Source organism: Lycorma delicatula, chromosome 1 (genome assembly GCF_047948215.1).
Source record: "Lycorma delicatula isolate Av1 chromosome 1, ASM4794821v1, whole genome shotgun sequence".
NCBI lineage: Eukaryota > Metazoa > Arthropoda > Insecta > Hemiptera > Fulgoridae > Lycorma > Lycorma delicatula.
This window is the reverse complement of record NC_134455.1, coordinates 8,269,465-8,380,212: the sequence shown is the minus strand read 5'-3', so window position 1 is coordinate 8,380,212 and position 110,748 is coordinate 8,269,465. Positions and strand designations below refer to the sequence as shown.

At 31.8% G+C, this 110,748-nt stretch overlaps 1 protein-coding gene across 1 annotated transcript; it reads left to right on the top strand.

The window, feature by feature from the left end:
- The first annotated feature begins 830 nt into the window (after positions 1-830).
- On the top strand, positions 831-80,323 carry LOC142323748 (uncharacterized). Its single transcript, XM_075363956.1, has 7 exons — positions 831-1,346; positions 23,568-23,730; positions 33,867-34,172; positions 47,714-48,112; positions 55,315-55,486; positions 69,190-69,455; positions 77,900-80,323. The coding sequence occupies exons 1-7, from the start codon at positions 1,206-1,208 to the stop codon at positions 78,328-78,330; spliced, it is 1,878 nt and encodes a 625-aa protein (XP_075220071.1). The 5' UTR covers positions 831-1,205; the 3' UTR covers positions 78,331-80,323.
- Positions 80,324-110,748: the final 30,425 nt, after the last annotated feature.

The following is a 110,748-nucleotide window of genomic DNA, read 5'->3' as shown; positions in this document are numbered from 1 at the left end:
AAATGTGAAAGTGATACAATGATTCATTCAATATAAGTTTTGACAAATTGCTTACAGAAAGGCTATAACACAGTTGAAAGCAAAACATTTTTATGTAACTCCGTTTAGTTAACAACTCCTTGGACAGTTCAACAGCCACTACCCTACTAAGTCAACAGTGAAGAAGTAATTGCCCTGCAGGCAATAGTTTATAATAAACTGCCATCTTGGAAGGCCAGTTTATAACTGGCCCCCCAATTTTAGGTAAACAAGTTAAACATAATAGTGGCTTTTCAGTACATACTGTTGACAGGTAATACTGGTCAACATAAGCAGTCGATATCACCTTTAATAGCCATAAAGAAAATAGTTTAAAATAAAGTCGTTATAATTCTATATCTTTTTTAAGTGCTGTTCTTAATAATTTGAAAGATTAAATTTCAATAAACCACTACCACGGTTACATCGCCAACATGCACTGTTGACTGGGAAACGTAATATTTTATACGACCTCTAACTAGAATTATGCATACGTACCACTAAAAATTAAAGTCTAAAGAAATGTTTGGCATTTTTATTTACAGGAAGGTTAATATTACATAGAATGTCTATTTATAAAACCTTAAAATATTGTTTTTAAATAGTTAATAACAGCAGCATGTGCATAATTATAATTCGCTGATAAGACATTTTTTGGAGACAAGCTACCTTAGTAAAACGCTGTCGTAGCGAACCAAAAGTCCTTAACATAGTTTCGTTTTGCTACTTTAATTTCTTTTAAAACCGCAGGAGCGTTGCAGTAGATGCGTCTTACCTTTCTGATTTATTTACTCGTTCATTACGTCATTAGTTCCACGTTGCAACTGTTATGGTGTTATTTCGGTTCCTACGATTTTAATAGTTTTAAATATGTAAATGTTATTTAAATATTGTATTTTCTTGCTGTAAATGTTTTATTTAGTTACTTTTATATGTATGAGTAATAATACATACTTTTCTGTTTGGGAAGTAATAAAATAAACCAGTTGTGTTTATCACGCCTTTTTGTAGGCGAGTGATAGGCCTCGTTGGTTTTATTACTTGATGCTTTCTTCAAATCGGTGCAGTATCAGTGGAATTTTCATATACCACTGTTAGGCAAAATCTCGTTCCGTTGAAATTAATAGTAACGTGCGGTCGTTTGGTTTATTTACTTATTATTTGATAAGTTGACAGCATATGGAATCATGTCTGTCGACTTAAGTTTTATGGATTTACTTTTCGATAAAGAAGATCCTGTTATTGGATTCGAAAAGGATGTTAGAAATGATGATTTGAAACAAATCTTTAAGGCATCGGCAACATATAACGAAGAGAAACAATTAAATGTGAGTTATCAAATTGCTTATCATTTAGGAAGTATGCAATTTTATTATTTACTAATTACTTCTTTTCGTCATTTCTGGTAATATTTTGTAATTAAAAAGTTATGAGATTTTGCTTAATATTTATTATTCTATGAAATTTAAGTTGTGTAAGTATTTTCGTTTAACAATATGTTACAAGACCACATGTTACTGTCACATGGTAACAATATCAGATTAAAGTTTGTGGCTTGCATCATGCTTTACGTACCCTTTCGGAGTTTTATTATGAGCCATTTGTTTTGTTTATGAGATTGAGAAAGTTTAAAAATAATATATTAACCCTAGCAATACTAACTGCATGACAACCTTGTACCAACTGTACATAGTTTTAAGTTATTTCTGAAGGCATTTAAGTTATAGATCCCTAAATAGTTGCAGAAAAAGTAATAATTTTGAGGTTTTATCAATGAAAATAAAATTAAATTGATTTTATTATTTGGTTTTACAGTAACATATGTTTCAAACATGCATGTGAACTAGTAAAAATTGTACCCAACATATGTAATTTATAAAAACTAATGAAGATTCACAATACACTGCTGCCTAGTTATTTCTGCATTATAGTATGTTCAATATTGATTTGTTTATGTTTACGGGTATTCCACTTGGTAGCACATTTTCATTGTAAATTTCTAATTGCTGCTGTGTCAAATTTATATTTGTAATTAAAAAAAAAAAATATATATTTTCTGGAGGAAGGTATCTTTGAAGTGTTTAAGAAATTTCAAATGGGTTTTGGTAATATGATTAAATTATAATGGGGTAATAAGAAAACATTGCACTGTGATTTAACTTTTAAAATCAGCAAATATGATACAAATTAATTAAGTATTTACATTTTCATAAACTTATATTTGTACTTCTTATGCCAAATTCAATTTTTTTTTTTAGTAATTGAATGTTCTAGAATGCATTCATGGTTTGAAATAAGTTGATTACACGGTTGGAAAATTAACTCTTATTGTAATTGATTAGTTTGTTAAAATTTTTTTTAATATGAATTGGAAATAGTTATTGTTTTAGCCATAATTATTTATTATGATGAATATTGGCACCCAATTTGTTGCTTCACTTTTATTCAGAAAAAATTCTTATCTGTGCTAAAATGACCCTTGTTTTTACTGTTCTGTAATTCTTTAAGGATTAAGATTTTAAATAATTTAGCTGTAAATGTTACCAGCATTGAGGAGATAGTAGAGGGAATTGTTTCTTAAGTTGATAATTATAGTACCAATTTTCAAATGTTAGGGCCCAGCTATTTAAAGTGCAGAGGTACAGTATGCTTGTCATGAATTGTAATAAGTGACAGATACTTTCTAATTTTGGTTTTGATGGTATTCACAATATTGTATTAAGGGATCTGTCAGGAGATTATCTATTGTCTGTGAATTTTAACAAATATCCACTGTTTTATCTGGATCTGAATATTTGTTTAGTTAGTAATTTTATATCTCCCCTCTATATGTGATAACTTGATATTTATTTTGTTGTAGGATCTTGAAACGGCCAGTTAAAACTAAAATAAATAAGTTTTGATGAAATTTTTTTTATTAAAACACAGTAAATATTAAATTGATGTTATGATATTTTTAAATTACTTTGAATTATGGAATTAAATTAAATCAGATTAATCCTTTATTATTTTCTAAAACAATAATACTAAATTGCTGTTTAATTGGTAAATGTGTAACCTTATTCATTAATTTAATATTTTGACAAATGCAAATTTTAATTGTTAATATTTTATGACATTACAATTTTCAAGTACGCTAAATCATTTTATTTCTTTAAAAAAATGCATGTTTTAACCTGCCTGTAGAGGGATTATTTCTAAACATCAGCCTTTGTATATCAAAAATGCTGCTATAAAATGTATAATTTTGTTATAAAATTTCAATGAAATTTTTTGTGTTCAAAACTGTCCTAATATTTTCAAAAGGCAATACTTATGAATATTACTGAAAAAGGTCAATGAAGAAACATAGCTGATGTCTGGCATTTCTTATATGTATAGAAAAAAGTTCAGTTGTACTGTAAGCATACATTCAAACTATTATTTCAACTCAACATTTTGTTTTTTTTCTCTAATATTTATAAAATTCATTGAATATAATAGAGCATTAAGTATTATGTTTTTTAATAGCTCCATATAACGACAATATTTTTTTTAGAAATTCCTCAACTACACTTACTATAATTTTATGTAATTATTTCCATTAAATTGTTCAACTTCATTCCACATGAACAGGAAACAGCTGAAAGTTTTAATTAACATAATATTTCACATTTTCTTATAAGAAAATAGCAGTAAATGTGTGCACTTACGTCTGTAAGAGGTTCATCCTTTTCTGATTATTGAATAACATATGATACAGTTTATGATTTCATATGTATTTATCTTATCAATCTACGTTAAGATTTAGATTTTAGATTATAGAAGTAAAAATTCTTTTACCTGCTTTAATATCCAACACTAGTTGATCCTTTAAATAACTTGTAGATGTTCCTGTAGCTAGTTGCTCACAGTGCTCCACTAATGAAGAAGATGCTCTGCTGATAATTTCTTTGTCAGCATTGCATATAGCTAGGACAGTTTTAACAGTTTCCTCATGTTACCTGTCTAAGCTTACAGGGATCAAGGATAAGGAAGTAGGAAGGATGCAGATGCAGAACTATCGGCTCATTGAGGGAATGTCAAGAATTTTTCTGATGATAATTTTCTTGTTATATAATTCATAATTAAAATAGAATAGTATTCAGTTTACATACATAGAATTTTTTTAACACATTAGTGAATTCAATTTAAAGAAATTAGATTAAATGATTTTCTTTTAAAAGATAAGTACAGAAAGGTAATTTTTTGTTTTGTGTACAAACTAAATTTAAATTAGCTCAAATTTTTATACTTAATGAATTTTTACATTTACACATTGAATTGCTTTTGAAATGAAACTCAATGTTTCATCGATCGGAATTCTCAAGGTTAATTCTCAAGGTTAAAGATTCATATTCAGGATGCCCCATGAAGAAACTGAGAAACTTTTAGGATATGTTCTACTGGTAAAAATAATTAAAAAGGTTCATATAAATGTAGATCTGGAAACGCTTGTTGTCAAGTTACATTAGCGAAAGATTTTGCCCGGATTTATCAGCTCTAATTAAATGAAGCCCAACTGTAATTGGAACCTAAATTAAAAAGTAAAGTTAGTGGTTTCTTATGTAATTTGAACTGGGAAATAGAATAAACAGGTCCTAGAACTGTAACCCCAGTAGTTTTAAAGATTTTGATGTAAAACACAAAATTTGATGTTGAAAAACAAGTTTTTTTAGGTTTATAGTATAATAGCTTTGTTACATAACTAATAAATGCATAAGATTTAGTAACAAAACTTGTAGAGAATTTAATTTTGAGAAAATAATAATACAACCAAAAAAAAAGTAAATAAAAACTTTTAATATCAGTTTTTTATTGAAGTAAAACAGATTAAAAATAAACAGAAAATTGTATTATTCTTTCTGTACCTAATAAACATAATAATTTTAAAAGAAATATAAAACCATATATATATACACACACATACATATATACACACACACACATATACATACATACTATTTGTATATGTTAATAATTAGTAGTAATCTTGTAATTAAATAATCAAAGGTACAGATATTGGGTTTTATTTGTATTTGTTATCGTTATTTGTATTACTAATACACTCTATATAATGTTCTCTGTGTTGAAGAACTTTAAAAATCATTATTGCCCTAGTGTCTTGTTTATTATAAGATTATTGAAGTTGTTTATACATGATTATTATTATTTATAGATTGTATTAATTATAAATTATAATTAATTAATTATTCACTTCCTTCTCATTTTCTGTTTTAGTAATATTTTGTTATTACCTTAAATTTTTTTTTATTACTTCTTACTCTGTTGATAAATTTGAATTCTGAATGAATATATCTCTTAAGGCATACAAGTCATATTATTTATTTATTTTGTTACAAAGGTAAACAATGCAATACTGCACTTATGCGAGCTCAATTTATGATCACCAATAAATGTGCCGTAATATTAAATAAGTTGTATAATTAGTTAATATAAAAAACAGAAAAGAATGCTGTATTTGCATAAAAAAATGTTACTTATATTTTTATCTAAATTTCATGTAACAATGTCATTTCAGAAATTAATAATTTACTACACAACATTAAATTTTACAACTTTTAAATTGTTAACTTGTTTATTAGTAAGGCCTTACAAATTAAGTTACACTCTCCAACATTCATTATAGCTCGGTTGGTCTTGGTTACTAGCAAAAATAATTCTTTGTACAAGTTACTATGTGATGTTTATACATACTAATGTCGTTTCATATATTCCTTCAAAAAAAATCAAGAGAATCTTATCATGTGATTTCATTTTTAAATAAACATTTAAACTAACAATATTTTTTTATTTTATTTTTATTATGTTTTAATTGTATATTTTTCCAAAATATAGTATTATGCCTCCTGTAAAGATTAATATGTAGTTTATTGTTGTACTTGACCAGTAATTTTAGTTAAAAACTCATTTTCAAGTTGTAAACTATATTTGCCGATATAAAAATTAGCCTAATTCATTATAAATTATGAAAACTTAATTTATACGACTAGCAGCCCTGTTGTATTACCTTCATGCAGGTCTGCCTGTGGGTGGATTTGCCATTTATCATATAAGCTCGCGTAACGTGAACTTATGTCATTAAAATGTAAAAAAGGCAAGCCATATAACAGTATGGTATTTATAAATGTTTATAACAGTTAAAATTGAAGTAATTCTATTATAATAAGAATTCTATTATAATAATTAACTTCTTTACATCAAGTACACACAGTGTCTGAAAAGTTCCCTAACAAAGTTAAATAAAAATACAGGTTTAAAGATAAACGAATTTACTCACATCAGCCCTCTACACAGAACCCTTCTCTAGTTATACACTCGTTGCAGCACCACTACTAGAGGCCGTCAAACGCTTTGAAGAAATCACTTAGTGTGATCGCCTTCCAACTACCCGGTGCACTCCCTTTGAATGGCCGGAACGTCGTCGAAAAAGCGGATTTTCATCTTAAACTTTAGTTTTGGGAACAAAAAATAGGCTGCTGGAGCGAAGGCGATCTGATTTGCGGCGTAATAACTTGTTAAAACTGTTGCCATATGTGCCCAGGCATTGCCTTGCAAGAGTCCAACTGCCCGGATCCCGGTACTTGGGCTGGTTTCGACGAATGCGACGCATCAGGCGTTTCATTACTTGCAAATAGAATTTAGAATTCACGGTTTTACCAGTTGCGCGCGTACTTTCGCAACGTTTTTGTCGTGAACAGTCGTTGACGGCCTCCCGCATCGTTCGTAGTCATCCAATGACTACCGTCTTTAAACCGCTTCTATCACGTGTATGTTGTAGTACAACATGCGGCTTCAACACCGAATGCTTGCTGTATCATAGAATAATTTTAACGAAAGATTTTTTAAGTCGAACACTAAATTTTATCGCACTTCTGTGTTCCATATCCCGAGCTCGCACAAAGTCACATGAACACAACGTGCGCGACCGAATATATCTCGAGACTGGAGGGATGAGATTTGGTACACACTCGTCAGACATCGTACTACATAGTTCCTTGGTTGTCCGAGAGATGGTGATACTTGTATCTACTACAGAAATTTAGTTCGGGAACTTTTCAGACATACTGTGAATCTAAAGTAAAAACCTTTATCAACTATGGAAAAATAGTAAGGGAAGTGAAATGATTTATAATATAAAAAATCTGATGCGGACACCATATGACTTCCTTGTACGTCTATTACATTACATATACACAGCTTTTTAAAATGAAAAGTACATAAAATTTTATTTTATTAATAAATTATGTTTTTTTAATCGTAATTTTTTTTTACAATCGGAGGTTAATAATCCTTACTAATATTACAAATGTGAGTTTGTTTGTTTGTTACGCTTTCACGCAGAAACTACTCGACCGATCATCATGAAACTTCGTACACATATTCTCAAAGGTATTGCGAAGGACATAGGACACTTTTTAGTAAAAAAAATAACAATATTTTATTCGGGAGGGTAAAAAAATTTATATCGGTAGGTATGATCGTCCGACAAAAGATTTGACCAAATTCAACGCCATCTTGCGTTCCAGTAAGTAAGTGAAATAAAGTGCCAATCCAACACTGTAATACCGACGGTCAAGTCACTATTCAATTGAGTATAGTGCTTCTGCTGTTTCGAATCCTTCTACATTTATTGTTATTCTTCTGTCAGGTTCTAAGCAATACTAAAACTGTTCCAGTTTTTGAGGCTAGGTGCCTATTTACTGTTTTACTTCTAACGCTATTTTCAGTTGTTACTCCGTTTTTTTTTTCTAAAATTCCTCGGAAGCGAAAATTTAACCTGTCCAGGGATTTATCACGGGCCCGGGCGGCAAAGGTTGCTGGAACTCAAGAATCTTCCGCTCACGCAGAACTAAGACGACAACAACAAGCGAGGCGACAATGTGCTTTGAGGGCTGGTGAGACAACTTTTCAGAGACAAGAAAGGTTAGATGAGCAAGCTGAATGCCAAGCTACCTTAAGAGCAGCTGAAACGCCAATTCAAACACAAGTTCGTTTAGAAAGACAAGCTGAACAGCAGGCAGCTATAAGAGCGAGAGAAACTCCAGAAGAATCGTTCATGCAGAAATGCAAATCGCGCCAAACCGTCGAAATTTCATGAGTAACAATTGGTCTGTATTTAATAATTCTGGATTTCAATATGATCCTTCACTTGAATACCATAAGCATTTTTTAATTGGTATTGGCTCGATGAATAGAAAATGTCAGGATTGCGATGCTTTGAAACGGAAAGATGAAACTGCTGGAATGTGCTGTTCCAGTAGTAAAGTTTTGCTTCCTTTACTTGGTGAACGAGAGGAGCCTTTAAAAACTTTATATTTAAGTGTTACAGATGAGTCGAAGCAATTTTTAAGTAAAATCAGAAAGTATAACTCTTGCTTACAAATGACGTCCCTTGAAGTAGATAAAGTGATAAGAATGCCCGGATTTTCACCAACTTTTACTGTACAGGGACAGATATATCATCAAATTGGATCACTTTTTCCAGCAGATAATGAACAGCATAAATTTTTGCAGGTGTATTTTACGGGTGATGTAGAAAATGAAGTAAACCGTCGTTGTCAGTATATTGAAGGAGTCGAAAGAGATACAGTATTGAAAATTCAACGAATGTTACACAGCCACAATTTGTTGGTAAATACCTTTAAAAGTTCAATAGAAAACTGGCCTCCGAATAATTACATAGTGGTCATTCATGCTGATCGGGCTCCACGTGGCGAACATGAGAGGCGTTATAATGCGCCGATGATCATGAAGTTGCTGTTTTGGTTACCGGTGACCCATGCTCTCCACGAGACGTAGTGTTACGGGCACATGATAATACGCTGAAACGCGTAGCCGATACTCATAAATTTTATGTTGCTTTGCAGTACCCGTTAATTTTCAGTAAAGGTGAGCCAGGATATCATTTCAATATTCGTCATTAATCCAACAAGACAGCCAGTTTCCGATAAAAAAGTTTCCTGCGTGGATTTTTATGCGTATCACATGATGCTTCGAGAGCACGACTTCAATCTCCTTTCGCGGTCAAGGCAACTCTTTCATCAATTCTTGGTAGATATGTATATTGAAGTAGAGAGCGAACGCCTTCGTTACATTTCTATAAACCAGACGAAATTACGAGCTGAAAATTACATTCATCTACAAGATGCGATTAGCGCAGATGGAAACGTGTAGACCTAACGACATAGGCAAGACGGTTATTCTGCCTTCTACTTTTGTGAACAGTCCCCGTTATCTGCATGAATACACGCTTTCGCTTATGTACGAACTTACGGCAGGACTGACCTCTTTGTAACTTTTACCTGTAATCCTTCGTGGCAGGATGTAACTAAAGAGGTAATGCCCGGGCAAAAAGCCACCACTGATAGACATACATAGTTGATCGCGTATTTCGTTTAAAGGTTCACCACGAGCGAAGCCGCGGGTAAGAGCTAGTTATTAATAAATCAATATATTTAAATTAAAAAAAAAGAAGTTAAAAAAATAAGATCAAGTCTGATGTGCCCTTGTAAGATCCAAATATTTCATTAAGCTATAACTCTGGAACCAATGAAAGTAAGTACCACTTATGATAAATCGTTGAAAAGCTCTCACAGAGGGCTTATTACAGCAGTTATGAAAAACTCCAAAATCTAATTCTTTTGGATTTTGGGCTTTTTTGGACACTTTTGGTTCAGTCGATTGTAATCAAACGGGTAGGTGCAAAACTAGATGTTACAATAGTACTAAATACAAAATTTAAACATACTACGGCCAATCGTTTTTGAGTTATGCGAGATACGAACGTACGTACTTAGATACAGACGTTATGCCGAAATTAGTCAAAATGGATTCAGGGATGGTCAAAATTGATGATATTTCCGTTGAAATCTGAAACTGAAATATTTCGCGATCACACAATATTTCGTACAAGAAAGTAAAAATTGAAGGTTTTTGTGTTTTTAAACTAATTATAATTTTTATTTTAGGCTGCTTGCTGAGATTATTTTTAACCTATTAGATTAACGTAACTAGTATCAGTTATTAATTTTAAGTTTGCGTAAATTGTATGATAAAGACTAAAATTTGATAATGTGAGCGAGTTGTGTCCCAGCAACATTGGTTTAAGAAGTTACAGAAATGGTATAGTAAAAATCTATAGATTTATTTGTTTTTAAATGAAGGTTTGTATATGTGTGTGTTTTAAAATTAAAAACATTGAAGCAGATTTCCTTAAAAATATACATTTTAAATCTGAACCCAAATTACAGTTATAACAAATATTAAAAATTAGTACATACAGATTTTTCTTGAAATTGTAATATTTACACAATTTTTTTCCTTTTCAAACTAGATTATTTTTTCCTCAATCTTGGAATTTTTTTTGCCTCATTAATTAATTCACCCCTGAAACATTGAAACTTGTACATGGGAATGTGGAAATAGAATTTTGTAATTTATGAAAAAAGGTATATTTGACTGGAATTTGAACCCAGGACCTTGGATGAAAGGTCGAGATGCTAGCCTTCCATCACAGGTATTGGCTTATATTTGTATATATTATTGCTTATGTATGTGTTACTATTTCACACTACATATTTTATCTGTTGAAAAAAAAATCTGAAGAGCTTTATTGTCCCGGTGTCTCTGTTTATGCCATTTTGTTTTTGCTTAAACAATTTCAAATTATCTCTCTTGATGGGTGTATCTCTTGTGTATGTTGTAAAACCCTACTTTTCTGTAGTTAGTGTGTTTATGTTTTCATTGATATCCGATTTAAGTAGCTTGTGACGGTTCAGTTTTCTTCTACTATAAAATAAAAATGTTAATCTATAATCAATGTAGTGGCTGAAGCTGGTTGTGTCGATAAATTACTACAAGTTGAAGGTCATTTTTTTTTATAGCTTGACCAATCTTTCACAGCATTCTAATCAAATTTAATTTATACTGTTTATTATTGATTAAGCTATATCATACTCTCTCTTTCTCTTTCTGGGTATATATACTCATGTACACTACTACTACTACTACTGATATCAGTAGTTTGTATTACAAAGTTCATTCAGTAAATAGTCAAACTAGCATTTGAATATGATTTGTTTAATAAATTTAACAAATTACCTGTTTTTTTTTTTTTAACTTTACTGATAAATTTTTATGGAACCAGCTAAGAATTGTTTATCTTGAAGTCTCAGCCTGTTTTGTACATTGTTTTTTTTGTTTTGCTATTTCATTTAACTGAATCTTTTTTTTTCAGTATCACAGGTTCAGTCATTTTAAAGCAAATATTTGTAGTACTGGTCTTTGATGATATACTGATCATCCAAATAATCACAGAAAATTGAACCTTCGGCATCCCAAAAGATCAGTAACATCACTTTACTGGTGGTTAAGTGTTGAATCTTTCCTTGCTAGAGAACTTTGATGTTTCCACAAGATGTTTTGTTTTTGTTTTGTGACATACAATGATGATCGTTCAAGTCACAATTCTTTCCAAGAGTTCATTCTGTACTTTAATTTTGTTGTTTGAATTTTGTATATAAAAGTTTGGTATGTTTATCAAGGTCATCCAACCCATCTTGCATGTTTTATGATAGTTGTTACAATTCTTATTGTGTGATATTTACTGTCTCCTTGAATAAATTCATCAGTCTTATATTTCATGTTGGGGAAAGTTGTAAACTACCTCAATCTACTTAAGCGGATAGAAAATCTTTTTTCACAATCCATTTCATTATTATCCTCGATCAGTTTGTTTACATTAGCAGTTATGTAGATCTGATTTTGCTAGATTTTTCATGCTGGAATGTTGATTATACAGTTAGTGTGTCCATAGTGTTAAGTAGAAGGCTGCCTGTGGACTGATTAATGGATTTTGTTTTCTGTTCATTGACTTCATAGTAACCACAGCAGTCGAACTGGATATCAGATTCTTATACAGAAATTTATAAATTGTTCAATCCATATGTAAGAATGCACAATTCATGTAACTTTTATCATATTTCTTGTACCTCATCAGATTTTTCTTCACACATTTGAGATAATTTTATATCCTTTTAAACCAGCAGTATTGTTCCTGAATTTTGTTCAAATTGCGTTTATTGAATGATATATTATAGGGTTTTTTAAAAAATTAAACTAGTTATCCCGCAGCTTCTGTGATAGGTGATAGTGATACCAATTTAAGATTTTGTAAGCATATTTCATATGTAGATGAAATTTTCAACTACCAATATTTAAATCCTTAATTACTGAAAGATCCTTGTAAATTCTTTGTGTATGCGCACGTGTGTGTTTTTTTTGAAAACCTATGATAAACTATGTTACAGAATCTCTTCTCTTAAATGAGGAAAATAAACTTTTCATGCAAAGAATTTGAATTAAATAGTACGTAATTATATAATAATATGTGTATAATAACATTAAGTAACCATTACATTAGGGATCTATTTTAATTGTAGTGTTATTCTAAACACCCTCAAGGAATTGGGGCCCCTCCCTTTGAATTGGGAGTCAAGGGCAATATGCTTGCTTTTATTAGGGGTCTTAAATAACCGAACTTGCCGTGTTTGTGTTGGAGATTCTCTGCTGGGTAGCGTCTTTTGGAGAATGGAGTACCCCAAGGAAGTGTAGAAATGCCACCTTATTTTCTATAGCCATCGACAGTATTACTAAATGTGTACAGCCACCTTTCATGTTCTTTATTTGGTGATGATTTTATTATATATATTACATCCCGTTCAACAGCCACAGCAGAGAGACTAATATAGAACACTATATCTTGCCTTGAAGCTTGGTTCAAGGTTACCGGCTTTACCTTTTCACCTGAGAAAACAAAATGTGTAGTCTTCTCTCGCCTGCAGGACCCTTTTATTCCACAAGTCTTTCTCAGTGTAGAGCTAATTGCTGTCTCTCCAGATGTCAGATTTTTAAGTTTATTTTTTCATAGCCACCTTATGTGGGTCAAAGACATCAAAGAATTAAAAATAAAATGTTCCAAATTTTTAGATATGCTGTGAGTCCTTAGCAACACCAATTGGTCATGTATGTTGCGTTTTTATTATTCCTTAATTTGTTCCAGTTTAGATTATGGTTGTGTCGCGTACTCCTCAGCACGTAATTCCATGCTTAAAATGCTGGATGCTATACATGCTTTCCTTTGGCTTGCTACAGGTGCCTTTAGGTCAAACCCTGTCTTAAGTATTCTTGTTGATTGTAGTGAGCCTTCACTTTGGGTTAGATGAGACCAGGTTTTAGCATCTTATTTTGCCAGTCTTAAAGGACAGCCAAATCACATCCGGCTTTTGACGCAGTCCTTGAGAATCCTAATTTTGGTATGGAACCATCAACATTATACTGCATCTGTAGGTATTTATACCTGACATTTACTACACCTTATAAATGTTGACACATTTCTATTTTTTCAAATATATCCATATTTATATCCTCCGTGGGAAATCAACCTTATAAATTTTATGTTTGACCTTATGATATATTAATAAAGAATTAACACCACCTACTTTCTCTCAGCAAATGTTTCACCATATTCTCTCCAAGACAAACCCAGATGCAGTAGTACACACAGATGGATCGAAACAGAACGATACCGTTGGATGCGCATTTATTATTAATGGCAGAACCTATATGTTTTATCTACCTGGTATTACGAGTATCTTTACTGCTGAACTATATAGTATAAATAAGGCTTTGAATATCATTAACCAACCCAAATATCGTTATATCCTTATTTTTAGCAACTCTTTTTCTAGTACTCCAACCTTTAGAAAATTCTTATTCCAGACATCCTATCGTCACCAAAATCTACAATGCATTCACAGAGTTCAACTGTCGCAACACGCAAGTGTGTTTCTGCTGGATCCCTAGCCAGATAGGGGTTCCAGGTAATGACCATGCAGATTCCGCTATTAAAGACGCATGTAGTCAACCATCTTTTACTATTCGTGTTACTGTATCTGACTTTATTAACTGTGTAAAACTCACTCTTCACGCAAAGTGGCAAGAAGACTGGATTAGTACAGTAGACAACAAATTCATTGGTGCATGCAATATTTATTTAACATTAGTTTATATGTAATTGATCGCACAAGTTAATATTTTATAAACTATGTTAAACATATTGACAGCAAATTACATTTATTTGTATTTTTAATTCGGTTAATTTATAGTTGTTTTAGTATGTGAAATAATATACGTTATGTCAAAATTAACAAAGATTTATCTTTGTTAGGTTAATTTAGACGGATCATTTTTAGCCCACTTGCAATTTATTTTTAGCTTTAAACTTTAGCTTTCGATTCAATGCTGAAAGATTTAATATAATTTTTTTTTTCAAAGTATATTTCTTGTGGGACCAATAAATCTTCATTAAGCTGAAAGTTTTGATCCATGTTACCTGGTTAGGTGTGGATATTCTGAAAGTCACATATGTTGTTCTTTGGAAAATATTTTCAGTAAATAATTGTAATATATGAATACCACCATGTTATTGAAACTAGGACTACCGGTTGAAATCAGGTACTTTTTCAAGTATATGTTTACTTATGTTGAGATATTTGAAACATTATTGGCACTGCTAATAGTACAGTGGAGGGGATAGAGAACAAAATGGACAGGAAGAAACCATTTGCAATCTTCCGCATCAACTGAGCTTTCTAAACATGTTCAAGCCTTGTGTTACAAACCATAACCGTAATGGTTGTAGACGACAAATGTGTGTAACATGTTACAATGTAAAATTGTTAATCTTTTTTTAAAAATAATAATTATCCTATGCCTGGCTTACTGTGGAAATAATGGAGTAAGTTAATAAAACTGTAAATAAAAGGGTAAGTAAATAATGCAATACAGTTATATTCATCCCTCGTGAGTGACACCGCCTGCACAGATTGTAGTGTCAGGCTATTTCCAACTACCCCTCCCCCCCCCCCACTATGACAGGTGAAGACAGACCTACCATAAGCACAATACAGTCTCAAGTGAGAATCGCAGGATCACCCTTCTGCAAAGAACTTAGTGGAGTCTCCATGAATACAGCAGATGGAACACATATATCCTTGTCCAGGCCTGACTCAGTTTTGTCTAACTTGACCTAATCTAATCCAACCGATGCAGGTGGATGCCCTTATCCCTATTGTCTGGCCGCCAATCCTATTCCCCACAATGTGATACTCCTCACTATCTTGGAGACCACATTCCACATCTTTGGGCTTGTGATCATGACACCAATTATGTTGTTCGTGTCTAGCAGGCCTGTTACTGCTGCACACTATATCCTTGGATTTGTCACCTATCGCACACAAAAAATCACATGCTCGACATCATTAAGGGCGCCACAATACAGGCACAAGTCACCTTCACTGCACTTCCTGGTGTACAGATATAACCTGAGCAGCCATGACCCATCAGGAACTGAGTAAGGAAATTTACCTATATTTAATCAGCCTCGTTTAATTAGCCTGTATATCCATCTTCCCTTGTCGGATTCATCCATCTGGACTGCCACCTTTCTAGAAGACCACAAGATTATGATGCCCTTTCTTCCCCACGGTAACAGTTGACCCTGAACTGTGCTAGCAGATCAGTCGGTAGCATACTGATGATAACGAACACCACCTAAAGAAGACAGTTCTGTAGCTTGAGTAGACTCGAAGAGACATCCTTTATTTTGGACCTACTCAAGGATCAGTCTGTTACACTGTGTATTCAGTACTCTTAACCAGGCAGTTGCCGCATATAGCAGGATCGAGTTCTCAACACAAGTACATGTGCCGTTTCAAGGATCGTGGCCTGTTCATGTTGCTGAGAACCCTGCTCAGTATGGCTACAGTCTTCTCTGCTTTAACCATGATGTCAGTCATATTTCCCAAAGGAACGCCCCTTGTCCAGTCGTTCTCAAATGTACTGTCATACCACTGAACAGTATATTGGTATATACCAGTGTACTGTCAAGTCGTACAACTGAAGTGCCGGGAAGCACAAAAACACCTTGTACTCTAAAAAGTTTACAGATGCTGGTTATGAAACCAGTACTTAAAAATTATTGATTTATGATTTTATTTTGTTTAGATGCTCTCCTGGTGATCCTTTAGTAGTAGTAAGTTTTATATAGATAACTTTTTAAAACAAAAATTACTCTGTCATATTATCAAAAAAAATTTTTTTCATGTAATTATTACTTCGTACAGGTTATTTTAGCATAATTAATATTCATTTTGATCAGGAAGTTCTAAGTTTTTATTATATAGTTATGCGATATACTGTTTCACGATTTTTCTTTTTACTTTTATGTGTGCCAGATTTAAATAATATATAATTTGGTACTTCAAATCGGTTTAAACTTTTCATGATTTTGTTTGTGGACTATTGTTGAAAGTTATGTATTTATATTTGCAAACCAAAATTTATTCACATATCTATAAAAATTGTTAGAACATGGAGTAGGTGCCAATTTATATTGGCAAGTTCGCTTATGTAAATTTTATTTAAAAAAGTTTTTATATTAATCTTTAGAATGATTTATATTCTTCAAACATTAAAAAAAACCATTGTAAACGAAAAATTATTTTAAAAACCGATATTTTATATCCACCAGACTCAGCATAAATAAAAGGCAAGAATACGCGCCTAAATTGTAGCGCTTTCAGAGTGTTACTCCAGCATCAACGGATTTTACAAATTACACACAGAGTTAAAGATTTAAAATGAATTTCATAAGTATGTGTATACTTGTGTCACAGTTAAAACTTCTTATATTTTCCATGGAACGAAACGAAACGCAAGAATAGCGGGAGAATTTGTATCTTTCTGCAAATCGCATAACCTTGACAAGAGTCCCTTGATGCAGTGTCATTTTATCGGGCGGGTAATTATTTATTTAGTTGGGGTTATTTTGTTTTATTTATGGACATGATCTTTTTCTGCGTTCCGTTTCTTTAGATTGACCGGGGAGCCTTTGGGAGACTAGCCGCGTATGAGTTTCCTTCTCGCATCGTGATTCCATTTCCAGTCCGTCCTCTAAGGTCAGGGGACGGACTTGGGAAATGACTAATTTCCAGTCCTTTCGGTGTTGTAGCCTTCCGGCTTAGCAGGAATGTGCCTTTCTGGGTCCCTAGTGTTTGGAGGATGCAATGCGCGCTCCCCTTTTCGGAGGAAATCTCATGTGCTGACTGACGGTGACATAATTGTAAGAATTAGGGAAGTTTGATGGATGGTTGGTGAAATAAGGTTATGGAACTATCTTAACTCGGATTGACTTCATTACTGTATCTCGGCTGGGTTTGGTCGGGTCGGATTCCAGTCCGTGGAAGCGGGCTGGTCTTCATTCTTCTTTTCTTCTTCAGCCTGCTTTTCCTTAAAACCGGCTGTAAATAATTTATAAACCGTAGACCTTGAATTATCCCGTGGTCCTTAAAAGAGCAACACCGGGGGAAGTGCAGCCTCCTCTCTCTTCCGTCGGGCGACTGCTGGGCTTTTTTCCTCGTACATCGTTGTCCGCCTGCGATCTTCTTGAGGTGGAAAAGGACGTTTGGATCTTACAATTGTTTGCAGTAAAATTCGCGTTTGGAAGTGTTAGGGGGAGGGGGGCGATCTCTTTAATTTATTCCATGTAGTAAGAAGCGTTTACAGTTTTGAAGAAATAAAATTTTACTTTTAAAATCATCTAGACGCACATGAACCTAGGAAGGGTTTGAGGGGGACCGCGAGGCCTAAAAAGGAGTTCTAGGCTGTTATCGGTCTGCATCATCTGTAACAGATCTAAAACAAAACCAAATAATCATATTCTTATGCTAGATAAGCGATACAAACATATCATCCCTTAAAGTCGCGACTCTAAAAATACGACCGCCGGGCGTCTGCGGGAAGATTTTTCAGAACCACGGATGTGAATTTTAAGAGGCTGAATAATTGTTTTTAGAGGGAAATTCTCAAAATTTTCAACGATTCCCGGCTCTTCGTTTGGTTCTCTACCCGATTAAAAGCTTAAAGTTCCATAAAATAATCTATTAAAAATTTTCAAAATTACCAGTTTGAAGTTGTCAGGGCCACGGATTGAGTCCAGGTTTAACATTTTTTAAACGGCTCCATTTCACAAAATTAAAGTCGGATTCTGACTTCAATTCTACACATAACCTATTAGTGAGGTAGAATTCCGTAAAAATTATGTTTAAAATAACCGATGTGAAATTTTCTGGGCCACGGATTGAATCGACGTTTTAATGATTTTTAGACCAACTCAAACTAGTGAAAATATCGTATGTTTCCGACCTTATTTCTTTTATTGACCTATTCGTAAAGTGAATTTTTATAAAAATTTATTTTTGTATAATTATTATAAAGGCTAAACATTTTATTATAAAATGTTTAACGGTTAAAAATCGTACTACCGATGCGAACGAAGTCAAACTGTTGCTGTATTTCGGTGTTGTAGGTATGCCCGTACTTTTGCTTAGGGGCTAGATTTTATAAAAATTTAAATTTTTAAGCGTACAAAATGTTGCTTTAAAATGGCAGTTTTCATAGCCACCGATGGATTCGAGGCTAATGATTTTTAAAATTGGCTCAATTACGCAAAATTGAAGTCTGATTCCGACTTTTATTTAAAAATATTTAGGAAGTAAGATTTCATAAAAATGTTATTTTTGTTGAAATTTGAAAAATGTTTGTCGATTGAAAATCCCACTAACGGTGCGAACAAACCCAAACTGTTGCTGTATTTTGACATTATAATTGTGCCTGTACTAATATAAGAACTAAATTTTGTAAAAACTTAAACGGTACAAAAACGTTACTTTTTAATAGTCATTTTCAGGGCCACAGTATGCTCTGACGTTCCTGGCCTGATGGGTGGCTTTTGGCCTGACTTCTCATTACTGGACTCCCCATTCTGCCCTTTCATGGTGGTTTGTCTAACATGGTGTAAGACCATTTCCTTACACCTTGCGACGTAGAATGCTCTTGGCAGATTTCTCTGAGATGCCGGTGCTCAGATACAGCAGCTCGCCCACATAGTAAGCGCGCCTATGCTACACCCGCTTCTGTACAGCCTTTTATGCCTGCGTCGTAGCAAAGTGTGGCATTTCTGATGAACACATGGTGCTACATAAATTGTCTGCAACACCATGTTTTGAACCGCCTCCAGCTTTTTCTGGAGCAAAGAGCCAGATAAGCATATTTCAGAATTGGCAAGACGAAGAGTCAGTATATGAGTATTTTAGTCGCCAGCTGAATGGAGCTGGCACGTAGGTGTAGGGAGGCTCTTGGTCTTTTCACGCTGGGTCACATGCTACATATGTTCCCCTATGGTAAGCTTGATTGATTTTTTTTGACATTTTTATAAATCTAGTTTTTGCCAAAGTAAGACTTAAATCTCAATTGTTATGCACTATTTAACAGTAAATTACATTGGTTTTAAATTCCTGGTGTTAGCATGCTATTTTCATAACTTTGTTTTAGGAGCATGAAAAATCTGTTTATTCTAAACATTTATAAATATTATACATATTATATAACATATTGTGTAGTGATGTAGTATCGCTATTTTATATGGTAATCAGTCATTTTTTTATTAAATTTTTTTAATATTTACTTAATCTTTTGAGTTATTAAAAGGTGAAAATTTTCTTTTGCTTTTGGAAGTTCACAAAGCCAACAGGATAAAGTTTGATCATACAGTTGCAAAGATATCAGCTTTCGACATTTGCATTACTAAGAATTTAGAATTTTTACGTACATACACGTAGTATATATTGTTTATGCTTCCACCATAGGATCAAATCATCAGATCATTTTTTTGTATCATTTATTTATCGGTTTTTGTTTAGGTTTTGTGGGTGTAAGTTAATCCTCAATGTGTATGTTGCAAAGATAAAGGGATCTATAGTGTTTCCTTACTATTATAAGGTTGTGCAGAAGCCTAATGGCTGAAGTGCCTGTCATGAAAAGTTTTGCCTTCTAATCCCTCCTTAAGTACTCTAAATATAAATTAAAATTTTTAGTGAAAATCTAGTGGAGAGCCTTCCTTTTTCTATTTCAGACTTGAGACGCTACAAATTTCTGTTTTTATTGCTATCTTGAACATGTGTTTGTACATATTTTGCAGATGAATTGATGGATGAAAAAAGTATTAAATAATAAAAACAATTATAAAAATTAAAAAAACACAACTACCAAAAGATAAAAAAAAGAAGTAAAAAAATAATAAAATGAACAAAAAAAAAAAGAAGACAACATATGGAAATGGGCTCTGAATAATAATTATTCTATATTAAAGAGCCCCCCCCCCCTTTGAGTGCATTTAATTGTTTTCCTTGAAGTACAAAATTTTCTTATTGCTGTAAGACCTGGTGAGAAATTAATCATTTGACAACCTTAAATGCCTGCCATTTCTACAACGTGAAAAATATATTTAAACGAATTAAAACTGTCTGAAAGTTGACCGGTCACCCATTATTTTATTTAGTTAAATATTGCATAGCAATGTTCAGTCCTTTATTTCCATACCTTGTTCTCTGTTTTTTTTTAATTCAATTGTTGCTTTTTTTAGTTCAATTTATTTATTTTTTTGGTAGTCTTGTTTTTTAATTTTTATAATTGTTTTTATTATTTAATACTTTGTAGTGATTATCTAGAAAAATTGACGATTCAAAAACTTATGTAACATATTTAACTGGCATATACCAATCTATACTTACAGATTTCTTGAGCATTTGAGTTCCTTGAGAGACTTATTGTGTTATTGTGTGTACAGCAATTTTCTTGTATTCAAACAACCAGTAGTAAAACTCTCCAATTGTCTCGTGCAACTGAGTGTTATTAGGCCTGGGCCTTAGTAAAGATGCGAGTGCTCAGATTTCTATGACAGCTCTATGTTGGGTAGTCCCTTGTAGTTTATACACAGTCAGCCCAGCACAATATTAATGGCAGCATAAGCCATTCCACTTTCGCTGTTCCTCTAAAGTATCAAATTCGATAATAGTGCACTTGATCCTCAATCCGATGTCGACAGCATTACCTCTAATTCTACTGTCATCAAACTCTACAAAGACCGTTTGTGGGAGCTCACCAGGTTCAAGCTGGACTCTGTGTTGTGTATGCCACTTGATTTTTCTGAGTATAAGTTAATTTTTGTTCTGGTTTGGTTCCATCGTGATTTTGTATTATACTAGCAAATACCCTGTTTGAATTCTAACAACTTTTCTGAATAACCGTGATCTGTTACATCGAGAGTGTACCTGATCCATGGAAAAGTTAGCCTTCGACCTGCTAACAAATACCCCATTTGAATCTTGAAAATCAGACTATTGTTTGTAGAGATATAAGATACCCAATTGCATCTCCAAAACAGCACCCCGTTTGTTACTGGTTGATTGTGATGATTGGTCTAGCCTCACACCTAGTCTCCATGGGAAGCCCATGATTATTAAAGTGAACTTTTTAATTTTATTTAACGTAAAATTTAATTGTATTATTTTTGTAGTATTATTCATTAGATTGATTTGAATCATTTAGTTGAAACCCAGCTCACACAGTTCATTAGAATTCATGTTTCAGGCAGAAAATCTCTACTATTTTATATATTTATATATACAAGGTGTGTGAGAAAAGTAATGAGACTGACCTCTTACTTACCAAAGTTTTTATTTCTTTCAAACAACAATATGCCCTTCAAAGTAGTTCCCTTGGGCAGCTATCACCAGCAGAGTCTTGTTCCCACTCCTGGTAGCAGCGCTGGAAGGCTTCAACTGGTCGGTCACAGTCTTTTGAATGTTCTCCAGAGTTCCAAAATGATGTTTTTTAAACATATTTCAATTTCGGGAAAAGGAAAAAGTCACAAGGACTCAAATCAGGTAATAGCGGGGTTGAGGAACCGTAGGAATGCGTTTTGAGGTAAAAAATTCCATGATGGAAATGGCCGTGTGACACAGGGCATTGTTATGATGAAGCATCCACTTGTCTGCAATGTCTGGTCTCATGCGAACCACTCTTTTCCTGAGCCTTTCAAGGACACTTTTGTAAAACTCTTTGTTAACAGTTTGTCATGGAGGAACAAATTCTTTATGCACCTACCCCCTACTGTCAAAAAAGGAAATCATGGTTTTGATCTTTGATTTGCTCATTCAACATTTTTTCGGTCGAGGAGATAACGGAGTGTGCCACTCTTCGCTTTGCGGTTTTGTTTCAGAATCATACTCAAATATCCAGGAATCATCACCTGTTGATCACACGATTTAAGAATTCTTGGTCATTGTCGATCCTCTCAAGAAGATCAATGCACATGTTTCTTCGTTTGCCCTTTTGTTCCGTTGTGAGATTGTTCAGCACCAATTTCGCACAAACCTTTCGCATGTCTAAATCGTCTGTCAAAATTTGATGTACGATGAAAGTGTTTAAATTTAACAGTTCACTCACCATCCTCATTGTTAAACGACGGTCTGATCTCACAAGAATCCTCACACGCTCAACATTTTCGTCAGGTTTTGAAGTTGAAGGTCTCTATGAGCAAGGTTGATCTTCAGCGTGTTGAAGAGCCTTCCAAAAATGATTTGTGCCAGCAGAAAACTTGTGCTCTTGATAAGCAATGTTCCCCATAGGCCTGTTTCAACTTTTCAAAGTCAAACTTGCGGATTCCCCAAGTTTAACACAAAACTTGATTACAAAATATTGCTCTAAATTCCGATGCTCCATTTTCATAACACAACAAAAACACAACTTCACTGATGGCACTGTCAAAAATAATATGTTGGCTGAACCGAGTTGAAACTCGTACTGAGCATGTGGAAACGATGAACAAACCGGTCTAGCACAGACCGGTAGACACAGCGTTGCCAGATCGCTTGCAGTGTTACCAATCTCATTACTTTTCTCACACACCTTGTATATATTGTATGACACTTCCAGTAACATGAGGATTCCATCGCAGGGTCATACATTTAAATCTGTTTGGCCATTGAGCTTCTGCAGTGGAACATATATACATACACCATAAATACGTTATACTCTTTTTTGGGCAGTCATGTAAAAATTATTAGGAATCGAACCTGCAACCAGCTGATTCATTGGCCAATAAGCTAACTATTAAACCAACTATTTTTTTTCTTGTTGATTACATGTATAGATATTTTTTAGGTATGGGACCTGGAAGCAAAACAAAGATCCATCCTCGGACAAAAGAGCAGTTTTGTTGATATCTAACATTTTTTTATAAATGGTTTTTACATTTTAATAATACAATGCCATGTCCTTACATAAGTTAGTATTGTTTACTCGTGTGAATGTAGGAAACTTTTGTTTGCTAGGATTGGCCTTTGTGTGTTAGTCCTAGATTTTCTAGGCTTTTTTTACATTCACTAACAGAATAGTTTGTTAAACTTGTGGTCTGTTGTAAGTAAACATTCCTCTGATAAATGAGTTTTTTAAACATTTTAATTTAATGTAAATATTAATGTTTTTCTCATATTTTTTATATTTGTTTCTTCTCTTACTATTACAAATATTTTTCTTTATTCCAGAATGATGATTGGGTTTGCAGTGCTGACAGCTTTCTCGATTCAATACTTCAAATGGAAAATGATGAACAATCTTTTGAACTTTTACAAAATTGTGATTTGCTTAATGAAAATAAAACATCTTCAGATTCATTCCATTTGGAAAGTAGTTCCTGTTCAGATAGCGGTAAGAACAGAACTTATTCAACATCATGTACTCTAAATCTAAAACATTCAGATGCTATGTTAAGTTTTCTGTTTTCTGCATTCCAGTTTTTGTTTTATTCTAACATGCAGTAGAAGTTGTTCAGCTTATATTAAAAGTTCTGTTTGCTTATAAATTTCACAATTTTCCATGTATCATTTTGATTGCACCTGTATTTGTTCAGTTAAATCATAATTGCCAATTTACTGAAAAATTATTATAAATTAATCTTTATGTTTATTCCACTTAAATAAAAATAAAGGTTTTTTTAAGTAAAAAATCTGGTATTGCTTTTTGAGTATTTATTTTACTTGTTCTTGCTTGTATTTCAACAATTGTTTTCAATAATAACAGATGGTGATGCATTTCTGGATTATTACATATATGTAGCAAATCCTCCAACTCCCAAATTTTACGTTGTGCTTTTCCAAAAGTTTTATTTTCTATAACTAGCTGATCTCTTTTTTCTCTACACTTAACATTTTTTGTCTCCACTTAAATGACTCATCCAGAGTTAAAACCCCTTCTTCTATTGCCAGATCATCAGGTGTAACAAATATAGATGAATTCCCAGTTTCTAACATCAAAAGCTTGTAACAAGCTCAAGCTAAGCCTTTGTTTTAACAGTTTTGTCAACTCTTATGTTAATTTAGCTTATTTAAATGCACATTTGTGCAGTACTTATAAGTTATTCAAATGTTTAATGTTAAAAAGATATGTGTAAATATTCTGGTAAGTAAGTGTTGATTTTATTAAAATATATTCACTTTTAATTTGTTTGAAAGTGAATATAAGTGTTAATTACATAATTTTATTCTGTATAGGTACTATATTGAAGAAAATTGTTTAGTAGGTATGGGATAACAATAATAAGACTAATAATTTTTTTATTTTTGTTAAATTAGTACTAAATTAACTTTTATAAGAATTTCTAATGTATAAATTTCCTTTTTCTTAAATAAAACTGTCATGAGAAAACCTTTATGACTTGATCATTGATTATACAAGGTGCTACCCAAAAGTTCGGGGAGTTTTACCATAAAAATAAACTAGCTTACCATAACTTATAATTTCCACTGTTTCCTTTAAATTAATCCCCTTGGGCATTGATACAGTGATCCCAGCGGTTTTCCCATGATTCCATGCATCCTTGGAAGTCTGCAGGTGTAAGTGTTCGAAGTACGTTCTGCGTTTCTTCCTAAATCTCCTCAAAATGACAGCCTTTCAATTGAAATTTTATTTTCGGAAAGAGAAAAAAGTTGCTTGGGCAAGGCAAATAGGGTGGGTGGGGAATCACTACCGTCTTTTTGGAAACCAAGAAATTCCGACCGGCTAGCGATGTGTGTGCGGATGCGTTGTCATGGTGCAGAACCCAGCTGTTATTACCCCACAGATCTGAACCTTTGCGCCTAATGCTTTCACCTAACCGCTTCAAAACTTCACAATAGAACATACAATGACAGTTTGACCAAGAGGAACAAATTCCTTATGGTTAATGCCTTTGATGTCGAAAAAACAATCATCATGGACTTCAGGTTGCTGCAAACTTGGCGTGCTTTTTTTGGCCGCGGTGAAGTTGGCGACTTACACTGTGACGACTGCTGCTTAGTTTCAGGATCATACCCGTACACCCATGTCTCATCACCGATTATGATGTTTGAGATGAAGTTAGAGTCATCTCTTGCTGAATTTTTCAATTCACTACAGACAGCTATGCGATTTTGTTTCTGGTTGCTGTTCCACAATCTCAGTACGAATTTTGCAGCAATGCGTCTCATGTACAAATTGTCCGACAAGATGCATTGCACGGACCCTTATGACATTTGTACGATTGCACAAACATCATAGATTGTTTGTCTACAATCTGCAACAATAGCCTCTCGCACTTTCGCAATTTTTTCCGGTGTTGTGTTTGTTGATGGTCTTCCTGAACGCTTATCGTCATCGACTGTCATTCATCCATCTTTGAATCGTTTGTACCACAAAAAAGTTTTACTCATAGCATTGTCACCAAATGCTTCCACAAGCATGCGATGGGTTTGTGTACCAGTTTTTTAAGCATGAAGCAAAATTTGATGCAGGTTCTTTGTTCTTTAAAATCTGCCATCTAGAACTTCACCGAAGCAGTAAAACACAACGTTACACAAGTACACAAAAGTCAACAATGCAGCCTCATATCGTCACAGCTGTTGGAACACTGATTCACAAAGAGTATTGTTAGCCACATATAGCGGAAGCAGGTCGTAGCAGCAATGGTTTGCGCGCGAAATTCAAATGCCCCGAACTTTTGGGTAGCACCTTGTATGTATCCGTTAAGCCAGAATATTGTCTGAAGCAGAAAGCACTTTCAGCATGTACAAATTTTAGTTTACACAGATTTCACTGTAGTATGTAAACGTACCTGTAGACCTACATGATGTTTTTTCCAAGCGTAAAAAAGCATATGAATTACATGTCTTAGCTAAAATTATTCACTGTAGAAATATTCTAAAATTGTAAATTGGTACATTATAAATAAAATTATGTAATTATGCTTGGACCACTTTGTTGCAGCACTGATTTATTCTTTTTTTTTTTTTTTTTGTAGTAATATTAATAATAATATGCTAATTGTCAATAATTCTTATTTTTTAACAACTTTTTTATTACTTCATTGAATTTTCTTTAAATAAAAAACTACAGGAAATAATTGTTATTCCATAATAGTAATAATAAAAATTAGATTATATATGCCGTTGAATTAGATAAAAGTTGGATTAGAGGAAAACACTTTACATCGACCAAAACTATTCAATAAAGAGTTGGTATGTTTTCTAATCAAGTGGACAAGAAAATGCAATTGCCTGTCTGATCATAAAAAACAGCCCAAGATAAACATACACATACTAAGGTTTTATGAATATAATTTTTTTTAAATTAATAAAATACCTTCATTTTCAGCATATCTATTAAAAAAATTAATGGAAATTTACACTCAAATAATGTATCAAATATTTACTCACTCATATCTATTTTGAAATATTTTTTCCTAGACTACATTTTACATTTATAAAATAAACTCTCATTAAAGATAAATAAAACGTTTACATATGTAATTGCCTACCAGTTAAAGCATAAATAATAATATATTTACAGAGATTGTAGGAAATATATTGGAAAAATATTAAATTCTCTTATATTAATTTAAATTAAATTTAAAAAAAATTAATTTAATTTTTTTATAAGAAGGTAATTGAAAAAGTAACCAATTGGTACAGAAAACCATAAAATCCAAAAAAATGTTAACAAAATTTTGAAGTAAAATGTACTGCAGCAGCTGAAATTGTTTCAAGTGACAGCAACAAGTGACATTCAAACTAGTTAGCATTGTCGATGTTAATGGATATTATATCCCAGTTGTGGGTTTCACAAAGCAGAAGAACCTATCTTACCTGTGATATTCAATGTAGTGATGAATGAGTTAAGTAAGGATTGGTATCTATTTGACAGAAAATCCTTGCAGCATTTTTTTTTAATATAAAAATTTATTTTGAAATTTTTTAAGTCATAATAATTTAAGCCATCTGTTTTGTTAGGAATTTTTTTCTAAAAAGAATACTGTAATTAATGTATTACTATAAATATGGCAACATATTTCCACTGGAAAAACACATGAGCATTCTTAATACCACTGTAACATCTGAGTAGCTTTACTAATAATACAAAGTGAACAACATAAAACTGAACCCACAATGAAACCGCTAGCCAACACTATTTATGAAAGACTCCTACACAACTAGCATGATTAATGGATATATATGTTACTACTGATTGTTGCTGCCATTTGTCAGGTGGTTATGTATCTGTGCAGCATACATTTTGTTGCATTAATTCATTATTGTGACTGCAGTTGTGTTTGTGAAAATGCCTTATTCAATCCAGGAGAGGATAGCTGTAGTTGAGGCCTATATTTGTTCTGGATCGTTTGAAGAGTCACGTCAAGTTGTAGAAAAATTTCCAAATGCCTGTATCCCAGCGAAGAGTAGCATACATAGTTTAGTTAAAAAATTGTGTACAACAGGTTCGGTTTGAGTTGCAAAATGAAATAGGCAATTTTCCATTAGGATTACTCAGGCCATTGCCAATATTAAAAGGAAAATTAGTGCCAGTCCAATAAAATCACAACACAAGTTATCCTAATAATCTGGTGTTAAATACTTTTCTTGTTGTAAAATTCTTCAGGAATTAAATTGAAACCATACTGCGTTACAACTGTGCAACAACTGAAGGAGACAGACAAACAGAAATGACTATTGCAACTGGCTTATCGAAAACATTGTTAGTGGACAGATAGATCCAATGTCATATTTCATGTCAGATGAGGCATGATTTCATTTACCCAGCAATGTTAATTCGCAGAACACCAGGTATAGGAATCTCACAAGATATTCGAGCGTTCACTTCACTGTGAGAAAATTGGTGTTTGGTGTGCCATTTTTGGTAATCGTATAGCAAGACCAATATTTTTTTACTAAGACTGTCAATACACAAGTGTACCTTACAATTTTCAAAGAATTCTATGTGCAGTTAACTGATAATAAAAAAAAAATACAACTTCTTCCAACAAGACAGAGCAATATGTCACATCAGATTTCACTGAATTGTGTTCATGCAGCTTTCACAAATGAACGAGCTGTCAGCAGAGAACGGTGGCCTCCATGTTCCCCAGAGTTGTCTACTTGCAAATTTTTCCTTTGGGGCAACTTAAAGGAGAGAATTTATGCATCTAATCCACACAATATTGATGAACTGAAGGTGAACATTCAACAAGAAATCAATGCAATTGACAACAACACTTTGTGTCAGACGACTTTCAATATGATCAGTCGTGCACAAATGTGCATGGATGCCCAGGGTGGTCATTTTAAACATCTTTTATAACAATAAGGTAAATAAATGCAACATCTAACCCCGTAGAGGAAAACACCCGCCTAGTGACGTTCCGGTCGCTACACCACCACCCCACCCCCCGTTACATGCCTTGTTGTTCTATCGTCTATCTAACAGGAGTCGTCTATCGTCCTCTGACTTTTTACATCTCATAGTAATAAGCCTGGCCTCGTTGGGATGCCACCGATGTAAATGCCTCGGTAGGCATTTCCATCAGTGATTTAATAACTCGTGGAATCGTGAACCCCGCGCCTAGTTCTACGTATTTTGAGCCAATTTCGTGAATCTCTCGTAATTCGAGGCAAATGAACACAACATACCACCTGTGGTATGTTGCGAACATGTTGATCGCAACAACGAAATTTAGTCCTAGTTCCCTTAGTGAACTCAGCTTAGACTTTAATAAACCCCAGACTTTAGGTTAAATTATGGACTCTGGTCAGGTCCACTAGGGAGAGGCGGACAGACCTCCTAATCTCACTCGGCTCCATCGCAGAGTCCCGTGTGAAATTCACCACAATAAAATATCGTCGAGATGCCGCTACACCTCAGGGCTGCATGGTATCCCATGCCCTTCGGCAGTACAGCCTCATCTCGCCGACAGCGTTGTCTGCTCACTCTGATCTGCCCTCTGACAATAATTGTAAAGGCTGTTGGCGGAACGGCGACTGCCGTTCCGCCAACTATTGACAACTCTTGACCAATTATTGACAACTCTTATCTGACTAACCGTGGCTCGCTGCCAAAGCGCCTACCTTCAGCCAATCAACTATCCAGGCAGACACTAGCCACCCATGTTCTTACTCTACTAGATCCCCTGGGCCATCCTGCGCAGAGTGAGAAATAGACATATTTGTAAAGAATACGCATGGTACGATAGTTCAACCCCCAATCGGGATGAATGACTCTATGGATACCGAAGAAAGCATCAGTGGCCTTCTTCGCTACAAACTGGAGGTGATCCTTGAAGAGAAGCCTCTGATCAAGGATAACACCCAGATACTTCTGAACGGTAACATACCTAATCGGAAGGCCGTCCATCACAACCCGCGGATGACGGGTTGCAGCTAGACGACCCTTCAAGAACATCATAGTGGTTTTCTCCGCACTGAAAACCATCTTATGTTGAAGCCTCCACAACCTTAGTACCTTACATGCCTGCGTCGCTCTTAGCTCTATCTCGGTACGCGAGTTGCCTCGACTAGCAGCAGCCCATCATCGGCATAAGCCACGATGCGACAGCCACTGGGCATCTGCAACCCCATGAGAGAATCGAACTCATGTTGAGTTCGATTAACCTGCTGTTAATGCGGAGGTACAAGACTTCGAAAACCTTACCTACTACAGGCAAGAGCATCAGAGGATGGTAAGAAGAACTTACAGTGGGGTCCTTGTCGCCACCCTTGAAGAGCAATTTCAACACACCACGTTTCCAACACGCTGGGAAGTGCCCAGCAAACAGCAACTTATTGAAAACCCTAGTCAAAGGACCAAAAATCACAGGCAAGGTGCGAACAAGAAGCTCCACCGTGATACCATCATATCCAGGGGTTTTATTCTTGGCCAGGCTACAAATTACTTGACGGACTTCTGCCTCAGTAATTTCTGAAGACACAATCTGAGAACGAAAACCTGCAACTTCCCTTCGGACACGTCGATGATACGAGGTCTCACCAACTTCGGTATCACCTGAAAGTAGATCGTCCATCAGATGAGTGAGGACACGATCTTTATTTATAACAAAACCATCCTGGGTCGAGAGAGCTGACAGAAGAATTCTTCCGCTTATGACCAAGAATTCGATAAACAACACCCACGGGTTCTTATCCCTCTGCTCTTGAACAAAAGAGCGCCAGGAATCTCGTTTAGAAGACCTTTTTTTTTGAAAATACTCGATCCTTTTCCGACGCAATAATCAGCAATCGACTGCACGCCGATCAGGATCATCTGCACGCTGTGCGGCTCTCCTGAGCCGGCGCACAGTCCGCTTCATCGCACTCAATTCCTGAGTCCACCATTCAGCTACTTCCTCTGCAGAACTACTGCAGAAGAGAAATTCTCTGCCAGGTCATCTAATGGGACCTCATCCAGACTTCGAGTAAAACCTTGCAGCCTAGCCGCAAGAATGTTAGAAAACTTGGGCCAATTCGCCCGCCTGTGCAGGAAGCGCCTTTGCTGAACAGGAACGTCCGCCCTAAAGACATCGCGCAGTCCACCTACCCAATCAAAAACTATTAGCCGGTGATCGCTTTCGCAGTCATCGACTACCGACCAATTTAGAATCCTAACAGGAATATTCTTACTAATGGTAATATCAATGTTGGTATCATGGAAGGCGCTCCGCAAACCAGCTGCACCGGCGAAGGTAGTCAATTCACCGACTACATTGAAAACATCAAACTGATGCTGCGCGATGAAACCTTCTATTTATTCGCCGCCGTCGTCCATGATCCCACTGTGCCAAAGAAGCGATTTGGCATTCGCATCAACACCTATAAGAATAGGACGACCCGCTACCAATCTAACAATTCTAATCCCATCTTTTCAAGTGCTGTTCATTGGGATCTCTGTACTGAAAGTACGAACTAGCTACAACCAAGTCCAAACCATTCACGACAAGCGTAACAACGACGTGATGCGTGTCAGAGGCCTGCCGTATGAAGACGCTATCTATCGATTTCCTGCACCCTATGGCGGATTTGCTATCACCAACAAAAAACTTATTCCAGCCTGAAAAATCTGGCAGATTACCCTTAACCAGATACGGGTGTTGTAAAAGGAGAACATCGAGGCTCTGTTTCTCAACAACCTCACCTAGCTCAACTTGGACTACATACGCTCCCTGGGCATTAAGTTGACCAAACCTAACCATCAAGAGAGTTGAAGTACATCTCAACTGCTCTCAAGTAGCAACCACACTCCTTACTATTGACAGAGTGCCTATGACTTCTGCCCAACCTTTTACAGTTAACACAAGATGGAGCCTCTTTTTTTTTTTGCGGACAGTCGTCACGCTTGTGTCCCTCCTCGCCACAAAATGCGCGCAAACCAACGCATACTTACAGAACTTGGCCCTATGGTCAAACCTACAACACTTAAAGCATCGCTGCACGACAAGGTACTCCTTGACGCTACAGGGCGCGAAGTCAACTAACATTCGTCCCCCTCCGATACGAACTTCTCATGGAGACCAGCCCCTAGCTAAAATACTCCGTGATATTGTGGGGCATCACGCTTACCGTTCTTGAAGACAAGCCTACACTGATCCTTAAACGAGGCCTCGTCCAAGTCGGTGTTCTGCTCTTGGAAGAGAGACAGAACCTCATTATCGGAGAGGCTCCGGTCTATGTCATACACTGTGACACAGGGCCTTCTCGTATGCTTGGGATCTACCTTGACCTCAAGCTTCTTGACTGCCGGAGACTCCTTGTTGATCTGGACCATCTCCTTGTTCTCAGCAACAACTACCAGCTCTTTGCTGGTCTCCTCTATGTCTCTGATCTGTAGGTGAATCCGGTCACCACGAAGGGCTGGCCGGAAATCACGCTTCAAGTCTTGGCTCGTGGTCTTCGAGCCCTCTGCCTTGTTTACAAAAAGGACCTCCAGCTTCTTAGCTGCCTTACTGGTCTCATTATTCGTCTTGAGCACTTCAGCATAGCGCTTGGGCTGCTCTGGGGCTTGGCCCATCTTAGGAACAACTTTCACCTCCTTGGGCTTAGAGGCCAAAGCTTGAAAACCCTCACAAACCACCGCAAAAGCCTCCCTAATCTTAGCAAGGCGGGGAAGAATCATCTTCCTCGTCCCTATGCTAACGTCATTGGGAAGTGACAAGAAGTTTAACAAGTAGTTCAGATCCTCCTGGACTACTTTAGCAGCAGGGCAAAACTGCCAGGTCTGCTCTTTGCCTTCTTAAAAGTCTCAACAACTGGGGAGGATTGCACCTGGGTGGGTGCCTCCGTGTCCATCGTGTCGGTTACCCGAAAATGGTTTTTAAATATTTATCTGAAGAGTATTTGCAAATTTAAATCAAGTGAATATCTTGTTAAGTATGGTGGAAATTGGGAAAATTTTCAATCATTGTTGAAAAATTTTTTAGCTTTCATTAGCCCTTCCAAGGTCGAATTTTGAAGAAACTGAAAACTGGTTTTTAGATATTCACATGAAGATGACACACACCAAAAATGAAGTTGATATTTTCAATTCCTACCAAGAAATTTGAAATATAGCCAGATTTTAAAAAAATTCAAAAATCCACTTCACCCGTTATAAACTTGGAACTTCAAGAAATCTAGTTGATTTTTAGATATTCACATGAAGATTACACACCAAAAAGCAGATTGATGTCATAATTTGTTACCGAGAAATTCAAAAAATGGAAGATTTCATTGTTACTTCATTTTATCCTGTAAACTCCAAATTTCAAAAAAATCCTTTTGTAGTGTGAACTTAGATCGTAAATGAACTTATATTATTATATTAAATTTTCATCAATGTATCTTCTGTAGATTTTGCTGAAAGTTGATTATGATTCACTCATGACGTGACTGGTTTATTATATAGATATACTTGAAATAATCTTCTGTTTAGTTGCTTACCATTTTATTTCTTTACTTTTAAAGAATTGGTTGCATGTTAAGTAAACTTTTAGGTTAAATAATTGACATAAGTAGGTTATATGCTTTTCCTGACTTAGGTCCCATATGTATTTGGGATCAAAACATTTAGTTTTCAAGTGCTTTGTTTTTCTTCATAGAGATGTCTTGGAGTTTAAATTAAATTTTTTAATCTCACCTTCCTTCATCTGACGGTGATGTCCTTTTCTATTTAATAGAAAAGAATGATGAAATGTATTACTTTTTTTTTTTTTAAGAACAGATTTCTGTAAATTCTATTTTTAAGTAGTTTATTTTAGTTTGATAAAAACATTTTTTGTGCCAATAACATATATGAACATACTTTCAAGGTGAAATGGCATACTTAACAAAAAAAATAATAAATCCGGTTCAAGAATTAATATCTTACAAATTCAAAAATACTGATATTTATTTCTAAATTTTATATGTACAATTGGGTGTTATGGTGTAAGTTAAAATTGTTAAACTGTCTGTGAAAGATTGTATGAGTATATTAGAATTGATTGCATTAAATTTTTTGAATGGTTTCAACATATGTTTTTTCCCCTAATACAGGTTTGTCCAGTGATCAACAAATGTCCCCTCCATCCATTCACGAAGCAGAATATGATGATGATATCGAGATAAAAGAAGAAATAGTTGAAATGGATGCTACTACATATGAAGAAGTTCCAGTTTATGATGATACCAACATAGAATCAGAATCAGGTTGTAATGATGATAACAATGACAATGGAGATGGTGATAAACAAGATTCAGTAATAATTGAGGATGATAAACAGCAGCTGCCTGTATTAAATAATAATCAAAACCGATTAAATAAATCAATTAGAGCTTCACAAATTCATTTAATCACTTCAGGTATGTTGATCAGACTATTAAGTTTATATTGCTGTTATTTTTAAATATTTATTTTTAATGTAATTTTACAAACCATGAGGCACTGTAATTTTAATATAAGTAAATTTTACTTGTATGTGAAATTTCCAAACTGTGTATAACTTTGACAAAACAAGTCTGCAGAATATATAGTTAACTTGTGTTAATATATAGACTCTTACTGTTATCAGATTTCATATCATTTTTTGATGGTTATTTTAATTTTAGTCTGTGTTTAAAAAAAAATTTCAATCTCATTGTAGAAAAATTATTTATTTTGAACTCCTTGAAATAAATATAAAAATAAATCTACAGGGTGTCCCATATAAAACGCAACCCAACCTTATATTGGTAGGTATTGAAATAATAAAAAGGCATGTGTGAATGTAGATGTAATTTTTATTATTACTATCCATTACCTTACATTTAGAGTAAATCTTGGAAGTGGCCGCCATCTTCTTGAATACAAGCTTCAATTCTTTTTACAGCGTTTCTTGCAACTTTTTTCAAAGTTTGTGGCTGGATATTTAATACAGCTTGTTCAATATTGACTTTCAATTGTTCAAGTGTTCGTGGTTTGTTGCTGTAGGCTTTTTCTTTGAGGTAACCCCGTAGAAAAAAGTCCGCCGTAGTCAAATCTGGAGATCTTCGTGGCCACAAGCCTCGACCGATAACACGATTACCAAAGAATTTCTCAACGAAATCAGAAGTTGAACCTGTGTAGTGCGATGTCACACCGTCATGTTGTAGCCAGCAGTGTCTGTCTTCCTCTTCCAAGAGTGCGATGAACTGAAATAAAATATTTATTTTCTTTGTCGGGCTCAAGAAGTTGATGAACCGTTTGAATGCGATAAGGTCGTAATTGTAATTGTTTGGTCACCCCATGAGCAGTTGATTTAGACAAAGTAATTTCAGCAGACAAACATCTGATCGATTTATTTGGTGAGGCGAGTAATCTGTCTTTGATTTCAGTGACTGTATCTGTATTCAACACTGACGCAGATCTTTTGCGTTCCTTGTTATTAACAGAACCAGTCTCTAAATTTTGCAACTAACCTTAATACTGATGTTTTGTTAGGAGCTGGTTTATCTGGGTACTTATGGCGAAACAAATCTTACACTGCAACCACTGATTTCGTACTGAAGTACGACTCAACAGTGAAAACACGTTCATCTAGCGAAAACACCATCTTGTCTCTAGCAATACACTGCACGTTATTATTGCATTGTTGTTACTATCGGTTGTGTTCTACTGCATCGCCACAATGTTCAGATGTCGGACGAGTCCATTTCAGTAATGAGTAAGGGAGTAAGCTTGACTTTTGAAATTTCATGGATGAGTGATTAATGGGTTGCGTTTTATATGGGACACCTTGTATTTGCAAGGAGCAAATAACTTTTATTTATTGTTATTTAAAAATCATTTATAGACAGAAAAATAAAAGATAGTTTTGCTAAAATTCCTGTAAAGTATGAAATTATGAAAAAAAATTATGTAAAAAAATTCAACATAACACCACAAGAATTATTAAATAAATTTTTTTTCAACATAAACATTATTAATTTAACAGTTTGTTAAATATTTTATAAAATTTGTATCAAAACATCTAGTAATAAATTTATTCTGCTAAATGGTTAATATAGGTGGAGTACCACTTTGTTTTACCTTTGAGCAACAAAAGGAGACAGTTTTTTATTGGCACAATTTAAATATGCATTTCTAGAACGATATTAGTTTTTTTAATTATTTTATTAGTAATTCTACAGGTATTTTGTCTATTCCAGGAGCCTTTCTGCCATTCTAATCTTTTAATACTTTCTTAAATTCAGGTGTCAGTATTGTTTCTCCCATTTCATCCTCTTCAGCTTCCTTTTCTTCCTCTATAACACCATTTTCTGATTCATTTCCTCTGTATAACTCTTCAATATATTCCACCTAGCTATCGACTTTACCTTTCATATTATAAATCAGTGGTGTACCATCCTTGTTTAACACATTATTGGATTTTAATTTATGTACCCCAAAATTATCCTTAACTTTCCTGTATCCTCTGTCTATTTTATCAATGTTCATTTGTCTTTCCACTTCTGAACTTTTCTTTAATCCACTCTTCTTTTGCTAGTTTGCACTTCCTGTTTATAGTATTTCTTAATTGTCGATAGTTCCTTTTAGTTTCTTCATCACTAGCATTCCTATACTTTCTACGTTCATCCATCAACTGCAATATATCGTCTGAAATCCAAGGTTTCCTACCAGTTCTTTTTGTTCCGCCTAAGTTCGCTTCTACTGATTTAAGAATTTCCTTTTTAACATTCTCCCATTCTTCTTCTACATTTTCTACCTTATCTTTTTTACTCAGACCTCTTGCAATGTCTTCCTCAAAAATCTTCTTTACATTCTCTTCCTTAAGCTTCTCTAAATTCCACCGATTCATCTGACACCTTTTCTTCAGGTTTTTAAACCCCAATCTACATTTTATTATCACAAAATTATGACCGCTATCAATATCTGTTCCAGGGTAAGTTTTTCAGTCGATAAGTTGATTTCTAAATCTTTGCTTAACCATGATATAATATATCTGATAACTTGCAGTATCACCTGGCATTTTCCACGTGTATATTCTTCTATTATGATTTTTAACTGGGAGTTGGCAATTACTACTAAATTATACTTTGTGCAAGACTCAATAAGTCGGCTCTCTTTTTCATTCCTTTTGCCTATCCTGTATTCATCCACTATATTTCCTTCCTTGCCTTTTGCAATGCTTACATTCCAATCTCTAACTGTTATTAAATTTTCATCCCCTTTTATGTGTTTAATTGCTTTGTCAGGTTCTTCGTATACACTACCTCGTCATCATCATGGGCGCTTGTAGGCAGGTAGACGTTAACAGTCGTCAGTTTAGGTTTGAATTTTATCCTTATTACAATGATTCTATTGCTATGGATTTTGAAATACTCTAATCTCTTTCCTATCTTCTTGTTCATTACAAAACATACTCCTGCCTGCCCATTATTTGAAGCTGAATTAATTATTCTAAAATCACCTGACCAAAAGTCGTTTTCCTCTTCCCACTGAACCTCGCCAATTCCTACTTCCTACTACATCTACATTTACCCTATCCATTTACCTCTTTATATTTTCTAATCTACCAACCTTTTTTAGACTTCTAACAATCCATGCTCTGACACGTAGAATATTTTTATTTTCTGGTACCCCTTCGTTGTAGTCCCCACCTGGAGATCCGAATGGGGGACTAGTTTACCTCCAGATTATTTTACCAAGGAAGACGCCTCTATCTTTGTTATATGAAAATACAGAGAGCTACATTTTCTTGGTAAAAAAGCAGCAGTAGTTTACCATTGCTTTCAGCTGCGCAGTACTCAGAGGATTGAGTGAAGTTGATATGGTTTTTTAAGTCATTCTGACTAACAACTATTGAAAGAGCTGCTGCCCTCTTTCAGGAATCATTTCTTAGTCTGGCTCTCAACAGATACCTCTCTGATATGGTTGCACCTTTGGTCCAGCTATTCTGTATCTTTGAGCACTCGAGCCCCCTCACCATCATTAAGGTCTCATGATTCATAGAGGGAGTCAGTACTTATAAGACTCCATTTTCCTCTGTACCAATATATTGTATTTTTATTATCAAAAACCAACTTGAACAACCAAGTACAGAATTACAAAGTAAATGAAATGACACCTTTTTTATTTTTTTCCTGCAAAAGCACTTATGCGAGATCCCACATCTTCCGTTGTATGTAAGATATATATTTAAATAAAATTAAATATAAAACATAGAAATTTTTAAATTAAAATTAAAAGATTAAAATTACAATCATATATATAAAAACATATGAAGTCAATTAAAAAAAATAATGTGTATATTGTCAGCAAATGGCTTTGACGGCATGTAATTCATTACCTTGTGATAGCCCTGAAAAGGGCCATTTTTTTGCATTAGTTCTGAGAAGAGCTGTTCTTTTCGGAAGCTGTCTTCGGCGAAGTCGGGGAGTTGTGGCTTGTCCATTCAAGTCCAACTGGGCTTTCCCTCAGCAACAGTTGGGACCTCACTACAGCGTGGCAGTGGTGGCCCCGCAGGGTCGGGTCGGTTTCAGTTGTCTTTTGCCAACACGGTTCTCCCTGAGGGATCCCACGCTGGACCAGCTCTTGCTGCTGAGCCCGGCAAGCTGGAGTTGGAGCGGGAAGGTAATGTTTGTGTCCAGCAGCTTCCTTGGCAGGTCGGCTGAAGTCCAGCGAGCTGGAGCTGGAGCAGGAATGTAGCATCTGCATCTAGCAGCTCCCTTGGTGGGCCAGCCAGGCCTGCTGCTCCAGCAGGGATGTTGGCATCCACCGGGAGATCCCACTTCTTCCAACTTCTTCTTCAGGTGGTGGTCGGCGATGAATTGCCAATTCACTCTTTTGCACGCTCTTTTATAGGAGTCTTGAGAGTGGTGGGGCTGCTATGGTGGGAGTGATGCTTGTATGAGCGCGTCCGTATACTGTGCGCTTGCTCATATCGTTGCTACCGTTATCGCCCGCCGATATTAAATTAGGCATATATATAGTACAATATAAATATGATGTCATAATTAAAAAATTTTTAATTAAATTTAAAAATAAAGTAAATAGAAAATTTATAGTATGTAACCTGGCCAGCCAGTGTTACATTACTGATTGGATTTGAATTAAATTATTTATATACATCATCTGTTACCACTTTTATAAGAGTGTTACCTTCATATTCTGTCTGAAAGTTGATTGAGTTAGAAATTCTTTTGTATTTATATGTATAAAATCTCTTCTAAATGTCCAAACTTTTACTATTACTATTTAAATTAAATTTCTTGATTTCCAAATTTGTCTGAATATCAGATACAGTATGTTTGTTATTAATAAGGTGTCAGCAACATTAGATAAATGCAATTTACCATTTTCATAATTTCTAAAGTGTTCTAAAAATCTAGGTTTAAAAGACCTAATAGACCTATATATATATATATATCATCATTACACACTATCAATCATTACATTTTATTTTATAAATTCCACCTGAATTGTATAAGTCAGTGTGATTGCTATTTTTTAAATATTTTTTAAGTATCAAAATTAACAAAAATAGTCAATTTATAATGTCAGTATATAGGAAACCCACAACCAAATTGCTAAACTTAATGGTTATAATGTTTCTTTAATTGATGACAATATTTTCAAAAAACATAATTCAAAAATTAATAATATAACTGTTATGCGTATAAATGATACACAAAAAATTGACAACATATATTTAAAATATTTATACACTGATAATGTTGAAATTATAACTAATATTTATGATAAAAGTAAATTTAAACCGGCATACAAGACAAACAGTCATATGATAAACTATTTATAAAGTAACAATCACACTGACTTATATATAATTTATGCAGAATTTATAAAATAAAGTGTAATGATTGTGATTATATATATAAATAAAACTAATAGGTCTTTTAAACCTAGATTTTTAGAACACATTCAAAATTATGAAAATGGTAAATTCCATTTATCTAATGTTGCTGACCACCTTATTAATAACAAACATACTGTATCTGATATTCGGACAAATTTGGAAATAGTGGAAATAAAGAAATTAATTTAAATAGTAACAGTAAAAGTTTGGACATTTTGAAGAGATTTTATACATAAAAATACATCAGAATTTCTAATTCAATCTACTTTCAGACAGAATATGAAGTTGACACTCTTATAAAAGCGGCAACAGATGGCAGCATGTGTTTAGATAAAAGTAAGTATAATCATAATGTAAATAAATAATTTAATTCAAATTCACTCAGTAATGTAACATTGGCTGGCCAGGGCCAGGTTGCATAGTATAAATTTTCTATTTATTCTATTTTTAAATTTAATTTAATTTGTTTAAATTATGACATCATATTTATATACATGTAGTTATTTTATTTAATTGACTTCAAATGGTTTTGCATATATAATTGTAATTTTAATTTAAAACCTTTTATGTTTGATGTGTAATTTTATATAAATATATCTTGTATACAACTGATGATGTAGGATCCCACGAAACTGCTTTTGAAATAAAAAAAAAAAAAAGGTAAGTGTCATTTCATTTACATTGTAATTCTGTACTTTGGTTGTTCAAGTTTGTTTTTGATTATAAAAATACATTATATATATAAATAACTTTTTACAGTCAATTCTTGATTTTCTGTGTGCAGTTTAACTGTGTTGTGGCTTAACCACAGTGCCTCTTGGAAAAAAATAAAGTTATGAAGAAGCTGAAAGTATTAAAAAAAAGTTTCTGTGATAGGTTTTACTCTTCATTCATTTGCTACTTGAATGTGTGTTTGTTTTGAAAATACGATAATGCTGCACTGTAGTTCATTGTGCAATGTTATTATGCTATGCAAACTGTGAAGTAGTCAATTAAAAGAACGTGTTGGGTAAAATTGCAAAATAAAATGACACATAGCTCGTTTTTGCCAAAAGAATTGGACTTAGTTTTTCTAAGAAAGAAAATCAAAATTATATTGTTCATTAAGTGTTTTGTTCATTGAGTACAATGAATGACAAAAGTCAAATATTTTTTTAATGAAAATAAGTAATTTCACTTGCTGCAGTGAAATTTTTCACTGAACTGTATATATATATATATATATATATTTATATATTAATTTTACATTTTATAATAAACACAGACGTAAGATATATAAACATTTACTAATGTAAAGAAAACCTTTCATAACTAATTTATCTACAAAGTTAAATTATTAGAAATTAAATTAAATTAATTTCATTGTATACCACTTTGTTTTACTATTATAATGAAATTATGATAAACATTATTCAATAATTATGTCCACATAATCAATGTATTATTTGTTTGTTGATTAAATAATAATATTGTTTAATCTAAGTCACAGACATGAATTTAATAACAAAACGGCTCTAAAATCATCTGAAGAACATGTTGGTGAAAGTGGATGGTGTATTTGTAACTCACAGAATGATATTGGTGAACTAAACTTCGTTGTTTTGGGAGAAGTTTTATGTAGCTGTATTCAATAGACCATTATTTATGTGTATCCCATAATGAATAATTGAGTTAAATGTATTAGATTCAACCAATGTTCATAGCACCATTATTCATTAAATGATAGAGTCATTATTTAAAAACATTTCAAGTAAAAACGTAATTTACCCTCAACAACTGACTTTTAACAAAGATTTTTAATGAACAACCAGAAGATTATTAATAATAGTTATTCAATGATCTTAATCGCACATTATTTTTTGTATAAAGATGAACACGTGAATTAAAGTACACATATATACATATAGTTTATCCTTGGCGTAATCTACAGTGGTGTATCAGAAAATACTGAGGGAACACTTTGTTACTAGAAATTGAATAATATGGAGCATCACAAATTTGTAGTAACCAGTTTGGAAAGATCCTGCTTCGATAGATTTGGCTGGTTTGTAGTAACTGAACCACTTTCAACACTAGACATTGTCTACTGAATTTAAAAATTAACTTATCAAAGAAACGAGGCAAAACAATCATAGAAATCTGTGAAATCACGAAACAATGATGAGTACAACAAGACGATAGGGCGACCGAGTAATTACCACACAAAACGAGAGAGAAAACGTGACCGAGTGGCAGGTATCCACACACAGTGGGAGTTTGTCCTGCACTGAAGAAAGGTGGCGTGATGAGAAGAGGGGAAAACAAACTAAGCCGTAGACAGAAGAGAGTGTGTGTGTTGACGACAACAGGTAGTGTGCAAGTGTTAGTGCGAGAAAGAAACTGCATAAACGAGAAGTTTGGGAGCGAAAGTCATAACAAAAATTATTTTTATAACCAAGCAGACCATTAAAAGAATTACGTAAGACTGATAAAATAGTTGCTGAATACGAACAAATTGAAGAATGACATCATTGCAGACAAAGAAAATTAGACTTCTAGGAACTTTGACAACAACATTAAAATTGGTGAGAACAAAAACAGTTATGACTAATTTGACTAAATAGAAATTGTTTTTATGAAACATTATGACTACAGCAGACAAAATAATAACAAAATCATTATTGGATTAAAGCTACTTTACGCATTGGCGTAAACAGAACGTGTTTTCAGTCACTAAAACAGCAGTCAATTATTTTTTTTTTAAATCTGAAAGAGTAAAATGCATAATTTATTATTAATATCTATGTATATTTTCCTCATTAGCTACTGCAGTTTTATTAAGTGTTTTTAAATGCATTATGAAGTACATACACTACTGTACAGTAAGACCTCGACTTACATGAGGGATGGGGTACGTTCTGAAAATTTGTCATTTATTATGCATAACTTGGGTTGTTCAGTTTAACCTTAAAACACCTGGTAAATACATAAAAAGTGAATGTAATATATGTACAGTACTATAACATGGAAGTAATAAAATAAAAATAAAAGTAACATGAAATAATAAAATAGAAACTTACTTTTAATTGTTAATTCTGCAACACTTGTTAAACTTAATATATACTTTACTAATATAATATATATTATATAATATAATTAGTGAAAAAAAAACTTAAAGTGTCATTGTGATTTAAATTTTAAAAAATGCTATCGCTAGTTTATTCAACTGTTTCATCTGTTAAAAATCATTCACGTACGCATCTGTCACATTGACGGGCTTTGATGTTGGCTTGAAGAAAGAATCTAAAGTTTTCTGATTTGCGCAGCGTCATTACTCGTTTAAAATTTCATCTTAACAAGTATTCACCTCCTTCATTAGACTTGAAACTTTTGCATTTCTTTCTTCGCGATTGTTTTCAACAAAATACAATAAGTAACCTTCCAAATTTTTTAAAGGCTTTAGCCATTCCACTAGTAGTCAAATGTTTTTATCTCTTGCGTGGCTACTTGAGTGTTATCTTCTATTTCTTCACTATTAAGCAACTGTACAAAATATCTTCATTAGTTAATTCTTGAATGTAGGATTTGATTAGTTTATCAATATTTTTTTTATCTATTTCATCAAACCTAGATGATTTGGCTAATCCAACAATTTCATTAACTACTGGGTTTATTATACCTTTACTTGGTAATTCTGTTAGAGCTGCTTCAGGGCAAATTCTTTTCCAAACTCCATTCAAGCAACTTTTTGTTACCTCATCCCAGGATTCTGCTGTAATATCAACAGCCACTTTGATATTAAAGGTTTTCCAGAAATGTGTAACATTTCTTTTTCCTTTGATTTGAGTTATCAGGTCATTTTCTTAAATTTTCTATGAAGGTAATAAATTTTGAAGGCTCCAGTTTCAAAGGTTTATACTTGTGTTACATGAAGCAGTGTCCCAAAATAGTAAATATTGCAGGTTTTACAAAACGATACTTCTGAGTATGTAGTTTTTATTACAGAATCGCAGGAATTATGAAGTTTACCCTGAAAATGTTGCAATGTTCCCAAAGGATTGAGTTACATATTCTTAATTGCAAGGTTTAATAACACCCTGATCTAGAGGTTAATTTAGTGTTGGAAGCAAGAACAATACCTTAACATTATTGATATATTTGGCTGCTTGTGGATGACTAGGCACATTATCAGTTAAAGTTAATATTTGAAGGGTATTTATTCTCTCTCATTGTATGCTTTGAATTCAGGAATGAGTATTTCATAAAATAATCTCGAAATAAAACGCTTGTACCCAAATGTTTGATTTTCTGGCAGTTCTGTTTTTGATATGCATTTAAATGCTCACGGAGTTTCAGAATGATAAATAACTACAGGTTTTAATTTTAAATCACTGGCGACATTAGAGCCTAAAAAAATTGTATACCAATCTTTTGCTACTTTGAAACTTGAAGCATATTTCTGTTCAACAGAAACAAATGTATGGCTGGGCGTATGTTTTCAAAAGAGCCCAGTTTCGTCTAGTTTAAACACTTGGTTTGTAATTTTCTTCATTCACAATTTTCTGTAAACTTAACGGAAAATTTTCAGGAGCTTCTTCATCAGCAGCAGCGACTTCCCCAGTTAGTTTCAAACTGTGGAAATCATGATGATCCTTAAATTTTTGGAACTATCCGTTGCTGGCAATAAACGTTTTTTCTTCTGCATCACATTTTAACGAGTCATAAATGCTAATGACTTTTTCTTTAATTACCTGCATAGAAACAGGCACTTTCTCTTGATTTTGATGTTTAATCCATCTGCTTAATATCCTTTCCACTTTCTCCATAATCACAGGTCAAATCACTGAAACTCTTTCATTATTCATTCGCATAACACTTTTACAGGTTTTTTTTATTTTTTCAGAATTGTCCCTAATCGTCCAAAGTGTTGATTAACTCAAGTCATTACTTAACTCCTTTGACTTTCCACCCCTTTCGTATCTTTTAACGTGTAACTTTTCTTCTAGAGTAATTAAGTTTCCTTTTTATTAAGTTTTCTTCTAGAGTTTATTAAGTTTCCTTAAGTTTTATTCTAAGTCGTACTGTACACCCAGTAACAAAGAAACAAACAAGAAATAAATGACCAGTAAATTGTAATTTTGTGGCATAATTAATCTTTACAAAGCAACTTTCCAGTGTAAAAATAGGGAAGGGAATGGTTTATTTGAGAGCAATGTTTAAGACAGTGTTATGTAAACATCCGTAAAATAAACAATAGAAGTGATGATTCTTGGAATCATTGTGTAATAGTATTTACAGTAGTTACAGTAATAAAACGAACTACTCTTCCTAGAAGTACAGTAACTGTACATACATATTAATGCTGTATGTATGTATTAAAAATAAATTTGGTAATCATATAGTACGCCTTACAGTACATGTATACTACAAAATTGCGCTAACGTGAATTCACGTAGTCGGGGCTTTACTGTGTATACAATCTATTTATGTAATGATAGTGAAAATCTGTTACTACATATTTTGAACATTTGTATTTGTTAATGTGTATTTTTACCAGGGATGTAATATTACAGTGTATTGTATTTTATTTTATTATTTATCATTATACCTTAATATAATAATCAGTGTAATTATTGAAGTGCAGTACAGTATTAGGTCATTTTAACACATACTTTATCTGCAATCCTCTTCTGGTTATTAACGTGGATAATTGGGATTTGAATTTATATACATCTTTATATAGAAATAACCTCAGTGTTTCAGTGATATTTCTATTGTATAAAAATTCCAATACCACTCTAACTTAAACCAGTCTTAAACTTTTTTTTTAGACAATTATTTCTTTGGAATTTAAACCCAAAAAAGATTTACTTATAGTTACACTTAATATATAGAATTAATTGTAGACAAAAAACTGAGGTAACTATATCTCAATTGCCTTCAGGTAACATTATAACTGAACTAATGTTGCTAGTTTTATTATGAAAAAGAATTGAGTTTTTAAGTGATGTATTATATCACATAATTGAGTTTTAAGTGTTTTACTTAGGTAAAAAATCTAAAGTCTGTTTCTACTTGACTTTTTTTTGTGCATAACCTAGTTTGTATAAATGGAGTCCATTGGTAAATATGAGGTATGACTATTAAATAATGAGATTAATACTGTAAAATATGTTATTTTAAATTTATACGTATTTAGTTACTATCCCCTTCAATATATACACCCCTCCTGTATTCCTAAAATGCTCCATGCAAATTTTCCATTCTTCAAAACAGTGCTGGAAGTCTTCTTCTGTGAGCTATTTCATGATGCGTGCCGCTTTTTCTTTCACAGCTTCAACGGTCTAAAATCTTGTTCCTTTTAATGCGGATTTGACTTTTGGGAATAGATAAAAGTCATTTGGTGCAGATCAGGCAAATAAGGTGGATGGTGTAACCCTGGGATGTTTACTTTTTCACTTGACTAGAAACGTCTTGACATACAATACAGTGTGAGCCGGTGTGTTGTCCTGATGAAGAACCCATAACTTGTTCTTCCACAGTTCGGGTCATTTTTTTCTTATTTTTTCACCAAGTTGAACAAGGACCTTGAATAAAGACAAGAATAGTTAACAGATCAGATCAGATTACCAATTTTTTCAATATTTTTATCCATTTTTGATGTGGAAGGGCAACCTGGGTGAACATCATCTTCAATGTCTTCTTGATCAAATTGGAAACACTTAAACCACTCAAAATCCTGCACACATGGTAAACATTCATTGCCATATAGATTTTTAATAAAAGATTAGTTTCCGTAGCAGTTTTTCAAGTTTCATATGAAATTTCAATGTTTTGCTCTAATAAAACTAATTATTTTTCGGCAAAACAAAAAAACAGATGTTATCCAAATGCAGGCCATGGCTGGACTAATATGTCTACAGAAACTGGAGTGGCAACAATCGAAAGAGAAGGCTTCACATTACACAGCTGTTGGTTGTACAAGTTTGGCGCATGGACAGTTCTGTAGCAACATCAGTCTCTTTTTTTAATAGACACACCTCATATTGTATCAAAGTCATTGTGCCTTGGCCCATTCCCAAATCCAACCATTTATTTTTTCTTCTGATTGTGTTAAGATTTGCCCTCTTTTCTTATTCATCCATGGAAGAACGCCAACAAATGCTATAAATTTTCAAAATTTATGGCCTACAAATCGTGCACAAAAATATAATTTAATTGGTTTATTTCTTGTGAAGTAATTACCTACTGCAATGATTGCAATGTGTTTTTAAGGCTTAGGAATATTAGTGAATATTCCTAATATTGTCTCCACAGTGCAGATTCTGCTACTTCTTAAAGCTATCACCATTTCAAATGTTTTCTGCTTTAGCTGCATTCCACTTTGGTTAACAACAAACTGCAGTGCATCGGGTGAGGTAAGGGGACTGGGGTATCACAGTTATGTTTGAGCTCCTTGAACACATGAATCCAATGTTAATTGTGAGCTGATAGGACACAAATTTGATCACAATGACATGTAATCCAAGCTCTCCGTTTATAATTTAGTGGTTGGTCCTATACGTGAATGAAAGCTTCGTAATATAAGTTTGTAAATGATTTTTTTTAATTTTTTCACAAACTTTGGCATTATTTGTGTCAGTAATATAGTTGAAGAATTTTTGAATGTTTATGATCTGTGATCGATGTTATCTCACTTTTGAATTACTTTAACTACTCATATAAGTTTAATCTTTCTCATAGCTTTATCACCAAACATTTAGTGTGTCTGGCTGCTGCTTTCCAATAATGAAGCAGGATTTAACAGAAACATTCATCATCCAAATTAGCCACATTAGCAATTCTGAAATGCCACAAACATAAACTCAAAAATGTCCACAATGTAAATAAATATTGCTTTCGATGGAAATAATAAGTGGTAGTCTGGTTCTGTAGTAATACTGGTGTAGGCACTTTGCAGCATATTCTTTACTTCTCCTTTTGAACAGGACATTGTAATTATGGTAATTATTGGGTAGGATCTTATATAAAGCTCATAATGTTAAGAACCTTATTAAAACTGCTTTTATAATGAATCTTTGTTATTTTTAGATCCTGTACAGTTGCAGCTGCAGAAAGAACAACCACAACAATTAAAACAGAACAATGTAATATTAAAAGAACATAAAACAGTTATACGTACTAAACCAATTGGTGTTACGAATCCTAACAGACATGTATTACGTGTTACTCCAATTACATCATCTAATCCTAGGTCCATACTGATACCTGTTAATATGAAAAGTGTCAGTAATTCTGGTGTGCGTACAATTAAAATAATAAATGCCACTAACAGATCTTTACCTGTTAGTACTATTAAAGCTACTAAACAAATACCAAGAATTATTTCATCTACTACGGGTAATGCTGAAAAGAAAATACAGTCTCCAGTTGCAGCAGATGATCCTGAAGATGATGCCTCTTCAATGTATCCTCGGTTACATCTTACTGGTAGGCATCTTTTTTGTATAAATATATATGATTTATAATTAATTGCTGAAATTATTTAAACATTTTTATCTGTCGTACAACATTTTTAACTTTCTTTGCATTATAATTAATAAAATGCCTTTAATAACAAAAATATTCCTTCTGTATCATTTCACTTAATATTGATATTTATATCTTTATTGATACTTTTTCATTTCTACCTTCTTTTATGAATTTCCACTTCTGACTTATCTCTTCTTTATCTTTCCTTATTACTTAAAAAATTATTTAACACCATTTATTTTATTCCATAGCAGTTACCCAAACCAACATTTATGTTCTTAATTAACTTAACACATTACCCTTATTTAAACTTATATAAAATCAGTAAAAATTACTCATATTGGAATGTCTGGTAAAGAAAAAAGCTACAAAATATCTAAAATGAAGCATTTTCTGGTTTTATGATATTGTCACTTGTTCACAGTTTGACAAGAATATTGAGAGATAAAAATTTTGAGAGTTATTAAATATTTCTTAAAAATAACAATTGATTACTTTTAAATATCGATATAATAATAATATCAATAATTTACAAAATAGTAATTAATATTAAATCCAAATTAATTTAATCACATTTAAATTATAGATAGCAAAAAACAGTTATGATATACTATACACTTCACAGTACCTAATAGAAACTAATACAAAATTGACAATAAGAAGAAATTGAAAAATCAATAATTCACCTTATGGAATTATTATTCACTTCTTATATTTACAAAAAGAACACTTACACTTTATGACAGATTTCATTGTCACTCCTGTTCACAAAGAACTCACCAAACAGCTTCTCATTTATTACAGTATACTCACTCTGCATGCCTTCACACACTTGGTAGCATATATTGCAAACCATACTTGTGTATATTGCTTATGTACTGAATTATGTATTACACACTGAACTTTTCACTCTGCTGGACTTCAACAGTATATATATATATATATCTATGGGCCTAGTGCCTGAACTGCAGTACAGTACTCTACCTGTCCTTTTGTTTAGCCAACTGTAATAATATGCAATTGTTTACACCTTCTACGCTTTTCTGTTAATCCTTTTCTAGAAGGAATCCTTTTTTGTTGATTCTTCTAGATTTTTCTTTCTTCATTTTCTTTTCAGGAAGCTTCTCTACATATTACAATATTATACCCTTCCTTGTAGTAGTGTATCTATATTTTCTGAAATTCTTTTTTACAAATCCTAGTCTAAGGTTTTTAATTAACTATGACGAGCGCTATATTAATTAAATATAATAATATACACTTTTATAATTATACTGTTAATTCAATTTTTTTAAATTAAACATTAGGACTCTTACAATCTTTAAAATCAAGTTGATAGATATTTTAAAGAGTCTGAACACGCAGCGGAACATTCTTTCTTACTTGAAATTTGGTGAACTGTATCCAGGTGTTCAAAATGACTGTTTAAACATTAAAATTACATTCTATATTAAAGAGACATTTGTTTCATACTATTGTGTTGAAGAAATGCAAATATAAGTGCTTGTGTTTTCTGTTCTTAAAACATTTATAGGCCTGCTACTAATTTATTTATGAATAAATAGAACAAGTGTGTTTTGCCATTAATAAAAATAACATTCGTAATGAAATTACATTGGCTATATTATTTATTATTTGCTATGATCAGTATTTATTAATATTGTATTTCAGCCCTAGTACATTAACACATTCATTGCTAAGAATTTTTCAGTATTTATGCATCCCCATTTACTGAAATTTTATTCATGTTCTTGTAACCCTGTTATATACATATATATATATATATTAATTTACTGTGAAAAATATTTTGAACAATAAACTACTGCATCTGGCCAAATGTTCTGGTGTTGAAAATGTATAGTTATGCGAGGTGTGGCATTTAAATAACGAGACTAATGCTGCTACAGAAGATCTGCACACGTGCCAAATTTGTACGACCAACAGCTGTGTAGCATAAAGCCTTCTCTTTCGATTGTTGCCACTCCAGTTTCTTAGACATATTACTCTGGCTGTGGCCTTCGTTCGAATAACATCTGTTTTATTTGTTTTGCTGAAAAAATGATTAGTGTTTTATTAGAGTAAAGAATTGTTTTGAAATTTCATATGAAACTTGCAAAAGCCACTATTGAAACTAATATTTTATTAAAAAAAACTATATGGCAATGAGTGTTTCATGTGTACTGCTTTTTGACTGGTTTAAGCGTTTCCAAGATGGCCAAGATATTAAAAGATGATCTTCACCCGTGTTGCTCTTCCATGTCAAAAACAAATAAAAATATTGAAAAAATTGGTAATTGATCCGATCTGACCATCTGTTAACAATTCTTGTCATTATTCAAGGTCCTTGCTCAACTCCAAGAAAAAAACGACCCGAATTGTGGAAAAATAAGTCATGGGTTCTTCATCAGGACAATGCACCGGCTCGCACTGCATTGTCTGTCAAGACGTTTCTAGTGAAGTATATCAGTATAACATCCCAGTGTTAGACCGTCTGCCTTATTTACCTGATCTGCACCATGTGACTTTTATCTGTTCCCAAAAGTCAAATCCACATTAAAAGGAACAAGATTTCTGACCGTTGAAGCTGTGAAAGAAAAAGCGGCACGCATTATGAAATAGCTCACAGAAGAAGACTTCCTGCACTCTTTCGAACAATGGAAAATTTGCATGGAGCGTTGTCAGAATAGAGGAGGGGTATATATTGAAGGGGATAATAACAAAATATGAATAAATTTAAAATAAAATATTTTACAGCATTAGTGTCGTTATTTTATAGCCACAACTCGTACATGTCTGTAACAATTAACTTATAAATTTACAAATTAAAATATTTCATACATCTTTTGCTTGAAATAAATTTTTATGAAAAATTGTTACATTATGATGTAACAGTAGAAGTGTTGTAATTATTATAAAACAAAAATAATTTTTCCTGATTGAGTGAGTATCTTTTTATTTGTGAAATATAAAAAAATAATAATCGAGAATTAATTACCTGTAAAACTTTTTTTTATGGTTGTTTTAGTATTCTGTAAATAAAAAACCACATGAAGACTTGTACATCCTAAAAGAAAAATCAATCTGGGCCAGGTAGGTCTTCACAGTGGATGAAAACAGACAAGGCTTTACATAAACTCACCCCACCCAACAAAAATAGATAGATTTATTAATTTATAGAAAAAATGAGTAATGGCCTCATCGTAATTATCTTAAGAAAAAATTGATATTTCCTTGACAAGAAAATCATAAAAGATTTGTGTTGAAAAATTTGACTAATCATGAAAAAGGAAAGTAAAGAAAATAACAAGTAAAAATAAAGTAGAAGAAGGTATGTGATAAAAGGATGAGCCTGTTTTTCAAAATAAACATACACAGTCATAAACTTTATATGAATAGACCAGTTTTTTGGCTTACCAAATTTAATTTTAAGAGTATAAAGTTATAAACCCAAGGTGTAACAATATCTCGGTTATCATAATTCATTATTATAAAATTTCAGCAGTGTTAAAAAGATGGGAATAAGCATTCAATACAGATATAAAATTAACTCCTAGATAGTAAAAATCTGATGTGGCCACCACGTGACTTCCTTGTACGCCTATTAATTTACATATACTCATTTTTTGCTGTACTTCATTTAAAAGTGAGATACGATCCTCCAATTCTTTAATAAAGTGGACAGTTACACAGTTGCTGAAATATTAGTTTTTATTAACATCAAATATTTATACAATTATAATTCAACAATCTTACATGAAATATTAGGATAGAGTAAAAGTCCCTTTATTACTCATATTACTGATCAGTATTCTTCGTATTTTTGTGAGCAGCTAATTAACAAAAGTTTTAGATTTCTGGTATGTTGTATAAAAAAAGTTAATAATTAAACTATTCCATTTAGTGAACTGTATACCGGTTACAAATGTTAATATTCAGTTTTTATTTATTTATTATTGGATTGAAATGAAAAAGAAAAAATCATACAGGAAAAAGGAAGATAATTTGAAGAAATATATCTCAAAAAACCGACAAGATATATATGAAAGGCAGAAAATGTTAAGAACAAGGGAAGAATAAAAAATGTTAATTTAAGAGAAGACGACAACGAGGAAGCAAACGTTAAGACCAAGGAAAGAATAAAAATATTAAAAGAGGATAAAGAATATAAAGAGAGAGAAAATTTGAAAACAAGAGTACGTTTATACAAATTAAGATCAGAAGAATTATATCAAACCAAAGAGCGACCAAATAAGTGTCAATAAAAAGCAAACAAAATTATGATCTAACTCGACTTAGGGAAAATTGTCTGACAATATCAGAGGAGTAATGATCTAAAAGATAAGAATTTTTTGCAATCTATTTAGGATCGGGCACGTATGCCTCAATGTATGTATATGTTGTTCTTGTGAAGGTCTATTTTTCTGTCACTCTGTAGTTAACTTAAATGCAGATAAAATTAAATAGAAATTAAACTAGAAAATTCAAAAATAATACGATTCTAAATTTTAATTTTCAGTTAATATTAAATAATCAGATGTTTCACAAAATCTATTACATATCCACATTTGTAATAATGCCTATTAAATTGCATATACACATTTTTAAAAGTACATAAAATTTTATTTCACTAATAATTTCTGATTTTTTTCATATTTTTTTTCACATTTTAACCGAGAAAGACGATTTGGTAAAATTTTGTCAGTGTCAAAATGATGTTTATACTAATCACATGTTTTGTTGTCATGGCAATCTGCATATGATATAAATAGCCTTTGTTATTATTAAAAGCCGCACATGATATCGCAATTAATATTAGGATGGTAAACAAAAATAGTAATTATTTTGAACTTAATGACCGTTTTTGTTTTTGTTTTTATGTTTAAAGATCATTTAATAGTGTTCATTGTTTAAATACGTAAATATTGTTTTGAGTTACTATGAAATCATAGTTCGTTAGGAGTGAAAACGAATGCTGCTTTATTTTATTTATTTAGTTTTTTTACAATACTGTATTTATTGTGTGTTGCATATTACATAGATGAGTTGAGAACATTATGTGTTAATCATTGTTTTTAGGTGCTTATGATGTTCAGATCGTTACATAATACTTAATCCATCTTGATTTTTTGTTTTCTTTTTTACGGTAATATTTATTAGCAAGTTTTTATAATACATAAAGTGAGCTATCTATTTCGAATAATGAGTGAAAGTTTCATTGGGAACTTAGGAATTTTCAATCTGATGTAGTGATTTATGTACTGACAGTTCTAAAAAATTTAATTTTATAAATTTGACTAATATTTATCAATTTCTTGCCAAAAATCATGAAATTTTCAGGTTTAACATAAAACAGGACAAAAATTCTAAAAATCATAATTCCCATAGTAAAATTTTGAGTTAAGCGATTTCAAAGTCATTCTTTTTTGTTTTTTTTTTTAATTTCTATTTTATGGTTCTTTAATCTTAAGAAAAATTTTTGAATAAGATATGGCCACAAAAAACATTTCTAGATGAGTACATTGGTTTTCTTACAATTTAAAAAACTTCTAAAATATATTGGTTATAAAAAAAAATTATAAATTTATTAGCACTAGCTTACAAATTGTCGTCATAAGCATTGTATAGTTTTTTTACTTTTAATAATATAAGCATGTGATTTTTTTTAACTCTCTCCAAAAAAAAAAGTCTGGTCCTCAAAGGTTAATGAGCAATTAGGAAGTTTTTTTCTGATAGTGTCATTTGCAAAACAAACTTTTTCGTTTAGTAAATTAAACTGATTGTTTGAAGAAAAGAAATAGTTAAAAAAGTTCTATGCTCATTAGGATTTCATACAGCATTTAACAATCTAATACCATTTGTGTTCCAAGACTATATTGATTTTTCTTTGTTTGCATTTCCGTAAGAAATAAATTGATACAAATATCCATGCCGTCAAAGACCCAAATATCAGAACTTAAAACTAAATCTAATTTGTTTTCCTTTGATAAACATTTTTGCTGAATGCCTATCAAAATATGGGGCCATTTCTTCATCAATAGATAACCCAGTATAACCATTTATATTACCAAACACCAAACAGCAGGAAATATACTTGTAATTTTAATCATTTTACATATTAAAAATATAAACATTGTTGCTTATAATTTTACATATAAATTATAAATATAATCTAACCAAACTTAACCTTTGCTCACTAACCTTGACTAATTAACAGTAATGTTTTGATTACTGAAATAATAAATAATAGCAATAATTACTCAAAACATTAATTATTAAGTACTCAAAACATTACTCTTAATTATTCAAGGTTAATATCAATATTTCCTGTTATTTTGAGTTATTTCCAGGTGAAAAACTTGCAAACTTTTGAGAGGGAGAAATGAAAAAGTACCTAGAAATTAAAAAAACATGTATGAAAATGTTCGTTTACTCAACATTAGTAATGGGTTAAATATAACATAGCCAACCAAAACCTTACATGAATAAAAATAAATAAATAGAATAATAAAAATCACTTCTCTGATCAAAAGGCATTAACTTTCTTCACTAAAATTAAAATTTTGTACAAAAGACTGACCATTAAATCCCAGATATTATTATTATAAAAATTTAAACTCTGAATTCTGTTGTAGTTACAGAAGCATTCATAACTTTCCTAACCGTCCACAGTTAAAAGAACAAGGAATATCTGAGAATGCTGATTTGCAGAAACCTAAACTGTAGAGGATCCAAATTACCTTAGAACTGTAGACGTAGTAGTAAACATTGTAATAGGTTTTATTCACTAACAACAAATAAACATGGATTATTCCAGATTTCAGCTGTTTGAAACCTTTTCTCCATCATTATTTTATTTAGCCTGAATTGTACTATAATGTTTTCATTTAAGTATTTATTTGAGTAATTCTTGTGTTTCAGTAAGTGTTTCAATAATTCCGATAATTAACTTTTAGAAGATTTAATATCAAACTTGAGAGAATCATGTTTATTTTATTATTTTTTTAAGTACTAATCTGACATGTTTGTATTAAAAAATTGTCAGATATTTGAAACTGTAGAAGTGTTTTAATTTTGTACATTACATGATTTTCCTTTCTCTTGTTAATTAATTGTAAATGTTATTAATATTTGATGCTTAACAATAATTTTGGTTTTTATAGCTGAAGAGAAAAGATTAATGGATAAAGAAGGCGTTTCTCTTCCATCTCATTATCCATTAACAAAACAAGAAGAAAGGGAATTAAAGAGGATTCGTCGAAAGATAAGAAATAAGATCTCAGCTCAGGACTCAAGAAAGAGGAAGAAGGAATATGTGGATGGCTTAGAGGACAGGTATGTATTGTATTATGTTGCTTTTTTCTTATTAATATATTTAAATGCAAGGAAAAATTATGATTTTAATATAATATTACATTATATATATATATATAATGCACAGTTAATACTGCTGCTCATTGACAACTATCTGGCTCATTCACATGTTGAAAATCTTTCATGTATAAAGTTAGTGTTATTACCACCGAAAACAACAGCAGTCTTACAGCTCGTGGATCAAAGTGTGATAAAGTCTGTAAAAGTCCACTGCAAAAAATACCTAATTTTACAAATGATACAAGATTTAGATCGACAAAAAGAAACGCAAATAACTATTCTGGATGCTATAATTATGTTAGAAAGATCATGGAATGAGGTTTCTCCACTGACTGTAAAAAATTTCTTTTGACATGCAGGAATTTTACCATAGGTTGGCGAAGTTATTGACATTGCATGCGAAGAAGAATCTTTAGCGGAATGGGGCAATAGCCTGCAAAATCAATCATTGTCAAATGCATTGTTTGAAGATTATCAAGAGGTTGACAAAGATTTAGAAATGCATGAAACTGTAAAAGATGATGATGATGATGTAGTGGCTTCACTACTAGCAGAAATAGACGGGGACATGGGTAATGACAACGAAGGTAATTATAGCAACAACAATAAAGACATCAACCCACCAAATCTTCCAGAAGTTATAGCAGCAATGAAAACCGTTTGCCGGTTTCTCAGTTTTACAGAAATTGCTAATGAAACAAAGTGTGTTTGTTTTGATTTAGAAAAGAACCTTCAAAAACTGTATTACAACTCAAAATGTTCGAAACAAAGTAAAATAATCAACTTTTTGCAGAAAAAGTAATTTTTACAATTTTTCTCTATCTTCTTTTACTCTACTGTATTTGTATTTATTTTGCATATATATTTTTTTTTAATGTTTTATTACAGAAATAAATTATTATTATTATTTTTAATGATTATTATTTTACTGTATTACAATACCTGTGTACATGTCATATTAAAGTAGTACCACTAAGCTACCTAAACATCAGTTGACCTAAAATCGTTAGCTCCTTGGAAGTCACTATAAATGATATTTACTGTATATGTATATACACAGTATATATTTTATTGCATAAAGAGGAAGGGTTTTTTTTGTTCAGGATAAACAAAAAAACTACCTGATCAATTGCTACCATATTTTTACCTTGTTTCTTGTCATAACTGAGAAGATTTATAGATATATTTCATCTTAAAAAAAACATTAAAAATAACAATAAAAAAACACATTATAAAGATAATGCTTCACTGCCTTTATACGTAGTATATTGGCTCTGCACTAGGTGGTGGACTTGTTGCGCTAAATTCAGTCTACTTAATCACAAGAGCATAAACTACCAATAATTGTTGATTATTGAATATCAGACAATTTTAATTAATTTCTTTGATATATGTGTGGATAAACTAAATAATCTGTAAATTAATTGAGAACGTACTGTTTCTAGTGGGAGAGAGTGTAAAGTATAGCTTTGCTTTTAGCGTGGAGGGAGCTGTGTGCAGCTGTCCAGTGCACCACCATTGGTCTGCTCTGCATCAATAGCAGCTAATATAAAAATTGTGAGCACATACGTATGAAAAAACTATTAAACTCCACGCACCATCATTTTTTATAGAGAATTACTTTGGTGGTAATTTTTCAATGATGAATGTTTGATTATTGAAATTTATTTATTTTATCTACATATTTTGGCATTATTTGTTTAGTTTTTTAAAATCATGCCGAAATGGAAGATGTAATATTGGTAGAAAATCTACAGATGCCAGGCGAATGTCTATATCGCATTTACATGAGACTGAAAGAGTATGAGGATTTATTTTATGATGCTGTGCAAAAGAGGAAAACCACTTTAAAGTTCAGACGTACTTTTGAATGTGATCCTCATTTGGATTATATTGCAAAGATTTACAAATTGGTGCAATGATTAAAATATGCGATCACTGTTTTGCCAAAAAAAAAAAAAACAGAAAGATGAAGCACCAGGCATATGTTGTTCTGGTGGGAAAGTTTCACTTCCTACACTTAATGAGCTACCAGAACCAATCGACAGTTTAGTTTTAGTATTTCATCCTTTTTCAGAACATTTTCTCGATAATGTTGGAAAATATACTTTATTTCAGATAACTTGGTGCTAAACAAATTGTAGAAGAGAATTTTATGCCTACATTTAAAATTCAAGGTCAAGTTTACCATCGCATAGGAAGTTTATTGCCAGCACCTGATATTGGCCACCAATTTTTACAAATTTACTCTATAAAATTTCTCAATAAAACTTCTCTTCGTACAAATATTGTTCCAAACCAAGGAACTAATACCAGCACTCCAGCAAGTTTTGCTGGATTATAATAATTTGATCAGAGAGTTTAAATGCAATATTGACAACACACCTTTGGGTAATGTGGAAAATTTTTAATTTATAATTCATGCTGATCATGTACTTGTTAATCAGCATAGGGATCGCTATAATGCTCCAACTACTAATGAAGTTGCTGTTTGCTGGCCGATGAAGATAAAGGACCTAGAGATATCTTAAATTGTCATTAAGGTCAAATGCAACGTGTGTCGGAGCTTCATTGCTGTTATAATCCTTTACAATATTCCCTTATGTTTTTGAAGGGTGAAGATGGTTATTATCTAACTTTTGTTAATAATAATTAACAAAATAAAAGTTTCCTGTATGCAATTTTATACTTATTGACTTATGGTTCAAGATAACATTTATAATTTTTGACATTATTACTGAAACGTATTTAATCAATATTGTGTTAACATAATGGCCAAAATATCGCTGAAATATTAGCTTTTGTTCATAATAACCAAAAAAAAAATTACATATTGATGATTACATTCATCTTTGAGATACTGTGCAAGAAGACACCATTAATGCTAACAACATGGGTCAAAGTGTCATATACTTCCTCATCTTTCACTGCTTCACCACGGTATATGCATGAAAAATCTCAAGATGCTATGACATACTTGTGTTAATATGGGTATCTAGATTTATTTATAACTTTTACGTACAATCCTTAATGGCCAGAAATAAAAAACGACCTATTCATTGGTCTAAAATCTAGACACATTATATTCATAGTTTTCCATTTGAAAATGAAAAACGTCCTAGACCTTATTAACAAAAAAGAAATATTTGGTTCAGTCAGCTGCTATGCACTAAGTGTCAAATGGCAAAAACGAGGCTTACCTCATTATCACATATTGGTATGTTAGTAACTAAAATATGATCTGACGAAATTGATCTTGCATATCTGCTGAACTTCCTGATAAAACTGTTCACCCAGTATTATATGACATTGTAAACATCAGAGTATGTGTCGCAGACTGTGTAGTGATATATAAGTCATCACCATGCATGATAAATCGAAAATGTTCAAAAAATTATCCTCAAATGTCAATTTGCAACACTCAAACTGTAGATGACAGTTACCCAAATTATCACAGGAGAAGTCCCAAGGACGCAGGTCATACGATAACTTTATACTCACAAGATAACATAATTGATATTGATAGTAAATGGATCGTCCCACTTTGTCCACTATTATCATGTTGCTTTAATGCCTTCATAAATTATGAATTTTTCAACTTCGTGCAAGCGATTCAATATATCTGCATATATATTACAAAGGTTCAGATCAAGCAACTTGTTTGCTTGAAAATCAAAGAGATGAATTGAATCAGTACATTGATGGTGGATGTATATGTATATCTGGAGCCGATTAGCAATTTTTTGGCTTTCCAGTACATCTACGTTATCCTCATTAATTATTTCACTGAACAAAATCTCCATTGAGTCTGAAAGTCCGCAGAAGATCACTCTCATTACTTTTTTTGAGCTTTGTCAGTTCAGTGACTTCACTAAGACACTGTTACATCTTGAAGTTCCTAGATACTATACCTGTAATAATAAGTTTAGCAGAAGAAAGTGGCGAACTGACATTGAAGGATTTCCTGGAATCAAAAAGGGTGCTGCTCTGGGTAGAGTTTATAATATAATTCATCCAAATCAAAGTGAATGTTTTCATTTGCATATGTTATTGCATAGTGTTAAAGGATCTACATCTTTTGATTACTTGAAAGCTGTTGATGGTGTGCTACACCAAACATATAAAACTGCTTGTACTGCACTTAGCTTATTGGAAAATGATAATCACTGGAAAGACACACTTGCTGATGCTTCTATTTGTCAATCTTCGCCTAAATTGAGAGAATTATTTGAAATTATATTAGTTTTTTTGTCATCTTGCTCAACTGAATATTGTGGGAAATGTTCCAAAAGATATTTTATATCAATCAAATCAACGTCAAACCACTACAATTGAGATTACAATTTCAGATGAAATTGAATAGAGGTCACATTGAGATTGAAGATATTGTCATTACGTTAAGTGAAAAATACTAATGTGATTTCAGTTTACCAATACCAACACATGATAATCAAAAACCTATTAATGCTTATGATACAATGGTAAGACTTTCTTTCAACATTGATAAACAGAAAGAATTTGTAACTATTAATCTTCCTAAATTATAACAGATCAACATCAGGCATTTGATGATATAAATGACAGTGTTGCTAGCAGCAACCCAAAGATTTTTTTCTTAGATGCTCCTGGAGGCACTGGGAAAACTTTGTTAATCAAGCTGCTTCTTGCTCAAGTTCGCTTAACTAAAAATGTTGCATTCAGTGTAGCATCATCAGGAATAGCTTCTACACTTATAAATGATGGGAGAACTGCACATTCCACTTTTAAGTTAGCGTTAAATATTGCATGTGGACTACAATCTGTTCTATTCGTAAAAATGGTCCACTTGGACAAATTTTGCAAGATGCTAGACTTATAATGTGTGATGACAATGAGTCATCGAAGTCATTGATTGAACCCTTTGAGATATTAGATCATGCGATAAATTAATGGGTGGTATAACTTTTGTGTTTGCTGGAGATCTTTGGCAAACATTACCTATCATCATGAGAGGAACTAGGGTTAATGTTGTTCAGGCATGCCTTAAATCATCACCCTTATGGAAATTTGTTCTCATTATTAAAGTAAAAACTAATATGATAATTCATCTTGGGGATGGCAATGCTAATTTGTCCTTACAACTACTAAACATTGGAAGTGGGACTCTTCCTCACAATGATGGTTACATTTCTGTCTATGAAAACATTGGTACCAATGTGCATACAATGGATGATCTCATTTCCAATAGTTATCTAGAAATTAGTAAGCTTTTACAAATACCATACAAGTGGCTTTGTGAAAGATCATAACTCAAAATATTTCTGCATTTGAAATTAATTTGATTTTTAGAAAAAGTTGAAGGGCAGAGCAAGGAATATCGATTTGTAGATTCTGTAATCAATACTGAAGATACAGTCCATTATCCTCCAGAATTTTTGGATTCTCCTTAATCTTGCAGGTTTTTCAGTTCATAATCTCAATATTAAAATAGAAGTTCTGATTATTTTACTACAAAACCTTAGCCCTCCAAGAATATGTAACGGCACAAGGTTGCAAATCAAAACTGTGTGAAATTGCATCATTGAGGCTACTATTTTGACAGGTCCAGCTGCAGGAGAGCTTATTTGCTCTTACACCCCGCATCCCAATGATCCCAACAGACTTAATATTTCAATTCAAGAGGCTGCAATTCCCCATAAAACTTTCATTTGCTATAACAGTCAATAAAACACAAAGCCAGACAAGCAAACACATTGGTATTGATTTACGATCCGATTTTTTCTCGTGAATAATTATATGGATTTTAGAGAACTGATAATTTGGAAAGTTCTGTTACCAGATTTCATTCTACTAGCAGAAAATCAAAATGCTACAAAAAATATCATATATCTGGAAGTTGTATCAATTTATTAATACTGTAAGAAAATGGGTTGACTGCATTATAATCTAAGGCAAAGCCGAAACAGGGGATGCTCTATATATATATATATATATATATAAAATAATATGTTGTGGGCGATCAACACCCAGCAAAAACTACTGAAGATAAATTGATGAAAATTTCTCCTTACGGTGTAACTGCATACTAAGAAAATCCACTTTGAAATTCAGACTTAAATTGTTTAAAATGGAGTAAAAATTAATTTTTTTTTATTTCTCAGTAACAGACATAGATATCATCTTAATTTTTGGTGTGCATCATCTTAATATAAATATCCAAAAATTGATTTTTACATTTTTTGAAATTCAGAGTTTAAAAGTGTTAAAATGTATTTTTTATTTTTTTAAACACTTATTTTTTTAATTTCTCAACTTGATTTTTGGAGTTTAATCTTCATGACAATAAACCAATTTCTGGATTTTTAAAATTTGACCTTGAAAGGGGATGAAGAATGGTAGAAAAAAATTTTGAAAAATGATTGTAAATTTTACCAATGCTGACAATAGTAAAACTAGATATTCAGTAGATTTGTGCTTGCAAATACTCTTCAGATAAATATTTAAAAACCATTTTTGGGTTTTTTTATTCCGATTTTGTAAGGGGTGGGAAGGAACCAACACATCCACTCCCATTGAAGCTGTATGTGCAGCTGGTTGGTTGCACCTATCTCCAGTTACTTGATTAAAGAACATAAAATAAAAGAATTAACCACTATGGGAAATGCAAGTTACCATATAGCACATGCAAAGCTGCGGTGGGGAGCTAGTGTATATATATATATATATATATATATATATATATACATCAGTATTATTTCTTCACATAATTGCCATTTACTTTCAACACTTACTGTTATGTCGCAATATTTTTTAATATCGACAGTATTTCACTCTTATCTGATCTTGAAATTTTAATGCATCTTATTTGTTTGAATGATTTATGAGGGCTTGCAATCCACATCCTTGAATTAATACTGCATTGGTTTCCATATGAAGGAATTTTGGATCAGTGCAGAAAAAATGAAAAGGAAGGTGAATTTATCGTGAACTGAAATTTATTATTATTGTTATTAATAATAATTATAAATTATTGTAACTATAAAATTTTATATTTTTTAATTATTTTTTCTGAAATTAAAATTAGTGATGAAAGGATTCCATGTCATTTTGAGACTATTGATGATATTAAAGCACATATAATTAATATGTATAATTCGTCACAGGCCTTAAGGCAATTTCAAATGAAGATATCCAGGACTGCTTCGCAAAATGGAAATACCACCGGTAAAAGTGTGTGTGAATTTGGGAGGGGAATACTTTGAAGGGGACAAGAACCAATAAGCTGTAAAATTAATAATAAATATTAAAAAAATAAAGTTCGGTTATTTTCGAACAGATCTATTACTCTGTAAACAAAAGCTAAAATTGCACAGGTAATTCAGGTTACTTACAGGTAGCAGCTGACTGATGGCTGGGCATTATTTGTTCTTTCACATTACAATGGAAACTTGACTGTTGTTCTCCTTTGTATGCCTAATGTTAAGTCTACTACATTATGGACTCTGATTGATATTTCAAAGTTTCATCTCTACTAATCTGTAGTTATGTTCAGCATTCAACAGATAACAACAAATTCCAGTTTTTTGAAAAAAAATTGACTTTTTCCCATGTAGTCTTCATATGTTCAGCTTCCTTGTGTAATTCCTGCTACAATGGAAGTAAGCAGCTGTTTTCAAAATTATTTTTTATATTACAGAAGTCTCAGAGAAGTTGTTTTTTGTGAGGCTACATTTTGAGAAGGTCGCCAATATGGAGTAAACTTAAAAAATATGGAGACAGTTAAAAACAGTACATTCGAATAGAGACTATATTTAATAATTCATGTATGTAAAAGCACACTAGGTGATTTAAGAATCATTCAGTTCGATTTAAACTTTACCAGATTAAAATTAATGTTTTGATAAACAGAGTGCAAATTTTTATTTCTTTTTTTTGTAATATGAAGTTGAAAATTCTAAAAATAAATGCTAAAAAACTATTACTCTTTCCTTTTCCACATTAGTATTTGTTAAACCAAGGATGGTAAATAAAAGTTAATAATTTTGTTCTTCACAGAAGTCAGTTCAGATTTTATTTATAGGCATTTACCTGATTACAGCTATCTACCTAATTTTTTATGATGAGAAATTAATTTTGTTGCGCACAGAAAATGCCAACTTTAATAATGTTTGTTTTTTAATACTTTTATAAAAATTAAATATTAAAATAATCTTGTTTATCATTTTCATGGCATGGCATGTATTAAAATGGTATATTTTATCAAAATTTATCAGATTTAGAAATGTCTCAATTTTTATAAGTTCCAGCCCTTAATGTTATTTATTTGTGATGAACAATTTTTGCTTAGTCTGCAACTTCTTTTTTTAATTGCTGTTATTAAATAAAAATTAATGTAACTTAAGGTAATTTCTAATTATTTATTATGAATTTATTAATATTAAGTTAATATTCCACCAAAAATTGCACGATTAACAATTAATTATTTAACTCAATTCTTATTAGAAATCTTAATTATTTATCCAAGTTAATAATGGCTTAAATAGTTTAGCCTAAAAACATACTTTGTTAATAATTTCATTAAAAGTTGGCAGTTACCAGATTTTACAGTTATAGCATTTACAGTATTACAATAGTATTAGTATTATTACACAGGTACAGAGCATTTGAAAAGTAACTACACACCTATATAAACATGATTGTATGTTGAGGATTGTATTTCATGTGCTACAAGTAATGTTTTCTGCAAATATTGGTAATCTTGCATTGTGTGTAGCTTGCTTCCAAAAAGTTGATGATGCTGAGACAAGAATGTGTATCTGGTTCTTTGTTGTTCATTGTGAATTTGTCATCTTTGAATGATTGAGACCATGTCTTTCGGTATGAATCTAGAGTTGTTTTAACTTTAGAACAGTGAATATATCTTATTAAATATGTCATCTATAAGTATGGTGAGTACACACAGACACTTAAAGACCAATTTTTCAAAGATATCCAGCTTCACCAGTTCCTAATCGACACAGTGTAAGAGTGCTAATAGAGAAATTTAGGATGACAAGATTGATAAAGGACCATGGGTAAAACAGTAGACCGCAGTGCTCAATTAAGAAAAACTGCAAGGCATAATAGGTGGTATGCAACACAGTACCAAGACCAAGCAAGAGTCGGCCCAACAGAAAAACACGTCTCATCTCATATAAAGTGAAGGTGGTTCAGAAGACATGAGCCACAGAATGTAGAAAGTGAATTTAATTCTGTGAATGGTTTCAACAGTTTCTGTCAGACATTTCTGATGATATTTTGGACTATGTTTTCTATACTGTTGAGGCATGTTTCCATTTATCAGGTATGTGCACACACTGTTCACATGTTGTACATGACTAGAATATTGGGGTGTGGATTGCAATATCCAGGAGAAGAATAATCGACATAATATGCTTTGCAGTAACAATAGACTCAGCTTGTTATTGTGAAATTGTTCACCAGTTCATAGCAGAGGTAATCGAGGATGAAATTATTAATGCTTAGATTCAATGACAGCACAACTGCTCATGCAGCCAGGCAGCCAATGAAATTACTGCAGGAGGTTTTTGGAGATTAAATTATTTCTAAGTGCTTTTTGCCACCTTGTTCTCTGGACTTTGTTCACCTCATTTTTACTTCTGGATTTATGTAGAAATTAATGTTCAGTAAGGAAACAAATTCAAAACCTAAACCGACAACGATTGTTAACGTCTATATGCCTACAAGCGCCCATGATGATGATGAGGTAGAATGTGTATACGAAGAGATTGATGAAGCAATTAAACACGTAAAAGGAGATGAAAATTTAATAATAGTTGGAGATTGGAATGCAAGCATTGGAAAAGGCAAGGAAGGAAATATAGTGGGTGAATACGGGCTGGGCAAAAGGAATGAAAGAGGGGACCGACTTATAGAGTTTTGCACGAAGTATAATTTAGTAATTGCCAACACCCAATTTAAAAATCATAGTAGAAGAATATACACTTGGAAAAAGCCAGGCGATACTGCAAGGTATCAGATAGATTATATCATGGTTAAGCAAAGATTTAGAAATCAACTCGTGGACTGCAAAACTTACCCTGGAGCAGACATTGATAGCGACCATAATTTGGTGATAATGAAATGTAGATTGGGGTTTAAAAACCTGAAGAAAAGGTGTCAGATGAATCGGTGGAATTTAGAGAAGCTTGAGGAAGAGGAGGTAAAGAGGAATTTTGTGGAGGACATCGCAAGAGGTCTGAGTAAAAAAGATAAGGTAGAAAATGTAGAAGAAGAATGGGAGAATGTCAAAAAGGAAATTCTTAAATCAGCAGAAGCAAACTTAGGCAGAATAAAGAGAACTGGTAGAAAACCTTGGGTTTCAGACGATATATTGCAGCTGATGGATGAACGTAGAAAATATAAGATTGCTAGTGATGAAGAAAGTAAAAGGAACTATCGGCAATTAAGAAATGCTATAAACAGGAAGTGCAAACTGGCGAAAGAAGAGTGGATTAAAGAAAAGTGTTCAGAAGTGGAAAGAGAAATGAACATTGGTAAAATAGACGGAGCATACAGGAAAGTTAAGGAAAATTTTGGGGTACATAAATTAAAATCTAATAATGTGTTAAACAAAGATGGTACACCTATATATAATACGAAAGGTAAAGTCGATAGATGGGTGGAATATATTGAAGAGTTATACGGAGGAAATGAATTAGAAAATGGTTTTATAGAGGAAGAAGAGGAAGTTGAGGAGGATGAAATGGGAGAAACAATACTGAGATCTGAATTTAAGAGAGCATTAAAAGATTTAAATGGCAGAAAGGCTCCTGGAATAGACGGAATACCTGTAGAATTACTGCGCAGTGCAGGGGAGGAGGCGATTGATAGATTATACAAACTGGTGTGTAATATTTATGAAAAAGGGGAATTTCCGTCAGACTTCAAAAAAAGTGTTATAGTAATGATACCAAAGAAATCAGGGGCAGATAAATGTGAAGAATACAGAACAATTAGTTTAACTAGTCATGCATCAAAAATCTTAACTAGAATTCTATACAGAAGAATTGAGAGGAGAGTGGAGGAAGTGTTAGGAGAAGACCAATTTGGTTTCAGGAAAAGTATAGGGACAAGGGAAGCAATTTTAGGCCTCAGATTAATAGTAGAAGGAAGATTAAAGAAAAACAAACCAACATACTTGGCGTTTATAGACCTAGAAAATGCATTCGATAACGTAGACTGAAATAAAATGTTCAGCATTTTAAAAAAATTAGGGTTCAAATACAGAGATAGAAGAACAATTGCTAACATGTACAGGAACCAAACAGCAACAGTAGCAATTGAAGAACATAAGAAAGAAGCCATAATAAGAAAGGGAGTCCGACAAGGATGTTCTCTATCTCCGTTACTTTTTAATCTTTACATGGAACTAGCAGTTAATGATGTTAAAGAACAATTTAGGTTCGGAGTAACAGTACAAGGTGAAAAGATAAAGATGCTACGATTTGCTGATGATATAGTAATTCTAGCCGAGAGTAAAAAGGATTTAGAAGAAACAATGAACGGCATAGATGAAGTCCTACGCAAGAACTATCGCGTGAAAATAAACAAGAACAAAACAAAAGTAATGAAATGTAGTAGAAATAACAAAGATGGACCACTGAATGTGAAAATAGGAGGAGAAAAGATTATGGAGGTAGAAGAATTTTGTTATTTGGGAAGTAGAATTACTAAAGATGGACGAAGCAGGAGCGATATAAAATGCCGAATAGCACAAGCTAAACGAGCCTTCAGTAAGAAATATAAGTTGTTTACATCAAAAATTAATTTAAATGTCAGGAAAAGATTTTTGAAAGTGTATGTTTAGAGTGTCGCTTTATATGGAAGTGAAACTTGGACAATCGGAGTATCTGAGAAGAAAAGGTTAGAAGCTTTTGAAATGTGGTGCTATAGGAGAATGTTAAAAATCAGATGGGTGGATAAAGTGACAAATGAGGAGGTATTGCGGCAAATAGATGAAGAAAGAAGCATTTGGAAAAATATAGTTAAAAGAAGAGACAGACTTATAGGCCACATACTAAGGCATCCTGGAATAGTCGCTTTAATTTTGGAAGGACAGGTAGAAGGGAAAAATTGTGTAGGCAGGCCACGTTTGGAATATGTAAAACAAATTGTTAGGGATGTAGGATGTAGAGGGTATACTGAAATGAAACGACTAGCACTAGACAGGGAATCTTGGAGAGCTGCATCAAACCAGTCAAATGACTGTTCAAACTGCTATTCATTATTTCACCTAGAACTTTTCTCATAAACAACTTATGAGATTATTCGAGAGAAGAAATGCGTGCAGATATGTCTGGATGTTCATGGAGACCATTTCCAACAAGTACTATAAGGTAAGTCAGTGTTATGTAAAATTGTACGCTGCTTGACAGGTTTATAGTTATTTTTCAAATGCACTATACCAAAAAAAAAATAAATTATATATATATATATATATATTATTTAATTGCATCTATACACAGAAAAAATGAGTAAATACTTCAAAAATAAAAAACTAGTTTTAATAAATTGCATTTCAAATTTTTTATCATGTTGCCATTGTAAATTATATTTCGGAAATAGAATTGTAAAAACTTAATACATACACAGCACTTTAAAATACTTATATTGTAGCTATAGAATTCATCAAATTGTTTTCCAGTATAAGGTGTAAATTTATTTACATGAAAGAAATTTTGAGTAGTTTTTTACTATGTATTTTTTTTTTGTAATGCAGATGTCTTTTTTATCTGACAGGCATTGATAGCTTTGAAGGAAGGTAAAATAAAATGTGTATATTATGTTTTTTTACCAGAATGACAGGCTGACTCGTCATATTTCACTGTCTTTGCATACATATCAGCATTTAATGCCCAAGAAACTTTCTTTTGAAGTATTTTATTATCTATACAATCATCTTTCAGTTTTTCTAAAATCCCATGGATTAAATCCTTTCTGTTATCGCTTGTGACACTTCAGTCACTGTTTTAGCATTATTCTACTCCTCTCTTGAGAGATTTCCCATACTGTAGTAATCAACACACTCTGCAGATCTTTATGAATATTACTACAGTTACTGTTTCTTGTAAATAAGGCACATATATCGTAGCTCAAAATGGTGTATTTTAAGTTAAATATTAAATGTTTTAATTACTAAAACACACTGATACTCTTTATAGGTTTTAATGCATATTTCTTAGGTACACTACTTTTATTTGGAAAAAATTTATCGAGTTGAATCCAATTGGACAAAATATCAACCGTGTAAATCTTCAGCTTTTTTATGTTTATAATTTTCTGGAACTCTGAAGAAATTTATTGAAACAATATTATTCAACTAGTTGACAGCGATTTGGTTATTTTACCTAAAAACAATTACTTAAGAAGATGAATGGATTTATTTTAAGATTTTTGATACAGTTTTGTTTTTATATATCAACATTATAAAATGATATGTAATCTCTTTTCACCATTAATAACTGAAAATACTGTTACATTTTTTTACTAGTATCGTTTAAATATCCTACTGTTTTTTAAATTATACATATTTCATCCTCAGTGAACATCTGCTTATTTACAATTTTCATAAATTTGTACATAAATAGTTTACTGTTGTCTTACGTCTTGATTTAATGATGTAGAGTGAAGCAGTGTACAGAGGAAAATTTAACACTAATGAAACGACTGAAGGCTTTACAATCTCAGAATCAAAGTCTATCTACTCAGTTGAAGAAATTACAAGCAGTTGTAGCACGTGGTACAACACAAACAGCACAACCTGCAACGTGTTTGATGGTTCTGATGTTATCTTTAGCACTTGTTATGGCACCCAACTTGAGACACGCTCGTAGTGCTACTCAGCGTGATCTGTCTTTGCCAGAAGGAGATTCAAAGAATCCTCTTGCAGGTAAGAAAGAAGGACTATGTATAATAAATTTTAAATTAAGTGCTGAAGGATTAAGAATTGTGGTGGATCTATAATATCATGAACCTTGTAATTCTCATTTGTACTAATTTATGTTAAAAAAAAGTTTAATGATATTATAAAACTTTTCTAACCAAGGTAGTAGCTGTAGTTGGTACTTAATAAATCACACCAAAATAGTTCAGCTCTGTTTAAAATGAAACAAGTAACTTATTCATCAATGTTCAAAAGTCCTAAATTCACATCCTGTTCTTGTAGTATGTAAATCAGCAAAATAATTAGTAGATGACTAACTTGTAAAATTACCTTTCCATGGCATTTCCAGCATAATGGCTGTTCACTGTTGCACTGAATTATTTATTAATTAATTTCTTTTTTCGAATAAAGGATTTATTCAAATCTCAGTTATCGATTGATTTCTATGATCGAAATCAACAAAATATTCAGATGCTACAACATACCATCTGAAACTTATCTGCTTGTCTAATTTGTAATCAGTTCATCGCTCAATTTTTATCATTCTGCTATACCTTTTAGTTATCCGGCATGTTCTCATTTCTCTCGGAGATCTCAAAATTATTCTTCACAAAATTTTATTCAAGATTTTCTCTTTTCATTTCAAGATATGGGTAGATAGATGTAGTTACCCTATCTCTTACTCGTTTTTGTACTTTCATGTATTTTCCCTTATGCTGATATAAATGTTTGTCATAGCTTCTTATCCTCAAAATAATTTAAAAAAAAAAAACTTGTATCACATCTTTTTCAGCACCATAGTTTGCTATCACAATATCACTTTCTTCTTGAGGACACATGTAGTGATTTTATTTAACTGTAAACCAACAAAAATTATTAAAAGAAAATTGCTCTTGTTAATAAATTCGTAAAAAGTTTCTCTCCTACTTCAAACCTATTTTAATTTTAAGTTTCAGAAATGTTAACTGCTTTTATTGTTACAAAATGTTGTATTTATAGCATGGTTTTTAAACTATTTAAAACAAAAACAAAAAAATTACTAAAATCATATTTAGAAATTTTCTTTAGTTCATAATTTTTTTTTAATTACTGTTTTCAATAAAATTCAAAAGCGTTCAGGATTGTATATGTTCCCTTGTTTTTATAGTAAAATAAAATTAAAAATTAAAAAGAAAAAGTAATAAAATATATCCAGTCACCAAACACATATGAATTTATACAAACAAGACTACTTTTAAAAAATCATTCATTTTATATTACTAGTAACTATATATATTAAATACTATTATACTAAAATAATCAAAAAATTTTTTTCAAAAAATCAATTTGCACCTCTTAAAATTGAAATGTATGGTTTTTGTTCTTTACTCCTATCTCCCTCCTTTTTCAAGAGGATTTTGAAACTTTATACTTCATATATGGAGCTATCAAGAAATAACTACAATTTTTCAAATTATATATACCTTCACCCTAAATCCAGTTTTTTTTTTTAAATTCTCTATCTTATTTTAGCCTTTATTAAAGGAGGTGTTATATTTAGAGAAAACTTTACTTAGCAAATTTGTTAAGCTTAACATATATAAAAAATATAATGTTTTGTTTTCCTGCTTTAACTCTTAGTTTTTATTATTAAGAAAAATATAATACATTTTTCTCTGACACTTTAAGAGCAATTAAGATTTAAGTAAGTAATTTTGGCCCCTATAATATACCCTGGCCCCATAATAAGATTTTTTTTTTCATTACCATCATAAAAGTTATTGTTTTTATTTTTTCAATATTATTAAATAATTTTTATTTTTAATTTTATTTTTTTTGTTAGACTTCATTTTTTTATAAAATGTTTTACTAAATCGTCACCACATAGTAAGGAAGCTTCCAAAATTAAAACTCTTTTTATTTGAAATTTAGAAATTGATACTTAAATCTTTTAGTAAAAAAAAATAATTAATTAAAAAAAAACTTCATGATAAGGGAGCCTGTTTTTTATATTTAAATGTTAATTATGAAAATAAAAATAAGACTTTAATGATTAAATTGCAGAGAAGTCAGAAAAGTTTTTCAATGAAAAAACTGTTCAAGGTATTATACGATTTGGTCAGCATCGCCAAGAAAGTTATGACAGTGACTTTGTCATTTTGTGTTCTACTGTCACTTTGACAGCTTTTATATAAAAGCAATATATTCATTCTTTTTGGGTCGTTTATATTTGAAATGAGCATTGCTTTTAGATTATAAAATTATTTTTTGCAATTTTTAGGAGTAAATGTAGGAGATAAAAAGTAATGAAGAAAGAGATGTATGTAGGTTTTTTTTTTACTGAATGGTGGGTCTATCTGTATATCTAAATATTCAAGGTTTAACCGATTAAATTTTTTCCATGTTAATTATTATAGCTTGTTGTATTCTATTAATTTATGTCTAATTCATGTTAACACATATTTTATTCATAATCTTTAGACAAAGCCAAGAGGAGGTAAGGAGGAATAAACAGGAAAAAATTTAGTGGTTTTGTTAAATTGCCAACAAAACAAGAAGATTCATATACCAGGAGATTTTCATCTGCCTTTTTTTCCCCCCATACACTTGTATATAATTCTTACAACTGTTTTGGAGTAGGAGATTTTAAGCTTAGTATTCTATAATCATCATACCTTTTACTTTCCTTTTTGGGAATAGGTATTTATATAGAATCTGATTTCAAAGCCTTATCAAATTCTTCAAATAATGTTTATTGGTGGCTCAATTTCATTCTTTATCTTCTCTCACCCCTCCCTCAGTAGTTATTTAGTTGCCCCTTGCATAAATCTACATACTCCTTCCACCTTTAAACTGACTGGTTCTTTTTGCATAGTTTGTTTATTACAAACTTCCATACATACTTTCAGCCTACTCTTGCTTAATCATATTAAGGACTTTGTTTACTTAGTTGTTAATCATTTAAATAGGATTGTTGTACTTTTGATTCAATCATAATCATGCATAAGGGTGATTCAATAAATTTGTTATGCGGCTCTACATTTTATTTATATAAAAAAACAATTTTTCGGCTTGTCTCCTTGCTTTGCAACATACATAATTGCACAACTTTCTTTATCCCCTGAGGAAAAATGTTTTGGGTACACCACCAGTTCTTGGTTAGAAGTGAATTGACAACCTTTACTGACCTTTGAGTATACCAAGTAGATGATAATCTAAAAAACCAAGCTCACTACTGTACAGAAGATGAGCCAGTATCTCATATTTGGTTTTCTGGAGGGTTTCAACTGTGGGTGGGTTATCAATAGGCAAACATACATTGTCATGCAACAAAAACAAACAGTTTTCTTCAAATGTTTTGCTGTGATATGCAGGCTTCAGCTTTTCAATAAGTGTTCACTGTAACAATAATGTTTATTGCTGAGCCCTTTTCCTAATAATGTTCCAATATTATACCTTGTGAGATCCAAAAAAAAAACTGGTTAAGCATTCCCCTGCTGATAGTGACTTTTGAATTTTCTATGGTTTGGTGATAGTGAATGTTTCCAATCCATGCCCTGCTGTTTACACTGTCTCAAAATTCTAGATCCATATTGTCACTGACTGTAAAAAAAATAATGTAGATAAATTCATACATTCTGTCCAAGGTAGAGTGATCTTCACTGTTGTAATCAACCAAATTTGTTGGCAGATTTTAAGCTCATCTGTTATGCAGCATTTTGAGTTGTTTTGGAACCTTTATTGCCCAAAATATGAGAGTAAGCCTGTTAGGGATGATTTTGTATACAGAAAGCATGATTAATTTGTAGATCATTCGCCATTCATCTGTCTTTTAGAACCATAACATATATATGCTTAATATTGTTGTCAGTTACAGCAGTAAACAAGCATTTGATTCCTTTATACATGCCATTTGGACCTTTATACATGCCTTTATACGTGACCATTTTAACACTTTCAATCTACCTATAGTCGTTCCATTGTGATAAAACACTGTCCCTGCATTCTTCTAAAAGTCTTGAATAGATTTCTGCCTCTGATACACCTTCAGGTCAAAAAAAATTGATTACTATATGCTTTTCTTCATTAATGCAACGATAAGCAGTTTCTCAGCACAAATTCAGATTCATTGTGGATTTATTGACTCACTCTCATACAGTTATATATTTATTATTCATTAGATTATTGCTAGCTATTTATTTTCATGTAGTATAAATAGAGTGAGTCTATGATGACTTTAATGTAACAGATGGATTATGTGTTTCCCCTTTTTTAGGGTTGAGACTGAATCCCAGTATGTTTGACAAAGTTTTCAACCTGAGATTCAACCACTTAAATAATTTTGGGCTTACTGTTTTTTATTATATGATAGAATTGTGGAACTGCTTAAATAGGTTGTAGTTCCTTTTTTTTTCTTTTTTTAGTTTACTCTTTGTCATTACATGTTATGACAAGTGCCAAAATGATTTTTTCAGTTAATTGATAGGGCTGAAATGTGACTAAATCAGTTAAGCTCATATTTTTAGTTATATATATTATTTAAAAAAACTTCATGGTTCTTTAAGTAGATAATAAATATTTTTTGTTAAAATTTTTAAGGTTATACAACCATTTAATAATAAATTACCAAAAATCTGATGTGGACACCACCTGACTTCCTTGTACGCTTATTAAATTTACATATGCACTTTTTTTTTTTAAAATGAATACATAAAATTTTATTTCATTAATAAAATTTCACTAATAATTTTCTGATATTTTTTCTTTTTTTTTGTTATTGAGTTATTAATCATCGTAATATATTTTTTTTTACAATGAGAGGTTAATATATATTAATTAATCAATATATTTAAATTTTAAAAATAAAAGTTAAAAAAAGGAGATGAAGTCTGATTCAAACCGATGTGTCTTCTCCTAGATCCAAATATTTCATTAATTAAAATTTTATTTGGCTATAATGCTGGAACCAATGAAAATAAGTACCACTTATGATATATCGTAAAAACTCTCAACAAGGACTTATTTACTGCTTATTACATAGTAATATATTACTATGTAGTATTAGTATATTACTATGTATATTACATAGCTTATAGTAGTACTACTGCTTATTACATGGACTTATTACTAGTTAAGAAAAAGTCCAAATCCCATTTTTTTTTTTTGGATTTTGGGCTTTTTGGATACTTCTGGTTCAGTCGATTGCAATCAAAACGGGAGGTGCACAACTAGATGTTACAGCAGTCCTAAATCTAAAATTTCAACATCCTACGGCTAATTGTTTTGAGATATACGAGATACATATGCACGTATGTACAGACGTCATGACAAAACTAGTCAAAATGGATACTTCCATTAAAATCTGAAAACCGACATTTTTCGTAATCTCAATACTTCCTTTACTTTATACAAGGAAGTGAAAATAATCAAAAAACATTTCACTTCATGTCCAAAGCTTCTTCAAGAACTAAACCAAAACTTATAAAATCATATGTTAAATACTATACCATTCTTATTATTCAGCCAACTGAAAATTTTGATAAACAATATGAAAATTTTAAAATAAACAATAAACCTAAAACGTAATTCTTTAACATAATACCTATAATTAAATGAGAAATGTTAAATTACAGTAGAATAAATATTACTTAATCCATTAATATCAGTTCTGTTGTTAATGGAATTTTCACTTGTTCAAAGTTAAAACTGTGTTTATATTCCTTCTCATGTTTGGACGAGGCAGTAACTTAATGGTTTCTGTATTTAAAAGTGGTTTGAAGCCCATAAATGTAGTAAACATGAAGTTACTGCCTTAAACATGTGAGGGAATATAAACACAGTTTTAACTTTGAACATTACTAGGAGGTTGGTATTGGAAATGATTCATATTTTCCAATGTGAAAATTCCATTAACAGAACTGATATTAATGGATTAAGTAATATTTATTTTAGTACAATTACTTATTTTTCATTTAATTAGAGATATGATGTTAAAGAATTACGTTTTATGTTTATGTATATTTTGTTTTTATGTTTTAGGTTTATTTATCAAAATTTTCGGTTGACTGAATAATAAGAACGATATATTATTTAACATATCATTTTATTATAAGTTTTGGTTTAGTTATACTTGAAAAAGCTTCGGATATAAAGTGAAATGTTTAATTATTTTTTATACTTTCTGTAATTGATTAATATTAAATGGTTGTAACCTTACAAATTTTAACATAAAATATTTATTATATATGTATATATATTGTCGCCAAATAGATTCGACAGCATGTTGTAATTTATAAGCTTGTGGTAACCCTGAAAAGAGCCATTTTTGTTGTTGATTGGCTTTGATGGCTCGTAATTTTTAACCTTGTGGTAGCCCTGAAAAGGGCCATTTTTTACTGGCTAACAACTATAAGGAATGCTACATTTCCAAGGTAAATAACTTGTTGACATCAGAACAAAAGCAGAAGATTGTAGACCAGGGCTTTGCGTCTTGGCAGGTCAGGTGGGACAAATCCCCCACAGGTCACTACATGCATGGTATATTTCCTATAATTTCCGGTTTAGGAGCGATTAGATGACTTTCCCCCAATCGGTATATTACACAGTTTCTCTCCAGGCATGGTGCCTTTCAGGCAAGTTTGACTAGGTTTCGTCTGGTGGATTCGAGTCAATGCCTGGATTGTGGGACTGATGATTGATGATAGATGGACCATGTCCTCTATGTTTGTTTTCGGTATGAGTTCAAATGTTCACAAGCTGTTATTGAACTTGAGAGAATATATTCCTTTGTGGATCTCTGTATTAACTGGATGATCCACGAGGATTGGTCTATAGTGGCTGGTTTTCTTCGCTCCGCAGTGTGTAGGTCTGCAAAGGGAGTTTATTCAAGGAATTTGATCATGGTAGGGTCCCGGCCTAGGTATTGGATTGGTTGGCGCCAACCAATCCATAGGCGCATTGGCATCGTGCCACAGTTATATTGGTGTTGTTTTTGATTTGATTTGAGGCTCCCACTGGCAGGGTGCTACGCTGCTGGGGTATGGTAGCTTGTGCAACCAGGGGTGTAGCTTCATTCCGCTTGTGGTGGTCCCTAATTGTAATTTTTTGTAATGCCACACAAGATTATGGGAGCATGGGGTTGGTCCCCGGCTCCTGTCCAGACTGGAACGGGGTTGCATTCCTCTTAATTTGGTCCTTATTTGGGTGACGTAATTTAGTCGATATTTGGGTGTAGGTCTGAATTTCTATGTTGTGTAAAACATAATTTTGATTGGTATGAGTATAGCACTAATTTAATAGAAAACTCACTCGTTTTCTGAGGTATTCACAGTCAATGAATGGTGTTGTCAAATTTAGACTAGGAACAGGGTCCACGGTCTTGGTTAGCCATAATAAGCCATAATAATTAAAAACGTGAGCAACGCCCTCAGGTACCAGGAGCGGAGTGTCCACATACTCACTGTGCCAAAGCGACCCTCCTCATGCTTGAGAGAGCCCGCAAGGCACTCAGCCGCAGACCTGTCCAACCCGACACCCTCCAAAGCCTCATTCCCTTGCAGGCTGTGCCAATGCTCCCTATCTCCTACGAGTTTTTTTCTGTTTTACTAAGTTCTTCTAAAACTCTTCTATTATAATTTGCAATAATAGTCCACCTGAAGCATTATCTGCTGAAAATCCTCTGGTCTGAACATGTCCACTCGACCCAGGGCATCCAGCATGCACCTCCGTGCATCCTGAAACCTCACAACAGAAAGAGACATGGTACAGAGTTTCCTCTACATTGCATGCTGGACAGCAGTCTGAATGGTGAAGAGCAAACCTAAAAAGATACAATCTGTAACCACCATGCCCAGCCAGGAATTGCGTAAGACTATAGTCAATTGATCCGTGAGTCCTACTGCACCAACTCCTTACATTCCCAATCAAATGGTAAGTCCACTGACCTCTCTCTCCCGCATCCCACCGTTCTTGCCAAGTATTCAACTCTTGTAAATTAGCTACAATCAATCACTTCTTCTCCAAAGAAGGAAGCATCCTTAATTCTGTATGCTTCCTTCTGTGAGCCATTAACAGGTCAATTGGCATAATACCAGCCAGCACCTCTGCAACCTCTCTTGAAATCGTACGATAAGCTGCCGAAGTCTGGAGTCAGCATCTCCTATGCAGTGCAGAGACTAAAAATCCGGTATATAAAAGTAAACCATTAAAATTTTTTGAAAGAAAATTACCTACTGCTAATAAAAGTGCACTTGAAGCATCTATTCTCATACCAGTAGTAAAAATAATACCAACATGTTAATTGTGGGATTGGTGATTTCTCATCCTTACTGTAGAGCCTGATTAGAATTTGAACCAGAACCTTCCTGTTGGAAGGAAGATATGTTACCACTACACTATAGAGGTTAGTAGAGTAAAAATTATTATAGATTATTTTATCGAGATTAAATGATTTTGTTGTGTTTTAATTTCAGGTCGTTCAAGATCACTCTTGTTTTCAAAGCATTCAGACATTAAACTGAAGCCATCTGACATTTTTTCTCAGGAATCTGAAGAATCATGGGATTCTGGGTTAATGTCAGACTTGGAGGAACTCATTCAGTTCAATAACAAACCAGTGGTTCAACCACCAGTTGACACACAGTATGATCATGACTACACAGAAAGTCGAGCTACTAACCGCAAGCGTACACGTTCGTATGTTGTACCACCATTAGATGATAATTGGCCACCTCCGAAGAGATCACTGACGGAGCGTGTGGAAAATACATTGGAGGAAAAAATAAATAAATCAAGACTTGGTACAGAACCCTTAGGTGAAAGAAATAAACAGTTATTAATTCATCTGTCAAATAATATTAATGAAGATAATGATGTCATCACCGATTATGAAGACAGATTTTGACATCATGATGACAATTATAACTGCAATAAAAGTAAAGATGATGACATCTTATCAAAACATGCTGCTGTTTCCATCTAAAGAACATTTTTGATATTTTACGTTAATTTTAACGTTACCTTATTTTTAATGGAAGACCAGCACTGCACTACCTTGTTTATTTAGGTTAAGAATTTATGTAATATTTTGATCAAATGGTCATACAAAGTATGATATTTTCATAGCATAAATTAATGAAACTGATCAATCTAACATGACTTAATCAGTTTGACAATACTTGAACCATTAGTGGTAGTATACCTTGTTAGTCATATTTAGATTATCTTATTACATATCTTAGCACCCGATAAACCATGTCCCATTTATTATACAAAATAAGTAAATACTGCAAGGTTTTTGTTATTTGGTTTTTATGTTCTGTATTGATTAAGAATGCTAAAATCAAACAAACTTTAAATTTTGAAATTTTTAGATAATACTCAACATTTGTTTAGATCAATCGGGATAATTTTGGTTTCGAAATTAGAAGAGTAAACCAACCATTGTCGTTATCATTGTTGACATATTGCCTTATGAAAAGAAAGTATAATTATTGTATTGTACATTTCCATAATCAGCCTTGTGTACCAAGTTCCTGTGATTTCATTTTTGTTTGGAATTTTATTTTAAAAGCATATCTATTTGCCATTTTTAATTGTACACTTGTAATCAGATTTTTAGAAACTTATTGTACTATCGCTTAATTTAAAAATGTACGTATTCTTTTTAACATGTTTCAGCCAGTAAAGTTATTTTTTTTTTTTTAATTTAATTAATATATTCTTTTTACTATATTTCATCCAGTGAAGTTATTTGTAAAAAAATTATGCCCCATAATTTTTTTCTTTTTCTTATTTCACTAATTTAAAAATAACTTATAATTTTTTTGAAAAAAACATATTTTTATCCATTTTAAATTTACATATATGATTTATATATTGTTATAAGTAATATAGTTGTATTTATTACTGCCTTAATAATAAAATAAAACACAATGCCTCTACATTGAATCAAATTTTTATTTTAAATTAATATTTGGTTTCTAGTATATTTGGGCTTTGTGCTTTATTTTTCAGTTATCACCTTGATTATTTAGTTAATGTAATTTTCTCTTACTTAAATGCTTTTTTACTTGTAATTATTGCATATGCTTATGTTATTCTTTTAAAAATGCCTATAGAATTATGTAATAATGTATGTTGTTTGATTACATTTGCTAAATGGTGAAATGTAAAAAATTGCTGAGTTAATAACTACTAGTTTTTTTACCATTATATTAATGGTGGTTGTTAGTAATTAATTGTTTTAACAATTGGATACTATTTGTAATAATAGTTAATAATTTAAACCATAATGGTTATTATTAATTATAGAACAATCAATTTTAAAAAGTTACTTAATTTTTTTTTAATTTCCATGTGGTTAAGACCAATTTGAATCTAACTTGTAGATAATTCTCTGGTTATAATGTACTCATTTTCAACATTGGGAAATGTTAAAGGCAGTCAGGTTTGAGTATTAGCCAGCTTTAAATAAGCCTACTTTCTTTTGTATTGTTGGCTGAGTTGAGTTGGCTTTGCCTAACTTATCCCTATCATTGTGAGATTAAGCCTTTGGTTTGATAGATAATTTTAATTGTGTGTATTTTCATTTACATATGTTTATGTAACTAAGAACATTTTTTTCTTTTTTTCTTAGTAGAAATTAATTTTTATTTTCTATTAAAGTGATTTTATCATAATCTGGAATGAGATTTTGTTAAACTTTTATTCTATGTTATTGAGACTATTTAATTAACAATTTTTATCGTAATTTATTGATTGTTATACGACTATTTTTATAGAACAGTTATATTAATGTATTCATTCCACGTTTTTTGTGTGCATTAGTTAACTATTTTTAATTATTATTATTGTTATATTATTATATACATAATATATATTTAGTTTATTAAGTACATCAGTGTTTTGTTAATTGTTTTAACTCATTTTATTATGTATATTCTATTATTCCAAAAGTTCAATGTTTTTGAGCTCAGCAACTAGAAGCTTTCTTTTTATTGTAATTGCATTCTGTATTGTTTCTTTTTATTTATTTATTTTGGAAAAAAAATTTGTAGACATAAATTTATTTGTTAAAGCTAGTGCTTTTTTCTGTATTTTACTGGATCTCTTTATTCTTATCTCTATTCTACTGATTTGAATTACTCTGGTAAGCTTGTTTCTACAACAGAACACTTTTTCCACACGTTTATTTTGGCTATAATTACATATTTTACAATAGAAGCAGTATATATATATATATATATATATAGAGATTATATATATATAAGTCTTATATATCCGAGTCTTATATATATATAAGACATATATATATATATATATATATATATATATATGTCTTGAGGTTGTTATAACCATACTCAATTTTTACCTATAATTTTTGTTTAGCAGTTTATCAACTACATGTAATTTATCATGGTATTTACATGAATTTTATTTGTTTTAAATGAATTTTAATCAAAGAAATTAGTAGTAATAACAAAATTTCATTAATAAAATTTTTGTGTCAGACTTGGCTGTGTAATATGTTATATGAATTTAAAAAATTATTTTTAGCTGTAGTAGTGTTAATAATATTTGCAATTTTTCGTCCGGATTGCTTTAAATATAGTTTTTAAGTTATTATTGTGTGCTATAAATTTTTATTATATGTTGATTTTTAATAGATTTATTTACATATTTTTTTTATTATATTGAGAATTAATAATGATAGTTTTTTATTGGGTTTGTGTATTTAGAATAGAGAAAAAAATAAGTTTACATAATTTTTAAATTATTATTCCAGTTTTTATTTGGGTTGTACATATTCATTTAAAAAGTAATGACAATTATATTTTATTTGATATCTACTGTTTTTTTTTTTTTGAGTTTTGTATTAAAAAAAAAAAAAAAATGGTTAAGCAGTGAATGTTTAACATCTTATATTTGTTCTGTTATTTGCCAGAAATAATGTTGGAAAATAAAGAAAAGAACAGCAGCATGATGTTGAAGTGACGATAAGACTGTCTTGTTTATTTTATCTTACTTCATTTATTACTTTTTTCTTACCCTAATTACTAATGGGTTTTGTTGATGTTTCTTGGTTTATTGTCAGGTGTCGCATATTGCACATGTATTAGGTACCATCATGATCCAGAAATGTTATCCGCAAAATGAAGTTTCCCATTCCAGGGTTATTGGGTAATCTATAACTGGAATATCCATTATGGGATAATTCCAATTACTAGGAAAAGAGAGAAGCAAACTGATAGTATTATTCCCTGAATCAACTGCTGCATATCAGCAAGCCAAGTTATGGAAATTACGATTAGATCCTTAGTCTGTTAAATCAAACATCTATGCAGTAATGAAATTACTTTTTAAGTATCCATTGTAATGATTAATCAACTCTGACTAGTCCTGTGTATATCTCAGATGCTTTACTTATATCACAGTCATAATAAAGACTGGCAATAAATTAATGTTGCTGAACAGCACATTATTTGACCGCTGTCAAAGATAATTCATAACACTCAATTCTCAATGGGAAATTGTCATATGTTATCTGTATTGAAAAACTTTATTTTCAAAAGTATTACATTATCTTACCATGGCCTGAGTAGTTTATAACTTATATATTTTTAAGAATATTACAATTATTATACTTTGTATAATTGGCAACTGATTAAAAATAAGTTGTTAAATTATGTTTGGCCCGAGTGGTAGTATCTCGCCCTTTCATCTGGAGGTGCCGGGTTTGAATTCCGGTCGGACATGGCATTTTCACACATGCTACAAATCTCATCCACTGACACAATAACTAACGGTGGTCCCAGAGGTTAAATAAAAAAACAATTATGTTTGAAAAGTAATGTTATATTATTTTCAAAACACCTCAGTTGCAAATTATTGATAATTGAGATGAAAGTTTAAGATCTGAATTTCATCTGTAGAATTGCACTTTTATATATATATGTACACACACACACACACACACTGGATTATTCCAAATTGCACAGCAGTCTCTTGGGAGATGATTCTATAGCTAAAAATATGAAAAAAGATTCATAAATATAGGTCAGAAAACTGTTCGTTAGTGAGTATCAGCTTGGGAAACATTTAGCGCTGCTTTCTCTGTGAAATAAAACTATATTAAAACTAAATACAAATCGAGAGGTAAATTTAGTGCTTCCTTAGGTTTTTTTATCTATGAAATTTAATTAAAAGTGGTCTCAGACCTCTATCTCACTTAGGTTTTAAGAAAACTGTATAAAACATGAAAATGTTTTGTCAGAAAATACACTTTTATTAGGTTTGGAATAAAATAATATTAATTTACTAATAAACTAATAAAAATTTCTTGTTAACATTGTAGAGAATGTAATTCTGAAAAAAATTGATGTAAATAACATCAATTAAAATTAAACAAAAGTTTGAGAAGTTCAACTGTAATAAAAAACAAAACACCAAACTGGATCTGAAAAATGAAATAATTTTAACCAGAACAATTTTTCAATGTTTGAACAACATAATGTAATGAAAACAAATAGAAAACTTGAACAAATGAATAAAAAGTAGATTTAAAATAAAAAATTGCATACTTTTTGGTTGTCTAAAAATGTTAAATATCAAAATTGTTACTTGATAAAGCTGCAAACATTTCTTCAAAGAGGTTGCTCAGTGTGGTCGCCATTCTGTTCAGTGCACATAGTTCAGGTCGGCGAATCCATGCTAGCTGGGTGCATCTGATAGCATCATTATTATTCCTAACAGTAACTCCACCTTCTGTTACATGATGTTTCAATTCTTGTATGCCAATACAGGGAATAGACTTATTACTTCATCCTTTCCCAAAGGAAAAAGACTGTCGGGATGAGAGTGAGGTGACCACTTTACTGGTCTGTTTCAACCAATCCATTTCTTACTAAATGTGTTATTTAAATGATTTATCCTACACCTACACCTTAGTTTCATCAATTTTACAGGAACCACTTGTTTTGAAATCATTTCTTACAAGCTGCGTGTCAAAAAGTTCTCTTTTGCAGAAACTAAAAAAATATGAAAAATTCCTATTTTTATGTGTAAAAATGCATATACAGATAGAAAAGTTTGAAGTAAGCTCTTGGAACCCCCCCCCCCCCTCAATTGGTAAACAGACAATTTTTTTAGGCATAAGAAAGTCAGCTTGTCGTAAAACACTAAAGAAATAAAGATTTTTGTTACATCATTATTTGTTGTTAATGCCACTGGTAAACCTGCAATTTTCATCAGCTTATATTTCATTTACAGCCATCTTTGATATTTGTTGTATGTTTTTTCTATTTTTGTTTATACAGGAGTAAAAAATGATTTCCAGCAATCGTAATGTATCTATAGAAAGAGTTTTAGAAGATTTGCAGTCTGGTAGTGAATGTGAAAGTATTAATGGAGAAGAAGGAGTGGAAATGAAGATGTTATTATTGACTTAGGAAGTGAACAAAATCGTGATAATAGTGAGGAAGAAAGTAGTAGTGATGAGGAAACTGAAGAAGAGGTCTAAAAATTTGTAGCCAAGTCTGGTCATTCCTATGTAAGTGCACCTAAAATTACTTGACAAAATAATAAAGAATACCTGGTGTAAAGATGCCATTATCTTATCAGGAACTACTGTAGATGCTTTCAAATTATTTTTATCATCAGATGTCATCCAGTTTATTGTGTTACCTACAAATGAAGAGGCAATAAGATGTAATATACAATTGACAAATGAAACTGAAGTATAAAACTTCTACAATTCAACGAAAGGGTATTGATACGACTGACCAAATGGACTGTGTGCTTATAACTGCAAAAGATCAATAAGACGATGGGCATTGTCAGTGTTTTTTTTCTTTGTTAGATGTTTGTGGAATAAATTCTTTTACACTTTTTGACTTGCAGTACAAACAATGGAACAATAACAAAAAGAACAGGAGGAAGTTGTTTCTTTTGGATGTTGGGTTGAATCTCATCAAACCATATATTGAAGAAAGAAGTATCAGTGGATTACATAAATACATAATTGTGAATAAAAAAATTATATACATCAATATAAATTATATACATCAATTTTGAATAAAAAAATTAATCAAGGACAGAAGCTGAGGCAGGAACTGCCTAGGAATAAAGGTCGATGTTACATATGGAACCATCATCTAAAAAGCAAAGGTTAATGTGGCAAACTATTTCAATATTCATTCCTGCAACAGACGTGTGTGCAAGAAACTGTTGTAAACTGCACCCTATGTGTTCCCTCAAGTGACTCGGAATGAACGTGTTTCAATTTAGAAAACAATGGCTTCAGAAATAAAAACATAAAGTAAAAATTTTTTTTAAAGTAAACTACTAATTGTAATTGGCAAGCACTAAAAAGTCATTTTTTAGAAATATGTAGATTAAACAGTATTAATTTTAATAAATTAGTGTCGTAACTAGGTTAGTTTATATATATTATTATCAATGAAGCCTGACTGCTGCGAGTCCTAGGAATGAATCCCCTCTTAGTAATCATTGTAACAAAAAAAAACTTGGCAGTCCAAGGTTTAAGCATACCAATTTCTCAAACTCACCCGTCCAAAGCCTCAAATGTTTACGATCTGGACAATTTTCCTGGTATTCGTGCACAGCACCCAGTTGATTTTTATTAAATTTGAACTTCTTAAATTTGTGTTTAATTTTATTAACACTCTTAGTGCCACGCCTAAATCAGTAAAACTTCATCCCAGGCCAGACATTTTTTATTAATTTATTAAGACCATTACGTGTGCATCAAAATTATACACGTGACCGTTTTGACATTGCTAAAAATGTATCAGATTGATACACATGGCGCTAAGAGTGTTATTTTCAATTTCTCAAAATTAAATTCTTTAGAAAGTTTTATTGTTTATTGGTAAATTAACAAAGTTATTTTATTCCAAACCCAAAAATACTTATTTTCTGACAAAATATTTTTGTGTTTACCCTTTTAAAACCAAAAAGATATAGAGGTCTGGGAGCACTTTTATTAAATTTCTTAGATCAAAAACCATAAGGAAACATCAAATTCACCCCAAGAATTTTAGTACGGTTTAATTTCACAGAGGAAGCAGAAAGCAGGGCTAAATGTTTCGCGAGCCGAAACTTGATTCGATTCATTACCAATTTCATTTCATTTTTTCTAATTAATAATATGATACTGCAACATGAAATAATACTTAAAAAGCATCCCAATAGGTAAGTTTTCTTGTTTGTGTGTATCTGGGATATAATATTTAAAATTGATGTTACATTTGCACAGTTCTTTCATATGTATATAGTTTTTTTAGAGGACTTTGATGAACAAGAAGATAGGGAGGAGAGTGGAGTATTTCAAAACGCATAGCGATAGAGTCATTGTAATAAGGATAAAATCAAAACCTAAACCGACAACAATTGTTAACGTCTCTATGCCTACAAGCGCCCATGATGATGATGAGGTATACGAAGAGTTTGATGAAGCAATTAAACACGTAAAAGGAGATGAAAATTTAATAATAGTTGGAGATTGGAATGCAAGCATTGGAAAAGGCAAGGAAGGAAATATAGTGGGTGAATACGGGCTGGACAAAAGGAATGAAATAGGGGACCGACTTATAGAGTTTTGCACGAAGTATAATTTAGTAATTGCCAACACCCAATTTAAAAATCATAATAGAAGAATATACACTTGGAAAAAGCCAGGCGATACTGCAAGGTATCAGATAGATTATATCATGGTTAAGCAAAGATTTAGAAATCAACTCGTTGACTGCAAAACTTACCCTGGAGCAGACATTGATACCGATCATAATTTGGTGATAATGAAATGTAGATTGGGGTTTAAAAACCAGAAGAAAAGGTGTCAGATGAATCGGTGGAATTTAGAGAAGCTTGAGGAAGAGGAGGTAAAGAAGATTTTTGAGGAGGACATCGCAAGAAGTCTGAGTAAAAAAGATAAGGTAGAAAATGTAGAAGAAGAATGGGAGAATGTTAAAAAGGAAATTCTTAAATCAGCAGAAGCAAACTTAGGCGGAATAAAGAGAAATGGTAGAAAACCTTGGGTTTCAGACGATATATTGCAGCTGATGGATAAACGTAGAAAATATAAGAATGCTAGTGATGAAGAAAGTAAAAGGAACTATCGGCAATTAAGAAATGCTATAAACAGGAAGTTCAAACTGGCGAAAGAAGAGTGGATTAAAGAAAAGTGTTCAGAAGTGGAAAGAGAAATGAACATTGGTAAAATAGACGGAGCATACAGGAAACTTAAGGAAAATTTTGGGGTACATAAATTAAAATCTAATAATGTGTTAAACAAAGATGGTACACCAATATATAATACGAAAGGTAAAGTCGATAGATGGGTGGAATATATTGAAGAGTTATACGGAGGAAATGAATTAGAAAATGGTGTTATAGAGGAAGTTGAGGAGGATGAAATGGGAGAAACAGTACTGAGATCTGAATTTAAGAGAGCATTAAAAGATTTAAATGGCAGAAAGGCTCCTGGAATAGACGGAATACCTGTAGAATTACTGCGCAGTGCAGGTGAGGAAGCGATTGATAGATTATATAAACTGGTATGTAATATTTATGATAAGGGGGAATTTCCGTCAGACTTCAAAAAAAGTGTTATAGTAATGATACCAAAGAAAGCAGGGGCAGATAAATGTGAAGAATACAGAACAATTAGTTTAACTAGTCGTGCATCAAAAATCTTAACTAGAATTCTATACAGAAGAATTGAGAGGAGAGTAGAGGAAGTGTTAGGAGAAGACCAATTTGGTTTCAGGAAAAGTATAGGGACAAGGGAAGCAATTTTAGGCCTCAGATTAATAGTAGAAGGAAGATTAAAGAAAAACAAACCGACATACTTGACGTTTATAGACCTAGAAAAGGCATTCGATAACGTAGACTGGAATAAAATGTTCAGCATTTTAAAAAAATTAGGGTTCAAATACAGAGATAGAAGAACAATTGCTAACATGTACAGGAACCAAACAGCAACAGTAACAATTGAAGAACATAAGAAAGGGAGTCCGACAAGGGTGTTCCCTGTCTCCGTTACTTTTTAATCTTTACATGGAACTAGCAATTAATGATGTTAAAGAACAATTTAGATTCGGAGTAACAGTACAAGGTGAAAAGATAAAGATGCTACGATTTGCTGATGATATAGTAATTCTAGCCGAGAGTAAAAAGGATTTAGAAGAAACAATGAACGGCATAGATGAAGTCCTACGCAAAAACTATCGCATGAAAATAAACAAGAACAAAACAAAAGTAATGAAATGTAGTAGAAATAACAAAGATGGACCACTGAATGTGAAAATAGGAGGAGAAAAGATTATGGAGGTAGAAGAATTTTGTTATTTGGGAAATAAAATTACTAAAGATGGACGAAGCAGGAGCGATATAAAATGCTGAATAGCACAAGCTAAACGAGCCTTCAGTAAGAAATATAATTTGTTTACATCAAAAGTTAATTTAAATGTCAGGAAAAGATTTTTGAAAGTGTATGTTTGGAGTGTCGCTTTATATGTAAGTGAAACTTGGACAATCGGAGTATCTGAGAAGAAAAGATTAGAAGCTTTTGAAATGTGGTGCTATAGGAGAATGTTAAAAATCAGATGGGTGGATAAAGTGACAAATGAAGAGGTATTGCGGCAAATAGATGAAGAAAGAAGCATTTGGAAAAATGTAGTTAAAAGAAGAGACAGACTTATAGGCCACATACTAAGGCATCCTGGAATAGTCGCTTTAATATTGGAAGAAGGGAAAAATTGTGTAGGCAGGCCACGTTTGGAATATGTAAAACAAATTGTTAGGGATGTAGGATGTAGAGGGTATACTGAAATGAAACAACTAGCACTAGATAGGGAATCTTGGAGAGCTGCATCAAACCAGTCAAATGACTGAAGACAAAAAAAAAAGAGGATTTTAACTGGGTTATTTTGGCCTATAAAATGACAAAATGAAGAGATGGAAACAAACGCATACCTATATCAAAATAATTTTAACTTAAGCAAAAAAAGATTTAAAAGGAAAATTTCATCTTTTTAAATGAACACTTGTCATAATGACAGATTTTAACTGACCCATTTCCAGAAAAAAATGGAAGCCCAAATCTAAAGAAATTTATAGGAATGCTTCATCCAAGATTTTGACCCATTTTACAGTAAAACGATATAAAATAATTTTTGTCAGGATTAGAAGTAAAAGTAACCTAATAAATGAAATACAATGCATAATTATAATGGTGATGACATATTTAATTATATTTTTATATTCTTTATAACGTAGTATTTTATGGGATTTCATTCTCAATGGAACAGAAGGGTAACAATAGAACAAATGTAATAAATTATATATCATTTAAATTATCTCAACTGAATTCTAATATATTGTCAGATTCAATTTTTAATCGTCGTTTCAATGGTTTTACTTAAAAAAATAGTTATGCATAATGAGATGTGCATATATATATCAGTCAGAATCTAGTCACCATTTTACTTTCAGTCCACAAAGAAAGATTTGAACTCTTGGGCTGTGGAAAGGAAAGAGGATCAAGTGATTAATAGTTATTCACAAAATGTTTTCTTTGAAGGTAAGTGAATTTATTCAATAAAGAACCTTTTTCAGGTACTGCCTATTTGATGTTTTGTCTTATTTAAACACGAGTTACAATGTAAACTTTATCTCACAAATTATGGATTACAAGGATTGGTTTGTGCAGAAGATTAACTTTTAATTTCACTACTGAATTAATTCTTTTTCACAGTTTATTAACATTAGATATCCGCTGTTGAAAACATAGTAATTATTAAAACAGCTATCAGTGTTTATGTAGATAACAAAACTTGAAATGGGCTAAAACACTTAAAGTTGTAAATATTTTTCCAAACACTTTTTTACTTGACAGCACCTGCAACAATTTTTATTGAATAGAATGATAAAATGTGATACATTTTATATTTATTAAACAAAGATTAAATATATTATTTGATTACATGAAGAAAGTGCAACGCACTTAGTTACAATAGGTCCTATATAGATCAGTCTCCATAATCTGAAGTAAATCATTTACAATAATTTTGCAATGTTAATGTGAATAAATAACTTAAAATAAATTTATACAGTCTGTGGAAAATATTTTAAGGATAATTATCTGTTTGGACTAGAAAAAAAAATTAACAAGATAAGGTTTTGTTCAGTTTTTTGGCACTTGAGTTGTTTGTTTGTATATAAATGAATAAATATTTATTCTGAATGCATAAATATATGTTATTTAGGGCATGTCAATACAAGATAAAACTGTAAATATAAAACCAGTTTATAAAATAAAATATAGATTTGTTTAAAGTCCATTTAAATTCAAACACATGAAATAAAGTAAAGATAAAAAAAATTAATTCAAATCCACTATTAAAAATTATTTTGAACACATTTATTCATATACAGGTTGAATGGTGTACAGATAAATTGTGTTTTGTTTATAATGTTTTTTATTATGGCATTTCAGGGCAAAACAGTAAGGCTAGATTTTTTTTACAAACTAAATCATATTGATTATCCCAAGAGAATTTGTTATCAAATAAAACATCCAGAAATTTTTCCCTGTGGACAACAGAAATATTATCGTTAATCGGAATTCTGTTCACATGATCACCAAAGTTACATCTATCTGAGAAGTACAATACAACAGTTTGGATATGTAAAATCAGATGGTTACAATAAATCAGGTGAATAATTTTATGAGCTGCTATACTACAATTGGCAATTTTAAATAATTTATTATCTTCAAATAAATATTTGCCGTTGTGTCACCTTCAAAAACTATTGCAATGAATGATTCAAGATTTTGAGGTCATTAATAATATCACAAAAATGTTTAAAAACATGCTTTATACTTTTTAGACATACTTTAATCAAATTATTATCATACATTGCCTGAGTTTAATTAGTAGGTTAATTTGGATTTCAAAAGATTCTTTACTCATACTTAATTTACACCTGTACAGGGTGATGTTTGCAAAGGTAATGGTGGAGTACTGTCATCCAACCTTAGTAACTGCAAAATTTCATCGATAGGCAATTTCAGGAAGTATGTTAAATTATTAAACCTGCACCCTTAATTTACTCCTGTACGGGGGAATGCTTGGAAAAGTAATGTGGAATATTGTGTTGTCACCCAACCTTAGTAACTGTGAAAACTTTGGGCAATGTCAGGAAGTATGTTAAATTAAGGATGCAAGATTTGAGAACAAACATGAAAAAAATAATTTTGAGTTAAAATAAAGCAAGTAACAATAAACAAAAGCAAAGGGCCAAGGAAACACTTCCTTGAGGCACTTTGTATTTTACAAGTTGAAGTGAGGACATAAATTTTACATGAAAAAAAAATATATATATGAAATTTATCTACTTGTTTATGGTTGGTAAGGTATGACTTAGCCAGTTTAAGCAGTTCCTCTTATACCATAGCTACAATATAATATTAAAATCAGCTTATCAATAGATTAGTTAATTCCCTCAAACATCTCCTGCTATTTCACCATCTTCAGAAGGATTGATCTTATGACAATCTACAATTCAAATATATAAAATTCACAAGTAAAATTGTTAGAAACAACAACTGATTGTTATAAGTTAAAAATTTATAAAGTAAAAGTACATCTGGTTTGTAAGAATATCACAATTGTTATTAATGGATAACAATAGAAATAGATAACAATTGTGGCATTCATACAAACTGGACTACTTACCTTTACTTTAAATTTACAATTTTTAACTTGACGATCAGTTGTTATGATCTAACAATTTTACTTCTAAGTTATTATAAGATCAATCCTCCTGAAGATGATGGAATAGTTGAAAATGTTTGAGGGAATTAACTAATCTTTTGGTAAGCTGATTTTAATGTTACATTTAAATTAAATTATGTTTTACCAACAGTGCTATGTTTGCAAAACTTATTTAATATAAAATATGTGAAACTAAATTGACTGATTTACTGAAATTGCAAAAAAAAAATTAAAAATGGAGTCTTATTGCTGTTTATGGAATTTAAAATATTTTCTAAAAACTGGGAAATTTCTCTCGGTTGACAATTTTTTTCTTACATCAATGTATGATGCAGATATGGCCTAATATATTTTCCAGTTTTCATGAAATTTTTTCACTACGGATTCTTGCTATTAGATGGAATGAATGTGTAACAGTTTTTCATAAATGCTGCTATTTCAATATGCTGGCCAACTACCTTTCTTAAATGAGAGAAGTGGTAGAGGGAAAATTTCTGTTGCCAAGTAAGTACTGCTGAGAGACTGAACACATCCCCTCCTGATGTGACCTTGACTAGTGCATACCCTTCCTTGGGTGTTATAGGTAGTGTTTAGTGTATGTGTAGTAGAACAGAGGTAACGTGGTGGAGCATGAACATGGAATGCTAGATGGGTGGGAGTAAGACTGATTCTATGGTATGTACCACTGAACTGGTTACAGGATTCTTTGGCGTAAATTTAGTGTTTCAATATTGAATTATACTCCATCGTCGCAGAATGAGTGGCTGGGAACTACATAAAACCATTGTACGTTTGCGCGATTATAATTGTGATAGTAGGAATGTTTATTTTGCTCAAGTTAGATAACCAAACGAACGGTCATTTTCGCAATACAAACTGAAATTTACGGACATATCTGATATAAGGATTCATTCACATCTTACATACGGATTTATCTGATATATGGTTATATAGAGATCAGTGTTCAAAATACAAAATCAGAACATTTCTACTGCATCGGTTTAAAACGGTTTTATCTCTATTAGCTCGATCGGGTTAAGTTCAGAATGGTATGGTGATAGTCTAAAAACATAGTGACCATAATATTCCAATATTTTGACAAAATAGAATTGTTCGTAGCGCACATTATTTAACTTGAACTTTCAAAATCTGCGATAAGCATGGAATATTTCTAGTTTGCAACCATTCTAATAGCATTTGAGTTCGGAACTCTGTGTAATTTATTATTGTGGTAAGATGCATTAACCCACCGGCTTAGTCTAGTGGTGAACGCGTCTTCCCAAATCAGCTGATTTGGAAGTCGAGTGTTCCAGCGTTCAACAGTTATACGGATTTGAATACTAGATACCGGTGTTCTTTGGTGGTTGGGTTTGAATTAACCGCACATCTCAGGAATGGTTGAACTGAGACTGTACAAGGCTACACTTCATTTACACTCATACATATCATCCTCTGAAGTATTATCTGAAAGGTAATTACCGGAGGCTAAATAGGAAAATAGAAAAAAAGAGAAAGATGCATTATCGAAAACTAAAACTGAACTAGGTGGAAGATTTGGAATCAAATTTGTTTTCAATCATTTTTCATAGTTATCGGTATTTATGTCTCACGGTATTCACCTTTTTCCTTCCTTGACGACCTAAAGGAAGAATTATGATCGCGAAAAATTTTGGTTTCCAGATTTCAACGAAAATATCCATTTTCACTAGTTTCGGCATGATTTCTGTACGTACGTACAGTACGTATATATATATGCAAAGTACGTACATACGTATGTATCTCGCATAATTAAAAAACGATTAGTCGTAGGATGTTGAAATTTTGGCTTTAGGACTGCTGAAACATCTAGTTGTGAACCTCCCCTTTTGATTGCAATCGACTGAACCAAAAAAGCCAAAATCCATAAAAATTTGGATTTTGAACTTTTTCTTAACTGCAGTAATAAGCCTTCATTGAGAGCTTTTCAGCGATATATCATAAGTGGTACTTATTTTCATTAGTTCCACAGTTATAGCCAAATGAAATTTTAATGAAATATTTGGATCTTACAAGGGCACATCAGTTCGAATCAGACCATCTCCTTTTTTTAACTTTTTTTTAAAATTTAAATATATTGATTTATTAATAATTATTAACCTCCGATTATAAAAAAAAGATTTTTCAATAAATAATAACAATAAAAAAAAATATGAAAAATATAGAAGTTATTAATGAAATAGAATTTTATGTACTTTTCATTAAAAAAAAATCATGTGTATATATAATTTAATAGCGGTACAAGAAAGTTATGTATGTCCACATCAGATTTTTTTTTACTCACTTAACATATGAACAAAATTATATTTTACCATATATTACATGAGTAAAATATAACCATCATCTTATTCTGTTCCTGTACCACTCCTCCGCCATGCTGCAATATTGGTTCAAACCTATAAAAATCATTTGTTATAACAAAAGACAGCATTCAATTAGCTCTATCTAATAGCAACTCTAAGTTATTTCTTTAGTTCCTGAACAATAAGCATCTTGTAACAGTCAATATGAAATTGCAGATCAGCAGAATATCCTGTGGGATTGGTAGTACAGTAGATGATGCCATTATTGAAAGGCATGCTGTGTCTTGATCCACGAAGGAAAATATTGAGGCAATTCTCTTTTTATCTAGTGTAGCACAGCTACCCATTACTCATATAATCTATATAAGGCAATAAAGTTTTATTTAAGGTATAAGGATCAGAATAAAATGCTCATCGTACACCCACATGTTACGTAGTATTACGTTTATCTTAATCAGTTCGTTCACTTGACAAGACTCGTTCGTTTAAGCTAGTTTCATATGATTTGTAATGGTTACTACCAGCGGTGTTTTCTTTAATTTCATCAGATTATGTATTTTACTCAAATTAACTTTGTTCCTTCAGCAGCTATATTTACAGTGAACATTCTGATAACATCTTTAGCGTAAGTTTCATTTACTTAGATTTACTTACCATGGTGAAATTTGTAGCTATTTTATTATAACCTCTTTTGTGAATATTTAAAGAATTGTCTGTTCCAATATTCCCTTAATTATTGGTATCGATAACCGATTGGTATCGATAAAATGAATTTTTTAACATAAACTGATGTCATAATATTGGGGTTGTATTAAATACTTCATTGTTATAAACAGAAATAAAACATGATGGTAGAATTAACGTGTTTGGCAATTTTATTTCCTAAAGTGAACGTAATTATTAGTTGTTCAATGAACCATTTTTGAAGTGGAATATATTATCTACTAATTTGAGATAACAAATTTATGGCAAATTTATGTTTCATGTCTGCCCTAATTTGTATTTGTTAGTCAATTGTAATAGAATTGAGTTACATAATTTAGTTGTGAAATAAGCTATCTGTTTAAATGAAACGCCATACAATACGTTTCACGAAAAGTATTTTCTTATCTCCTAGTCAAAAGTTGTAATGTTACATGAAAATATTAACTGATTTACAGGTGTTTTCATCCACCTTATTGTGAGCAAATTTTGCAGAGTTATAGCCAAATAAAATTTTAATTGATGAATTATTTGGATCTTATTGGGGAAGGCTCATCGGTTCAAATCAGACTTAGGCCCTTTCTTTTTCTTTAACTTTTTTTTTTTAATTTAAATATATTGATTAATAATTATTAACTCGTGATTGTAAAAAGACTTTTGCAACAAATAATAACAGTAAAAATAAATATATGCTAAAAATCAGTAGTTATTAGTGAAATAAAATATTATGTACTTTTAAAAATGTGTATATGTAATTTAATAGGCATTATTACATATATGTGTATGTAATAGATTTGGTGAAACATATGATTTAATATTAATTGAAAATTAATCTAGAATTATATTATTTTTGGGTTTTCAAGTTTAATTTCTGTTTAATTTTATTTACATTAAGGTTAACTACAGAGTGACTGAAAAATAGATCCTCACAAAAACAACATATACACTGAGGCATACATGTCTGATCTTTGATAAATTGCATAAAAATCATATCTTTTAGTTCATTACTCCTCTGATATTGTTAGACAGTTTCTCCCCGGGTCAGAATTAACCATCATTTCGTTTGTTTTTTGTTACCACTCATTTAATTGCTCTTTGGTTTGATATAATTCTGATCTTAATTTGTGTACACGTACTCTAGTTTTCAGATTTTCTTTCTTTATATTCATCATCCTCTTTTAATTTTTTATTCTTTCCTTGGTCTTAACGTTTTCTTCCTCCTTATATTTATCATCTTCTCATTATATTTTTATTCTTTCTTTGTTTCCAACATTTTCTTCCTGCTTTCATTTTCCTTTTTTTTAAACAATTAATAAATTTTTTTTCTTTTTAATAAATAATTCAATAACAGTAAAAACAAATATGGAAAAAAATCAGGAATTATTTGTGAAATAACATTTTACGTACTTTTAAAAGTGTGTATATGTAATTTAATAGGGATACAAGGAAGTCATGTGGTTCCACATCAGATTTTTTTTCATAAATGAATTTCAACTTAGATGTCAGGAATAATTTAATTTGCTTCCCTCCCTTCAGCCAAGAAATGATGATTGTTTTTATTTGTTCATTCCTTCTCATATTGTTTTCCCAAATAAAGAAATAAACAGTCACTTCAATGTTTTATTTTAAGAAAGTTAAAATCTCTCACAAGTGAACAAAACCACATGATTTGCATAAGAAATATAAATTTATATAAACATTAGTAAAATGTTTGTACATGACTGATATTTAGTTTATACTGTATTTAACAATAAAAAATTAATTCCAAGATTATAATCCTTAATGGAAATTAATCATTATAATTCTGTATTATGTATTTTTATTATATTTGTAAGCTTTATAAATGTTTTTTCATCATGTAGAACTGTTCATATTTACTGATTCACTTAAAGTTGAGCATATGTCATAGACACGATGGTGAATGATTAAAATTACAAAATTGCTGCCCTTCAATTGCTTTTATGGTAATTTTATTTATCCTTTATGTAGAGCATTTAATATTTTATGAATAATCTTTGATAGTATTATATGGCATTATAATCTCAAAAAGTGGAAATCTGTTGACCCTGATGAATTATTAATACATCTTTTGTTGTGCAAGGATCTCTTCAACTGCCAGATTTGCACTGCTGTTCAATAATGAGATGTAAGCATTTTTATTAAAAAAAAAATTGAATACTTTGTTTATCAGTTTATAGGAAAAGGTTTTTATTTATAGGAAAAGTCAGTTTTCTGGGAAAATATTCTTAAGAAATTAAACAGTTAAGTATGTATGAAGTAATAAAACATTAGAATTTATAACAGTTTGAAATTTGAACATTATTTTACTATTAATCTAATAGTTAACCACATGGTAATGCAGAAGATAAATATATAAACTAATCAGTTAATCAGCAATGTTAGCAGCTGATGATAATATGAAATAGAATTATTGACAGGCTTTAGGGATTGTTAATCCATTTCGGTTTCAACAAATAATATAAATTTTTTTGGAAATGTTAAAATGATTCTGGTAGGTGTAGCCCTAGAGTGATATTGCCCTCTTTTTAGTTTTAGTTCATATGTTTTAAGGTTTACCAAATCATAATTTGTTATCAGTATATTTGGAAATGTTCATATATTGAAAACAGTACCGCATCATGAATCCATTTCATGATGCGGTTTTTGTATGATGGTTTGTGTATTTCATGATGGAAGGTTTTGTATTTTTTTATTTAGACTGAAATGATAAGTTGTTGGTATTGAATTCTGTAGATTCATCATGAACCAGATCTAGGACTAAATTGTGTTTCCCCCCTATAGGTGGTCATAAGTATCCTTGATTCATTATTAAATTTCACTACTTGTGATCAAGAACTTTGTAAATCTTGGTTTCTATACTGTCTGATTTTCCTTCAACCTTATTCCAAATGTAACTGGATGAAGCATTATTTGCTAAATTGTACACAAATACAAATTATACACTGCCGATTTTCTGATTTATTAGAGTCCCTTTGTGTATATGTATGACTGTTTGAACATAAAAATGTGTAGTGAATACAGAGGTGTCTGCAGCAGCTGCTTTGTCTTCATCTCTCAAAAGTTTTCTTCAAATGTAGGTTTCTTGTGTACTTTAAATTGTCTGGATGTCTGGATTTTATCTGATAATTTTAAAAAACTTGGCAATATTTTTTAACTCCACTAGCCTATTTTCCTAACTTAGTATTCCTCTATGTACATTTTGAAACGTACTATGTACGTTTTTTACATTTTAAACAGTTCTAAATTGCTGTAATATGAATCTATTTCTATCAACTATTGTTATTATTATTCTATGGAGAAATTTATTTTATGTAAAAGATTATGTTACAGTACAATATTGTTATAATAATGGCTTTAGAGATGTATAATAATATTTAAAGATGTCTCAGAATATTTTTAATCAGAAGCCTTATGTCGATAGTGAAACTCAAGTACTGGAAATGATATTTTTTTAATAAATTTTTTATTTTCATTCTTAATTTCTTTTTGTAGAGGTTCTTGTCTCTGTTTTCTAGTTGAAGAATACCAGTCAGTGAAAGCTTTTTAAAGGAATTCTTATCATACTTTCAGCAATGCTTATTATATAAAAAAAATTCTATAAATGTTCTTTACTATTCAGTTGCATGTTAAGGAATAAACCATTCTTCTAGTGGGTCCAGCTGTTGTCTCCTTGCTTGTTACGTATTCTGACATGTTTTAAAATAAATTAATGCTAACTTTCAAAATCAGTAAATTATGAAAATCCATATAATTTTTTACTATGTTGTGCCCTGCACCAGTGTTGAACGTTTATGATTTCTCTTGCTTTCACATGGTATTTATTCATTTAATTAATTTTACCCTTAGGTGATTTAGTATTTCTCCCCTTAATTCTTTTGAACTGTTCTCCATTACATTTCCACAACCAAGAATTTTGTTCTCTCCTCTTTTTTTAGTTTATTATTGTGATCTTGAATATGAGGTGTGATTGAAAAGTTTTAAAATTGGGCTTGTAATTTCAAAATGGCAGTACTTAGGCTGTGATAGGTCTCCTTCAAAGTATTCTGCTTCTGGATTAACACACAGACTCTGTGTTTCCACTTTTGGAAATTTTCTTTCTTAAGGGTGTTAAGAACCTGCTCCATATTTACCTGGATGTCTTGAAGCAAATTAGTTCCCTTTCAGTAAAGATTTCAATGTAAGAAATAGGCAGAAGTCAGGAGGGGCTAAATCAGGGTATATGGGGGTTGTGGAAGCACAGGAATTTGGCCAAAAATTCCGCAACTGAGAACACATGATGAGATGGTGCATTGTAGTGGTGGAGGACCCAATCAATTCTTGTCGTGCTAGAGTGCATGCCTTTTCTTCTGCACATTTTCATGCAAACGCTGAAGGACACTTACAGTATTCCTGGTTGATTCCTAGTGGAAAATTTGTGATGCACGATAACCTGAAGAATTGAAGAAAACTACCAACATTGTCTTCACATTCGATCAACTTTGAGCACTTTTTTCTGTTGTGGTGTACTTGGACACTTCCTTGCGATGATTGTGCCTTTGTTTCTGGGTCATACCCATAAATTGTTGCCTGTAATTATTGTATTTAACAAATTTGCGTCGGTTTCCCTCAATTAATCAGTTCTTGGGACACTTCAACTCAGTGTTCTTTCTGTTGGTCTGACAACAATTTTGAAATGAATTTCGCAGATAGTTGACCCATGTTCAAATCTTTAGTTAAAATTTATTGAACCATGTAGAAAAATAAATTCAGTTCATCAGCCATCTTCCCAATTTTAAGTCTACAGTCACAGTGCACTAAATCGCAAACTTTCACAGTGTTGTAAGTGTTTGAAGTAGAAGGTTGGCCAGACTGGTCGTCATCTTTGACTGATTCACAGCCATTATTGAATATGTTCAACCATTTAGTAGCATTTAACTGGCTCAGAAATTTGTCTCCAAAAGTTGTTTCAGAGTTCATAAGACTTTGAAGTTGATTTCCCAGTTTTCAAACTAAATTTGACAAAAACTCATTGTTCCGTTTTGTCATCCATTTTGCAAAATCAGTAATCCGCCAAGAACCGAAAACACATTTTCACTCACCAGAATGACACGTTCTACTGAACAAAGATATCATGGTGATCTTTTCAAGATGTTTCAAGTACAAAACAGGTTTTCCCTAAAATACCCACAGGCAAACCTCTACCCCTTGCTATTGAGCAATGGTGGCATCCGTTTAAAACTTTCCAATCACGCCTGTATTATCATCAATTAACCACACATTAGTGAAGCAGCCTATTATAAAATTCAGCATTTCAGTGAATGACATGTTTATCTTTTTAACATTCACTAAAACACACATTAAGTTCCAAAGGAAATAAGGTAAGGTTCTTATCTTTTTTCAGTGCTTTATCACAATGTTTATTGATCCAGATTGAATGTACTAGTGGTTGTAATCCAGATTTGTTACTTCACAATTGTATCAAAGATATGACCAAAAAAATATTAAAAAATAATAAATCCAAATAAAAAATTCAGTATAATTCATGAAGTCTTTTTAGCTGGCCTCCGTGGCACAAGTGGTAGTGTTTTTGCCTTTCATGTGGAGGTCCTGGTTTCGAATCCTGGTCAGACATGGCTTTTTTCATATGCTACAAATTTCAATTCGGGTTAAATGATGATAGCAATCGACGCCTGCACATCTTGTTAAATAAAAAAAAGTTTCTTTTATTTTATCTGATCTCTTACCTTAATATTTTTATCAGTATTAATCATAAGAAAAAAAATTAGTTACCTGTACTTGTATTTTCATACAAGCAGATTCTGTCAAATTTTCTATAGTTGACTTATTTCTTCTTGGATCCATCAACCTATATTACAGTAAAAAAAAAAACTTTTTATATAAACGTTAACATTTTAAACAGCTTAATCAATTTATGTAAAGTCTTACTTTCCAAAAAAAATCTTAAGAATTTTCTTGTTTATTCTATCTTATATTTTTGTGTAATAAGTCTGATTTTTACCTCGTATTCAACTTTAGATGTTTGACAACACACTTCACTTAATCACTTCTCCTTAAGCCTACACACTAAGACTCACCAACTCCATCTCTTTCCCTCATCATTCCCTAAAATTCCTTTTTTCTGTATTCTCAAAATTTGATTTTCCTCTATGGTCTTATATCTATCTATAAATGTGATGTGATTTTTTTTTGTCTTTGTGGCCCTCTGCATTCTAACACTAGTAGAGAGACTTTGTCTTCATGGCGTCATATATTTGCTATCATGTTTGATCACTTCCTAAAGTAGTTAGAGCTTTTTGGTGACTACCAGTAACAATCTAAGGATTAAATCTGCAGCCTCAATATCAGTCTGTTTATAGACCCAGTTGGGATTGATTTCCAGCTTTCAACTGTAGTATTATTCAACTAGTTTTCTGTCTCATATGCTAAGGAAAAAAATAACTATAACTTTTCTTTAACTCGTCCAGACTTGAAAAAATTCCTGGAATTCTTATTTTAACAGGCTAACACACGCATCCCCAATGTAAAATGTGCTGGAGTAAAGATGCTTCTAGTTTACCACCTGGGAATTGAACCAGTTGACAACGGCAGTCTTGAGTTCCTTGTCGTTTTCAATCTGTTGTTGACAAAGCCACTTTTTCAAATGCAAGAACAGGAAGTAGTTGCTAAGTGCAAGGTTGGGACTAAATGGAGGGTGGTCAGATAGTTCGCAATGAAAATCTTAAATTTTCTAATTAGTTTAGTAGTGTGAGGATGCGTGTTGTCGTGAAGGAGGATTATGCTGAACGACTGTTTCCTGGGTCGTCGATTTTGGATTGCACATCTCAGTTTGGTGAGTGTTTCGCAGTGGATATCAGCTGCATTGTTGATCCACGTTCCATGAAATTAACTAAAATGACGCCCTTTTCGTCCCAAAAAATGGTAGCCAACATTTTTCAACTCTAGAACAGAGATTGCTTAAACTTTTTGATTTTGGAGAACTTGAATGGTGCCACTGCATTAACTGTTGCTTCGATCCTGTGTTGGTGTAGGATATCCCCATCTCATCGCCTGTAACAATGTGGGAATACAAATCATCTTGCATCTTGTCAGTAGCGGTCAAAAAACGCTCGTTCACTGCACATTCTTTGCTCTTTATGTTAGTTGGTGAGCATTTTCAGTACCCACCTTGCACACAATTTGTGATATCCGAGAATTTCTGTGACAATCATATAGATAGAAGTGTGTCCAGTATGTGGAAATTCATCAGCCAGAGCACCAATCATCGATCACATCGCAGTTTTAGGTTCACTTGTTCAGCGATTTCATCAGTCTGAATACTGGGTCTGCCACTCCGCTCTTGTGATGTACAGTTGTGCAGCCATTTTTAAAGTCTTGACACCATTGTCCAACTTTCCTTTACTTATTACTATAGGTCCATACACTAGGCACAACACCCGATGAATTTCAGCAGCTGAAGATCCTTTTGCATACAAAAATTGAATCACAGCGTGCACTTCACCACCACTGGCGGGAGAAACCATTGTCGCAGACATTGTAATCTGCTTTCACTGGCAGGCAAACGACTAGTAATTCAAAACAATAGCAGTAGCTTTGTACTAACTTTACTTTTTCGTGTCCGAGCGATGAGACATTAAAACCTTTCGACCAGTATTTTGCCACCAAAACACCAGAAGCATTTCCTTGCCACAGATCTTCTAGTGTGCATTTGGTTGGGCAGAGGGTGCATTTTAGGAGATGTTCAGAGTCCTGAATCTCACCGCACTCGCAGTTCAGGTCATTAGGCTCTATTTGACGCCATCTAGCACGGTTAACTCTGGTTTGTGCAACCCCAGTTCGAAGCCGGTTTAAAGTCACCCACGCTTGCCAGTCCAGGTCATGTCCTGGAGGTGTTGGAGCCCTTTTTGGGAACCATGGAGGGGGCTTGATAGATGGTAAATAGTAGCTTTGTAAATAGCCAGTAGATGGCCTTGCATGCATGAAACTGTGTTCAGACCCGCTAATATTTAAATATAAGTCGACAGCCCTTACTTTATGAATATGCCTCGTATAATAATGAATTGAATGTCAAATTTAGCATATTTAGATTGTTTTCTCATAAAATTTCAATTGATGAGCAAGTAGACATCATTCAGCAAAAATGTTCATGAGAGGAAAACTTGTGAGATTCTGTTTCAAAATTTGGTGCATTGCTTCTGTTGTTGGTTATGTCTACAGGATTGAGCCAAAAAATGGTGAAATAAAGGACGGCTATGGGCTAGGAGAGAGGGTCATCTATAATTTGTTAAAAGTAATTAAAAATCCAGATAATAGTCTTATTTTCTTTGATAATTTTCAGTTTAGTAAGTAAACTGATGAAGACTAATTTCCTAATCTTTGTTATTTAGCGGGAAATATTAAAGGAAACAGACTTCATAATATTCCACTGACCTCAGTGAAAAAGTTTCTCAAAGCTCCTAAAGGAAGTTGTGAATATGTTTTTGATAAAGATGAAAATATCTGTGTAGTTTGTTGGCAAGATAATTCTGTAATTACAGCAATAACAAATTATGGATAAGTAGAACCTATGCTAAATGTAAAAAGGTATAACCGAAAAGAAGGGAAAGAGAATTATATAAAATAGCTAAATGTTATAAACAATTATAATCAAGTGTGGGGATAGTAGATGCTCATGATGATGTTAATCGTCAGTTACAGGATCCGAGTAAAAGGTAAAAAAAATTGTGGTGGACTTTATTTGTAAATGGCATTAATACTGCTGTTGTAAATGGTTGAAAATTTTATATTTTATCAATGGGGAATGAAATTACACATAGAATTTAAATCACAGTTAGTTTTGTCGTTACTTATCAGCAAAAATTCAAGAACTGGACATAAATGACTGTTAGGCACTGCAGTAAAACAAGTTTACCAGATAGTGTACTAAAATGATTTTACCAGATAGTGTAATAAATGACAAAATTGACCATATTATTTACAGAAATGAAACTAATGCAAGATAAAGGTTTAAAGTGTGCCATAGTCAAACTGTTTATATTTGTAAGAAATGTCAAGTGTTTTTACGTGTAGATTATTTAAAAAAATTTACAATTCAGCCGAAAAGTAAAATGTAAAAATAAAATTATAAATATTACAGAAAATAGTGTGAAATAAGATTATTATAATTATTAATAAAATAATTTTTTGCAATTATCACTCATATATTTACTGTTTACATCATTTCCCAATGTGAGTTACGATGTTGTGTTAACACAACATTGCAACTCACAGGAAACTCCCAATGTTGCAGGAACACAATAGGTAATAATTCAAAAACTACAAATATGATTTACCCTTCCATTTCAATTTTTTTAAATTGCATAATAAAGATGTAGTAGATAAATTGAAAAAATCAGAAAAATTTGGAATTGTTCTTTTGGGAAGAACTGGGTTAATTCCAATTATTTTAATTTTATATTATTCTGAAATCTTGACTTAGCAGCAGAGTTTAGGGATCAGACTGACAGTAAGCAGGTTAAAACAGAAGAATGCTTGTTAGGCATAGCATGCAAGGAGCAGGACCTACTTCTGCTGTATTGCTTGTTCACTATTTGGAGTGACCCATAATCAGACTAATTTGATTTTGGTTCTAGATGGTGAAGTTGTAATAAAACATGCATTCTGTTAGATATATCAGGTAAGTGTTTTAAGAGCACTTACCTTAGTGCCCTATACTGTATTATAAAGTATTGCATTCTTTATAGTATTACGTTTTTAGAGTGACCAAGATACCAGTGTCTTAATCTGTGGACAGATAGTAAATTATGTTTTAAATTTTAATATATAAAACGGCCTAAGTTATAGTATTTTACTGCAGATTATTGCTTATTGAAGAAGATTATTATCAAATATATGTATTTATATAGTTAACAAATGTATTTGTTGTTACTTGACTTCGAAATGTATGTTTTATTGGATTCCTAATTCATAACAGAAAGCTCTCGTATAAGATGATATTAATTGCCATAAACAGGGTTAAAAGAAAAACAACCCCAAATATTTGCTTGAAACTTTTTAATGTAATAGCAAAATTTATTTCCTTGTATTGTGAATAAAGTAGACAAATGTGGCTACTAAATAGAGTAATAAGAATTGCAGAAGTTCCTTAAAAACTGACAAACAGAATCCAAAACGAGTAAATAAAGGTGGATCTTACAGTATAAACTGTTCTTGACCTGTTACTCAACAATAGGAAGAGATTTTGAAATCATATGTAAGTATTTACAGCGAGGTTACTTTGTAGAGCCTGTCGGCCAATAGAATTGAAGAAAGAGTGAGACATTCTATATACCTACTTACGTAATTTTGTAAAAAAAAAATGGACATAAAGTTTGTCCATCTAGTATCTTTATGATAAGGTGTATCTTGTGCAACAGTTTACTTTTTTCTTGAAAATTTAGGTGAGTTTGTTTGATTGTAATTTAATAAATATTTGCACATTATATATTTTTTTTGAATTCTTTTTAATATTACTGAAGCTATTATTACCCTATACCAGATATTTTATTTTATTGTGTTGTTATCAAGGTTGTTCATATAAGACGGTTGTATAAGACGTATAGAAAATACTTAATATGGATTTTATTATTAATAAACCTATTAAAAACTAATCAGACGTTATTGATTTAAAAAGCCATATAAAGGTTTTTTTTTAGAGAACACCCAAAAGATTCTTGGATCATTTTATTTCCTTTTAAAACTTTAAATAATACTTTAAACTAAAAATTTTATTTCTATAAATTAGCAGTCATATGCTGGCTGATATTACATTTTCTATCTTTTACAAGTATATGGAGATATGTATAATTTTAAATTATGAAGTACAAAGATTATTAAACAAGCAAATTAACAGAATACACTGAAAATATACTAACTTGAATTATTTTATATAAACCTAGTATATTTCACTAAGTTAGGAATTATTATTTTACATATAACATATGTGCATATACACATACAAGGTGTGTGAGAAAAGTAATGAAACTGACTTTTTACTTACCAAAGTTTTTATTTTTTTCAAACAACAATATTATCCCCTTCAAAGTTGGGCAGCTATGTACCGACGGAGTCGTTGTTCCCACTCCTGGTATCAGCGCTGGAAGGCTTCAACTGGTAGGGTTTTTAACTGGTCGATCACAGTCTTTTGAATGTTCTCCAGAGTTCCAATATGACATCCTTTTAAGACATGTTTCAATTTTGGAAAAGGAAAAGGAAAAGTCAGAAGGACTCAAATCAGGTGAATAGGGGGTGTTGAAGAACTGTAGGAATGTGTTTTGAGCTCAAAAATTCCCCAATGGAAATGGCCATGTGACACGGCGCATTGTCATGATGAAGCATCCACTTGTCTGCATTGTCTGGTCTCACGCGAATCGCTCTTTTCCTGAGCCTTTCAAGGACACTTTTGTAAAACACAGTTTGTCCTGGAGGAATAAATTCTTTATGCACAATACGTACTGTCAAAAAAGCAAATCAGCATGGTTTTGATCTTTGATTTGCTCATTTGAAATTTTTTCTGTCAAGGAGATGTCAGAGTGTGCGACTCTTCGCTTTGCCGTTTTGTTTCAGGATCGTACTCAAATATCCAGGATTCATCACCTGTGATCACATGATTGAAGAATTCTTGGTCATTGTCGATTCTCTCAAGAAGATCAATGTACACGTTTCTTCGATTGTCCTTCTGTTCTGTTGTGAGGTTTTTTGGCACCAATTTCGCACAAACCTTTCGCATGTCCAAATCATCTGTCAAAATTTGATGTACAGTAAAAGTGTTTAAAGTTAACTGTTCACTCACCATCCTTATTGTTAAACGACGGTCTGATCTCACAAGAACCCTCACACGCTCAACGTTTTCATCAGATTTTGAAGTTGAAGGTCTCCCTGAGCGAGGTTGATCTTCAACGTGTTCTCGGCCTTCCAAAAATGATTTGCGCCAGCGGAAAACATGTGCTTTTGATAAGCAATATTCCCCATAGGCCTGTTTCAACTTTTCAAAGGTCACACTCATGGATTCCCCAAGTCTAACACAAAACTTGATTGCACAACGTTGCTCAAAATTCCAATGCTCCATTTTCGTAACACAACTTCACTGATGGCGCTGTCAAAAATAATATGTTGGCTGAACAGAGTTGAAACTCGTACTGAGCATGTGGAAGAGATGAACAAACTGGTCTAGCACAGACTGGTAGACAGAGAGTTACCAGATCGCTCGCAGTGTTACCAATATCATTACTTTTCTCACACACCTCGTACATAAAGTGATTTTTGTGTATTATGTGTACATTCATTTTTAATAAAGTTGATAAGAAGTTCCTAGTTGTGTATTTTTTTTTTATTCAATTAAGTTTTTTTTTAATATAAATATTGATTCTATCATTTTATCCTCTTTGTGTGCGAGCTATCTGTTTTAATTAACCTTCACCTGTTAGATAATATTGGGATTGCCTTATGGGATTTAGTAGCGCAACCTTACTTGTTGTTCATTGTCATATTACTATGTGAATTATTTTCACTTGTGTATAATATGTGGGACATTCAATAATTAAAAAGACAAATTGATATAGAAAAAAAGCATTTTTTGCCTCATTTTTTTTTTCAAAAAACTTTACTACTTCTCAACATAATCCCCCACCAAACAATGAACTAGTTTTTTTTATACCTAATGTAAATAAGTCTTTCTTGTTGTTTGAGCCACTTTCCCATAATTTTTTTGAATTCCTGGTTGTTGTTGAACCTTTTATCACACAATACCTACTTGAGTGGACCAAACAAATGAAAATCCAAGGGAGATAAATCTGGACTGTAGGAAGGATGTGGTATTATCTCCAAACCAATTTTTCCAATGGTTTCTTGGATCAGCTGGGTGGTGTAAGGGTGAACATTGTCATGTAGCAATTCATTTCATTTTACATTGTGCACTCATAAAATATTACTTTGCCTAATAATTTTAATTATGTTCACATTTTTACCTTTATAGATTCTCACAGAAGAGATATTCAAATTCTTCAGTAATATTTTATAAGTGCACAATGGTTATCTTTTTATAAATGTTGAAAATTATTTTGATTATGGTATAATTACTGAAAAATTGTTTTCTACTTTTTAGAGCAATTTCATTTTAAAAGAAAACCATTGTATTAAAAGTTTTTTTTTACTTTTCATTGTCCTGAAATTCATTCACATTGGTTTAGAACTTTTTCTCATTCTATCTAATTCTACTAGTGCTGCATTATTACAGGTTTTTTCCAGTAAGCTTCGTGTTGTCGAGTTCTTCAATCCTTAAACCATCAAGTGAGCAAATTCGACTTACGACAATGTATATGTTTAAAATGTTTTTTGGATGATGTTTAGTTTCGTATGGATATTACAACTGCTAATGTGCCGGTTTTGCTCAATTTTTTGCACGATTATATCGACATTTTCAGTCAATTAGCTGACCAGAACGAGGTGCATCATCATTGATGTTATAATTTCCAGATTGAAAACACTTGAACCACTTGTGACACTGTTTACTATCTATAAACATCACAATTTTTTTAGCAGCCTTAGTCGCATTCTTCCTTTTTTTGCAGCAAACTTCCAAAATTCATCGAATTTCTTCTTTATGAAAAATGAGATGTTAAAATAACAAAAGATATGATATGATTTTGTTATAGCAACAAAATTCATTTACTTATGATAACAAATCGGTTTGTCATTGTAACAAAATGAGATAACTTATATTAACACTAGTTGTAGTAACAATCCATTTTGTTATCATAAAAAAATTGTTTCGCTACCACAACAAACCCTTACAGTTATCGCAACATATGATTTGTTATCTGTATGCTAACAAAGAAATATGCTTTCACAATGTCCACCATATTTGATTTAGAACAATATTAAAGAATGTCCACCAGATTGGATTTAGAACAGTATTGAATAAGATGCTGTATTGTATTGTCATCAGAACCAAAGCTATGTGCAAAATTTCAGCTTGATTAGTTAATGAAAAGTGTATCAAATTTCAATTACTAAATTTGATCTTTACAGGATTTGAATATAAGAAAACCATTTGGAAATAGCTAAATTTTTGTATGACAAAATGTCCTTATCAATTGTAAAATAGCATGATAAAATAGATATTTGTCAAATCTTCAGATTAATTCTATTACTACTCCGAGCTTATAATATGTTCTTACTACAACTTTCCATGTAATCTTCATTTTTTCTATAACAAATTAAAATAGAAATTATCATAAACAGCTTAGATAATATAAGGAATGCTATTATAGACAGTTGGAAAATAAATGAACTGTGAAAACCAAAAATTATAGCTTAATATCTAAAGGTAAAATGTTGTAACAAATCAGATACATTCTGTAGTTTATAGATCAACATCTTGATAAATTTTCAGGATTATTATTAAAATCAATCGCTTCTGGGCAATTCATTCATTGAATTACAAAGCCGTGGTCATAAGCCTCTCAGTAATAGTAGGCCGAAAATATTACAAAACCTATATTAATACTTTAGAAATATTTGCAAAATATGCATTTTTAAGATATTCTTTTGACAGAAAATTTATAAGTACCTCTCTACTGAGATATACATTTTAGATTAATTGTATTATGAATAGCAGCCAGTAACCATCAAAGTTGAAGGTGAACCTAAATGAAATATTGATATAATTATTAACTATCAGCTGAAACATTGCAATTCTTTTCCAAAATACCAAAGTAAAAATTTCACTTATTTGTACAAATAGATAAAGATGCCAAACAGTGTTAGATCCTGCCATTAGTAAACTGAAAGTAAATGTGCAGTTATTGAACTTTTATCACCTAAGGAAAAAATGTACGCATCAGCATTTCTACACCCAATTTTGGTAATGGTGTATGAATTCTTTACGCTAAGATTAACCAGATATCAATAAAATGGTAAAATATTTTATTTTAATATACCCAAAATATTAATTCCTTATTGTTTTATAAAACAGGAGTAACAGTTTTACAGGTAAATAAAAACAAACTAAGTTTGCAAGCTTTTACATCCTTCCATAAAATGTCCATACTGTATACAGTAATAATAAAAGAAGGGAACTTCTATCTGTCAGTAAAATTGATTCTCTCCATCTAGGTTTAATTCAATTTTGTGAAAAACTTACTTCACAATTTTCTGGTTACTAGGTCACCTCTGTATCCATTTCCAGTTGGATCAACAGTAGAGCCATGTATTTATCACAAATTTTGCCGTAAGAAATAATAAAATAACCAATTAAAAAAGTAGTTTGAGGAAAAAATATTAAATTTTCTTATACTCTGGTTATTTAAAAATAGGTAAATAATAACTCACATCATGCTAATTCTTGTATGTATTAAATAATTACATACACACAAATAAAATTTAATATGTTGGCTTAAGTATGTCACCAATAACAGTCTATAACTACTAGCAAAGTTGAAGGTACACCAAATAAAATTAAATCTGTCAGTTAATGTATATATTATTGCAAAACACCATCATTAACAAACAAAGATGAATTAAAAAATGTAATCTAGCTCTACTTATTTGTGCATTGTGCATGTAGGTGTAGTTGCCAAACATATATACTCTTTTTTTCTTGTTTAGCCTCTAGGAATCACCATCAGGTATTACTTCAGAGGATGAATGAGGATGATACGTATGAGTGTAGTCTTGTACAGTCTCAGGTCGACCATTTATGAGGTGTGTGGTTAATTGAAAGCCAACCGGAAAGAAGACCGGTATCCACGATCTAGTATTCAGATCCGTATAAAAGTTAACTGCCGTTACCAGGATTTGAATGTTGGAACTCTCGAAATCAGCTGATTTGCGAAGACGCGTTCAACACTAGACCAACCCGGTCTAACACATATCCTGCCGTCACTAAACTGAAAATGTGTGTGTGTGTTTTTCAATCGGATGATCTCAGGGAGCTGAGATTATTCTAGGTCCTAAGGAAATACCAAGTTCATCCTACTCCTCAGCATGGCACATAAAAATACATATGCGGAAAATAAATTTATTTATTTGAGGGCTCAGTGTATAATATATACATGTTCCTTATCTGTAGATAATATTTGTCTACTTAGGACGAAGACTACCAGATTCTTCGGATTCAACCATTTTGTTTCTTTGTACACATTATTGGTTCTGTAATTAAAAAATTCAAATTAAATAAATAAATTATAAAAACAAATTATGTACTAATTTCGATGTTTTGGATTACATTCATATTTGATGCAACTGAAGAATAATACAGAGAATACTGAAAAGAAAATTTGTTGCACAAAAATAATGTTAAAATTTATTTAAAGAAAATACATCAAAGGAAAACGATAATTTAAATAAAATTAAATCAGATAAGACATTATTTCTATGTTGAGTACTGTTTACCTTTCTTAGCTTCATTCTTTTATTATATGA

Coding starts and splice junctions, on each gene's coding strand:
- LOC142323748 (XM_075363956.1), top strand. CDS start 1,206: ATGTCTGTCGACTTAAGTTTTATGGATTTACTTTTCGATAAAGAAGAT. Junction 1,347..23,567: donor ACGAAGAGAAACAATTAAAT/GTGAGTTATCAA, acceptor TCTTTATTCCAG/AATGATGATTGGGTTTGCAG. Junction 55,487..69,189: donor GTGGATGGCTTAGAGGACAG/GTATGTATTGTA, acceptor TTAATGATGTAG/AGTGAAGCAGTGTACAGAGG.